This window comes from Telopea speciosissima, chromosome 11, assembly GCF_018873765.1.
Source record: "Telopea speciosissima isolate NSW1024214 ecotype Mountain lineage chromosome 11, Tspe_v1, whole genome shotgun sequence".
Classification (NCBI taxonomy): Eukaryota; Viridiplantae; Streptophyta; class Magnoliopsida; order Proteales; family Proteaceae; genus Telopea; species Telopea speciosissima.
In genome coordinates, this window is record NC_057926.1 from 25,605,535 (window position 1) to 25,749,713 (window position 144,179).

The window sequence follows — 144,179 nt, forward strand, 5'->3', positions numbered from 1 at the left end:
ATTATCCTTGAAACAGTATTACCATTTATTGCTACTGCTACTATTGCTGGTGGTGGTGCTGCTCTATTGTTGCTTATACTGATAGTACTACTTCAGGTGTTCTGAGTTTCAGGTACGGTCTACCTCCTTACCCCCAGGAGTTTTCAAGCGGTATGTCCCGGGGCATATCTGCTTGGAAACTATATAGGGTCCTTCCCAATGTGGTGATAGCTTCCCTTCTTTCCTTGGTTGTGATGAACTTGCCCTCCTTAGGACAGGGTCCCCCTAATGGAATAACCGTTCACGTACCCTGGCATTGTAGTACTTGGTTGTTCTTTGTTGGTAGGCTATGTTCCTCAGTAGTGCCTTCTCATGCACCTCATCCAGGAAGTCTAGATTCGCTCGCAGTCCATTTGTGTAAGTTCTTTCATTAAAGTACAGTACTCTGTGGGACATGGCGAGGACCTCTACTGATGATAGGGCTTCGGTGCCATATGCCAAGCGGAATGGGCTTTCTCCTGTGGGTGTCCTTACTGTGGTGTGGTATGCCCACAGAACACTCAGTAATTCCTCGAGCCACTTCCCTTTAGCCTCTTCCAATCTTTTCTTGATTCCATCCAATAGGGTTCGATTTGTCACCTCCACCTGACCATTGGCCTGTGGGTATGCTACCGAAACAGGCCGATAGTCAATGTTATAACTCTGACAGAAAGCTCTGAATTTGGGGTTATTGAACTGCTTCCCATTGTTGGAGACTATGATCTTTGGCACGCCGAACCTATAGATGATGTCGTCACGGACGAACTTCTCCATTTTATTCTTTGTAATTTTTGCTAGTGGCTTGGATTCCACCCACTTGGTAAAGTAGTCGATGGCGACCACCAGGTACTTGCGGTTGCTTGATGCTGTTGTGAAGTCCCCCATGATGTCCACCCCCCACATGGCAAAGGGAATGGGGTTGAGGATTGATGTCAGCTTGGTGGTGGGTAGATGGGGTACTGGGACGAACAATTGACATTGCTCGCAGGCTTTGACATACTGGATGGCTTCCTCTTGCATTCTTGGCCAATAGAGTCCCTGTCGGAGGATTTTGTATGCTAAGGCTCTTTCTCCCATGTGGCTTCCGCAGATCCCTTCATGTACCTTTGCCAGGGCGTACTGCCTCCCTTAGGTCCTAGGCACCGAAGTAGTGGTGTTGTGGCCCCCCTCTTGTATAGCACTCCGTCGAGGATGGTGTACTTTGCATCTCTCATCCTTACCTTCCTTACTTCGATCTTGTCTTCTAGTAAGATGTCGTTCTGCAAGTAGTCAAGTATAGGGTCCATCCAGCTAGGCCCTTCCTCGATCTCATTGACCAGCTTCTCCTGGTATACCGGTTCATGCAATATTTCCACGTACACTGCATTGGCTAGGTTCTTGAGTTCATCGTTGGCTAGCCTAGACAGTGCATCTACAGTAGCATTCTCGATCTTGGGTACTCGAACCATCTTGAACTTCATGAACTGCCCGATCAATTCTCGAGCATGTGCTAGGTATGATGTCATGCACTCATCCTTCGCTTCATACTCTCCGTTCACTTGGTTCACTACAAGCTGGGAGTCAATCTGGATGGATAGATGTGTGACTTGGATGGCTTTGGCCACCCGGAGTCCAGCCAACAGTGCTTCGTACTCTGCTTCGTTGTTAGATGCTGGGAAGACTAACTGGAAAGCATTGTATTCGGAATCCTTCGGGGCTGGTAAGTATGAAACCAGCTCCGTTCCCTGTGGCATTACTCGAACCATCCACGAACATCTCCCACGATCCTCGATCCTGCTCCTCTGGTTTTTGTGTTTCTGTCCCGTTCTCAGGCAGAGTGCACTCAGCTACAAAGCCCGCCAGAGCTTGGCCTTTGATGGCAGTCCTGGGTTGGAACCTGATGTCACGCTCACTCAACTCAACTGCCCAGGCGATCAATCTCCCGGAGATGTCTGGCTTGTGCAATACCTTCTTCAGTGGTAGGTTGGTGAGGACTGTGATGGTATGGGCTTGGAAGTATGGTCTGAGCTTCCTTACCGCGATTACCAGCGCGTATACTACCTTCTCTATTCTTGTATACCTAGTTTCTGCATCAATTAAGACATGACTCACATAGTAGATGGGTCTCTGTATGTTGTCCTCTTCTTTTAGCAGCACTGCGCTCACTGAGACGGGGGTTGTTGCCAGGTAAATCTGTAATTCTTCATTAAGCTCTGGGCGCCCAAGCAATGGTGGGTTCTCTAGGTATACCTTCAATTCTTCAAACGCTCTCTGGCACTCCTCCGTCCATGCAAAGTTTTTAGGACTTCAGAGGTTCTTCAGTGTCTTGAAGAATGGCAAACACTTGTCTTCGAACTGTGACACGAACCTTGATAGGGCGACGATCCTTCCATTCAACCTCTGTACTTCCTTGACTGTCCGCGGGGGTGCCATCTCCTGGATGGCCTAGATCTTGGAGGGGTTAGCTTCTATTCCTCGTACTGAGACCATAAACCCTAGGAATTTTCCGAACGTTACTCTGAAAGCACACTTCGCAGGGTTGAGTTTCATCTTGTTCCTTCTCAGTATGGTGAATACCTCTTCCAGGTCGGCGAGGTGTTGATGAGCTTGGACGCTTTTCACGAGCATGTCAGCCACGTACACCTCCATGTTGCGCCCAATCTGTTCCTCGAACATCTTGTTGACCATCCTCTGATAGGTGGCCCTTACATTCTTCAGTCCGAACGGCATGACACAGTAGCAGTAATTCTCCTTATCCGTTCGAAAGGCGGTGTAAGACTCATCATCCTCATGCATGAGGATTTGGCTGTAGCCGGAGTAGGCGTCCATGAAACTTAGCATCTCATGTCTTGCAGTAGCGTCGATCAGCAGATCAATCTTGGGTAGTGGGTTCTCATCCTTGGGGCATACCTTGTTCAAGTCAGTGTAGTTGACTTGACGCACATTCTCCACTTCCCATTAGGCTTGGGTACCATGACCACGTTTGCGAGCCTGGTAGGGAACTTTTCTTCTCTGATGAACCCTGCTCGGCTCAACTTCCCGACCTCTTCTTTGATGGCTGCCTGTCGATCGAGGGTGAAATTTCTTCTCTTCTGCTGGACGGGCTTCCTGGTTGGGTCTACATGCAGTTTGTGCTTTGCTATGGATCTTGGAATACCGGGCATGTCTGTAGTCGACCATGCGAAGACATCCATGTTAGTCTGAAGGAGGTACCGCAGTTCTTCTTTCTGCTTGTTGCTCAGTAGTGAGCCCATCTGTATGACCTTGGAAGGGTCATCTTTGCTGAGTGGCCAGGGGATGAGGTCCTCCATCGGTCTTCCTCTCTTCTCTGTCAGCTCGTCTCTCTGGTCACTGTCTAGGTTCTCTATGCATAGTGGCATCCCTCTTGTGTTGCCATTGTTCTTCTTCACGAAGGTGGCATAGCATTCTCTGGCCTTCTTTTGATCACCTCGAACTTCTCCCACACCATTGTCGGTGGGGAACTTCATCTTCAGGTGGATTGGAGATACGATGCCTCTGAGGGCCGTCAGTGATGGTCGCCCTAGGAGGCCATTGAATGACACCACGGACCTGACCACCATGAAGTTCACCATGATGGTTACCGGGCGAGGGTGTTCTCTGAAGGTGATAGGTAGCTCTATAGTGCCTCTGATGGAGGCGGTGGCGCCTGAGAATCCATAGAGGTAGGTGGGCTCTGGCCTGAGTTGATCGTCTCCAATTCCGAACTGACGGTAGGCTTCTAGTGAGAGTACATCCAAGGATGCCCCTGTGTCTATCAGTACCCTATGCACGGGTCGGTTGGCTATCTCCACCTGTACCACCAAGGCGTCCTCATGTGGAAAGTTCACACCCTCTAAGTCTGCATCCGAGAAGGAGATCACCGTCTCGGTCTTTGCTATCTTGCTTGGCCTCTCTGTTACTCCCATGAACCTGGCATGGGCCTTGGCTTTTCTGGTTGACTCTTGCCCCGGTCCTCCAAGTATGGTGAGGATAGGGGCTCCCTTGGTGCTACTTGGCTCTGCTTCATCTCTTCTCTCATCAGTGAGGTCTCTTTCTCTATCTCGAACCGCTCTCCTTTCTTCCCTTCTTGGTTCTTCCCTTTCTCGATCACGACCTCGGTCACCTTGGCCTGAACGGTTGTCACGCCTTCCTTTTATGTACCTATTCAAACTTCCTGCTCTTACAAGATTTTCTATCTCTCTCTTCAGTTGATAGCATTCCTCTGTGTCATGCCCATAGTCCTTGTGGAAGAGGCAGTACTTGTTAGGGTTGCGCTTCTTAGGTCATGCCAGCATGGGTCGTGGCCATTTGATTAGGTCACGGTCTTGGATCTGCATGAGGATCTATGACCTGGTGGTGTTGAGGGGTGTGAACTCTAGGCTGCTTGCCCTCTCACCTCTCTCTGATCGACGATCACTTCTTCCCGATGGGCGATCGCCTTTCTCCTGTCGTTGCTCAGTCCTTGATCTTTTATTCTCCTTGTGGTCATCTGGTGCTGACCTCTTGTTGTCTTGGGTCTTGCCTTCAATTGCCTTCGTCCGTGACTATACCATCTCGACCATGTTGGCGAACTCATTACATCACTCCAGGAGCTCTTTCATAGTCTTGGTCTCATGACGTGCCAAGTCCTTGATTAGTTCCATGTCTTAGATGCCCCCTGCTAGGGCTGCATGCTGGGTTTGGTCATCCAAGTCTCTAACTTCCAAGGTTTCCTTGGTGAACCTGCTGACATACTCCTTGAGGGACTCCCTAGAGTTTTGGATCACGTTCAGTAGGTTGACCATGGTCTTCTTCTGCTTGACGTTGCTCTGGAAGCGGGTCTCGAACTGTTCGCATAGCTCTGCAAACGATCCAATCGACCGTGGTCATAGTTGGGAGAACCATGAAGTTGTTGCACCCTTGAGGGATGTAAGGAATGCTCGACAGGATACCACGTCCGATCCACCATACAGAGTCATCATGCCATTAAAGTAGTTGATATGGTCATTGGGGTCGGTGGTACCACTGTAGAGTTCAAAGGTAGGTAACCTAAACCTGGACGCTAGTGCAGCGGACATGATCCCTTCTGAGAAGGGGTGTTGTCCAGGTACCGAGTGTATCTCTCCCTTGGTCTGCTTCTTCAACCCTTCCAGTTTCTCATCGAGCTCATGGAGTCTCTGGTCTAGCTCTTCATCTCGCGTTTCACGTCTGGCGGGTCGTTCGTCACGACCCCGTTCCTGCCTTCTCCTGGAAGTCCCTTCTCGTCTCGACTGTTGGTGAGATGGGGAGGAATCACGTCGTAATGAGCCCTGTCGTGAACTCAAGGGACTCTCTTCACGGTACGTCCGGCTTCGCTCTGGTGCATGCCTTCTACCAAGTCGTCCATCGAACACCGACCTTCGGATGGACCCTTCAGGGTTGGGAACCACAGATCTATGTGATGGTGTTCTCCCTCGATCCAACCGTGCTGGGAGGTTCTCTGTCCCCCTCTGATGCTGGGAGGGATTCCTTTGCTGCTTGGTGTGCCCTTCGGATCTATCACCCCTGGGAGGTGATCTCCTAGGGATTTGCTCTCACCTCTGCTCTTGCCTACGACGATGGGTGACTGCTTTCTGCCTTAGATATTCACGGAAGAGTCGTTGGTCATCGAGAATCTGACACTGTAGGTCATTAACGTGACCCACAGTGGCCGGTGCATTAGGATCAGGGTCTGGCTCCGCGGGGGCGGCTTCAATGGTTGCTTTAGGGTTAAGGTTGTCCACCCCCACCCGTTGGTTCTTTGGGATCTCCTCCTCATGAGAGACATGGTCATTGACCCTGCGACGTGAACTCTCTGGAGGAGGTGACCTATTCCCCTCCCTCGGGGCATTGTTGGTGGAGGGAGCGGTCTTCCTGCTTGCCATGATTGATCAGTGATGGAAACAAGCTAGTAAAGGTGATGGCTAGCGTCGTTCCCACAGACGGCGCCAATCTGTTGCATCAAGAAATCGCTCAGCGGTCCTTCGAGTGCCATAACCTACAAAAGACCCTGGGTGACAAAGGAGAATCGATGTGGTTCCAGCCTAAGACTCTCCGATGCCTTAGTTAGATCTCTCTGAGCAAACAGATGAATGAATAGTAGTATTCAAGGTGAGTTAAGATGTCCCCGATGGGGTTATGCACCTTCCCTTTTATAGTAGTGTATGGCGGTGTGGAGAGTCTCAATTGATGTAGAGTATTTGCCATAGGTGATAGAGTCCCTGAGTGGTAGGGCTTATCCTGATTGGTTGTCTTCCCGAGAGATGTAGTGTCCTTGATAGACTAGGTAGTTGTCTTCCCAGAAGATGTAGTGTCCTTGATAGACTAGGTAGTTGCCTTCCTTAGAGACGTGGTGTCTTTGGAAGTTGCCTTCCTGCGGGACGTAGTATCCGAGTGGCCTTAGTAATCTTGAGGGATAGACTCATCTACGTGGTAGATGGAGTTCATGGTGTATGAGTCCGTTCACTTTACGTGACTTGATAGGCGGTGGCCTAGAGTCCCTTGGTGATGCAATCTGTGCCTTGTTGATGGCGGTGGTGACTGCCGTGTTCGAGGGAGATTGTGCCCGGGGATGACGTGTTAGGGGAAGCCGTGCCCGAGGATGACGTGTTTAGAGAAGCGGTGTCCGGGGTCTTGGTCAAAGAGGTTGGCGCCCCAGGAGGTCCGTGCCCCCAAGGGGTTGGCGCCCAGGGGGTCCACGCCCCCAAGGGGTTGGCACCCAAGGGTGGCCGTGCCCATGGGTGTCGGTGGATGGTGCTTGCGGTTGGTCCTCCACTGGCCCTATTTTGGTTTCCTTTCTTGGTCTGGGACACGTGGCGACCTCTGATTGGTTGGAGTGAATTTGGGTTCATCAAATTCCAAAATAGTAGTTGCACCATTGATCAATTGAACCAACCATAATGAATCAAACGCAAGTGGTCCTTGAGCTTGCAATAGAGACAACACCCAATTGAAAGCGAAAGCTTTTTGTAGCCTGAAATCTAGTCGTATTGCACTAGCAGAATAGAATGACATGGAGTAGAATGATAGATTGGCCCAATGTTCTGAGGTGACACCATGTTGGAATTAAAGAATGAATACTTAATCAATTTGCAACTTCATTATCAACTTAATCAATTTGTTATTTGTTGGCTACAATGGAGCTCTGTTTATCAAGGTTAATTTGAATTCTTAAGGACAACCATGATTATGGTCAGGTTGACTTATAAACCCATACTGTACACAACTACTTACTGGATTATCTCTTCTAGACTGTGCTTGCATTCAAAATTCAAACCTGTTAACTTCTTGGAAGAAATCTCTGAAGAGGATCAAACCTATTGAAACGTGGACATGCAACAGAGCCAGTTGGGACTGGTTCACTCACTAAACTGGAAGACGAATTAGGGAGTCATTGTCTTCTGAAAATCTAATTTACTAAAATTTCAACCTACGACAGAATTTCTCTACAAAAAATTTCTCTAAAAATCAAACCCTAAACGATTTATTTCAGAGGTACTCTACAAATATATATATATATATTTTTTGCTTAGCATGAACATAAAAGCCCTAAACTAAGATAGGACTCCTTACATTTGCAGCAGGAAGAAGGCGTTTGATTGCAACAGAGAACCCAACCCGACAGTGTTGCTTTGAGTTAGGGGGAGACCTTCATTCGATTTGGGGATTTTTGGTGCTACTCTAAGAAGAAGGTAGCATAGCGGAGCAGAGTAGAGTGCAGAACAGAGTGCGGAATAGAGTGCATTAGGGGAAGTTTTTGGGAGGAAGAAGACGAAGAGGAGATACAAGATGGGTTTGGGCTTTGATTTGAGTGAACTTTGAGCCGGTTGGGTTGGGTCATTTAGGGGTTTAAGGTATGGTTCAAAGGTCTCATCAGGTTTTGTCAGAAAATTTGAAAATTTTTGAATTGTTTCATTTTCAAATGTTGGATGGCTGTCTTGCCACATGATGCGATGTAGAGCCCAGGAAGTAGGATGGAAGTAGAGGAGTAGGATCCCAAATATGTGTTAGTATAGAGTATAATTACATTGTATCTCACAAATGTAATCTGCTTTATTTTAATAGCCTAAATTTAATGTGGGAGAATGTTTCCTGCGTGGGACGCAGGGGCCATGCCCACACACAACAGGGACTGGAATGACCGCCATACCCCCTATGTATGGTGGAAATTTCACCTTCTTTTGTGCCACCGCGTGCGCGACATGGCCCTATGTCCCACCCAGAAAACAACGCCCTAATTAATTCACGGATCCTTAAAAAAATTGCTGAAGGAATTCTCCCTACACTGTGGATGAAGGAATACATGGCCCCAATTAGGGCTGCAACAGGGTCGGGTTGGGTCGGGCTTTTTGAAACCCCAGCCCAACCCTGAGTCCCCTTATCTAGGCCCAAACCCGCCCTGACCCTGACTCAGGGTCTTAAAACCCTGACCCTAACCCTGACCCTGACAGGGCCAAGCCCAACCCAAGCCCGCCCTGATTGGCCTTGATTGGGCAGGGTCGGGCCAGGTTGGCCCTGATTGGTTGAAGACTGAAGAGGATGATGAGACAGAGAATGAGAAGCCTACTAGTCTCGTTGTTGTTACTGCTGGTGGTGGTGTTGGCTCTGGTTCTGCAATTGATGCTTGCACGACGAAGAACCCCGGCATGTCGATGAATGTTTACAATGTTCAAAGTCCAAACCCTTTGAATTGCCAGATATCTCTTGATCATGTTCTGTCTTGGCCCTCCACCTCTCGTCCCTCTCATTACTAGAATTTAATCATTGCTTCTGTGTTTTTGCTGGATTTCAGTAGTTCCATTCGTGTTTGGTTTTAGATTTTTTGGGTTAATTTCTATTTTCTAGTTCTTCTGATTAATCAATAGAACTTTCAATTTTTCATTTTCTTTTGGTTTCCATTTCGTTCCCAAAAGATGCGGCTTGGGAGTTGGGAGGTCGTGATTCTGCTTCTACTGTTGCTAGCTCTGCAACTAATGTGGTGGTGCTGGTGCTGCATCTGATGCTGTTTGTCAGTTGATTTCAGAAACTCAATGTCATCAGGAACAGGATAGAATGTTAAAGCTCTTGGTTGGAAATGCTGATTTCTCCAATCTCATCCAATGCAAGCTGATTTGGAGGGTAATGGACTAATGGGTAAAAAACCATGTCAGAGTCTCTGTTCTTTATTTATTTTTATAGTCCATCCAAAAGAGATGAGCAGAGAAACTAAGATTTGTGAAGAAGAGAACTAAGTAGTATAGATGAATGTTGGTTGGATTTCTTGAGAGTTTCATGCATGGTTTTGAACAATGTTGCATGAATGCTGTTGGTTTATGTGTTATTGTGTTTAATCTCTCTAATACCTTTGTCAGGAGAGCAATATCTTTTATAAACTAACCTGCTTACTATAGCTACTATAACATAATTTATTTAATTAGTTGTTTGTAGGAAAGTGATTCCATTCAACAGCTGATATTTTACTATAATGCATGTTTAGTGAGTTATGGTTTCTGTATTTATCGGTGTGTGTATCTGTTTTATTAGTTATCATGTCAAATGGTTCTTACTTCTTAGCATACAAGCAAATCATATGCTTAAAATTTCAAGTGCACATATAGATGGAGAAAAAAAATCATCTTGAAACGGGAGTCAAGCTGTGGCGCATGCTGCCTGTAATTGGACAAGTGTACATGGGTGTCCTGCAAACTTTTTAAACAGTTTCTTTCAAGGTCAAAATCAGGGTTTAGATTAGGGCCAAAATCAGGGCCAAGATCAGGGCCAAAATCAGGGCCAAAATCAAGGTCGGGCTTACCCAAGGTCTCAACCCTGACCCGACCCGACCCTGACTCAGGGCCAGAAATTTCTGACCCTAACCCGCCCTCAGGGCCAGAAATCTTTAGCCCAGGCCATGTTCGGGCTCAGGCCGGGCCAGGGCGGATTCAGGCCGACAGGGCCAAACTTGCACCCCTAGTCCCAATAGAATTCAAAATCAATGATTTTAACACGAGTATCAACTCAAAAATTTTTAAAATGCACAATGCATTTTTTATTCCAAATCAACAGATCAACTTTGAAATTTTAAAAATGCACAATGCAATTTTTATTCCAAATGAACAGTTAAGATCAACAAATCAGGTATGTCGAATCTAGTGGAAGCATCATCATTATAAAGTTGTATGGTCTGTGGAACGGCACATGTACGCTGACTTACCCCTACCTTCTTTGTGAATATTTTTTTTATTTGGAACCCGCCACCAGGTTGCAATCGAGCAACCTTACTTATGGGCGAAGGCCCGAAGCATCATCCAAAAAGATCCCTGGGCTAGTTTCAAGAAAGCGTGAGAGAAAATTTCACTCTAGAAAAAGAAAAAAAATATAAAATCTAACAATCTCTCCTCCGCTAGAAATTTCCTTTTCCAACTCTTAGTCAATCGATTCGAGTACTCCTTACCTATCCATGAGTCCATGACCACTTCGATTCTCACAGAACCTACTCTGTCATAGCAGACACAGAGATCCGGCAACTCTATTGTCTTCTCCCTTTTGGCTCAATCAATTCAACTACTCTTTACCTATCCATGCCCATTTCGATTCTCACAGAACCGTCTCTATCATTCATGAAAAAGAAGTTCCCTCGTTGACGCTTTCGAAGTTCTCAGGAGTAGCAGACACAGAGATCTGACATGGGTCAGGCCTTTCGCAAACTCTTCGATGTTTTCTTCGGTAATACCGAGATGAGGGTATGCCAATCTCGCCTTTTTCTTCACTTTCGTCTCTGAATTCCATCTGGGTTCTTCTATAATCATTAAATTTCTTCTGAGTATCTATTGTTGTTCTTTTTTCTTGCTTACTTTTTACTGTTCATGTTGATTTTTTCCTCCTCAATTATATTGCCAAGTATTCATCCCCCCCCCCCCCCCCAAAAAAAAATAATTTCTAAATTTTAATTTTCTTGTTTTCATCATAAATTTCATTCCGAGCACCAACGGACATAGAACTAGTGTGGATGTCTCATATTGATTAAATTGATGCATTTATTTATTTTTTAATAGACAAGCTTGCTTTAGCTATTGTTGTTCTTGCTGTTGGTGTTGTCTTGTTAACTGGGCATTTCCGAAAAGTGTCTTTTCCTGTGAATCTCTACACATATTCCAGCTCTGTGATTACAAGGATAATAAAATCATGTCTGAAAACAGTGGCGGAAACGAGTGTAATCATGTCTGTGGTGTCGACATTCTTATTGTAATTAGCAGTCATTGAAGCATAGGATATTTTCAGGACGTTTGTACATTCTGAATTTTTTTATCTTTGGAAATCAGACTCGTGATGCACAGAAAAACATGAGTTAGTGATCAAACACCCAATCTATACTTTGAGTAATCTTTGATGACCTTCGATTTGCTTCTAGGCATTTTTTTGTATAAGTTAACGAGTTTTAGTTAATTGCAAGTTTGAGGGCAGTGTGCTATTTTTTTTTGTTTTCTTTCAATGTGGTCGGTCACATGGATCCTTGCTCTCCAATCAGCTCTATTCGATGTCATACATTATCCGATGCCTACACTATGCATGTCTTTCCTCACCACTTCTCCTATGTTAATCTAGGCCTGCCCCTGTCTCTTTTAGTCCCTTCAATCTGAATCAAATCACTATTCCATATTGGAGCATCCCAAGGCCTCCATTGGACATGGCCATGCCACCTCAAACGACTCTCTCCTAGCTTATCATGAATCGAGGCTACGCCCAACTCAGCTTGAATATGGTCATTCCTTAACTCTTATCCTTCCTAGTTTGCCATAAATCTATATCAACATCCTCATCTCTGCTACACTTATTGTATCTATATGACTCTTCTTAACTGCCCAACATTTTGCACCATACATCATAGCCGTTCGTATGACAGTCCTATAAAATTTTCTCTTAAGCTCTAAAGGAGTTCACCAATCACACTGCACTCCGGATGCATCTCTCTACTTCATCCATCTTATTTTAATCCTCTGGGCAACATCATCCTCTATATCATCTTCTTTATTGACGATTGAGCCCAAATATCTAAAATAGTCACTTTGTGAGATCTCCTTCACAAAAATATTCACCACCTCAGTAACCGTCCTAGTGTGGTTATAGTTATACACCATATGCTTCGGCTCTGTTCTACTTATTTAAGACCTTTGGCTTCTAAGGTTGATCTCCATAACTCCAACTTGGCGTTAATCCCCTACCTTTGTCTCATCTACTAGAACAATGTCATCAGCAAAAAGCATACACCAATAACTTCATTTTGTATGACTCTGATTAAATCGTCCATGATAAGTGCAAACAAATAAGGGCTTAAGGGTGATCTTTGGTGTAATCCAATTTTAATTAGGAATTCACTATCTTGAACCCCCATAGTTCTTACGCTAGTCACTACACCATCAAACATATCTTTAATAATGTCCACATATTTACATTACCCCCTTCTCTTCTCCAGTATTTGCCAGATTAACTCTCTGGGGATTTTGTTGTAAGCTTTTTCTATGTCAATAAAGACACATATGTAGATCCTTCCTGCCCTCTCTATCTTTCCATGAGTCTCTTAAGTAGGAAAATAGCTTCCATCGTGGATCTTCTTGACATAAAACTAAATTGGTTCTTTGAAATAGTAGTTTCCTTTCTCAGTTGGGTTTCAATAATCCTCTTCCATGACTTCATCGTATGACTCCTTAGCTTTATGCGTCTATAGCATAATTCGAGGTCTTGCCAAGATCTCGAAAATTTTCTCGGTATTGACAACTACCGAGTCGAAACCACTATTGAAATTGAAAATATCCAAGGTTTTGGTCAAATTTTTGGCATTTCGCCAAAATTTGGGTCGACTTTTTCGTGTAGCTGATATTTTGTCCGAAGTAATACATTGCCTATACTTTAAATACCCAATCTTGATGAGAAAAGGGTCAAAATTTCGTCTTGTTTCACCTTGGCTTCTCAAAAATTAGAATCATCCCTTATTTATGTCAAATAGCATTTTATTCATAAATAAGCAAATACCCCCTTTTGAAAATAATGAAAAAATAAAATTCCAACAGGATAAAAAATCAACAACCCAATTCAAGAAGGAAAACTAGATTTTCGGTCGTAGGTGAAATTTTCAACTTTCAAATGTTGGGGTTTATCTCAATTCTAAAAGTTTCATAAATCTTAATATGATAAAACATTGCTAATTCCAAGATTGCTTAAATCTGATTTATATTGAAGGAGCTATGTTCCGTCAAACCTTATTTGGTGTGCGTAAATGCTATTTAAAATCGTCCTGAATGGATATAAATTTTTAGACACCAAAACAGACATAAATCTAATTTATATTAAAGGAGTTTTGTTCCGGTCAAACCTTATTTGGTATGTCCAAATGCTATTTAAAATCATCCTGAATGGAAATGAATTTTTACTCCAAAACAAAAGAATTTTTTTTTGCTCTTTTGGTTTTTAGCAATATTTTATCATATTAAGATTTATTAAATAGATTTGAGAAAAACCCCAACATTTGAGAGTTGAAAATTTCATCTATCGTTGAAAATCTAGTTTTTGATCTTGAATTGGGGTGTTCTTTTTATATAAATAATTCATTTATGAATAATATCTTAAGTAAATGAAATAACAAATATAAAACATTTACTTATTCTCTATTGGGACCCCGTCTGGGCTTGGAACCTTTACTTTCAGCTTTCTTATAGCTTCTTTTACCTCAGACACCCTGATTTTGCGTATTTATCTATGCCATGTGGTGTCAAGATGAATAATGCGGCCTTCCGGAGCCCTATTACCTGAAAAGTCTTCATTAAGTAGGCTGTAGAAATACGTCTTCCATCTCTTCTTAATATCCTCATCCCTTAATAGTACTCTATCATCATCACTTGTAATATATGAATGTGGTTGAAACCCCTACTCTTCCTTACTCTCATTTTAGCTATATAGTTTTTTATCCTTCCTTTGTGTTCAGATTTTTAGAGAAAATCTCTACATTTCTTTGCCCTCGCTTTCCCCACAATCTTCTTAGTATTTTTTTTTGGCAAATTTATAACCTTTTAGATCCTCTACCTCTTTAGTCCTTTGCCATGTCTTAAAACTAGCTTTCTTAGCTTTAATGGCTACTTGGACCTCATCATCCCATCTCCATGTCTCCTTAAGGAAATGATGTATACCTTTCAATTCATGTAGAACCACTTTAGCAATCTTCTTAATGTAAGCTGGCATCTCGTTCCTCACTGTATTAGTGTTTCCCTCAAAGTCCCATTTTCCTTGTTTGATCACTTTATCAGTAAATGAATTCAAGGAATCTCCTTTTAACCTCTACCACCTTATTTTGGGATAAATAGGCTCCCCTATCTTATGATTCTGCGTAATGTGGCACATATCTAGGACCACCAATCTATGTTGTATGGTCAGGCTCTCCCCAGGTATGACTTTACAGTCCTTACAAAACAATCTATCGGCCCGTCTTGTTAGGAAGAAATCTATTTGGCTGGTATGATGCTGACTTTTGTAGATAAATAAATGCTCACCTCTCTTCTCAAAGAAGGTATTCACAATGGAAAAATCATACACTACCACACAGTCTAAAACTGAGATCCCCTCTTCATTCCTCTCTCCAATTCCATAGCCTCCATTTACACCTTGATAGCTTCTATGATATCTCCCAACATGTCCATTTAGATCACCCCTTATAATAATCTTTTTTCCTTGACTAAAAGTGTAACTAATTCATCCATGTGTTCCCAAAATTGTAGCTTGCAGCAACAACAACAACTCAGCCTTATCCCAACTAAATGGGGTCGGCTACATGGATCCTAGCGAAGACAAGATAAAAGATAAACGAAAAGTAAAGGAACACAACAACAAGAAGTCAGTCCTATGTACAGTAACTGGTGTCAGCAACACGGATCCTTTCCCTCCAAACAGCTCTATTCGACGTCATACTCGGAGCAAGACCTAAACTATGCACCTCTTTCCTCACCACTTCTCTTAGGGTCATTTTAGGCTTGCCCCTAGCTGTTTTAGAACCTTCAATCATAATCTAGGCACTCTTTCAAATTGGAGCATCAGAAGGCCTCCGTTGAATATGGCCATGCCACCTCAGCCGACTTTCTCGTAGCTTATCTTAAGTCGGAGCTACTACCAGGTCAGCTCTAATAAAATCATTCCTTATTTTATCCTTCCTGGTTTTGCCACTCATCCATCTCAACATCCTCATCTCCACTATACTTAGCTTATCTATATGACACTTCTTGACAGCCCAACACTCGGTGCCATACATCATAGCCGGTCTTATGACTGTCTTGTAAAATTTTCCTTTAAGCTTTAATGGGATCTGTCGATCACATAACACTCCGGATGCACCTCTCCACTTCGTCCAACCTACTCTAATCCTCTGAGAGACATTATCTTCTATATCACCTTCCTTACTGATGATTGATCCTAGATACATGAAATGGTCATTTTGTGGAATCTCCATCCCGTCAATTTTTAGTTTGTTACCCCCTTATTATTCGTCCCGGAGTTGCTAAAGTTACAAACCATATACTCACTCCGTCTTTGTTCTTATAACCTTTTGATTCTAAGGTTGATCTCCTAGGTCCAATTTGGTATTAATTCCAGCCTTTGTTTCATCCACCAAAACAATGTCATTAGCAAAAAGCATGCACCAAGGAACCTCACCTTGGATGCCTTTGGTTAACTAATCCATGATAAGCGCAAACAGATAAGGGCTCAAGGCTGATCCTTGGTGTAACCCAACTATGATTGGGAATTCACTACCTTGACCCCTTACAGTTCTAATACTAGTCACCACACCATCATACATATCTTTAATACATACTTGCTAGAAACATTTCTCTTCTTCAGCACATGCCAGATTAAATCCCTAAGAACTTTGTCATAAGCTTTCTCTAGGTCAATAAAAGCCATGTGAAGATCCTTTTTGCACTCCCTAAGTCTTTCCATTAGTCTCTTAAGTAGATAGATAGCTTCTGTTGTGGATCTTCCCAATAAAACCAAATTTGTTTTCCACAATAGATGTCTCTTTTCTCAGGTGTATTTGAATACCCCTCTCCCATGATTTCATAGTATGACTCATAAGTTTTATGCCTCTATAGTTGTTGCAACTTTGGATATCACCTTTATTTTTGTAAATCGGGACCAAAAAACTTCTCCATTCATCTGACATTCTCACGGTGCACATAATCTTATTAAACAGCTTAGTTAACCAAGATAAACTATAGTTTCCTAAGCTCTTCCACAATTCTATTGGAACACCATCTGGACCAGGAGCCTTGGCTAATTTCATCCTTTTTATTGTTTCTTTTACTTCAAAAACCCTAATTTTACGTATAAACCTCCGACAGGTGACTTGATGTGTAGTGCCTTCTCCCAGTCCGCTATAACTCGAATTAGTTTCGTTAAGTAGGTTGTAGAAATAACGGTTCCACCTTTCCTCAATGTCCTCATCCCTTACTAGGACTAAGCGCTAATTAAATTGACAACCTCTTTCTCCAACACCAGCTTGATGGATATAATCCTGTCTCCCATTTTTTTAACATCCACCACATCATTCTTTAGATCTTTTCCACTATTATGCCCACTCCATTTCTATTACTTTGGTCTCTCGTATACCGAAGTGTAAAGTCGTCCAACACCTTGGCTTTTTGACCCTCCCATCTAGTCTCTTGAATACATGCAATATTAATCTTGTTTCTCCTCATAACATCTATCAACTCTAGACTCTTATCCATTTAGGATCCAATGTGGCAAGATGCTAATTTAATCCTACGTTTTTGGACTGGTTTCATAACTAGCACTTGTCCATTGTACGAGAACCCTTGCCTACTTGACACCACATTCGAGCATCAATGCAGTACGTCGCTTACAGGGAATGCCCTAGTAGAAGGTCGATAAGACATGATACTAAAAAAATAAAAGTATTCATAAAATGGGATCCATGCAGAAGGTGATTGGCTAAATTATCAAGGTGCCGGCTGCCTACCTGACGCACCAATAATATATATATATATAAGACATTAAATAGACAAAAATATAAAAAATATAATGAATAGGGCACCCTAATGCTTTAAATAGGCAATCACAAATTCACAACACTAAATAGAATATATAACATTAAGCATGGTCGCTAGGAAAAAGGTGTCACAACTGACACAAATATATGAAATAAGTATACCTTTTAAAGGTCCTACTCAAAATACACCATGTAGAGGCTCCTGGACACTAGCAAATAGGTAAGCATGGGAATAATACTATGAGATCTAATGAAATAAGATATAATCAATTTAGAAAAGATAAGATATAATTAATTTAGAAAAGATAAATATTGATGCAACCTCAATGGAGGAAAAGGTGACCCCCCTCCCTCCTAAAAAAAAAAATCTAACATAGCATAAACTAAAATCTCTAAATTGTAAGACTTTTGCCAAAGAATAAAAATGGTCTAACCCTTGCTTGGCCTGATGTAGATATATCACCAAACTTGGTTTCTTAGCTTAGGAATAAGTCTAGGGTTGGGTTATATACATGTTGGGTCTTTGATCCCATGGGTTTCTAATGTAATAGGTCACTTTTATGGACTTAAAGTATGAGTAATAGGGTTGCATACGGGATTAGCTGTTTTAATTCCTTATTAAGTTTTATTTTTATGTAATTAGTGATCATGTATGTGACTTGGTTAAGTGATCATGTGACTATTTAATTGTTTTGAAAGCTGGGCTGGATTAGGATTTTATAAGTCCAGCCATGTTTTGAGTCTATTTCCTTCAATATTTCAGTTTCCTAATCAATTTAGGTTACCTAATAGGTTAAGGATTGGATTAGGCCTTTCCTTTTTAGTGTAGGAGTCTATTTTTGAGTCTTTTATATAAGGTAAGAGGGGGGGGGGGGGAGGGGCGGCAAGCATTGGACATGAATTTTGATTAATGAAAAGATTTTGCTGCTCTTCTTCTCTATTGTGGTGCCGATCTACAAAAATAAAGGCGATATTTAGAGCTGCAATAACTATAGAAGCATAAATCTAATGAGTCACACTCATAGTTCAAGATCTCGCGATATATCGGTATCTCGGGTTGGTCAAGATATCCGAAATATACCGAAATTTCTCCGAACTATGGTATTTTTTTCTGCTATATTTCGGCAGTCCATCTCAGTGGGTTTTTGGCCATATTAAGGCTTGATATTTCATGTACACCCTTATTTAAGCTAAATAAACACATTTAAACTTTCAAATTGCAAAAAAGTGAACTCAAAGTGGTGTTTTGGGATTGCAACCTTGATTGACAGTATACGGTCGGACCCTGATGTATAAATAGTTAAATACACATTGTATAAGTACTCAAAGACATAATAACAAATTGAAACAAAGTAATGAATGAAAAATGAAGTCAAATGTGGCCTTTAGTTTAAACTTTGAACTAAAAAATTCATAAGTGCATAAAGTCATTAATTCAATACTCAATAGTCAATACACAAAGTCACAAGTTCACAACTCACAAGTCATAAGACTCACAAATCACAACTCACAACTCACAACTCACAACTCACAACTCACAAGACTGACAACTGTCATGAAACAAATCCTAATAATAATTGCTATGCCTTCTTGGTTCGACCCCACTCATGCTCCGCTGGAGTTGACGTCCATTGTCCTCTGTCTAAAGGACATACGTGGACCACAGTATGGTTTCGGAGAATAAATGAGTGTAGTCATCCATAATTGCCATGTAAATGGAGTCATCAACATATTGAAGGTAACCTATCCTAGGATATTGGTGACCAATTTGTGACTGTGAAGAAGAACCATGACTACCCACTGATCCAGTATGATGTGATGTCGGTGCTGGTAGCATGTATGGCTGGTGAGTTGGTAGCTAGGGTATGAAAAGATGTCGTCCACAAAAGATGATCCAGTACGTCCCTGGGGCTGGTACTGGGACTGGGAGTCATAGTCCCTAATGAACTGCCCATATCCATATCCATATTCACCTTGAGGTTGTGATGCACTATAATCCGGTGACGATGGAGTGGTATGTGCGTCTAAAGATGGGGCAAGCCAATGCCCACTTGATCCTCCCTCTCTGTCACCCATACTCAATCCTCCAACAGAGCTAGATAACTCATCAATATCCATATAATCAACAGCCTGTGTCTGCCGACCCCTACGCTTTCTGGTGTATGATAAGGGGGTACGTGAGGGTGCGGGTGCGGCCTCACGTGCACCGTGGTCCGTATCTTGTGTGGCATGATCAAATTGTGTTTCTCCAGTAAATCGGACTGGCTGTATAGGCGCCGTCTGCTAGTCTGCAACATAACGCTCTCACATTCCATCAAATGCTTCACCACCACCACCACTACCACCACCATCATCATCACTGCCCTCATCATTACCATCACCATCACTTCCATCAGTTCCAGTCCGAGTTTGAGTCTGATTCCTACCAGTACCACCTGAGGACCTGGACCAGTCATCATCCTCATCAGCATTGCTACCTGTGGGTTGGAATGGTATGGTTGATGCTTCCTGTGTGTGTATCTGACCCTCTTCAACCATATAGTCATCCACATCAGCACCCATCTCAAAAGCTATCATGGGGTCTGGCCGACCTCCCTCCTGATCCAACACTGGCTCACCTTTATCCCTCACCCAATCCACAATAGGGTCCTCATCATCTGCGTCAACTTGAAAGATGTCGGCGAGGTCAATAGTGCCCCTTTGCCCCTCATGTCCCATGCGTATGTGTTGTAGTTTCAGCCTCAAGTTGTAGTACATATATACCATGTCAGATAGACGTTTGAAACCCAATCTGTTACGCATCTTGGAGTGGATGAGTGAAAACTTACTCCAGTTCCTCTCACAGCTAGATGCAGAACATGTTTGGGCAAGGACCTTGATTGCTATTCTCGTTCAATTCTCAGCTGATTCTTTATACAACACCCACAATTCAGCTGCATTACAAGTTTACAACAAAAAAAGACGTGTCAAAATTTTCACAACTTTCAACTTTCAATACATATGTAATTTAAAAGAATAAAATATTAAATTGAGTACCAGCAACACCGTGTGCTCTACCTTGTATTGCAACATCGGTTCCAAAACTCCCCAATGCATCTTGAAAAACCTTCATCTATACTCATGTGGAAAATTAGTAATGATTCATTAACTAATTACTACTTACTAATTATATTCCAAATGTCCTCATTGTTGCATATAGATTGTAGTCTATCATCTGGCTCCAACTTTTTTACTACTTGTTTCACAATATCAATAAGTTGAGTATCCAACCCAAGCCTATTATTATATTGATATGTGGAGTTCAAGTAGTATGCTGAAAATTGACATATAGAAATGAGATATTGTAATTAGTAATATTACTAAGAAACTAAGATAAGAATTAATTACATAAACAAAATTAACAGCCTTATGCAGTGGATGTATAAGTTGATTCTCCCAACGAGCATTGATAATATCCAAGAAGTGCTTGCTACTACGAGGAGCTACATTATAGACACTATCCTTCATAAAGTCCATGGCAGCATATAGGACTGGCATAGTGGGGCCTTTGAGAGTGGAGTCCGCTATATGTAGAACTTTAACTATTGGTTCTAAAACTTTCACCACTTTGCCTAGCTTTGTCCAAAATTCCTCAGAGGACATGGTTGCCTGTGCTTCCCTCCCACCTGCTGTATTGGAACCCTTCCATCCAAACCACTCTTGAGAAGCAAACATAGATCTCAGCCCGACCTTCTTTGTCTCAAAGCTTTTTAGGGCAATGTAGTTTGTGGTGAATCTAGTGATGCTCGGCCTCACCAAATCAACTCCACATTTTCCCCTTAATAGATTTAGTGTGAAGGAGTGGTTGTATATAAAGTTGGTGACTTGCGTTGCACTTTCCACCACAGTCTTCACCGACTTTAACTTCCCCATATCCTTCAGCATTAGATCAATGCAATGGGCCGCACAAAGAGTTCAGAAGAGCTGGTACTTACTATTATTCATCATCTTCTCATGGCCTTCTTGAAGTTGCATCCGTTATTCGTTACAATCTGGACAACGTTCTCTATTCCTACATCTTTTTCAACCATTTCATTCAACAATCTATAAATATATTTTGCATCCTTTATCTCTTTGGATGCATCCACAGATTTGAGGAAAACTGTCCTCCCATCATAATATACCATAAAATTGATGATGCACTTTCTTATAGGCCCAGCCCAACCATCTGCCATTATAGTCACCTCATATGTCTCCCACATACTTCTCATCTCCCCAATGTACTCATCAATCTCAGACTTTTGTTGAGGTAAATAAACATTCATTATCTCATATGGGTGGGCCCCTTGAACTTTGGGCTAGCCTCTGCAATTGTATCAAGCATGGTATTATAATGGGGGCCTTGTGCAGTGTTTGCTGGGATGGTATGGTATAGTATCCACTTAGCTATTGACTCTTTCACTAACCCCTTCATATTCTTCCATGCTCCTTTGATTTTTGGTTGAGTGCTTCCCTTCTTCCTATGTAGTTTAGGATCTGATGTTGATGGTGATACTGGTACCGATAGAGGTGTTGGAGCTGCCTTTATACTTTGTGATCTTTTAAAAGGATTCAACAACCCACCAACTCTAGAACCTCTAGATGTGCCTGCTCCTCCACTACTCCCCCCCATTCTCTGTCTTTGCTGTTCTTCTCGAAAACTAACTTTACTCCTCGAAACAGACCGTCGAAAGTCCCTAGCATCCTGTGGTGTTTGTATATCATTAGGCACATAGATGGGGTCATCACTGTCATCATCATCAGAGTCATCACCATCAACATCATGGTATTCTCCTTCTCCTCCTCCCATTGAACTCCTCACTACCTCCTCAAGTTGTTCCCTTACCCTCTACTTTTCAGCCTTCCTCTTATTCTTTCCCCTCAAACTGTCACCAACGTCCTTAGCTACTTAAGTAGGGACCATATGGCAACCTACAACATCTGTAGATTCTAGTCAAATGTTGTTTAAGTCTATTGGACCCACCTCCCAAAAACTGCATGTGACAATAATTACATTGGGATTTTCCCTTATCCCCCATCAATTGGAGAGTGCCATGTAACCATGCAATGTCACCCCCATAGATCGAGAACTTGCGAGATCTCGCCGAGTTTCTCGGTTTTTGGAAAAGCCAAGATGAGACTGCCTGCGAGTCTCAAAATCGCAATATCTCGGCGAGATCTCGGATCTCGGTTTGGATATCGGTTTCGACCCTTTTTTTAACCCACCTACCACTTAAATACCTTACCTAACTTGCCAAAACTCGACATATCTCGGATCTCGGCGAGATCTTGGATCTCGGGTCCAGATCTCGGATTGACCCAAAGTTGAGGCTTCGAGTTGGGAAAAAAAAAATGCATCAACTCGGCGAGATCTCGACTCGTCTCGGTTTTTCCAAGAGCCGAGTTGGTACCGAGACCCGAGTTTTAGTACCTTGGTCACCCCTAGGCTGCCTGGCTGGCCTCTGCTCCCTCTACTCCCTCTGTTGACTACTTTCCCCTACCTTCTGCTTTCCTTTCACACATTGTCTTTCACGATCCGCCATAATAATACTTGTTTACTGCAATGTAAGTAAAACAAATGGTTAAAAACTTAATGTAGAAGTACTTCAATTGAGACTTTAAGAGTACTAAAACAATTGTATAGCTCCTAACCCTTATATTTTTCGCATAGTTATAAACAATTTTTTATAAATAATTTTCATATAAATATTGACCTTACACAGCAAAACCGAAATGATTAAACATAATATATATCTAATGCACTTAAAAAACATGTAGAAATTACTTTCATATTTTTTCATGATTTTTCAAACCAAAACTTAATATTTTTTCTTATTTATTTATTTATTTTTGAATTTTTAAATATTTTTCTTAATTTCTAAAAATAAAAATAATTATTTATGGGCAGAAAAAAATTTTCGACACTATGAAGCCGTAGATCGGCCATTAGTGTCTAACATATATTTAATTGATCCCTTCCAATTTATATTACCCCTAATTTTTTCCTATTTTTATTGTAGGAAAATCAATTTTTAAAATCAGAAAATAAAAAATATAAAATACATAAGTAAAAATTTTTTTCACACCGTGAGGTTGTAGATCGGCCTCCGGTGTCTAACATATATAAATATCATTACCATCCAACAACTCTTGAATATAGTATTTTCAAAAAAAATAGTTTGAGGGGAAAAAAAAATTACCTTAAAAAGTGAATAATGCTTCACAATCTTGGTAGGAGGTGTTTCCGATGTGTTTTTGATGATGATCCGTCGAAAAAGATGAAGAACAAGGTGGAAGATGCTTAGAATCCAAGTTGGAAGAGTGGAAAACAAGAAAAAACACAAACAAAGAGCCTCTGCCTAGCTCTCTGTCGAAATATCGACCGTTAGCAGCAAAATATGGGTTTTATAGGGGGGCCTTTAATGAATCACTTGGGCGGAATTGTAACATTTCGGCGATATTTCGGTATATCGCCGAAATATGCCGAAATGTCCCGAAATATCGACGAAATCTTATACTTTTTCATTTCTCTTAGCCATTTCGTCTTAGTAGGCTCGAAATTATCGAAATTTACCGATATATCGGCGAAATTTTGCAAAATTTTGTACCATGGTCACACTATAAAACTATAGGAGAAGGTTATTTGAAGCCCGTTTGAGAAGAGAGACACATATCTCGAAGAACTAATTTGGTTTTATGCTAGGTAGACCCACGGCAAAAGCTATTTACCTACTATGGAGGCTCATGGAAAGATGTAGAGCTAGCAAGAAGGATCTCCATTTGGTGTTTATTGATCTGGAAAAAGCCTATGGTAGAGTCCTTAAAGACTTAATCTGGCATGTTCTCATGAAGAGAGGGGTCTCGAGTAATATATTGATGTAATTAAAGATATGTATGAGGCGTGGTGACTAGTGTGAGATCGTGGAAGGTCGATGTTAAATCCGTGCCCAAAACCCGGTTTGAACGCGATCGACCACCGTCCGGTTTGAACCTTTGTGTAGAACCAAGAGTGGAGTACGCTCGTGAGCGTGGGTCATAATACTCAAGCCATCCACGAGATTGTGGACCGCGAAACGGGGAAGTCCTCGAGGAAAGATCCACCGTCGAGAGCAGGGGAAAATCATCCACTAAAGCATATTCTTGGAATTCCTTATGATAGGGATCCACGGGCCCGCACTGAATCGCCCTTATCCACTTAGCGATGATTGGGAGTAAGTCACTATCCGAATAATTCATGCCTATGCATGACCATTAATAAGCATAAGAACTAGAATGGGCTTGGGCTTAGGAGCTTAGTCTCTTTCTAATTGTAACTAGAACTTAGGACATGGGCCATGGACCGTGGGCCGTGGGCCCAAGTGGATCAATGGCCCAATGACTTAAACTAGACCTTGGGCTTATACCTAACCAAACAAGCTCCTAAACAAATGGACCTAAGGACTTGAGACTAACCAAACAAGACCTAATGCCTAGATGGGTTATTAAAGACGCAAAACTACTATTCACCTCACATTACAATCCTAAATCGTGGAGAGGAGAGGAGAAAAAGAAAGAAGAAGAGGAGAAGAAGAAAGAAGAAGAAAAGAAGAAGAGGAAGAAGGAAGGAGAAGAGAGAAGTATGGTGGAGCACAAGCTATCATCATCAACCCTTGGTGAGTCTCTCTTCTCTCTCTCTCTCTCTCTCTCTCTCTCTCTCTCCATCTCTCTTTCCCTAATTCTATTACCTAGGGTTTGAATTGGTTGAGCACACCTTGAGTGCTCCATCTACTCAATTAGAAGAGCCATTAATGGCAAATCCTTGATGCTTAACTATGAAGCACCTAACCCTACCTTAAACCCATTCACCCTTCTCCATTTATGAACCCTAAGTTGGGGATTTACCTCCATTTATGGGTTTTACCAACCCTCATGGAAGACCGTAGATGTGTGGGTTTGAGGGGTGTTAATAACATTGATTAAAGACCCTTTCAAAACCCCAATACCCAAACCCATGAGTTTTCTTTCCATATGTATTTTAATGGAGGAAAACCTAATTGATCATGGGGTTTACAAACCCATGTTGGGTGTGTGCTATGGCACCTTGGTTGGAGTTGTTCTCATGGCCAAAGAGACCCCTAAAAACCCTAAGAATACCCCATTTTAGCCCAAGACTTTGGGGCTGCAAAACCATTCTCGGAATGGCATGAGAAGATAGGCAGCACGTGGGCAGGCAAGTCAGTGCGAGTCCACGAGAAACTAGATCTGCCGGTGGGAAGTCCGAGAGGGACGAGCACATGGACAGCACATGCAGTGCCGAGTCCCCCGAAAGATCTCGCGGTGGGAGGTCCGAGAGGGACAGCGCACATGGACATGCGCAGTGCCGAGTCCACGAGAACCTAGATCTGCCCGGTGGGAAAGTCCGAGAGGGACAGGCACATGGACAGATGACGTATCTGGACAGGCACGTGATATAGCCTTCTTTGTATGTGCCGGTCCCTATTTTAGCCTTGTTTGATAACTTAGGGGCCCAACTCTTCTAGCCCTAAGGCACTAATCTCTCCCACGTTGTACGCTCTCTTTAGGTTGTCGACCCGGCCCGGGGCGTATTAGTACGTGGGGACAGTGTACTGGCATCGAGCGTCGATTTGAAGAGCTCCGTCTTGACGATTCGAGAATCAAGGTGAGTGAGTTAAGCAAACGTCTTAATTTATGGAATGTTTGTGTGTCGTGTCTTGCGAATGTCATTCATGCATGTGTGCTATAATATATAATTATTAGTAAGATATAGGACGATATAAATGTTTAGATGTTGATAGGACTTTACATTCTTGTCTTGCGATATTATTTATTTTTGCGCTATGGTGCGAATGGTGTTGGATTTAGTTATGGGACTCGGGTGCCGGTTGGTCTTGGACACGGGGATTCCATAATATGGACTCACTCGTGGCGTGTAGATCAGGGCCGGAGCGGGATCAGTGCGGTGGGTCTTGGGCTTGAGATTACCGTACTTGAAATTGCATTAGAATTGTCCATTGCATTAGGTGGAAACGGGATGGTGACCGGCCGACTACCTTCGGTATTCACATCTCGTACTTGTATACGCTTATGGGCTAGAGGGGCGAGAGGATAGCCCGACCGTATTTCGGTATCTATGGACTCGGCCTCGGCTTATGCATGCGTGCGTCACTGCATACAATAGGTGAATCTTGGCTAGGATAAATGTTTACCGGTACTTATGACCTGCTACCGAGGGGAGTTAGGTGTCGGTCAAATCGCGTGGGTTCGGCCGAGTTATCGGGTATACCCACCGGGAAGTTCGGGCGCCAACCGTATTTTGGGCCGAACGCCAGACGGGATTTGACTTGGGGTTTGCGTATATCTCTTGGTGGAGAGCAGTGCAGCGAGGCTTCAGCGCGACTCGGGTTTTGTCATCGCGGTATACCATCCGTTTATGGTACCGATGTCGGGATGCTACCTAAGGTGTTGCTATAGTACTATACGACTTAGTTGTGTGTTAGGTGGATATGATAAAACTATACATCATCATTCATTCATGTAGCATGATTGTAAATTGTATGTGATGTACGGTCTACCTTGGTGGTATGGGACACCTTGGTATCCGTCCATCATGTATGGTTTGCGATCGACCCCATTCATTATTATTATTGTGTATGTTTGTGTGGCTTAGCCGCTCATTGGGCTCGATTGGGCTCTCCTCGAGGAAACATATTTTTAGTTGATGCGGTACATTGAGCGGAGTGGCGCAGTACGAGACTCCACGAGGCTGGTTACGTTGATTGGTGGGCTCAGGAGATCGTGGAGCATGGACGAGGAGTGTTCTTTGCGATGTGTGTTCCTTGGCGGGACGATGACTTATGGCGGTGGCCATCTTTTGATGCACTTGATTATTCATTTTGAATTATAGGTGTATTCTTTTGATTCCTTTCATGATAGATGTATTATTTATATAGTAGGTAATACATAAGTCCGATTAGAACGAATTGTACTTGAAGGGTAAACTTGAATAGATAATATTTTATATGCTATCACCTAGCACGCTAACTACGATGTTATTAATATTAATCATTTCCTTTTACCTATTATCCGTCGTTGTGAATGAGTTAATCTTGGGTCTTGCATCGGTGATTCGGTGGTTGGAGGCGTAGTTGTATGCTCCGGTTGCATTTCCGTGGTTCGGGGATGGGGTGTGTGATCGAGGGCAAGGAATTCCCAATCACGATTGGGTTACACCAGGGATCGACTCTAAGCCCTTATTTGTTTGCACTTATCATGGATGAATTATCCAAGAGCATTCAAGCCGAGGTCCCATGGTGTATGCTCTTCGCCGATGATATCGTTTTGGTAAACGAGACTAAAGCAGAGATCAATGCTAAGTTAGAGATGTCGAGATCAACGCTTGAAACAAGAGGCTTTAAGATTAGTAGATCAAAGACGAGTATATGATGTGTAACTTTAGTCACTCTATGATGGATAATGATATGGTGAAAATTGAGGAGAGAGAAAGATACCGCAAAGTGACTATTTTAGATATTTGGGGTCAACCATAAATAAAAAAGGTGACATAGATGTTGATGTTTCACAAAGAATTAAAGTGGGATGGATGAAGTGGCGAGGTGCAACCGGAGTACTGTGTGACCGACGTATTCCTTTAAAGCTTAAAGGCAAGTTCTATAGGACGGTTGTCCGACTGGCTATGATGTCTGGGGTGGAATGTTGGACAGTTAAGAAGTGTCATATAGAGAAGCTATGTGTAGTAGAGATGAGGATGTTAAGATGAATGTACAGAAAGACTTTGAAGGATAAAGTAAGGAATGATCGTATTAGAGCTGATTTGGGAGTTGCCCCGATCAATGACCAGCTGCGAGAATGTCATTTGAGGTGGTATGGCTATGTTCAACGGAGGCCTGAGGATGCCTCAGTACAGAGGAGTGATCTGATTCTGATTGAAGGAGCTAAAAGACCTTAGTGGAAGGCCGAAAATGACCATAAGAGAGGTTGTGAGGAATGACATGCATAGTCTGGGTCTTGTACTAAGTATGACCTCGGATAGATCCTTTTGGAGGGCAAAGATCCATGTTGCCGACCCCATATAGCTGAGATTTCCTTGACTTCCTGGGCTGGGCCTGTTTCCTCTTACTTTTGTTTCTCTTTCATTTCTTTTTTCACACTTCTCATCTGTTGTGTCTTCATTTCTTCTTTTCTCTTACTTTGATGTGCAAGAATCCACGTCACCGACCCCATTTAGATGGGATAAGGCTTAGTTTGCTGTTGTTGTTTGATCAAGGCTGCTGGGATTGGTGTTTGATCCAATCGACACCTTGTGGTGTGAAGCCTGGGTGGTTCGTTCAAGCTCTCTTTGTTCTCCATTGCTGTTACACTCAAGTTCTGATTTTTCAAGGATCTTTCATTCAAACAAGCTGCTGTCCAAGTACTGGTTCAACAACAGTGAGTTTGACTCATCCCAACGCTAACCATTCTTTTTATAATCCTCTAAACTACCAAACGCTAAAATCCCCTCCATCTCTAAACCTGTTCCCACACCCCTATTACTGCCCAGGCCATTCCAGCCATCAAAACAGGCCCATCTTTGGATCGGATACTCCTCTGCCCCCTTGGAGAACCCGATCCAAGTTGCAGCCCAAATACACCACTCAAACCCTAGAAAATCCCATCTCCATTAATTTCCCCAAAATCCTAAACATCATCCAGCCCTAACTGACCATCAAAACTATCCCATATTGAGGCTGAGTCACCCTCTCTTCCATTGGGAAACTCGATCCAACTTTGGTTGTGATTGACCCATCGAAACCCTAGATATCTCCATTTTCCTCTTTCACAAACCCTAACCCTAGACCTTTACATTGCTGCTGATTCTGGTTAGCATACCTAGACCCATTAAACCTTAACAGGACCTTCACTGGAAGACTCCCTTACATTAATTAACCCTAAACCTACCATCAAACCATATATTCCATTAAACCCTAACCCTAATTTAACCAAAACACTTATGTTGACCTATTTGAGTTGCTGTTCGTATCAGATCCTGGTTTCTTGGCTCCTAGTTTGACTTTTCAAATCTAGGACTACAATATGGCAAAGTCATTGGCTTCCTGATTCACCACCCTAGACATCCAAGGGAATGAGTCATTCAACCATGTGCAAGAGTTTGAATGGATCTGTGATTCTCCACCGTAGACATCCAAGGGAATGAGTAATTCAACCAATCCACAAGAGTTTGAATGGATCCGGTCCAATGACAGTAATGCCATGGATTTGAATCTTCACGTTTCGTCCACTTAATGACATTCAAGTTTCCTTCCGCAATGATCTGATTAAATCCTTTAGATATGGCCAAAACCGGCTTCACTTTAAGCGGCGACAGTTCATCTCTATTGGATTCATCTTCTACTATTGGGCCTGAGTAAGCTCCCAGTATGTACCCATTCCAAGATCTGAGTACACTGCAAATGCCATTGGTTCCCAGGTTTTGCAAAGAACAACCATCAAAATTAAGTTTCACTAATTGCTTTGTTGTAGCTCTATTGAATGGCATACTTTTTGTTTAATAACAATCAGCATAAGTGTCTAGTGTTTGAGTCATTTGTTTTTGGAAATCTGCTTCCCCAAAGTGGAGCATAGTGTTGGAATGTATACCTGGAGGGTTGGAATCATAGAGCTTGATGAATGTTCATCTGAATTTTTGAACATGCTACCATCATCTATCGTGTGAAAATGAAGATGAAAACGGTGAAGGGAAGTTAATCATTGAGATTAAAGTAAACATGGGTTGCTAACAGTCGGAGCTGGCAAGCCAACCATGGGTTCCAGGTCAGGCTACATAGTATAAATTTCTAATGTTCAAGGTTTGTATGTGAGCTCAACCTAGGTTCACTTTGATACAGAAATGAGAACTTCTGTAGCTACAATTTTTAGACAGATGGGCAGATGAAGATGTGAGGCTTTAGCTCATTAGAGAAGGTGACATAGGGTTGAGAGTTGTAAAATCTCTTTCCCTCAAATTTTAAATGGTTCTCACTATGTAACAATAATCCCTGCAACCAAAAACCTTATCTATCTCTCTGCACAAAGATCCCCGAAACCACCCTAGTGGTTTAGGGACATTTACGGTCCACAGGATCTCAAGTCAAAGGTTATGAATCGGAGCAGAACCAAAGACACATACATTAGTGTAAAAAATAGTTAAACTAAAGATGTTCCATTAATATTAAATGTTTTAAAGTTGCTGAAATGAAAATTACATCATTGAAATCTCAAACCATAACTAAAAGTTTAATTCCAAATTACATAAAACCTCAAAATAACATAAGTCTTGAAACATAAAAGTTAAGTCCAAAGCCAAAGATAGCTAATATAAAGGTTCATTCACCTCGTCATGAGTAAAGTCCTCAAGCCCTCATATGCATAGTCATCTCCAAACTCCGTCATATCTGAAATATGGTGAGGGTAAGCTTTGGAAAAAACTTAGCAAGTACATTACATGATTCCACATTTGTAAAAATAATCATGCAAACAAGTCCGAAAGACATACATATAATTTAAGATCCAAGAATAACTGTATAAAGTGGGAGCTGTTACGACCCAAGAACGATTGTAGAAAGAGGGAGCTGTTAAGACCCAACAATTCTGGGGCTCTGACTTGGATCATATGGAGGGCTAGGATTGATAGAGGCTTTGAAAGTTATGCTGTTCCATGTTCATGCGGTGTAGAGTCACAGATGAACTGTTTTGGTGGCTCAACCTGTTCTGATTGTTAAAAATATAATTTTCTCGCATTAAAAATTTGTGGGTCCCCCCCTCTCTTATATAATAGCTGATGCTGTTTTGGGTGGTAGTGGGGTTTTCCTGTTTTGTTGCTTTTTGGCTTTGCCTGTTGCAGCCATGAATATTATAATGGGTGTTTTCAATTTGAGAGAAAAGGGGGAGGGGGGGGGGACTTAAGAGCAGGAGTGTTGATGGAAGGAATTAGGCATGATGAGAAGAGGATTGATACGTTCCACTATACTTTAGGACAGATTTGGGTTAACTAATCCATAGAACAGAATTGCACTGACCCAGATTTAGAGAACAATATGGCAGAAACAAAAAAGATCAATAACAAAAGAACCAGCCAACCGATGAGACTGAAAAGCTGGTCAAAGGTTGGCTTATACCTGCTATACGGCTAAAATTTCTTAGGAAACCAACAGTGGACCGAAAATAGAAACTTGAGGAAAACAGAATATAGTAAGTTTCTAAAACAAGGATATAACTCCTAAGTTCCTGTCCTAATGAACCTGCAATTCTGCGCAAGTGTAGTCCCAATGAGAAGGAACAACATATGAAAAATTGGGTTGAACCAATGCCTGGATTGGCTGGAATCTTTAATGGAGGCCTGAGATCACAATTGGACAGAAACTACTGCTGCAGGGACTGAAACTGAGAAATAGAGCTAGCAGAATATGGAGAGTAATAACTGAACTACGTCATTGGAATATAAGTAATAATGGTAGAATCCAACCCACAAAACTAGAATTTCAGAATACCTTGGTAGTTACCCTCGTACTCCTTATATAGCTTGCTGAAATTGAGAATAAGTGGAAGGGAAGAAAGGGGATATGACCTGGTTTCACTGCCACCCAACCAAGGCTTCACCACCTTCGGTTTGCTGCTGAATCACCCATAGTTATTGAGGCTGGAAGGCGACCATGGCGTTTTAGCAAATCAAGGCGACACCGCCATGGCGCCCAAGGTGTCCAAGGCGACCAAGGAGCCTGGACGCCATGGCGTCGCCATGATAACTATGGAATTACCACAGCAGCTTGCATTTCATGAGTGAACACACAATGTTTAATACCAAAATCGTGGGGCATGGTTCCCTTTACTTGTATTTATAAATTTTGAAGCATGAATACATATTTAGTAAATCTCCATGTGTAGGAGAGACTTGACTAGCAAGCAACTCAAAAATTAGTATCTCTTCTAGAAAAGAAATCTACTAACTACTACATAAAAAGAGACCAAAATAGTAACTCTTAGAAGCTATTGACTAACCACTAAGTAGCTAACATAAAAAAGAAACTGACCATAAAATATAAGCTAAACATAATCGATATCTTCTAGAAGATTATCTAGCAAACTGGCCGCACTAAGTAACAACCAGAACTTGCCCAAAGCTGCCCACGCAGCCAGCTAGTTCTGGTTTGAACTAGAATCAGTTTCGTGGAACACTTTGCCCTTATTCCTGTGCACACACTGCTTAAGACCTGCATAAAGGATGCTGGTTAGACATGATTGCGATGAGGCTTGTTTTCTATGTCATGCTTGTATGATAGGTGGTTGTTTTAGCAGTTCTGAGCAGCCAATTCTCTTGCAGTATTGAGTTGAGATGACTTGTGATCAGGCCTTTTGAAGAGGCTCTGGATATTGTGAATTTATCACTTAAGATGTGGCTGAAATATGGTAATTACATCTTCTATTAGAATTTTCTTATACATTTCCGTTGTATGTACTAGTATTTTACCTGCAGTGTAGTTCTAAAACGTACTCTCTTTGTATTAGTTGTGCCGCACTCAATCCATATTGCAAAAAACTTCTTTAGCTCTCTGTTCCTCTTACATTTCCACAATATTATGGTAGCTTTCCTTTGTATCTTTTGTTTGGCTTTCCAGGCTGTGAAGCTTCTTTTCTTAATCAATTTTCTGAATTGAGCTGGCTTAGGTTGTGATGCTTGGCTTGGATGCTGCTGGTAAAACGACTATACTGTACAAACTGCACATTGGAGAAGTTTTGTCAACTGTCCCAACGATTGGTAGGCTTTCTTGATCATAAAAACTTTCTTATTTGATCCTGACCTGCATTCCTTTCTCTAATTTTGGGGCTAAAGCTTTAACTTTCTGATATTTGGATTTTCATTGTCATCTTATTTTTTTTTAAATTCCTCTGGCACGGGGACTGGGCTATTCTGGCCCATCCGGGGATCGTTTGTAGATGGTTTAACTGGGTAAAATTAAATTCATTAGATAAACAGATATATCGTATGTAATAATCATTTAATAAAGCATGTCTAGGTCTTTTGATGCTTGACCACGTAGCATTACCTGGTTTTAAACCTGAATGTTCAAATGTTACATAGATTAACAGTTGTACATTGTCAGATGGTATGCCTGTCTAATTTAAGTGGTGTAAATGAGGAAGCTAAAGACTGTGGGGAAGGCTAGGACGAAGAAATATGAGGATCTCTGTATCAACCTAAATTCAAAAGAAGGGGAAAAAGCTATATATAAGATAGCTAAGATGAGAAAGGAAGAGTAGAGACTTTGATCAGGTGAGGTGTATCAAGGGTGATGATGGAAGAGTGTTGGTAAGGAATGAGGACATTGTGAAGAGATGGGATGAGTATGTCTGTGACTTATTAAAGATCGAGTGGAAATAATTTAGATGATTACACTATTCAACAAGACACCACTCGTCATAGATAATTAGATATGTATGAAAGATTAGTGTGACAAAAGTTAAAGAAGCCTTAAAAATGATGAAAGCAGGCAAGACACTAGGTTCAGATGAGATTCCAATAGAAGTATGGAAAACCCTAGGAGGTTGTGGGGTATATTGGTTAACCATTCTGTTTAATAGGATTATGAACACAAGGAAGATGCTTGATGAATGGAGGAGAAGCATTGTAATCCCGATCTACAAAAATAAGGTGATTTCCAAAGCTGCAATAACTATAAATGAGTCACACTATGAAACTTTGGGAGAAGGTTATTGAAGCCCGTTTAAGAAAGATTCATATTCCGGTGAACAAATTTGGCTTTATGTCAGGTAGATCCATGATAGAAGCGGTCTACTTATTGAGGAGACTCATAGAAAGATATAGAGATCGCAAGAAGGATCTCCATATGGTCTTTATTGACCTGGAAAAACTTATGACCGAGTCCTAATAAATTTAATCCAACATGTTCTGGTAAGAAAGGGGTATATAGTAAAATATGTGGAAGGGGTGTCTAGTAAAATATGTGGATGTAATTCAGGATATGTATGAGGGCATGGTGACTAGTGTGAGATTTGTGGGAGGTCAGGGCAAAGAATTTCCAATTACGATTGGGTTACATCAGGGATCAGCCTTAAGCCCTTATCTATTGGTGCTTATCATGGACGACCTAATCAAGAGCATTCAAGACGAGGTCCCTTGGTGTATGCTCTTCGCCGATCACATTGTTTTGATGGATGAGACAAAAGCAGGATTAACGCCAAGTTAGAGCTTTGGAGATAAACTCTGGAAACAAGAGGCTTTAAGATTAGTAAAACGAAGACGAAGTATATGATGTGTAATTTTAGTCACACTACAATGGATACTGACATGGTACGAGTTGAGGAAAGAGAGATACCGCCAAGTGACTATTTTAGATATCTGGGGTCAATGATAAATAAATAAGGTGACATAGAGGATAATGTTTCACACACCATTAAAGTGGGATGGCTGAAGTGGAGAGGTGCGTCTAGAGTGCTGTGTGACCAACGTATTCCTTTAACGCTAAGGAAAGTTCTACAAGACTGTTGTACGACCGGCTATGATGTATGGGGCAGAATGTTGGGCAGTTAAGAGGTGTCATATTGAGAAGCTATGTGTAGTTGAGATGAGGATGTTAAGATGGATATGCGGAAAAATTAGGCAGGATAAAGTAAGAAATGAACGTATGATAGCTGACTTGGGAGTTGCTCCGATCATGACATGCTCCGAGAGAATTGTTTGGGGTGGTATTGTCATGTTCAGTGGAGGCCTAGGGACACCCCAGTAAGGAGGAGTGATATGATCCCGATTGAAGGAGCTAAAAGAGCTAGGGGCATGGTCTAAAATGACCATAGGAGAAGTTGTGAGGAAGGACAAGCATAGTCTAGGTCTTGTACCAAGTATGACCTCAGATCGAGCCTATTGGAGGGTAAGGATCCATGTAGCAGTCCCCATTTAGCTGATATTGTCCTGACTAGCTGGGCTGTGCCTCTTTCCTCATACCTTCATCCTTCACCTACCAGTTTTCTTTTATCCTCCATTTTGCATTTGTCATTTCTCATCTCTTTTCCCATCCCTCCTTTCCCCCCCTTTTTTGTTTAGACCTCAGTTTTCCCTACTTGTTTTGTTTGAATCCTTGTAGCCGACCCCCTTAAGTTGGGATATGGCTGAGTTTGTTGTTGTTGTTGTTTTTGTATATGATTTGGCTATTCTAACTGGATAGTCAATCAACCAATTAACAGCCGTTTCCGATCTTTACACAGATTGTCCAATCTGATAATGATACTTAAAACTATTCTTTAAGCAACATTAAAAGGTTCTCAATTTATGTATTTTTTTGGTGAATAATATATTCAGTACCAAAAGGGAAGAAACAATAAGGGGGCCCCCTAGGGGGCCGGGGAAAGAAAACAATACTACATACAGGAGAGAACCCTTATGAGAAAGGGGAAGGGGGAGAGAAGGGAAGAGGGGAGGCCCCAGGATACAATAGTATGCCTGTTCCTTGGGGAGGAAATGCAACTAGGAGAGGTCCTAGGAACTTTACTGATGACATAAAAAAAGATGGAATCACAAATCTGACGAAGAGGTCTTGAGTTGGAGGTCCATGTTCTTATATTGTTCTCCATCCAAATCAAAGAGATAGATGCACTAAAAGTAAGTTTTCCAATTAAATCACATATAATATTTCCTGTAGAAGACATATCCACCCATTACCACTCTGTTGAATGGGAGAATTCTTTGTCTTCTAGGCCAGCAATGGTCTAATACTCCTTCCCAAACTGAAGAGGAGAATGGGCATTCGAAGAATAGGTAATTGACGTCTTTCAGGGCGTTCTGACAAAGGCAGCAATTAGGATCAACTGGGGTGTGCCGGTGGAGAAGGAAAGATTGTGTAGGAAGACAGTTGGAGAGAGCTCACCACATACAACAGCTGTGCCAAGGGGTGTTGCCTTTAAACCAAACAATCTTTCTCCAAGCCGAAGTTTCCCCCCTTGATCTGATGAGATCCCAGGCAGACTTAGCACCAAATATTCCTGAAGAAGATGGAATCCCGCTGACTGTATCTCCTGCTCCTGTCCGCCTTCTAGAGATGGAGGGGAGAGCATTCCAAATATCTGATAGGAGAGGGGAGGGGAGGGGGAACCAACCATTCTGGTCGATGATGTCCGAAATTAAAGAGTGCTTGTGAAGACCCAATCTGTGTATCTCTTTGTAGCCAGTAATAGGAAGGAGGATTTCCAACGGATTCCAATGGTCTATCCAAACTTTAGTGTAAGCCCCATCATCTATCTTGCATAAAATGGCCTCCATGGCTAAAGGCCTGAGATATAGGATTTTTCTCCAAACCCAAGAGGCATCAGAGGTTGTGGGGACCGACCATATGGAGTCATTTCTAAGCAGCCCTGCATTTATCCAATTGACCCATATGCTTTTTCTCTTGACAACAATTTTCCATATCAATTTTAGAATACCAGCTGAATTTACCTCTTTAATTATTCGCAAACCAAGGCCTCCTTCCGATTTGGGGAGGCAAACTGATGCCCAACTCATCGGATGGAGGAAGCGAGACTTTTCTGTACCTTTCCAAAGGAATGAGCATATGAAATTTTCAATATCCTTTATGATTGATTGAGGAAGACCAAAGGTTCCAGACCAATAAATATAAAAAGATTGGAGAACCGATCTGATTAGCTCAAGAAGGCCAACATATGAAAGGAGTTTGTCTTTCTATAAAAGCAGTTTCTTGTGCATGAGATCCAAAATTGGAGTGCAATGATGGGCCGTCAGCCTAGATGGAATAAGAGGCAGACCCAAATACTTAACTGGGAGATGGTCCAATGGGAGTGAAGTCCTTGCTTGAAGGAGAGCTTTTTCATCATCAGAGATACCAGCCAAAAAGAGTTGAGAACTTGAGAATTTTGGGGGTTAATTTTGAGACCGGAGTAAATCTCAAACTGATTCAAACAAGCCGTTATAGTCTCAATAGATAGGATGTTTGCTTTGGAGAATATCATGAGGTCATTTGCGAATGCTAGGTGACTGAGCTTGAGCTTCGTACACTTGTGCATTGGAGAAATGAAGAGTTGATCAGTCTTGTATTGGATCTTCCTTGAAAGCACTTCCATGGTTCGGGTAAATATAAGTGGAGATTAGGGGCATCCTTGCCTAATGCCCACTGAGGAAGAAAAGAAGCCTGCTGGACTGCCATTTACAAGCACAGAGAATTGAGGGGTGGCGATGCTGTGGTAGATCCATTTGACAAAAGCTGGAGGAAATCCTGTTTTGTTCAAAACAAAGATGATATAGTCCCATCTCAGAGTGTCAAAAGCTTTATGTATGTCTATCTTCATAAGAGTAGCGGAAGAGTGACTTTTTCTATCAAACCCATGGACCAAATCATTGCAAAGAAAAATGTTGTCTGAAATATTTCAGCCGGCAATGAAGGCTGACTGATTAATACTAACAATGGAATCCACAACCAACGAGATCCTATTTGAGAGCACCTTAGCAATAAACTTATATAAAGCATTGCAAAGAGAGATTGGCCTGAAATCTGTCATGGAAGAAGCACCTTCTTTCTTCGGGATAAGGCAAAGGAAAGTTTGATTCATACCTTTGATCTGGCGGGGATTGAAGAAAAAGCTTTGTATGACCTTGATAAGATCAACCTTAACAATATCCCAGCAGGAGGAAAAAAACCCCATACTGAACCCATCTGGACCAGGGGCTTTGTTAGTCTTGTGGGAGAGAACAGCCTTGAGGATCTCAGCTTCAGTTGGGATAGCTTGAAGAGAACTGATAAGGTAGCTGGGGATGAACTTGTTGATGAGCCCATTGGGGATGGGAGTTGATGGAGTTGGAGAGGATGGGCTTCAACGCTTTAAAGAATCGAACTACTTCCGATCGAATGCCCACAACTGATGAAAGAGTAGAACCATCCGGAGCAATCAGCAAGGGAATAGAGTTGAAATTAGTTCTAGCTTTCAGAGACCTGTGGAAATAAGCAGAATTAGTATCACCTCTCTTCTTGAGCCACCAGGTTTGGGAGGTCATAAGCTGTTTTCTTTTCTTCATCAGCCAACTGGACATTAAGGATATCATCTTGAAGCCTGGTCTGAATATCATTAAGTTTAAGTCTACAAGCAGCAAGAGAATCAGAGATATTTCCACAAGAGTATGCATTCCAAGCTTTAAGGGTGCTCTTGACATTAAGGAGCTTCCTGGCAAAAGCTATAAGGGGGGTGGAAAACGCATGGACAGGTTTATCCCAAGCCGATTGGACTGTAGTGATGAAATCCGGATGAGAGGACCACATATCGAAATACTTAAAGGGTTTGGGCCAAAGGATACATAAGGCTGGATGAGGAGGGAAATTAGAGAGTGATCCGGAATTCTGGGCGGATCAAGGTAGCATGGGAGGAGGGGAAGGGTGGATAACCAGGCTTCATTAACTGGGATGTGATCCGTTGGAACTGCTTCCTCTAAAAGGCCGACCTTGTAGGAAAGGGAGGAAACATTATGTATATCATACATGAGCGCTAACACAGCGGGCTATCCCAAGGGGGACATGGGTGGATAAATAATTTTGACACCTGTTTGCTCCCACGTGGATTTGATACCGTGACCCCTGCCTGCTCTGATACCATATTGGCAAAACAGAAATATAGGAATGGCTTGAATGATCTATATGATCACTAAGCCCCTTTATTTATATTCTTTCAATGAGGGAGGCAGAATTACAATTAAGTCCCTACATAGCCGAATATTCTAGCTATGGGAAAAAGAACAGAGAAAATACCCTTATCGGGCTACATAACTGAACATGATCCAATGTACAAGCAATTCTGGACTCTCCATTTCTTCTGTTATGCCAAGAGAAATCCGTACTCGACCATCGTAGATCATTCATGCTGATAATATCAATGCAATCATTGAATGCTTTGACTGTCGAGACATCAATAGGATGGCCACCCTTTTTTTCATATTCATAACGTATAACATTAAAGTCTCCATCAAGGCCCCAAGGGAGGAGCCGACTTGAGGAGCAATAGAACACAAGTTCTCCCATAAAGTGGACCTTTCATTGATGCAATTAGCAGCATAGATGGCAGTGAGGAAAAAGCCATTATTTCCTTGGGGATCACTGATTTTAAGGTGGAGGAATTGAGAAGAAGTTGAGGGAAGGTGAATCAGAATTTTAGATGGATTCCACATTAGCCAAATACGGCCATTGGGATGGTGGTCATAATTGGTAAGGACAGACCAAGAAGGAGCAATGCTAGAGGCTATGCGAGAGAGATTAGCTTCTTGGACTTTAGTTTCAATGAGGCAACAAATGGAGGCCTGAAGGTTCTTGATACAAGAGCGGACTTCCGCTTGTTTGACCGGGGTATTGAGCCCACGGATATTCCAAAAGATGGCTTGATTCATTGGGCAGGAGTATGAGAATGCAACAATGATCTAAAAGGACTGGAGGACTGATGGCCACCAGGGAAGTGGCGGCACTGATAAGAGCGAAGGACAGAGGAGGATGGAGGCGGGGGGTGCAGAGGATGGTAGTCGATGGACTAAGGGGAGCAGGATTGGCGGGTGAGAGAGGAAGCCTCAGGTAAGGGGCAAGATCCGGATCCAAGATGGAATGCGTCTGGCCAGATGGGTTGACCAGGGAAGAAGAGTCAAAATGAGGAGAGTGGTTCAACCGGTTTGAAAAGGAAGGGTCAGCCAGGTTGTTTGTTGAATTCGCAAATAATATGGTGGGCCCAGGGAAATAGACAGAAGGAGATAAAGGGAGGATTAAGGCGGTAGAGGAGGGGTTGGAGGAGAGGGAGAGTTGGTTTGTAACTGGAGAGCTGCCTAGGATTCCTTCTATAGAGGACAAAACAGGGACAAGGGAAGCATCGGGAGCAGACGAAGCAAGAGAGGGATGGCGGCAGGTTGGAGAACTCAGTAACACAGCACTAGAGGAACCTGGGACTGACAGAGCAGCTTGGCAAGTGGTAGGTTTTTGCAGAGTACAGGCTACAGAGGGGGTAGAGTCTCTGACAAGCAAGGCGGTGTACCTGTTTTGGACCTTCGGTCATTGCAGGCCTTCGGATCAGTGGTAGGGAAGTTGAGTGGTGATTGTGCCATCGAGGAGAACCAGAGGCCGGTAAATCTTTGAAGCAATTGCGACACCGACGATGATTTGAGCTCCTGTCACGACTAAAAGGTTGGGCGACAGTGTTAGAGGGAGGCGGAGGTGGAGGGTATAAGGAATGGGGAAAGGTTGCGGTAATGATGGAGTTAGAAGGTTCGAGAGATTAATGAAGATGGGGGTTTGCAGTGGTGTGGGATGGCGAAGGCGAGGGGTGTGTGTGACTTTCGAGTCGAACTGGATTTGGCACTGCTTGGAGTTGTGCCCAAAGACGCAGCACACCAGACATTGGGGAAGCATCTATTCATATTTGATGGCTTGATTGAAGGTGAATCCCAAGTCATCTGTGATGGAGATAGAGTCATAGAGGTAGGGGGAACCGACTCAGCTGGTATCTCCACACAGATTCTGGCGTAAGCTAATCGATCTTTTTTCTTGGTCTGAGCATCAGAGTAGAGGTGATTCCCCAGAACAGAACCTACTACACTTAGGCTTTCAACACACCAGAAGTGGAGAGGGAGATCAGGAAGTGCAACCCACAAGGGGATCGATTTAAGGTCATCTTTCTGGAGTTGCAGAAAGCGGCTTCAGTTCCTGAAAAAGATTGGCTTCTTACCAACTAACCACGGTCCACCCTCTAAGGCTTGCGACTTGTCTTCCCCACTGGTGAATCTGAAGATGAAAAACCCATTGTCCAAGAGGTATGTTTCCAACAACCCTTTAGGTCTCCATTGGTTGAATAATGAGTTCTTTACCACATTGAAGGGGGTATACTTCCAATAAAGTGACCAACCAAAGCATTATCCCCATTTGGACGCTTCTTCATCAAGAAGGCTACCCTGATAAAGGGTAGCCTTGGAAGAATCGATGAAGTTAGGTGGTATAAAGTGAAGGGTGTGACCTTCTCTTGAGGGAAGGGAGTCATGGTTGAACAGGGAACTCCAGGAAAAACCAGCTGGCCTGGAGGGAGGAGGGGAAGGGAGGTAATGGGAGGGTGAGATGGAGGGGAGGGAGCAGAACCAGAGAGGTCAGCATGGAGGCAGGCCTCAGGGAGAGAGTTCGAACTGATGAGGTTACCGGCAAGGAGGAAGGAGAGTTAAGGTCTTTGGGGGTGTGAAACCTTCCATGTTGCTTCTCAATATATTAATATGGAGGATTCCTACCTAAAAGTTCTTACATGAGTTAAGATCCCCAAGAAAATATTCATTCACCTCACAAAAAAGGAGAAACAAATCTATTAAGTGGTTGCACCTTCAACATTTGGGTCACCAAAATGTTATGCAAGGATGCATACATATGGAGCTCAGGATTAGTCCTAGAGGAGAAGACACTATTATGCATGTTGTATCACTAAGAAGTTTAAGGCATGCATGTATTTAGGGCAGAAATAGGTTTTTTGATTGTAAATAATTTTTTTTTTTAAATTTGTGGTAATTTTATTTTTTACTTTTATCATCCTTTTGTTGTATATAGTATAACCTGAATTTGCTATAAGCAGTAAGTTTATTATTTCTGAGAATTAATGTAGAGTTTTGAAAATTATAAGTTTTGTTTTGTTATGGCTCCATGGTTCTAAATCTCAGTTGAAACTCGCAGTTTCGACCTAGATATCTCGGTTTCCCAAGAAACCTGGACAAAAACTTGGGACGAGTCGGGTTTCGATTGCTTTCGACCAATTTTGGCTAGTTTTGACCAGCCTAGTTTCGACCAGTTTTGACAGCACATGACATGCTGAGTTTTGCCCAGAAAAGTACCAGGTTTTGATCGAAACTTGGGAAATCTCGATTTCCTGGCTGGTTGAAACTGGCCTCGAAACCTAGATTTAGACCCTTGTATGGCTCCTTATGGTTACAAGTAAAGGGAAATGAAGGAAATGATATTAAAATGGAAGCTTCGTACTCATGATTATATAACTAACCTAATATTTTGCCAAATGTGGTAATTGGACTTGTCAAATAGATTTCTTAGCCCTAGCTTGTAGATCTGTAAGGGTATTCATGTGTATTTGGGGTTAGAATCCTCTAGAGGAGTGACCTGAGGAATAGGTATGGGAGTAGGACCCAAATCAAAAACAGGAGTACCGAAGTAGGGAGTATTCTGAAAGAAAGTAACATCAGCACAAACAAACTCCTGACGAGTAGTAGGATCAAAGCACCGGTAGCCTTTTGGGGTGCTGGAGTACCCTAGAAATACACACTTGTTAGCAAGGGGGGACTATTTATTGAGTGCAGGGCGAATATTATGAACTAAACATTGATAGGCAAAAAATACGAGGTGGTAAACTAAACTGAGGACTGGTAGGAAAAGCAACGAAAGAAGGGGATTGATTTTGAAGAACAGCAGACGGCATCCGCTTAATTAGATAACAGGCAGTCGAAAAAGTTTCTCTCCAATAAATCTGGGGGCCACTTATATGGAACATTAGTAATGTAGAAGAGGTTCAAGTAAGAACCACTCTACAGTAGGATCCATGACAGGTTGCAGCAGAACATCATAATAGCAATAAAACCAGAATTAGTAACTTAAGAGGTAGAGATCAAACCAGGCTGTAGAACAGTGTCAAACTTAAGTCGAGTGGAGGTGAGATTGATCAGGTCCTGTGCTTCACATTACAACCAATTCTGATGGCTGAATGTTGAGTTATGAGTTGGACTTGAAATTAGAAGGTAAAACTCAGATTTAGTAACGTATTTAGTAGAGACCAAACCAGACAGCATAATCTCTTCAAACTTGGATCAAGTGGAAGAGGTATTGAGGGGTTTGTGTGCACCAAATATCGGCCAAGTCTGATGACTGGTTGCAGAGTTATGATCTTCAAAAGTTGCAGCAGCAAAACTGGATCACAGGAGCAGTAGCAGCCTTCTATTGATGATCAAGGATGGATCCTAGCCTTCAGAGAGGTAGCAACAACAGCAGGCTTCACACTCACAGCAATGGTAGGTGCAAAGGATTGATAGAAAGAAGAAGTTAGACAGGAGAAGAAGGGGAAAGGGATAAGGAGATTCGGCTCTCACCAGCCAGGCTCTCTGCTCTTCATCCTCACAATGGGATAAGAAACTTGCTCAAAGCAATACTCAATCATTCACTAAATCGTTGGTGGGAGGCCTCTATGGGCAGCTATGCTTGCCTTACAAGTAAGAGAAAATTAGAAACTTGCAAGAAAAGGAAACAAACTAAAAATAGAAACTTAAGGAAAATGAAAACTTCTAAATAAAAGCTAAGCCTACTTTCCAAATCTGGAATTAGAAACTAAAGAGCTAAGGTTGCTTAATAGAAAACCACAAAGTATCTAAGAGAATGATTCTAAAATAGAAACTAACCTAAAGTCCTAGCTCCCCCTCACAGACAAAATTGAGTATTCTAATAAGTCTTCACATGATCTGGTCTTGGGCCCTGCAAGATCTTCTAGTAGCATTCACACCAAGGCAAAATAAGGGGCTGTAACATTGTTCACGTGAATATTGTTTTGGCCTCTTCTTCATGTTTTGATCTACATCAATTAGGGACCGAGTAGTTTCTAACAGATGTCGGTTTTCCTTTCCGCCGCACTATTTTGTTGAGGTGTGTAAGAGCAACTCATTTGATGTATTATACTATTGTCAGAACAAAAAGATGAAATCACATTTTTTGATTAATCTCATGAGCATTGTCAGTGTGCAAAATTTATAAGTAAACACCGAAATGAACTTTTATTTCATTGTAAAATTGTTTAAAGACAGACACAAATTCAGAACGATCCTTTAAAAGATACAACCATGTCATTCAAGAGTGATCTTCAACAAAAGTAACAAAATAAAAAAAACCGGACCGACTCTTGACCGTGCATAGACCCCAAATGTGAGAATGAACTAAAGTAAATAAAGATGGACTCCTAGATTCACTGCGTGATGGAAAAACTGTACCGTGATGCTTGTTAAGCTCACAATCTTCACACTTAAGACGAGAAATTGATTGGCAACGAGGCATCATATGCTACAACTTTGAGAGAGAAAGGTGGCCCAACTTGTAATGCCAATGTAAAGGAGAAACGCTAGTAGAGATAACAGATGCCACTGTATATGAGGAAGCAACATCAAAGTAGTAGAGACAATTCCTCTCATGCCCTCCACCAATTGTCACCTTTATCTTGAGATCTTGAAAAACACAATGAGAAGGATAAAATGTAATGGAGCAGTTATGATGTTTAGTCAACTGACTAACAGATAATAGGTTAAGAGGGAATTTAGGAACATGATTACAATAGAAAATGAAAGAGATGAAGACAAAGGAACAACACCATGACCAGTAGCAATAGTAAAGCATCTACCGACAAGAGCATTGTTCGAGAACTCGTTTTGTTTCGGTGTTTCGGGTGGACCGAAATATCCGAAATCGATCGAAATTTTGTATTTTTCCTGGTATGTTTCCATAGGTCATTTCGGTGGGTTTTAGTCCAAGTTAAGGCCTGAAACTTCATAGAAACCCTATTTTAGGCTATATAAACATATTTAAATGTTCAAATTGCAAAAATAGTCACCCAAAATGGTGTTTTGGATCTGCATCATTGATTGGCAATGCATGGTCAAACCTTAATGTATAACTTAGTTAATTACACATACACATTGTACATTAAACAAGTAAATTGACTTGGAACTAAGTTGGAAACATAATGACTCATAAGTCATAACAGTCATAAGTCATAACTTATAACTTAAGTCATAAATCATAATATTAAGTACATAAGACATTAAGTCAATAACAAGTTAACAACTTGAGAGTTAAGCAGATGATATCAAAAATTCAAAATCACAATATCCCCAATTGTCCCCTACAAGTCAAGTAGTCATCATTCATCAAGTGACTCAAATGTTTACAAATTTGCTAATAAGAACTACTCCACCATCCAGGATCAACCCCACTCATGGTCCGCTGGAGCCGACGTGTATTGCTCTTCGACTGTAGGACAAATGAATGCCACGTCATAGTCTGGGAGAAGAAGCGAGTGTAGTCATCCACAGTGGCCATGTAAACTGCATCATCAACATGCTGAAGGTAACCTATCCTAGGATATAGGTCACCAAACTGTGAAGAAGTACTACCCACTGATCCACTATGATATGAGTCATATGACGGCTCTGGGAGCATGTACGGGTACGGGCTGTACGGCTGCGGCTGGTGGGTTGGGTAGGAAAAGATGTCATCCACAAAAGACGATCCACTATATCCCTGTGAGTGGGAGTCGTACTCAAAACTGGGAATGGATGGAGAAGATATAGGCTCCCACCCCCAAGGGTATTGCCCAGCCTGCCCTTCGCCATATGGATGTGAATGAGATGAACTATGCTCTGATTGTGCTGGAGATGGACTGCTTTCTATAGAAAAAGATGGGGCATGGAAATGCCCACTCGATCTGCTATCTCTATCGCCAATACTCAGTCCGCCAACAGAGCCAGATAGGGTATCAATGTCCATAAGCTCAGCCTGCCTACTAGTACCACTACCACGGCCACCAGGACGGGATTGGCCACGATGCTTTCTCAAGTAGGTTGAGGTGGACGATGTAGGCTTGTGGCCGGTGTGGGGGCACGGATTGCCTTTTGCTGCTCTTCTACCACAAACGGGACTCGAGTTCCCTCATATGCTTGACCACCATTACCATCATCATCACGTCCATCATTACCTCCATCATCACCTCCATCATCACTATCTCTACCATCACCATCTCCACCACCACCGCCACTAGAGGACATAGACCAATCTTCTTCCTCCTCATCAACATTGCCACCAGTAGGCTGGAACGGTATGGGTGACGCGTCCCATGCATGTACCTCACCCTCTACAACCATGAAGTCATCCACATCAGCTTCTGTATGTTTAGCTATCATGGGGTCAGGCCTACCTCTAGACTGATCTAACTCTGGCTTACCTCTATCCCTCACCCAATCAACAATAGGATCTTCATCATCTGACTCCACCTGGAAAATGTCGGTGAGATCGATATTTTTCCTGATACCCTCTTGTTCCATGCGTATGTGTTGCATCTTCAACCTCAAATTGTAATTCACATACACCAAGTCAGATAGACGTTCAAAATCCACTCTATTTCTCCTCTTGGAGTGGATGAGAGAAATGTACTCCAATTCTGTTCACAGCCAGATGCTGAACATGTTTGGGAGAGAACCTTGATTGCTATTTTTCTTAAATTGTTTGCCGAACCCCCATACAACACCCACCATTCAGCTGCATTACAATTAAAGAGACATGCCACCTTCATTTCAAAAGTTTCAATACATACATAATTTAAAGAATAAAATATTGAATTGAGTAATGACTAATGAGTACCGACATCACCGCGTGTCCGGCCTTGCTCTGCAGCATCGGTTCCAAAACTTCCCAATGCATCCCTAAAAGTCTTCAACGATAATCATTTGGAAAATATTTAAAATTAGTAATGACTCATTACTATTTAGTATTGAATTGAGTAATTCCAAATGAATTATAACTTATAAGACTCACCTCATTGTTGCATATAGCTTGTAATTTACTATTCGGCTCCAACTTGGCAACTACTTCTTTTACTGCATCAATAAGACTACTATTCAACCCAAGCCTATGACTGTATTGGTACTTGGGGTTCAAATAATATGCTGAAATTGACATTACCTATTGACTAGTTAGTATTATATCTTTCAAATTAACTTTAAAAGATGTAATTGCATAAAAAACAAACTACACTCACCAGCCTTATGGAGTGGATTCATAAGTTGATTTTCCCAGCGCTCCTTGATAATTTTGAGAAAGTGTTTGCTACCTCGTGGATTTGCATTGTAAACACCTTCATTCATCAAGTCTATGACAGCATATAGATGTGGCATGGTTGGTCCCTTGAGAGCAGAATCAACTATATGCAAAACCTTGACCACTGGGTCCAGAAGTTGTACCACTTTATGCAACTTTGACCAAAAGTCATCTGATGAAATGGTAGCTTATGCTTCCCTACCACCATGGGTATTGGACCCATTCCAGTTGAACTAGTCTTCAGAAGCAAACATAGATCTAAGTTCGGACTTCTTGGTCTCTATATTCTTGAGTGCAATGTAGTTGGTGGTGAATCTAGTTATGCCTGGCCTCACTAAGTCACCCCCACACTTCTCCCTCAAGAGGTTTAATGCAAACCCATGGTTGTAGACAGAGTTAGTCATTTGCCTTGCCTTTTCCACAACATGTACCAATTTGATCTTTCCCATGTCCTTCAACATGAGGTCTATACAATGGGCAGCACATGGAGTCCAAAACAACCGGTACTTACTGTTTTGCATCAACTTCTTACCGGCACTTTTGTAGTTGCTTCCGTTGTCCGTTACAATTTGGACAACGTTCCCCACTCCTACATCTTCTACCACTTCCTTCAACAATTTGTAGATATACTTTGCATCATTTTTCTCCTTGGATGCATCAACAGACTTTAGAAAGATTGTTCTCCCATCACAATACACCATAAAGTTGATGATGGACTTTCTTGTAGGACCAGTCCAACCATCACACATTATGGTCACCCCATAGCTCTCCCACATCCCCCTCATTTCATTAATGTAGTCTTTAAGCTCTCTATTATGCTGGGGCAAATACACATTCATAATCTCATATGGGGTGGGCCCCTTATATCCTGGGCCAGCCTCAGCAATGGAATCTATCATAGTCTAATAAAAGGGGCCTTGTGCTGTGTTTGCTGGGATGGTATTATATATCATCTACTTAGCTATAGATTCCTTCACCATCCCCTTCAGATTTTTCCATGCTCCCTTGATTTTTGGTTGTTTGTTGCCTTTCTTTCTATAAACACTAGGTGCTTGGTGAAGTACTGGGTCATCTCGTGGTGGTGGAGGCGGAGGCGGAGGCGGAGCTGCCCTCGTACTCTGTGATCTCCTAAAGGAATTAGGCAACCCACCTTCTCTAGATGTACCTGCTCCTCCACTATCACTAGCACCGGCTCCTCCACTACCACCTATTCTCTGTCTCTCCTGATCCTCATGATAACTGGCTCTGCTCATTATCTGTGCTCATCTTCAATCCCTAGCCTCTCGCTCAGTCTCTATATCATCAGGAACATAGACAGGATCATCACTGTCATCATCATCATCACCATGATGAACATCATCATGATAGCCTCCCGCTGTACACCTCATTGCTTCCTCAAGTTCTACTCTTTCCTTCTCCCTCTGAGCCTTCCTCTTACTCCCTCCCTTCATGTACTCAATGACAGCCCTAGATACCTCCACAGGAACCATATGACATGCGACCACTTCAGGAGAATTCCCAGCTAGATGTTGTTTGAGTCTAGTGGCACCACCTCCCAAAAACTGCATGTGACAATAGTTGCATTGGGATTTTCTTTTATCCCCATCAATTGGAGTGCCGTGCAACCATGCAATGTCACCCCTAGTGTGCCCGGGTGTTCTCTCCTCCCCTTGGGTCCGGGCCGGCTGCCTCTGCCCCTCCCGCGGCTCTGTCGTTTACCACGGTCCACCATAATCGGACTAGTTTACAGTTGCATGAATAAAAGACAATTCATTAATCACTGAAGCACATCAATTCTTTTAGTTTAACTGTTTAAGAGCACTAACACAAGTATATAACTATTTAGTATTTTCCCCTAACCCTCATATTTTTCTCATATTTAAAAACAATTTTTTAAAATATTTTTCAAATAAATATTGGCCTAGCACAACAAAACATATATTATATGCAAATGGGCAGCAATAAAACAACATGTAGAATTTACTTATAGCTATTTTGTATTTTTCCCCCAACCCTCATATTTTTCTCATATTTAAAAATAGCTTTTTTAAATATTTTTCAAATAATTATTGGCCTAGCACAACAAAATCGAAAAGATATGTAAATGGGTAGCAATTAAGAAGTATGTACAATTTACTTTTATATTTTTCAGTAATTTTAAAACAAAAACCTCATATTTTTTCTTATTTTTTTCTATTTTTTTGAATTTTTAAATATTTTTGAAAATTAAAATAATTAATTATTGGCAGAAAAATATTTTCGACACCGTGAGGCTGTAGATCGGCCAATGTTGTCTAACATATATTTAATTGATCACCATACAATATACATAACCCCTATTATTTTTTGATTTTTGTTATAAATAAATCAAAATTTTGAAGCAGAAAAATAAAAAAATAATATATATACCAAAAAAAAAATTTCGACACCGTTAAGTTGTAGATCGACTTCCGGTGTCTAACATATATTAATTTCATCACAAACAAACATATTGATCATGCATTTCCCTAAAAAAAACAAAATTTCAGAATATGGTTTTATTTGGAATAGTGGAAAGGCTTCACAGATGTGCTAAGAAGTTTGAATCTTGTGTTCTCCAATTGGTTCCGGCGTAGATGCGGGAAAGATTCGAATGAGAAGTGAAAGAATGAAGAAGAAATGAGCAAAACACCAAAACCAGAGCTGTTGTGTAGTCTCGATCGAAATTTCGACCGAGACTGATGAAATATGGTCTTTTATATGAAGTGTTTTTGAGGCAGCATTCGATATCTCGCGAGATATAGAAAATATCTCGAGATATCGCAACATGCTCGAAATTTCGCTCGAGATATTGTATTTTTTTTTATTCGAACTCACATTTCGTCTCGACCACATCGAGATTTTCGAAAGTTTCGAAATCTCGATCGAGATTTCGCGAGTTTTTGAACATTGGACAAGAGTAACTGGAGATGGAAAATTAGACGAAAATTAGACTGCTGAAGTGAAGAGAACAGATTGGACTTCATAGTTGTTATGGCGTCTAGGCAACCCAAGGTGTTGGAGGGAGGCCTGGATGCAAGGCGACACCAAGGCAACTAGGGTGACCAAGCGCCTGGACACCAAAGCGGTTGCCTAGACGATGCCAGTTAGTGTTTAAGCATGGATCGATACGAGTATTATGGCAGATTTATAGCAAGGGAAGAAGAAGAAGAGAAGAAGAAGTGAAGAAGAAGAAGAGAAGGGTTTGGAGAGAATTGTGAGTTAGGGAGGAAACTCTCCTAACTCCTATATTTACTTCTTATAACTTCTTAGGAATTACATAGGACTCCTTAAGGAGTTAAAAGATAAAAAGAGAATAAACTGTAAAATTACAACTCTATGGCTTATAATAGAAATAGAGACAAATATAACCCTAGCAGATAAACTCTAACACTCCCCCTCAAGTTGGAGAATAAATGTCATACATTCCCAGCTTGCATAGAAGAGTACTGAACTGGTTAGGGATAAGGCCCTTACTGAAGATGTCTGCAGTTGATCACCGGTCTGCACAAATGGAGTACAGATGCAACCTGAATCCAGCTTCTCTTTGATGAAGTGCCTATCAACTTCAATGTGCTTTGTTCGATCATGTTGAACAGGGTTATGAGCAATACTTATAGCAGCCTTGTTATCATAGTAGAGCCGCATAGGTTCCTCACAATCAAATCCCAATTCTTGAACCAATCGCCTCAGCCATATAAGTTCACACACCCCATGAGCCATGGCTCTAAATTCAGCCTCTGCACTAGATCTAGCTACAACTGGTTGTTTCTTACTCCTCTATGTAACAAGGTTACCACCCACAAAGGTACAATAACCTGAAGTAGATCGTCTATCAGAAATAGAACCAGCCCAATCTGCATTAGTGTAGCCCTCTATCCTCAAGTAACTATGTCTAGCATATAGAAGACCTTTTCCTGGAGAAGATTTTAGGTACCTGATGATACGATAGACAGCATCAAGATGTTCACTTTTGGGAGCATGCATGAACTGACTCACTACTCCAACTGCATAACTGATGTCTGGACGAGTCAAGGAGAGGTAGATCAATTTCCCAACTAACCTCTGGTATTTCCCTGCCCTCTACAAGTTTGTGATTTTGATCAATGGGGGAGTTGGTTGGTTTACATCCCAACTTTCTTGTCTCTTTTAATAGGTCCAGAACAAACTTCCGTTGGCAAATATTGATGCCTTTGATCTTAATACTTCAATCCCCAAGAAATATTTCAAAAGTCCAAGATCCTTGATTTCAAACTGTTAAAGGCCAGGTAAGATTTTAACCTCTTCATTTCATCTTCGTCATTCCCAGTCACAACAATATCATCAACGTAAACAATAAGAGCAGTGACTGTACCATTACCTCTCCGGATAAACAAGGTGTGGTCAGCCTAACTCTGGGAATATCCATTCCTTAGAACGACCTGTCGAAACCTCTCAAACCAAGCTTTGGGGTATTGTTTGAGACCATAAAGTGCCTTCTTGAGGAGACACACTTTCCCTTCTGCTGAAGGAGACTTGAAACCAGGTGGAGGTTGTATATACACCTCCTCTTCTAGATCACCATGAAGAAAAGCATTCTTCACATCTAACTGATACAATGGCCATTCTTTGTTGGCAGCCACTCATAGAAGGACTCTGATTGAGTTGTGCTTGGCTACAGGAGCAAAAGTCTCTTGGTAATCGATACCATAAACTTGACTGTACCCCTTGGCTACCAATCGAGCCTTGTATCTGTCCACTGTACCATCTGATTGGTACTTGGAACTCTCCCTCTGGGGAGATCAACAAAAGTCCATGTACCATTCTTCTCAAGAGCACTCATTTCCTCAGACATAGCCTTCTTCCATTTTGGGTCAGATATTGCCTTAGTGAGATTCTTGAGAATAGTTGCAGAGGAGAGAGCAGTGGTAAAAGCAAGACCTGTGGGGGAGATAGCATCATACGAAACAAACTGGGCAATAGGATTAGTACAAGCTGTTTTGCCCTTTCTAGTGGCAATTGGGAGATCTAAATCAGAGGGAGGATCACCTGAATGAGGAGGATGAAGCTCAGGATCCAGATCCAAAGAGGGCTCTTGGCAGGTCTTCTTTCCTTTACTCTTCAAGCATTCACCTTTTTGATAGTGAAGGTGGTAATCTTTCTCATGACCAGAACCACTTGCAACAACAGCCCCTTGATCACAAGTATCAACAATAGCCCCTTCTGTAGATTTACCAATGTCAAACAGAAATTAGGAAGTAGACACAGGTGGGAGGAAAGGGATATCAACATCCTCTTCATTCCCTCTATTCTCACCCTGAAGACGATGCTGATGAGGAGTGAAGAAGGGTATAGACTCAAAGAAAGTGTTATCTTTGGAGAGGAAGCGCTTTCGGGAAGCGGGATGATAGCATTTATACCCCTTGGTAGAAGAGGAATAACCAAGGAAGAGGCACTTGAGGGCCTTGGGATCAAGCTTCGTCCTTGCCGATTTATTGACATGGACATAGCAGACACACCCAAATACCTTGGGAGGAAGAGGAAAGGCAGATGTCTGAGGAAGTAGAGTTCCCAGAGGGGATTTGGAGCCAAGTAGCAGAGTGGCATCCGATTGATGAGACAGGCAGCAACAAGGAGTGCATCAACCCAAAAAGTCTTGGGAACATGCATACTAAAAAGAAGACTTCTAGTGACCTCAACAGATGGCGGTTTTTCCTTTCAGTCACTCCATTCTGTTGAGGTGTATCAACATAAGCAATTTGGTGAATAATACCATGATCAATAAAGAACTGTTGGAACCCCCCATACATGTACTCCCCCCTTTATCAGAGCGGGACTATCTGGATGCGGGTACCAAATTGAGTAAAAATTAACTGATAGAAATTCTTGAAAGCATCATAAATATCACTCTTTTGTTTCATTAAAAAGGTCTAAGTGGTTCGGGAGTAATCATAAACAAATGAAACAAAATAACGGTATCCAGACAAAGAGGTAGTGGGAGCAGGTCCCCAAACATCAGAATGCACAATATGAAAAGGAATAGTGGATCTATTACCATGATAGGGATAGGAAGTGCGACCGTGTTTAGCAAAAATACATGGTTCACACTGAAAAACATGAGAAGAAGAAAAAGAAGTAAACAAGTGAGGCAACTGTTTCCTCATAATAACAAAAGATGGGTAGTCTAAACGTTGATGCCAAAGCATCACAGAATCCACAGTACTCCTATCAGTTTGGCCAAAAACATAGGACTGAGCAGCAAGAAAAACAGATGGCTGGGGCTCAAGAAGGTAGAATCGTTTCTCCTCACGTCCACTGCCAATAACCCTCTTTGTCACCAAATCCTGAAAGATACAATGAGAAGGAAAGAAAGTGACACAATAGTTCAAAGACTTGGTTAAATGACTGACAGACAACAGGTTAGTTGCAAAATTGGGCACATGAAGTACAGAATCAAGAGAAAGGGAAGAAGTAACTCTAACATTGCCCTTACCGGAGATAGAGAAAAGAGAACCATGGGCAACTCTAACCTTATCTTTACTGGAGCAAATAGAATAAGAGTCATAACACTGAGACATACCAATCATATGATCTGTGGCACCAGAGTCAACTACCCAAGTGGGGGCAGTGGAGGGGCAAATGTAGAGGCTTGCAAAGCTGAGGCTGAGTCTGACGCTGCAGGAGCAGTAGAAGAATGGCCGAGTCAAGAGATCATCCGACGTAGAGCTGCAATATCCTCTTTGGAAAGTGAATCAGGATCAGTCTGTGGTCCAGGTAACTCAGTATCAGCTGTCATAGAGTGGGCTCTAGCTCCCCCAGTCCTACCTCCTCGGGTACCAGGTGATCCACCACATCCACTAGGGGGCTGCCTATGAAGAGCCCAACACCTGTCCTTAGTGTACCCCAACTTTCCACAATGATCGCATTTAAATTTGTCTCGACCTCTCCCTCTACCTTTCTGGTCGCGATGGGAACTAGAAATGAGAGCAGCTCTCTCCAGTGAGAGTGCAGTGTCCATTGATCCTCTTCTAGTCTCCGCACTCTGCAAGTAGCTACACACTTCATCCGGTGATGGGAGAGGAGACCTCCCTAAGATCTGCAAATGAAGTGGCTCAAACTCTGGGTTAAGATCACCAAGTAGAATTAGAATCCTTTCTTTTTCTTCTTTCCTGTGAACCTTGGCCTCATCCTCAGAATTGGATAGTTGGAGATTACCGTAGTGATCATATTCCTCCCACAAGCTAATAACAGTGTGACAGTAGTCAGATATGCTCCGATCACCCTGTTTTATATGGATGATTTTTTGCACGATTTGATATACCTTGGCTGAATCACCAACTCTATCATAAACTCCGGAAGCACTGTCCCAAATATCCTTCACAGTTTCCTTACTCATAAACCTCCTGTCGATCTCAGGTTTCATGGAGAATGTCAGCCAGGTCATAACTCATAACAGTGGAGTTCTCAATCTCCCACTGTTAGATATATGGCCAGAATATCGTGGGGGTATTCTGGACCTATTTTCTTTGTTATTTTATTAGTTTTGTATTATGTGGTTTAGTCCCACATTGCTACCGTCAGATGTTTTGTTTATTACTCTTATAAATAAAGAGTGCTTGGGATGAATAGATCATCCAAGCTTTCCCTAATTTTAAATCTGTCCACATGGTATCGAGAGCGATTTCGAGTTAGGGACAAAACTCCTCCTTCGAATTTCAGTTTTCTTCTCCTCTCTCTTTCGATCTTCTTCTCTTCTAGTTCTCTCTTTCTTCTCCCTTGTTCTCCATTCCCATATAGGGCAGCATCGATGAGGTGATCATACGATCCATTGCTGCCCCCATTACCTCTTTTAGCCGTAATTCTACTCGATAAGGACTCGCCAAGCCTTGCGATATTGGATCTTCAGTTTTTTGGGAGCTTGCTTCTCAACAACTACAAGGCATTAACTCCTTCCTTTGACGAAAGCGGATTCAGTTTTTATTGGTTCAGTTCTTATCTCTATTTGACGACCTCCTCGAGATCGATCCCTACCATCACGGGTTTTTGCAAAACCCCGACACCTATTGATCTTGGAGTTGTTGCAGCCCGGTGTTCTTGATTTTTCGCAGGCTGTTTCTTCCGATAGAGGGTTAATTGACCTCGATTGAAGCCGTTTTCTGCAGAATTTTGGACTCCTTATTATCCTCATCGATTTCAGCAATTCAGGTTTTATCAAAAACACGACATTATCGATATAGGACTCTTCACTCGCTGCTGTTTCTGATTTTGGAGTTAGTTCAGCCTTCACTGAAGACATTATTGGACTTCTTTCTCGGCAGTATGGGTGACTCTCTCAATTCTTCACTACTTCAGGATCAGCCACCTACCGATGGTCACCACAAGACTGACTACCCGGCCTTCACACCAAATCCTATTAAACTTGATGGCTCGAATTACCTTTTATGGTCCAAATTACTAACCTTCTTTGCATTAGTAGTATTACTCGTGATCTTAAGCTGCAAAGTCGGCTTTTTTCCATCTCATTGTGTGTTTCGAGGATGCGGACTGCAGGAAGGCGATTGGATTGGGTAAAGTGCATGGTGGCACATGCACCGCTTGATGTGACGGTCACTTCTCTCTGTCACGCCCATTGCCTTCTCCATTTGCATCGAGAATTCCTTGGTCTCTTGAACTTTACAGTGGCGCTCTCGGTTAGGTCGCCCCCTTTAGGAATTTTAGCTCATTTATTTCCTAGTTTGGTCACCCTACGTACTAAGGATGACTTTTTTGTGAGGCTTGTGTTGCGGCCAAGCAGGACACGTTGACTTATCCTATTTCAAATAAAAGGAATTCTTCTTGTTTTAATTTGGTACATTCGATGTTTGGGGCCCTGAGTCATGCAAGCCCTCTGTTTACGGTCATCATTTGGTTTGTCTCTTTTATTGATTGTCATTCTCGGAACACTTGGGTATATCTTTTGCACACTAAAAATCAGGTTTTCTCATGTTTCGCATTTTCATAAGATGATTCAAACTTTCAGGCTACTCTCCAAATATTGAGAAGTGATAATGGAACCGAAGTTCTAATCACAATTTCAAAAATATTTGGTGATCATGGCATTATTCACCAAACTAGTTGTGTTGATACCCCGCCCGAATGGTGTGGCAGAAAGAAAAAACCGCCACTTGTTGGAAATGGCCCGGGCTTTGATGTTTGCGAGGAATGTTCCTTCTCAATATTGGGGGGATGCGGTTCTCACTACCGCCTATCTCATCAATAGGCTCCCTTCTCGGGTTCTTAATTCCCGTACCCCCTCTGATATTTTACTGGGCCATTCCTCCTTTATTGTCCCTCCCAAAGTATTTGGGTGTGTGTGTTATGCTAGGGATACCAGATCTCCAGGCAAGCTTGAGCCTCGTGGGCTCCGTTGTATTTTCTTGGGTTATTCTCCAACCCAGAAAGGTTATAAGTGTTACCATCCCCCTTCCCGTCGTACCTTGGTGAGTATGGATGTTGTTTTCCATGAGACCCTTTCTTATTATTCTTCACCACCTCTTCAAGGGGAGAGTTCTAGTGAAGATGTGCCCTTTGAGATTCCTCCACTAGAGGTTCCTCTGGCTGCTGTCCAGCCTCCTTTGACGGCACCCACGGCTGCTGCCCAGCCTCCTTTGACTGATGCCCAACTTCCTTTGGATGATGTCCAACCTCCTCCAGCTGTTCCTCCCTCACCTAATGGGAATCCTTTACAGGGGGAGACCATAGAAAATAGTGTTGTTAATGTTCCTATTCAGGGGGAGTTAACTCCAGTCCAGAGAACTATTGGTGAATTTCAGAAGAGAATTGACAACTCCAACATACTCACCTATACAAGGGGCAGAACCAACAGAGGGCAGTTGCAATCCACTTTAGCACCAATACCCATCCAATTGCCGGCTCCAAATCCAGATCCTCCATCTCTTGGTAATCCCTCTTCTTTCGACCTACCTATTGCTCACCGCAAAGGTACTAGGACTTGTACTTTACATCCCATATCTCGTGTTGTTTTTTATAGTTCTCTTTCTCCATCTTTTCGTGCTTTTGTATCTTCTCTTTCTTCTGTTTCGACTCCTAAAACTTGGCAGGAAGCATCTACAGATGGAAAGTGGAAGGCAGCAATGTTGGAAGAAATGAGAGTACTACATAAAAATAATACATGGGAGCTTGTGACTCTTCCTCCGGGAAAGAAACCAGTTGGATGTAGATGAGTCTTCGTGGTCAAACAGAAGGCTAATGGTTCTGTGGATCGATATAAGGCACGTCTGGTTGCAAAGGGGTTCACTCAAACTTATGGAGTTGACTATCAGGAGACCTTTGCACCAGTGGCGAAGCTCAACACTGTCCGGGTGCTATTATCTTGTGCTGTAAATCTTGGGTGGGATCTTCAACAGTTAGATGTAAAGAATGCCTTCCTCCATGGGGAGCTTGAGGAGGAGGTATATTTGGACATTCCACCAGGCTTCTTTGATGACAGGACCAAGGGCAAGGTCTGTAGACTGAAGCGTGCACTTTATGGGTTGAAACAGTCACCTAGGGCATGGTTTGGCAGATTTCACAAGGCTATGATTTCAGCAGGTTATAGGCAGAGTAATGCTGATCACACTTTGTTTATCAGACGAGTTGGTGACAAGGTAACTCTTCTCATAGTCTATGTGGATGATATTGTGGTCACTGGTAATGATGGTGATGCTATCAGGGATTTGAAGCTCCTCCTTGGCCGTGAGTTTGAGGTCAAAGATCTTGGTCCTCTGAAATATTTTCTAGGGATAGAAGTTGCTCGCTCTTCAAAGGGCATCTTTCTTTCTCAAAGAAAATATGTCCTTGATCTATTGACTGAAACAGGGCTGCTAGGCTGTCATCCTTCAGATACTCCTATGGAAGCTACTACAAAACTTAGGGAGAAAGAGGGTGAGCCTGTTGACAAGGGTGTTTATCAGCGGTTAGTGGGCAAGTTAATCTACCTTTCTCACACACAACCTGACATTGCAGTTGCTGTGAGTTTGGTGAGCCAGTTTATGCATGATCCCTATTCCTCTCATATGGATGCAGTCCGTCGTATTTTGAGGTATTTGAAGTCTGCTCCAGGAAAGGGAATCCTTCAATCTCCCACGGGTCACCTTAAGATTGAAGCCTATACTGATGCCGATTGGGCTGGTTCTCTTGACAGGAAATCTATCTCTGGTTACTGTTCCTTTGTTGGTGGGAACCTTGTCACATGGCGTAGCAAGAAGTAGAATGTTGTGGCAAGGTACAATGCTGAAGCCGAGTTTCGTGCGATGGCCCAAGGAATTTGTGAACTTTTGTGGCTTAGAGGATTATTGCAGGATATCGGTGTTGCTGTCCATCTTCCCATGATGCTTTATTGTGACAATAAAGCAGCCATTAGCATTGCTCATAACCCTGTCCAGCATGATCGTACTAAACACGTGGAGGTTGACCGACATTTCATCAAGGAGAAGCTTGAGGCCGGCCTCATTTGTGTTCCCTTTGTGAAGTCTACTGATCAACTGGCTGATGTGTTCACTAAGGGACTGAGTAGCAAGCTGTTTCATCCTATCTTAGTCAAGTTGGGCATGTATGATATATATGCTCCAACTTGAGGGGGAGTGTTAGATATATGGCCAGAATATCGTGGGGGTATTCTGGACCTCTTTTCTTTGTTATTTTATTAGTTTTGTATTATGTGGTTTAGTCCCACATTGCTACCGTACAAATGTTTACTGTTTTATTACTCTTATAAATAAAGAGTGCTTGGGATGAATTGATCATCCAAGCTTTCCCTAATTTTAAATCTGTCCACACCCACTTTAGATAATCTGAATCGATAGGAGCAGACGCCTTGATGGAGCCAGTAATATACCCCAACTTTCCCCTACTGCACAGGGACAACTTCACCGAACGACACCAAGCCAAGTAATTGGTATTGTCGAGTTTCACAATAGAAGTTGGGTGTTGGGATTATCAAAGATAGCCATGGTGGGGAGAGTTCCACTTGAGCTGCCACTAGTAGCTCCCAACAGTCCACTAACTTCAGAGTCATTTCCAGTCATGGTGGAAGAAAATGCAGAAAAACAAACTCAATAAAGTCTTGCACAAGTGGGGAGCAACCTCAATCCAACCACAAGAAAACAATCCAGCAAACAAACAATGGGGAGTAAAAAACTCTACCCAATCTCAAGGAAGCAGTCAAGTAAACAGTCCAGCCAACAACCGAAAGTGAATCATTGAAGAAAAAACTCATAATCAACACTCACAAAGCATTTCGGTTCCACTCCAGAATAGTCAAGTGCACTTAAATAGGTGATACTACCAAGCAATAGGAACCATTCCTCCCATTGCAGTCAAGAAAAGACTCAATAAGCATAAAAAACAGATTCTGCCGATACCTGGGAAGCACCAAAGGATTGAGCTATGCTCCTCAATTGAAGAGATCATCAATAAGGCTGTTGGGGGTCTGAAGTAGGACCCTTAGGCGATCCAAATGGTTCAGGTCTCATTCCAAGTGGTGGAGAGATGAGAGAGAGATGGGCAGAATGCTCTACAGGTGGCGGAAATGCTCTGTTCTGCTGCTAGGGCTTCAAATACACTCCATGAGCTAGATATCTCCCTCCATTGCTGTTGGGTTGAAGGAAATCACTTCAAAGAATGTAGTATATTTGCTGTTTCACATAATACAGCCTCTAATGGAACCCTCTACCTTACTAGGGTTCCAAAAAGATGTGAAGAAGAACAATCTAGCCTTAGTCGACTCTCAAACCAGTGAAGGATAGGCTCTGATACCAAGTTAGTGTTTAAGCATGGATCGATACAAGTATTATGGCAGATTTACAGCAAGGGAAGAAGAAGAAGAGAAGGGATTGGAGAGAATCGTGAGTTAGGGTGGAAACTCTCCTAACTCCTATATTTGCTTCACTAATAACTTCTTAGGAATTACATAGGACTCCCTAAGGAGTTAAAAGATAAAAAGAGAATAAACTGTAAAATTACAACTCTATGACTTATAATAGAAATAGAGACAAATATACCCCTAACACATAAACTCTAACAATGCCTTGATAACTATATTGGACTTACCAGTCATGTGAGAGAAGCCATATCCAGCAACAATTTTACTAAACTGCCAAAATTTTCAGAAAACAAGATACCACAAGCTTCAGTGGAAATAGATCATCAGATGTTGGTGTCAGGGTTTTAGTAATCGATTCGGTATCGGTATTGGCCGATACCGATACTGATCCAGATTGGTCTGTATCGGTCCGGATCAGTCTTGTTTCCTTTGAAAAAATGATTTTTCTTTACATTTTTACTCCTGCCCGTACCAATCCACCAATATGGGATCGACCAGGAACATAGTTGTCACGGCGTCACGACGATCCAAGTCGGTGGAGGGGTGTCATGTCGATATATCGACATGTTGATCATATCGACCATGTTTTATTTTTTATTTTCTCTATTTTTAATGTCATTTAGTATGCTATAATATATACCCTATAACATAAAAAATTAACATGAAAGTGTACTACTAATCTACTATGGTTTAATTCATGAAAGTTTAATATCCATTAGTGTATATGAAAGCATGGATTATCAAATAATTGATAGCAATAGTCTTTTTTTTTTTGGCCCAAACTTCTCTGGGAGCCGGGTCAGCCCTTAGATTTTATTAAAATCCAAATAATAATAAAAGAATACAAGAGGGGGACATGCCGCCTTACCTCAGCCCATGGCTCACATCACTAATTGCCCTCAGAGGGTAAATCCCACTCCCTATACAAAAATAACTTGCACATTAAAACCTAAAGACAGGCAAACCTGCATTGTCCTCTCTAATAATACCTGTGAGTCCCCCACTCGGCAGCCTGTCTTGGTAGTACGTGACAGAAGCACCTACTTCACAAGCGTGATTGGCTAGCCAATCCGCTGCTCTATTGCTCTCGCGAAACGCAAAAGCCACACTTGCCTGTGTTGCAGATATCAGCTCAATCGCTTCATTGAACTAGTACCAGCCCTTCCAGGTTAAACACTTCTTTTGGTTGATCATTCTCACCGTGGAGGCAGAGTCAGAGTTAACCACAAACCCCTTCAACTGGAGGTCCTGGCACAGTTGCAAACCATCTCTCAGGGTCCTGAGTTCTGTTATAGAGTTTGTACAGGCTCGGTAAAAGTTTGCAAAGGCCGCCAGCACAACACCATTCCCGTCTCTAATCACACCCCACCCCCTCCCTGACTAGGATTGCCTTTGCAAGCACCATCCACATTCAATTTAACAGAGCAAAAAGGAGGGCACCAGTATATGGGTCGGGGCAGTTTCAGCTTTGGTGGAGGCGCCGAAATACCGAACCATTGAAGAATTAAGTCGTTCCGTGCGGATCCCTGTTGTTCTAACTTGGGGGGCTTGCTCACCTCCTTAACCCAGCCTTTCACCCGCTCTATAAGTGCAGCCGCAGTTCGCTGCCTCTCACCGTGCCTCCTGTTGCTCCTCTCCTTCCAAAGCTCCCAACAAATTAAGCCTGGCATAATTCCTGTTATAAAGTCACTCATGCCACAGCGCAACGCGACTTCTCACGTCCTGAGAGGGAAGGAAGGGGACATCAAAGAGCCTGGCAAAGAAACTCCAAACCTTAACAGCCACCACACCCAAGCCAAAAATGTGCTTCGTTGTTTCCATATTTGGCTGGCCACAACAGTTGCATCTGGACGCCAAGGGGATACCAAGAGCCATGAGAGATTCGTCAGTGGGAATTCTTCCTGTAAGCAGTTGCCAAGTGAAGAAGCCTATTTTTGTGGGGAGCGACTGATTCCAAATCCATTTAGCGAAAGGGGCCCTTGGAAATCCTTGTCGTACCTCATTCCAAGCTGACCTTGTTGTGAAACGTCCATCACTAGCAGGGGACCACACCAAGACATCCTCCCTTTCAGAGAGCACAAAGTTCCCCTGAATAATGTTGTTCTTGACTGAGTCTGAATCAATGACGTCTAAAAGCTCCTCCCTCCAATTTCCTTCCTCATCCACCGCATCCTTCACACAGAGCTCCGTGTTGACCAGTAGGCCATTATCAACAAAATCCATCAATGACCCCCCCCCAGTTATCGAGCCAGAAGAGCACCTTGCCTTCCCCAAGCAGCCACCTCGACTTTTCTAACATAAACCCCTTGTACTGCAACGTGTTACGCCAGGTTTTGGAAACATTCCCCACTGTGCCTGCCAACGCCACATACTCATTTTTAAAATATTTGGCTCTGAAGAACTTGCTCCACTGTGTCTGCTCAGATAAAGCCTTCCAAAGGCTTCTAAGCCTAAGCGAGAGGCCTACCTCTTCTAGAAGTCGAATTCCAAGCCCTCCCTGCTCAAGGGGCCTGCAGACCTTTTGCCAATTCACCCAGTGCTTTCGGTTGCCCCATTCTGAGCTTCCCCAAAGGAAATTGGCCAAGATCCCATAAATTCTTCGAGTGACTGCTTTTGGCGGGTCCAAAGTGGTGAGAACATGAATGGGCATTGAAGAGAGGACATGCCTAAGTAAAGTTACTCTCCCCCCGGTCGACAATAACTTGCCTTTCCAGCCCGCCACCTTACTTCTGAACTTCTCCACTAACCCTTCAAACTAACAAATTTTGACCTTGCCTGAAAAGAGGGGCGCTCCAAGGTATGTGATGGGTAGAGACCTCCTAGGGAAGCCCGTGACCGAACCCACCATACGAGCTGCTGCCGCTGTAGGCCTGTCCCCCACCACAAAGCAGCTTTTCTGCTCGTTGACCATCTGACCTGAGAATCCTTCATATCTTCCAATGAAACCCATTATTTGCCTGAGCGACCTCTTCAACCCTCGGGAAAAGATGATGGTGTCATCAGCAAAAAGACTGTGCGAGACCCCCGGACATCCCCTCGGAAGTCGGAAAAAGGCTGCATGGCCCTCCTCAAAGAGCCCTTTCAAGCCCCTGTGTAACACCTCTTCTGCCAGAATAAAAAGGGCCGGGGATAGTGGGTCCCCCTGTCGCACCCCTCTTGAAGACTTAAAGAATCCAGATTGCCTACTCCCCAACACAATGGAGAACCAGCAGTTCTCCACTGTCTTCCTGATAAGGCCAGTCCATTCCTCACCAAAACCAAAGCGAGAGAGCACCAACCACAGAAACTCCCATTCCAGCCTGTCATAAGCCTTAGCCATGTCCAATTTGAGTATCACATTGCCCTCCCTTGTCTTGCGGTTCAGATCTTGAGTCACCTCCTGGACAATGGCTATATTATCATGTATGCTTCTTCCTTGCACAAAAGCACCCTGTTCCTCAGCCACTAATGAAGGAAGCAGCCCTGCTAACCTGATAGTCAAAATTTTTGCAAGAATCTTGTAGGAGAAATTGCAGAGGCTGATAGGTCTAAAGTCTGCCATTGACTCCGGGTTGTCTTTCTTTGGAATCAAAACAAGGTTGGCCGAAGTAAAGCTTCTTGGGAGACCCCCTCCCAAAAAGAAATCCTTCACTGCAGCCCAAACATCCCTTTCGACCACCTCCCAATAGGCTGCGAAGAATAATCCTGAGAACCAGCCTGTACCCGGAGCACTGTCCCCTGACAGCGAAAAAACAGCATCTCTCACCTCCTCCTTTGAGGGTAACATCATCAGAGAGTTGTTATCTGCCTCGGACACCACCTTGGGTATTAACCCCAACAGCTCCTCATCAACCACGCATCCCTGTGACTCGTAAATCCCTGAGAAGTGCCGTACTGCCTCAACTTGGATTTCCTCAAAGTCCGAAGTCCATTCCCCATCACCACCCCTGATTTTGTTGATGCTAGCCTTCCTCCGTCTAACATTTACCATGGCGTGAAAGAATTTTGTATTCCGGTCCCCCTCCTTGAGCCAGGTGACTCTAGATTTTTGTCGCCAAAATATTTCCTCTTGCAACAAGACCCCCTGTAAAGCCTGCCTGGTCTCCTCCAGTTCCCTCTTGGTCTCATCACTATTCCACTTCTCCGCATTCACCTCTACCTTGCACACAGCATCCTCCGCATCCCTTACCTTCTGATGTATATTCCCGAACACCTCCTTATTCCATCCCCGAAGTGCATTCCTCAGGCTTTTAAGCTTTAGGAACAACACCAAAAGGGGCGACCCGAACACCGGTTTACACCACTGAACTCTGATAAAGTCCATAAACTCCGGGTGGAGAAGCCACATTTGCTGAAACTAGAAAGGCAACCAACCCCGGTCGCAGGAAGCCGCACAAGACATCCAAATAGGGGCGTGATCAGAGCAGGTCCTGTTAAGATGAGTGACGTCACACCTGGGGTAGGCACCAGCCCAATCTGCATTAATCAAGAACCGATCCAACCTGGCCATAACCCTCCTAGAACCAACCTGGTTATTTGACCAGGTAAAAATGCTTCCAGAGAATCCCGCGTCCATGAGTCCCGCCACACTGACAAAACTCCCAAACTCCTCTAGCGACTGCGAACAAGCCGGGCTCCCACCCACCTTCTCTGCTGGGGACACAACTGCATTAAAATCCCCTCAAACTGCCCAAGGTCCAGTAACAGTCCCGGAGAACGCTTCCAGCCTTGCCCACATTTCTAGCCTATCCACCACCATGTAAAGCCCATGAACAAAGGTGATAAAAAAAACTCCCCCCATTGGAATCCATACATCGCAGTGTGACAAACTGTTGCTGCTCCTCCTGAACTGCCATTTGCACCGTGGACCTCCAGAACACCCACAACCTGTCCTGGACCATTACTGAGTCTAACCCTATCCTTCGCAAAACCAGAGATGCCTTAGCTGCCTGCGCCTTGAGAGTTGAGATATGATTCATATGAAAGTGACTACAAAAGTAACAAAACAAAAAAAACAATTACAAGAACGTAATGTATATTGAGTGAATAAAGCTAATAAACAACCCATCTAAATTTAAAAAAAAAAATTGCTGATGTGAATATGTGATTGTGTATTAGTCAATAGTGTATTAGTGTTTTCTGTTTGATGTTTTTTTAATTTTTTTTTATGTTAAGGAAAAAGCATTAAAATAAAAAATGGTTAAAAAGAATTAAGTTTTATAATTTGAAACAACCATGTCTCCCGATATAGCTATATGTCGTGGTATGGTGTCCATGGCAGCGCCATGACGACGATATGGAGGCCATATCGGTCGATATTCTTACATCATCCATATCGGTGGTCGATATGCCCACTTCTCCAGCGATATGATGCCATGGCGTCGCCATATCGACGCCATGACAACTATGATCAGGAGTTGGTAGATCCGATACCTGATTCCTCAAAACCATGGTTGGTGATTTGGTGTAGTAAGATCTTCATGGCAGCTGGAAGCCCTAGTTCTCCATTATGTCATCAACTAGGGTTTCAGAAAAAAAAAATACAGCATTGGTTGCTGTGGACCAAAAAGGAGAGACCCAAAGAGGTCTCTCAAGATGGAAAGATTACAGCTACCATTGGGTCTTAATGCTCAGATACCATTTGCAAATATCAAGGCATTAACAACCAGCAGCAATAGAAGAGGAAGAGAAAGAGAGAGAGAGAGAGAGAAGAAAGAGAAGTTGAAGGAGAGAACAAAAGAGAAGAGTACTGTCCACAGTTTGAGTTGTGAACAGCCTACTCAAACTGTAGGGGTGAGGGTGATATTTATAACAACCAATTACAACTTAGTTCACCGACTTAAGCTAAGAACTCTTCTAACTCTTAATATTTAACCCAACACTACACCAAAGGTTCAAAACCGTCACCAACTCCTTAACAATTCTATTTCCAGATCTCTGTATTCTTAACAGCAGGAAATGCTAAGGGGAGTTTTTTCTGCATGGACCAGCTAGGAAGTCCTTTGTGGATGGTTGAATATGTACCACAAAGCAATCGGGTAACCTGCTCACATGTCAAGTTTCAGCTCAAAAGGAGTTGGCCAAATGGCAAGACAATCTTTGAAACTCCAGTTGTAAGATGAAGCTTATGGGAAATTACTGCAAAGAAATGGATGTGATGTAGATCACAAGTCCATATGTACCTGCAGGAACAAGCTCCAAAACCAGCCCAGCAACGTTGTGGGATTCGACTGCTGTGAGAGGCAGCCTGGTCTGATGATGTGGCAAGTTTTTGTTGGTTCAATGAAGCATCGCCTAAGGCAGCCCCAGCCCAGAAAGAAGCATGAAGAAGATAAGAAACCAAGACAGAAATTAAAAGAAAAAAGTTACTGTTCACATGAACAGTAACCCCGGGTTACTGTTCACATGAACAGCTTGTGTGAAGATTACCTGCTGGATGTTGGTGAATTATTCTATTAGAAGCTGCTATTAACTTAGTTCTATTTTTGTAATAGTTTCTTAGCTATTAAGTCTAGGTATCTAGTAGTTTCTAATTTGTTTATTTCTTTTTAGTAGTTACTATATTTAGTAGTTTCTAATTTTGTTCCTTGCATGTTGGCTGAACTATAAAGCCTAGTTTCAATTTTCATTAGGTTTCTATTTTTAGAAGTTACTATTTTTTAAGTTTCTAATTTTGTAAGCTGACCTATTCCATTAAATAGGCAGCCCCTCTTGTAATAGAAACAGATTTTGGGGAATAGAATTTTCAGGCCATGTTGCCATCATTTATGGGAGAATATCCTTGTTTCAACAGCTTGGATAGCTGTGGGTGAGAGACCCAGGCTGAGAAAGGCATCCCCTACCCAATTCTTCTTCTTATCCTTTTCTATGTTCTTTCATATGCAAACAGAAAAAAAAGCAATAAAAGTTTCAGTTATTCAATATGTTCATCCTTATTGTGTTGATCCTGGCTGCAACCAATCTCCCGCTAGTTTCCCTGGTTCGAGGTCGACTTTTGCATTGGGATGGCTGGAAATAACTGGGGTAAATTTCCAATACATGGGAGGATATATGACTTGGTTTGATTCTGAATTTTGACACATGGAAAATCCAGCATGTTGCTTAGATATCCGACATTTTTTTAATTGCCACATCACCTTCCCATGGCACAACTAGGGTCTAGTTGCACCATTGGTGAGAATCCTTCCTTACAGGTGTCCAGGAAATTTTTTAACTTTATTGGTGTTTATATAAACATGTTGGCATGGAAGTTAAACTTGAGATAGTGAATTCTTTCTTTTGCTGCATCTTTTGACTTAAAATTGATTTTTCACCCCAAAAAAGAAAAAAAGAAAAAGATTCAGGCAAGTAAGCACAGCAATAAATTAAGCTGCAGGTCAAAGGTTACTTCCATACAATTTTGTCTAATGGCTTTGTTGTAATGACTCCAGCCTCAGTTAATTGTTTGCTTAAATCAACACTGAGATCTTCCTAGTCGAGGATTGACTCTGATGAAATATACACGGTTTCTGAGGGTGGCATTACAAATCGTTAGTTGGATGCCCAGATCTTTATCGTTGATTCTTCTGATTGTTTTTCCTGTCTCGCTCTTTAGGTTATGTGCTCTGGTTCTCTATTATGGCTACAGAAAACTCAATCCTTAGTGGATTATCATTGTTGACAGTGGCTCATGAAAATTTTCCTCATCTTTTGTCCTCATGCAGGTTTTAACGTAGAGAAAGTTCAGTATAAGAATGTGATCTTCACTGTGTGGGATGTAGGTGGGCAGGAGAAACTAAGGCCACTCTGGAGGCATTATTTTAACAATACAGATGGACTGGTAACTATTCATTTACAACTGCATATGGGTTCTTGGCATTCACATCCATTTGAGTAGCCTTTCTGTCTGTTTACTTTTTTGTGGTTCTATTAAGTTATTAGCTCATGTTTTTTTTATCCAATGCAAAGTAATGGTATCCTTATTCTTTCCTGGGAAACAGCTTGCACGACACATTAAATTCTATTGATTGTGAAATACTCCAGAGTCACTGCTCTGGTATTACTGAAAGGCAGCTTTTGCTTTGATGATAATGCTGCTGATACAGTCTTCTCCCTCTGTACATATTTGTGTATGGGTTTTCTTGTGCACATGTTTTGTTGATGTGTATGCGTGTACTTGTATCTCCTTATTTCTTTTTCCCACTGGGGGTTTGGGAGGAGTGCAGGTTTGTTGCTATATTTGTTGTTGATATGTTCTATATGTGCAGATTTATGTTGTTGATTCCTTGGACAGAGAGAGAATTGGAAAAGCAAAGCAGGAGTTTCAGGTTCTATATTTTGACTCGGTAATTTGATTTGGATTCTCTGGTTGTGGTTATATTTCTGAACTGACTTGTTGATTCTTTCAGGCCATCATCAGGGATCCCTTCATGTTGAATAGTGTGATATTGGTCTTCGCGAACAAACAGGACATGGTCTGTTTAGTTTTGTTCTTTTCGTTTTTATCTCAAGCACATATGATTTGACTACACTACTTGCATGCATCTTAGATCTATAAATGTCGCACATACCTATGCAGAACACACATGCTTGTTACAACTCATAATTTCACATGCAATGTTCTTTTTTTTTTTTTTGTTTTTAATGATAAGGCTGGATTGAAATGTTTGTGAAATTAAATCACATGTGTGTACATGTGAATGGGTAGGTGTGCGGGATATCAGCTGATTTTCGTAGAAGCAAGCATGCACACACAAAGACATCCAAAGAGACATGCACATAAATGCTCAAGGTTGTCCCACCCTTGTCCAGATCCGTTTATTTGTGTTTTAGTCTAAATTGGTCTTGGCTATTTTGCAAATTTAGGGATAGAAAAGTGAGTTCTATTTGGGATGTGCTAGGATTCAGCATATACATTAAAACCCGAACTGCAAATGAGATGTACTCCTTTCTCCTAATATGATGCAGATAAGTCAGAAAAATGGGCTTATTTTAGTGGAAATGAGCCTTGGATTCATAGTCGCCTAACAGCCTTGTCAACTTGTCTCCTAGGCGACTAAGGTGTGCATATGCCTATTGGGATTTTGAGGGTGGGTTTATGTGTATAATGAAAATTTATTTCCTTTACTTGTGGATATGAGGGGTGTTAAGATATGTAACATGATAGGGGGACAACTCCTATCGTGGTTGGTTTCCTTTATTGCTTTATGTCTTTAGTTGTTAGTTTCCTAGTCTAATTAAGTTTCTTGTTTAGACTTTAGGCTTAGCTAGGTAAGAGTTATATTCCTTTTGTAATTCTGTTTTGGCTTAATATAAATATATGTTGTCTGGTACAGTAGAAGATACATTCTATCACACAGCCTTTTTTCCCATTGTTCTCTTTTCTTCTCCCTTGATCTCTTTCTATCTTCTCTCTTCTCTTTGCCAGGCACTGGTTACAGGTTTTGGGATTCTTTACATGGTATCAGAGCTGTAACTTTAACCAGTACCTGATTCTCTTGATTTGCAGTTTTGAAAGTCGTTTAAGTTTCTGGGTTGAAGAAGGAAACCCTAGTTCATAAAAGAAGTAGAACTAGGGTTTCATTTTGATTTAGATGGGTTTCGTATGAGTTTCAATGCGTTTCGTATGGATTTATTTGTATTGCTGATATTGAATCGATTTGCTATTACCGCTGCTATGATGATTTTCTGAGTTTTATTTTCGTGGGAACCGTATTGCTGCTGTGTTTACATTCTTTTGAGTCTGAAAATCTGTTCTACCCACAGTTGCTTTGGTTGTATCAATTGGAGAAATTTTCTGGTTTCAATTGCTTCACCATAATCTGTTTCAGATCTGGTTCTTGAGCCACCGCCAGAATTGTTACTTGGTTGTTGTTCATGGATTTTCCACCTTGGTGAAGGATCGGAAGGTTGAAGAATCTAATGTTGATATTTTGAATCCATGCTGATTTGCTGAAGGTGATGTCAAAGACTTATTTGGTTCTTACCAATTCCATCAGTTTCTGGTAGCAGAAAATTTCCAGGAGTTATTCCCTACTTGTGTTCTGGTGCTCTGATATCATCCCCTTGCTGCTCTTGACGCTTTCTCGTTGAAGACTGAAGGGTACCACAGATGATGTGCTTTTCGATCTGTTCCCAGTCCTCTTTTTTATGGTATACCTTGAGGCGATGCCTTCTGTTGCGTCATGGTTTTTCCTGTTGGTTGCTTGTTGTTCGCAGAAGTTCTTGTAGTTGCTATTGATTCTGGCTGTTATTTGCTATCGATTTGTCGTCGTTGGCTGCTGGTTTTCTGGTATTTCAACCTTGTTATTGAAACCCTTTGAGATCCCTGTTTTCACGGTGGTTTTTTGCTGGTTGCGTGAGGCATAGTACTAAAACTCACGAAATTTCGGTCGAGATATCGAATATTTCGAGTATCTCGACCTGTCCGAAACGAAATGCAAGTTTGATATGAAAAAATGCAATATTTCGAATATTTCGGAAATTTTGGAAATTTTGACGAAATTTCGGTCATCTCGTTTCGGAAATCTCGGTCATCTCGTTTCAAAAATTTCAGAAATCTCGGACATTTTTGGCATTTTACACCCACAGAAAAATACCATATTTCGACCGAGATTTCGACGAAATTTCGATATCTCGGAAATTTCGGTCAGACCGAAACACCGAAATGAAACGAGATTTAGTACCATGGCATGAGGAAGGTGCATGGGGACTACACTGTGTAAGTGAATGACTAATGTAATTGCCAATATATTGAAAGACAGGCTGGCTCTTTAAAAAGGGAGCCCTCCTAATCTCATTTGGAGAGGAAGAGAGGTGGTTCTCTAGCTTTATGGCGAGGAAGAGCTTTGTCTTCCTTTACTAGGAATAGCTGTCCGAACCAGCAAACGGAGGCAAGAATCAAACAAGCAACGGCTAGCGCGCACCCAGCCAGCAAAACCAAAACTCAACAGGGGCGCCAGCGGTAAATCAGCTCGACCACCGGGAGAGAGTAGTCGTAGATCAGAAGCAAGAAAAGGTCGCCCTTGTTCCGTATATGAGTTCTTTCGAATTTCTCGTATCGTTTTTCGTGGATTAGCATCTCGAGGTCCTTTGATGGGCATAAAGAAATCGTCTTGGTAGCAATCACAGTGAGTGATTCAAGGCATGCCGGTGCGGGTGCAAACCTTCTATCCGTTACTTTCAATCCTTTATCCCAATATTTCGAAATGGGTTTTCTTTAAGTTCCTTTACTTTATTCCTAGAGTTTTATAGGACTTAAAGGAAAGTTCTATTGGACTGTTGTTCGCCCGACCATTATATATGGGCTAGAATGTTGGGCGGTTAAGAAGTGTCATATTGATAAGTTTTGTGTAGCAGAGATGAGGATGGTACGTTGGATGTGTGGAAAAACAAGGAAGGATAAAGTACGGATTGAACATATAAGAGCGGACTTGAGAGCTCCCCCAATCATTGGCAAGCTTCGAGAGAGTCATTTAAGGTGGTATGGTCACATTCAACGGAGACCTAGGGACGCCACAGTAAGGAGGAGTGCTATGATTCCGAATGAAGGAGCTAAAAGAGCTAGGGGCAGTTCTAAAATGACCATAGGAGAAGTGGTGAGGAAGGACATGCATAGTTTAGGTCTGGTCCCAAGTATGACCTCGGACAGAGCCTATTGGAGGGCAAGGATCCATGTCGCAGACCCCATTTAGCTGAGATTATCCTGACGTGTTGGGCTGTGCCTTTTGCCTCTTACTATCTTTCATCTTTCTATTTATTTCCAATCTTTCATTTGTCTTTTCTCATCTCTTTCCCCATCCCTCTTCTCCAATCTTTTCTTCACCTTTTTTGAGTATATCTCTGTTTTCTCTATTTTGTTTTGTTTGGATCCATGTAACCGACCCCATTAAGTTGGGATACGGATGTATTTGTTGCATTTTATTCCTGGAGTTTACCTTTCTGCTAATCTTTCTTTATTTTGTTCTTTGAGTTGCCAAAAATACCCTTTCTTATTCCTATTATTCTTCGTTTCCTTTATTTTCTTTTCCCTTCCAAGTTTGCCCTCGTTAAATAATTTCCAATCCCACTTGCGTCTTTTGATCTTTCATCCTACCAGGTAGACCTTTAAATTTCTGGTTATTTCCAAAACTGCCACTATCTATTGTTATTGACACATTTTGTTGATTCTCGTGCTTAGGAGGTTGGGATTTTATTTGTTACCATGTGGGGGTGATTGAAGATTAATTTATTGGGATCTTATTTGCTGGTGCTCTTGCTTATAAGATTTGTTGAGATGTCCATCCTTTGAGATGCTGATTATTGGTCTTTATTTGTTCACGTGCAATGCTACACGTGAGAGGGGGGGGGGGGGAGATTGAAGATGTCTATTGCAAGCAATTTTATCTGAGACTTTTTTATGTGTTTGGGACTAAGGAATGAGTTGCTATTGTTGTTGGAGTGCCTTCTTTGAGATGGGCTTTTGTGTAGCCAATGGAGCTGCACTTTTATGGGCTTTGTGTATCCATTGGAGTTGTACTTTTATTTGTCTTTGTTTGAGTAGGTTATACTTGCATTTTGTTGCTTTCATTGGGTAGGACGTTTGATGTAGCTATTGGGTGCTGCATTTTGTTGGCTTCCTTGGGAAGAGCTTTTGGTGTTGGCGTGTTGCTGATTGGTTTTGTTTGGGCTACTATTGTTGATGGGTTTATAAGATTTGTTGAGATGTCCATCCTTTGAGATGCTGATTATTGGTCTTTATATGTTCACATGCAATGCTACACGTGAGAGGGGGGGGGGGGGAGATTGAAGATGTCTATTGCAAGCAATTTTATCTGAGACTTTTTTATGTGTTTGGGACTGAGGAATGAGTTGCTATTGTTGTTGGAGTGCCTGCTTCGAGATGGGCTTTTGTGTAGCCAATGGAGCTGCACTTTTATGGGCTTTGTGTATCCATTGGAGTTGCATTTTTATTTGTCTTTGTTTGAGTAGATTATACTTGCATTTTGTTGCCTTCATTGGGTAGGACGTTTGATATAGCTATTGGGTGCTGCATTTTGTTGGCTTCCTTGGGAAGAGCTTTTGGTGTTGGCTTGTTGCTGATTGGTTTTGTTTGGGCTGCTATTGTTGATGGGTTTATGATAATTGATTGGAGTGCTGCTTTGATCTCGCTGGCGTGTATGAAAATTACATGTGGTCAAGACTGGTACTGCCTTTTGTATCTGTATTTGTTGGTCCAAACTGGAGCTTTTCTTTGATTTATGAATAATTCAGGTTGAGGGGGGGAGTGTTAAAATATGTAACACGATAGGGGGACTCCTCCTATCGTGGTTGGTTTCCTTTATTGCTTTATGTCTTTAGTTGTTAGTTTCCTAGTCTAACTAAGTTTCTTGTTTAGGCTTTAGGCTTAACTAGGTAAGAGAATAAAATCTTGTTTAAGGAGTCCTCCCCACGTGAATCATTAACTATTCCAAAAGTAACTCCACACAATCAATAATGGGACCAACAAATCTGTTACAATATTCCTGCTGGTCAATGGCAGAATAGGGCCTGGTACATGGGCTAAAATTATATCAGAATATGCGCCCGCAAATACTGGCTCGATGAGGAAAATTCTGGACAGGCTGCTGATGTGACTGGTTCTTCCCCGCAATCTACATCAATCCTCCCCGGCTTAGGAAAAACTTGACCATGAGTTTTTGACAATTGAGGGATCAACTTCGCATGATGATTGTCTAGTTTAAGGCCATAGCAAAACTCCGTCTGTTCATTGAAGTTATGAATGTAATTTTGAAGGCAAGGAGTCTGTTCTTCAAGATACTATTGTGGGATGGCAAACTGATGCAGCAAGGAATCTCGGTTGGGTTAAGGCAGGCTGTATCTACTTTAAATTCTGGGTTTATTCAAACCCATATCAAGTAACCTATGCTAGCCCATTCTGCCACATCGATCAGCTTTAATTGGAGGAAGATATTTTCCAGATTATTTCCATATTTCCCAGATGTCCTTGCTGGTTAAGGAGGAGATAATGATCAGATCGTGTGGGCCCCATGGCTAGCTAGCTTGGAGATAATTGACAAGATCTTGTGGGCCCCATGGCCAGCTACTGTTAAAGACTAGTGCTATTGCGTGGAAGGCTGTTAGGTAGATTAGTCTTTGTTTCTAATTAGGATATTATTCAGTTATTTGATGTAATTAGAGTTAGAGATAATTTAGGATTATTTTCTTTATTGCAGTTAGGACTAAAGAGGAGGTATCTACCCAGATTTGGTGGGCCCATAACTGCTTGCGTGGAGTACCATCCAAGAAGTTTGTTGCCTTGTGTTGGGTTTTAAAAGTTTATGATTTTAGTTATTTTCCAGATTAGGAATAGGAGGTTTATTGTGAGGGATTTTTGTTTTGAGATATTTCTAGAAGAACCTAGTATGTAATCGATTGGATTTATAAATAAAGGAATAGGCTGATAAGCAGCCAAGTCAAGTTTGAGAAAAAGAATGGGTTTGGTTAAAGTCATTAATTGTTGTGAGATACAGTTGAGAGGCTGAGATGCCTAAGCTATGAGTGTGTGAGAGGCCCAAGGGAGAGAGTGACACTCAATCCTGTTTATCCTTTTATCCTATCTTCTAATTTTCCTTTTTTTTTTCTTCTATATTTCAATCGATTTCATTGTGTGATCTACTACAAGTTCTGCAATTTTTTTTTCGATGAAAAAAAGAAGAAAACTACTGTTACTAAAAGAAAGCGTACTACAGCAGTTTTAGTGTCTGAGATTCATTGCTATACATATGAAAAGATAAATTAAGAAAATGGTGTGTTACTTCCGACAGCCTAAGGCAGATGGGTAAAAGGGTTAAGGAAATAGGGGATTGATAAGTAAGCATATTGTAAACTGTTTTGTTAGATAACCAAATATCAGTAATTGGTACTCCTTAACGGCTTGCTAGGTGCCAGCCCTCCAAAAAAGCCTTCAGCTCTGCCTCCTGTACATCCTGTGTATCACAGCTACCTGCATCTGTTAGAATACTTTCACCATTCACCAAAATATAATATATCCACCTGGCTAATTTAAGATCTAGTTCAAAAATTCCTGCTATCATCAAGCCAGACATATGCATATTAATAGAAGGTTAGAAAGAGTTATTAGGAAATAGGAATAGAAGGGGGAGGAGGACTACAACTGTGTGGTCCAGGTGGAGAAATCTCCAAATCCTGTAACCATATAGAAACATTGTTTAAGACCACATGAGTGTCAGGTGGAACATTGCACATTAAAACTTTGTTTCGTACAACCCAAATAAAATAACAAGTGATAATAAAAACTGAAAAAAACCAACTTAGAGACGCCTTGCCTTATCCAGGCAGAGGGAACCACGCAAAGAGATGACTAGATCGATGAAAGAGGGGGCAGAGAGGTGCTCAGTTCTTAGTCCCAGAGGACCAGAAGCCCACATGTGCTTAGTCCAATCATAAGATAAGAAAAGGTGCCAGATGGACTCAACACTAGAGCCACAGAGAGCACATTCAGACTCGATAGCCATCCATTTCGAAAGAATGCCACGAGTGGGAATCCCTGCATGTAAAACACGCCAAAAAAATATTTTAAATCTAGGATGAATCTGTAATTTCCAAAAAAATTTCCACCATTTGGAAGCATTCGATCTTAGGGGGGTGGATGAAAGTAAAAAACCAGCAGCCTTCTTGGTGGAGAATCTGCCGGTTTTGGAAAGAGTACACCTCCAAACATCATCATTGTTTGAAATACTAATACCAAGAATTTTATCAGAAGTAGGATTGTGAAAACATGCTCGCAACTTAGAGGAATCCCACAAATTATTATTACTTAGCAATTCAGAAACCATACGAAAGTTAGGAGTGGGATGAATCACCTGGGGAGGGGACTTACCTGGTCCTGCAGGGATCCAAGGGTCATGCCAGCAATAGGTGGAGGAGCCGTTCCCAATTTGCCGAAAAGTTATTTTCTTGAGGTCCGGAATTATAGTTGCTATACTATTCCAGGACCATGATCCTCTTTTTCGAGCTATCTTTTGGATAAAAAAGGGACGAATTTGGGAAATATTTGGCTTTTAAGACCCGAGCCCACATTGAAGAGGGCTCAGTAAGAAGTCACCACCCCTGCTTAAGGAATATCTGCTACAAGTTCTGCAATTGTTGCCTAGTTTTTGAAGACAAAACCAGCATTAAACTTTGTTCAAGAAGATCCTGCCTCGGGTTAGGTCCTTCGTGATCCAGCCTTACATTACAAACTCTATGTGTTCAATTTTAATATCAGATGTGTACTTGGTTGTCGTGTCAATAGAGTCTTCTACAGTTGTGTCCTTGACCTCCACCAGTTCAAACTCCATTGCGGTGTCGAGCTTCTTGGGTTCTTCTTCGTTGTCGTTCATAGTCACCTCAGTTGTTGGGGCCAAACACAAGAAATGAACGCCATGAGTTTTCATAACATCCTCATTTCCAGCTTCTCCAATGTCAACACTATTGGTTTTTCCATCGATAACTGCATTGTTGAGAGTGTTATCTTCTTGGGGATCACAAAATTGGACTTCCAGGTTGGCTGTGATGGCCGCATTGATGGAATTGCTATTGCGGCATAGTAGACAGAACTTAGCATAATTCCCGTAACCTTGGTTAAAAGTATCACACCGTATTGTATCGTATCTGTCGATACGTATCAGTATCGCATGGTATCAATACGATACAGTGAGATACGTATCTTTTTTTCTGAAAAATATCATGTACCAATAAGTATCGCATTGTATTGGCCAATACGGTGCGATACGATACGATACGTACTGATACTCATCGATACATCAAGTTTAGGTGTTGAAAAAAAATTTTAAGTATCTGTTGGCAGAATCGTGGGCTAGAAAAGAGAGAATGAGAGAATAATTGTTTAGATTCATTGATAGGTAAGCCCCTCTATTTATAATATAGAGGAAAGTTACAAGAGACTGAAATAGGCGATGTGGGACTAAAACTCACATAACCGACTTAAACTTAATAACATAAAAACTACCCCAAAAGGACCAGAATACCCCCACGGTATTCTGGAGTACATATTCCAACACTCCCCCTCAAGCTGGATTATACAAATAAGTATAGAAAGAAGATCAAGCTTGAACTAAATAAAAAAAGAACTCCATAATAATGCTAACACTCCCCCTCAAGTTGGCGCATACAAGGTACTAATGCCCAACTTGAACAAAATGGGAAAAAACTAAGTTGTAGCAGAACCCAGCTTTAAGACGAATGCAGCTCCCAAATAAACCTTCAAGAACTTGAAAAAAATTAGATCTTCAAAATCTGGGCAGACTTTATCAGCAACTTTCACCAATCTTCAACAACTGTCCAGTGATGAATCTCTGATTGATAATCTTGAAGATAAGCAACTAGGGCAGCAAGCAGATGAATCAAGTAGCAAAAAAGATCAAGTAGCGCTAAAAATCAACCCAACTGTAGAACCTCATATAGGCAAGCAATAACCAAACATCTTCAATACTTTAATACTAATCTCCCCTTTACGGCAAACTCAACCCAATAATGAAGGATACCCAATAGCAATGGTGGAAACATTGATCTTCTATGTTTTGCACCAAGTGTTCCTGCAAGTTCTGCTTTCTACAATGGTTGTAGGTATACTGTACATAATCCCCCCTCACGTGTAGTAGTACACGTGGATAGAAAATGGAGATGATGTAAGAAACAGTGCAAAAGTAAGTATAATATTCCAGAATTTTCCAAAAAGTGTTAAGGTTAATGGAAAGAGAAGAAATGGCAATTTAGAGAATGCCATAAACTTCCAAGGTGGTTATGGGTATATGCCAAAGGTATGATATGGGAGGTGGTGAAGTGAAAAGAAGCAGTAGGATAATGAATTATGGAGAAAAACAATGCAACATAGAAATTGTCTACCATCTTCAAACGATCAAACAAACACTTTTGATGGAAACTCCTATAGGGGAGAGACACCCAACTCCAATAGTCAAATCTGATAAGTATACAGATCTGATTTGGAGTAAGGAAAGGCTCCAATCTTCAAGGCTTGATCAATCTAACAAGGAAGAACAAGTGTGCAAAACTCCAGTGTATAAACTCTCATATGCTAAATAGAACTGACGAAGATATCTGGATAGAATTGATGTAATAAGCTTCAACAAAAACTTGGATCAGATCTGAATTAGTGAATAATGCTAGGATCAAGCTCCAAAAGTAGGCCAAATATGAATCAGAAAAGCTTCACATAATTGAATAGGTTCGTAGTTGCAACCAATAACCATGGAACACACAGTTGTAATCCCAAATAAGCTGATCTCCAGGGTAGTAGATTCGAGTATTCAATAATGAAAGAAGTTCGATCTCTAATAGAAGGATACTCAGTCTCAATAATAGGGCAGCAGTAATCCACATAAAGGTAGCAATATCATGTCAACCAGTCATGCTTACAGAAACCAATCAATAGAACCAGCAAATATAAGATAATAACTCAGCAGATCCAATAGGTAGTTGAAGCAGCCAGCCAAATAGGAATCAGTAAACAACAACAAAAAAAAAAAAAAACTCAGCCTTATCCCAACTTAATGGGGTCGGCTACATGGATCCAAACACAATAAAAGAAAACTAATTTCTAACAGGGGATGCAATATGAAAGAAGAAATGGAAACTGAGGAAAGATGCAAAATGACACTAGATACAAAATGGAAGGTGAAAAATGACAAGTGGAAGATGAAAGATAGTAAGAGGAAAGAAGCCCAACCCAGCATTACAGGAGACTCTCAGCTAAATGGGGTCTGCTATCTGGATCCCTCCCCTCCAATAGGCCCTATCCGAAGTCATACTAGGTACAAGAGCTAGGCTATGCATGTCCTTCCTCACTACTAATCCTATGGACTTTTTAGGCTTGCCCCTAGCTCTGTTAGCTCCTTCAATCGAGATCATAGCACTCCTTATTGGTGCGTCCCTAGGCCTCCGTTGAATATGACCAAACCACCTTAAGCGACTCTCTCGGAGTTTGTCACTGATTGGGGTGACTCCCACATCTGCTCTAATACGTTCCTTACGTACTTTATCCTTCCTTGTTATACCACACATCCATCTTAACATCCTCATCTTTGCTACACAAAGCTTATCAATATGACACTTTTTAACTGCCCAACATTCTGCCCCATACATCATAGCCGGTCGTACCACAGTTCTATAGAATTTTCCTTTAAGCTTTAAAGGAATACGTTGGTCACACAACACTCCAGATGCACCTCTCCACTTCATCCATCCCACTTCAATTCTCTGGGAAACATCATCCTCTATGCCACCTTCTTTACTTATGATTGATCCCAGATATCTAAAGTAGTCACTTTGTGGTATATCTCTATCCTCAATTCGAACCATATCAGTATCCATCAGAGTGTTACTAAAATTACAAATCATATACTCCGTCTTTGTTCTACTAATCTTAAAGCCTCTTGTTTCCAATGTTGACCTCCAAAGCTCTAACTTAGAGTTAATCCCTTCTTTTGTCTCATCCACCAAAACGATATCATCAGCGAAGAGCATACACCACGGGATCGCATCTTGAATGTCCTTCGTTAAATCGTCCATGATGAGCGCAAAAATATAAGGGCTTAAGGCTGATCCCTGGTCTTACTAGGAGGAACTCGGTCATAAGCTTTCTCTAAGTCAATAAAGACCATATGGAGATCCTTCTTGCTTTCTCTATATCTTTCCATGAGCCTCCTTAATAAGTAGATAGCTTCTGTCGTGGATCTACCTACCATAAAGCCGAACTGGTTTACCGAGATATGAGTCTCTCTTCTTAAACGGACTTCAATAACCTTCTCCCATAGTTTCATAGTGTGACTCATAGTTGTCACGGCGTCACGGCGATCAAGTCGGTGGAGGGGTGTCACGTCGATATATCGACATGTCGCCCGCCATGGCGAGCATGTCGACCATGTTTTATTTTTATTTTCTCTATTTTTAATGTGTTAATAGATGTATACTCAAGCCATGTTTTATTTTTTCTCTATTGTTTCTCAAGTTTTAAGAAGAAAATTCAGAAATCGAAGAAGAAATCGAAGAGGGAAAGAAGAAATCGAAAGAAATCGAAGAGGGAAAGAAGACGGGGAAGAAGAAATCGAAGAGGGAAAGAAGACATCGAAGAAGAAATCGAAAGAAATTGAAGAGGGAAAGAAGAAATCGAAGAGGGAAGAAGAAATCGAAGACAGGAAGAAGAAATCGAAGAGGGAAAGAGAGTCGGGAAGAAGAAATCAAAGAGGGTCGCCATGGCGTAGGTCGCCATGCAGCCCTCTCCAGCGCCAGGACGCCATGGCGACGCCATGACAACTATGGTGTGACTCATAAGCTTAATGCTTCTATAGTTGTTGCAACTTTGGATATCACCATTGTTTTTGTAGATAATTGGAAAAATCGAGCCATAAGATGAACCTGAATTTTTTTCAATAATAAATCCATGATTGATGCTGAAACTAGGGTCGAATACTCCTCTGATGGTGATAAAAGTCCCCTAAAAAAATCAGCAAGATGGGACATCCCTTCCCCTAAGATCGATTAAAGTCAGGGTTTTGTAAAAAACCCTGAAAGTTGAGATCGATTGTAGGGAAGGGGGCTTCAAAAAACTGATGATGACTTGTCAAAGTGTGATGAGTTCAGGTAATAGATGCTGTCCTCAGCTGCTTGAATGGATCTCCAATACGAGCAACCAATCTCTTGTAGTGTTTGAGACTTGGTCTTCAAGAGGGAGAAACACCCAAAAGTGCAGAAAAAATAGGGCAGCAGCTATCTTAGATAAAATTCTTCTTCAAGCCATGAATAATTGAAGTAGATTGCCTCTCTTGATGGTAAAAACGCTTCCAAAAAACTCCAGAAGCAGCAGGTAACCCTAACCCAAAAAAAATCGATTAATGTCAGGGTTTTGGAAAACCCTGAAAAATAGAGATCGATTGGGGGGGTCTTCTAGAAAACTTGGATAGGTGCAAGATTGAGGTCGAGTAGTCCTAGTAATGGAAGTAAGCAACCCTCCAAAATCTAGCAAAAGCTGAAACCTGTAACCCTAATTTCGATTGGAGTTAGGGTATTGTTAGGATTTTTAGTTGGTAACCAAATTAGCAGGTTAAGAAAGTTTTTCCTGTGGAAACAAATCCAACCATCAGAAAGGGTTCAAACTTAGGTCGAGTAGGGTTTGTAGTAGTAGGGAATCACCTGCAAAAAATCAGCTGCATCTGAAAAGGGAAACCCTAAAATCGATTGGAGTCAGGGTTTTGAAAAACCCTGACAAGTTGAAATCGATTAGGGTAGGGGCTGGAAAGATTAATGAATGATGGAGAAAACAAAAAAAGGGAAGGAGGACAGTGGAATAGGGTAGAAAGAGGCTGGAAAAGGGTGCATAGGAGTCTCCAACAATGAAGGATCAGCCATCTATAGTGACAGAAATCAGATCTCCGAAAAATTCTGGAAAGCTCCAATATTGCAGGTATGGTTCCAGCAGATTTCGAACAGAATTTTTAATCAAAAAAGGTAGTATGGGAGGAGGGCAGCAACTAAATCATTGGATGCTTTGATTACCTCATTGGTGCTGCCCCCTTACGAGGATGAGAAGAAGAAAATAATAGAAGAAAGAGAAGCTGAGAGAGAGAGAGAGAAAGGTGGGAGAAGGTGATTGAAGAGAAGAAGGTTTTTTTTTTTTTTTTTTTTTTCTCTTTTTCTAACCTAGATCAGACCTGCTTTGATACCATGTTGGCAGAATCGTGGGCTAGAAAAGAGAGAATGAGAGAATAATTGTTTAGATTCATTGATAGGTAAGCCCTATAAATAGAGGAGAAAGTTACAAGAGACTGAAATAGGCGACGTGGGACTAAAACCCACATAGCCGACTTAAACTTAATAACATAAAAACTACCCCAAAAGGACCAGAATACCCCCACGGTATTCTGGAGTACATATTCCAACACTCCCCCTCAAGCTGGATTATATAAATAAGTAAAGAAAGAAGATCTAGCTTGAACTAAAGAAAAAAAGAACTCCATAATAATGCTAACAATATCGGTACGTATCGCTAATGTATCGGCGGCCGATACAGCGCGATACGATGCGATACAGACTATTAAAAACTCGTGTTCACATTCTAGAACTCTGAAACGAGTTCTGAAGGCGGAAAATGACCACCCTAGAGTCTCATTCGTTGCTCGCAACCTCTTTTTCCACTTTTCTGACTTGGGTTTTACATTGAAGCATAAAAAACGATTCAGATTCAATCAACAAACCTTTCTTTCAATTATTGAAGGAGAAATTCCCAGAAAAAAGTAGCTTTTCAAGCATTGACTAATTGACTATTACTACATGTAAGAAACCCCATCCTTTATAACATTTTCAATTGAATGCACTTGTCTCGTTATACGTTGTTCTCCATTTTAGTGTTTATGCATGATACATGATATGTATTCCTTATCTATAATATTTTTTACTCTAAAAGTGTATTTCCATTATATCTTGAATATTTTCATGCGCATCTCCGATACGATGCGATATGATACGATACGATACTATATGATACATCTCTTAAAATCACCTCACGATACGATACGTGAAACCGATACTTTAATCCTTGCCTGTGACCTTTTAATGGCAGCACTTGATCTCTCCTTCATTGGACATAGGTGCTTTACTCTTATCCATGACTGTAGGTGTAGCTCGGTTTGTGAACCCAACAGGTATGGGCCTGAAAAGTGTTGTCTACCTTCCTCGTGAGTATTGAACCTCTGGGCTGACTTCTTCACCAAGTCTTCTGCCAGAACAGCCTTCTCATACAGTCATGAAAATTAGTAATGCTGGCCACTCCAATTTTATCTCTAATCTCAGGTCATAGCCCCAATCTGAATTGGGAAATCAACTGGTCATGTTCCTTGTATAGTCCCATACGAGCAATAAGGTCATCAAATTTGTCCATATAATCTTTAACTGATAGAGACCCTCGGCAAAGGGTGTTAAGCTGATCATGAAGCCTTCTACCGAAAAGTTTTGAGGCATATACTTCTCCTTTAAGTCTTCATCTCTTCCCACGTAGTGGGTTCTTGTCGACAACGCATAAACTTCTGTTCATAATTTCGCCACCATTCTCTTGCTGTCTCCACCAATTTGGAATGCCAACTTCAATTTCCGGACCTCTGATAAGTCGTTCCAAACAAAATAATCATCAAGTGCATACATCCAATCAAGGAACTGCTGTGGGTCATGTCAACTGGTTAAGTCCTTCAATTCCAGCTTTGCTTTATGAGTTTGTGGGTGCCATCGAACTGCCTTCGTAATGCATCTCGATCAAAGTGTGTTGGGGCATGTTCTTCAATGGTAGTTGGTGTGTGTAGAATCCTTTGAGCAGGTCAAGGAAAGGCTTGAGGAGCATTATTAGCTATGGACTGCTGTCGTCCCACAGTTTGTGATGCCAAAGAGTCTATACGTTGCTCAATGATGGTCATTTTATCAGCCAACTGTCGAAGCATCTCAACAATCTGATCATTAAAGTTAAAATGCTGATTTGGGGTGATGGAACTCCTCTCAGTCATGGCTTTGATACCAAAATAATGTAGGACCAGTTCTCAAATAGATCACTAAGAACTAATCTTGCAGTAGGATCACTTTATAATGACTTCAGCAGGCTACAAAAAATAAACCAGCAATAGGATCTAACAGTACACCTAAACAGCAAGGTATTTCCACTCTTAGAACTCTTGACAACCAATAACAGTGCTACGGGATGAAGTCTCTGTAGGTCAAAGTGTCAAACTACGGTCCATGGGATCAAGTCATGATTCCCCTGGGAAACCAATTATAAACCAATTAGGGTATTGCATGCCCTAGGTTAGCCCATGGTTGCCCATGGGCGCCCTATTTAAATTTTAGGGTTTCCCATGGTCGCCCATGGGAACCCTGGTGCATCTAATTAGGGTTTGGTCTGATAAATCAATGCCCTGTCCTTCTCTTTTGTGTCCCATGCAATTATAGAATCCAAAAGAGATGGAGAAATTCATCTCTAATCCATCACATGGAAAGAGGGATCCATCCCATACCCGAATGCACAGCGGAAACAAATCGATTCGGGTTTCTTTCGCATCCCATAAATAATCAATAATTAAAATCAAGAGGAATTAATAAAGAACTGCTAACCTGATGAGCCTCAAGTGTTGCTCCTCTAATAGACAGGGGTTCTTCCTCCAATGAGCACTCCAAGTAAACAGATCTGAACCTCCAATGGTGCAGCCAAGGTTCTTCAAGCCAATCCCAGATGCTCTTCAGTTCTTCAAGCACAGATCTGGGTTTCTAAAACCCTAACTCTCAATCACAGTAGAGAGAAACAAGAAGAAGAAGAAGAGATCACAAGAGGGAGAGAGAGACCAAAACACATCCAAGAGGGGGCAGCCAGAAAACATGGAGACTTGGCTCCCCCTCTGCGTTTTGGCCCCTATTTATAATAATGGGGTTTAATTAAATCCCTGGATGGATTTAGATAAAACCCTGTGAGAGTCTGACTCACTCTCTCTTTGTTTGGCAGTTCTGTTTAAACTCAAAGTGCTTTTAATAGGTGAAGAAGCAGAATCTAAATAGGGAATGATTTAATTAGTTACTTTATTTAAATTTATAGATAATTATAATTAGCACCATATCCATTAATTAAATAAAGAACCAATTAATATAGCAAATTCTAAATAACTCCCTACATGATAATTTACAACCCCCCCCCCCCCACTAATCAACACCATCATTATGGAATCTCGGGCATGTACACTTGTATTGCCAAACCCCATTCCATAGTACATGTCCATATAAGAGTGTCTGTGCATTTGATCTGGTCCCGCAAAACTCGATAAAACACGTTGTTCAAATAATCATATATAATCTATTATTTTATGTAAAATAGATTTTGCAAAAACCATTTCCAAAACAGCACTGAATCCAGATTCTGATCCGACCATACACAGACAATCTTAATCTTCGTGTTCCCCAATTGGGTAGTGGTGACCATGTTAAGTAACTCCTTCACTCACAAAGTGTTCACGCATTCCCAGAACACCGGCTTTGACTCACTTGAGTCTCAGTCATTGATGAACCAAAGAATGCGATCACATTTTGCAGCGATAGGGTTCCCTCAGGCAAAGGGTGTCGGTGACACATGTCTATCCCTTCCTACATCTGGCAGTAATACATGAGGGAATCGACAAAGTAGATTCTTCGCCAATATACACATCAACCATGTGAGTACTCGCATTCGTATCCTGACATCACATGTCTAGGCATACCCAATGCATAGTTTAAAATCTTGCGATATCTCGGTATCTCAGGCTGGTAAAGATGGCCGAAATATGCCGAAATATCGCCGAAATATGATATTTTTTCTGCCATATTTCGGCACTCCATCTCGGTCGGTGTTTGGCCATATTAAGGCCTAATACTTCATGTGCACCCTTATTTAAGCTAAATAAACACATTTAAACCTTCATATTGCAAAAAAAATGAACTCAAAGTGGTGTTTTGGGTTTGCACCCTTGATTGACAGTATACAGTCGCCGACCCTGATGTATAAATAGTTAAATACACATTGATTAGGTACTAAAAGACATATAAGAAATTTAAACAAAGTAATGAAACAAAAATAACTCAACTCATAAACTCCATAATAGTCAATAGTTCAATACTCAATATTTAATACACAAAGTCACAAGTTCACAACTCACAAGAAATATCATGAAATATCGCCGAAATATCACGTAATATCATGCAATATGCCGAAATATCCCGAAATATCACCGAAATATGAATTATTTCCGTTGGCATTTCGTCTCGGTAAGGTCGAGACTTCCGAAATATCCCGATATATCAGCAATATTTCACAAAGTCTTGAACCATGACCCAATGCGACGACCATATGATAAGGGTACCCAGCCCAAACCCGAGTCGTGACTACCATTTTAAGTAAAACTTACGAACACATAATGCTCAAAAAGTTTATATCGCATGTGATAATATTAAACCAAAATGTATAAAAGTTCAATACAAAGTAAAACCGGACCGAACCGGGTTTGATGGACACACAAATCCAACAGTCTCGCCATAGTGGAAACAAAACACCATCAGTTCAGTCCTATTGGCAGCACAATAAATAGGTTGATAGCCAGAAAACACAAGTTTCAGAATTAGTAACTAAGTTGCTTGAATGGGACTGATATCCCAATCGAAGGTAGACCTCTTAGGGCTGAATAACTACTCAAAATTTTAGCCAAAGTTTGATGGCGGGATTAGTAGATATCAAAGGGACTTCAGATTTAGAAAGTAAACTAAAAAATTACTAACTCATAGAACCAGCATTACTTGGCCATCGGATGAGGCTGCAATTACCATTGAAGGACACAATGACAACTAGAAGGGCTGAAATTGATGGCCTGATCAGGAGTTCAAAGCTTTGAAGTTCCCCTGCAGAAATCACCAGAACAGTTTGGCCACAAGATGTGGATGACTCTCCAAAGTCGGTTTCAGTTGTAGACCTGTGGGATAGTCTTCTATGTAGAAAATAGCAGCACAACAATGGAAACAGACCCCCAGGCGTCTCTCAGATGTTTGACAAACTGCAGAATAATTAAAATAGACACTAGAAGAATTGATGGGAAGAAGAAGAAGAAGATGGGGGGGGGGGGGGATATGACCAAGGCTTCTAACCTATGGCCTTGGTCAGCCTCTCCCTTCCTAGGTCTCACACTTCACTGTATCTCACAGCTCTCATGGTTTACAAACCAAACTTTTCTTTTACAACCAAATCGTGGGACTTTAATGCATTCCCAATCTTATTAATAATCTCAAAACAATTCCCTCCTGCAAATAAAACCCACTACAAGATATCATCTATTAAAATAGAAACTAACATATGTTGACATCTAATTCTAATTGCAACAAATAGAAACTAAATAGATCTCTAAATAGAAACTAAAATCAAACAAAATCTTCTTTAAGGAGTCCTCTCCACGCAAGTATAATTATTCCAGAAACTATCTCCACGCAATCAAGAATGGGACCCACAAATCTGTTACAATATTTGTATTGGTTGATCACAGAGTAGGCCCTGGTATATAGGCTTAAATTATATCAGAATATGGACCCACAAATACTGGCTCAATGGGGAAAAATCTGGACAGGCTGCTGTTGTGGCTAGTTCTTCCTCATCGATTTACATCATTGAATCTTCCAGATGGGCTTCTCAACTTCATGCCACTTGTCATTCGAACTTTTCTAGATTTTTCATTGAGATACTTGCTGGATGACTCTATCCACTTGCTTGGGTTGGCTTTCTATACAATGTCTTGATGCTTGAGAGGGTACTAATCGAGCCATTAATATTTATGTTTTTTGCATCAACTAAACACCAGTTACTTATCACCAAAACGTATTCATTACATTATATCTCAACAATCTCCCCCTTTTTGGTGATGACAAACTAGTGTGTGAAAAAGTTATTTGCTCCCCCACAAACCATGCCGTATTTGATACAACCAATGAATTTATACCAATTGTAGAATAAGAAACTAAAATGCTTGGTTCTTGCATCAAGCATTTAACCTCTTAAGTTTTAAGTTTGCCAAGTAATGGAGTTGTGTTATGTACACCCAATAACATATTCAATATTATATGGCTCCCCCATACTTTTTCAGCACTACACATTTCTCCCCCATTGTCATTGACAAAAAGTAGATCAAGAGAAAGAAGAAAAAACAGTTCAGCAAAGGATGTGTCAATTATAGTAAGGAATCAATGATTCCGTAGTCATGGAACTTCAAGTCATTCAAATATGATAAACCAGTAATATTCTAGGGATGACTGAAGTTAAGAAAAGAAGAGAAAAAGTAAAAATGGCAAAACATTACATAAAAGAAAACTGATACAAAAGAAAATAAGGATAAAACCAAAAACAACACACACTTCAAGGAAAAGAAAAACAGAGACAGTAGATGGACAAGATGGAAAACACAAGAGCAGAAGAGATATAAACAGAAAAGACATTAACACAAAAGATAAGAAGGGCTACAAAAAGAGAACTGGGGAAAACAGTTGAGGAGTTCAATGAGAGATCCATTTCTTTGAAGAAGAGAAGGAAGGAAGAAAGAGGAGTGAGTGGAATTGGAAGAAGGAAAGAAGGAAAGGAAGGAGTTACTTAGTGTTACAAGGACAGAATGAGATATTTATCTTATAGAGGAGAGGTGGAAAGGAATGAGAGAATGGAAGAGAGAGATGAACAGTACATCAAGTACTTGGGACTACAAGAAGGATACTCTATTAGAGTATGATGAGGTGGGAGATAACAGAGAGATGATCCTAAAGAATGCTAAGAGAGGATCGGGGACTAAAAAATAAGGTCAGAGACAAGACAAACTAAAAAGCAAAGCAAAGACAAAGTAAGGGGAATAAAATAAAAGTAAGACCGAGAGACAAAGATAAAACTTAAAAATCACAGACAAAAGGGGAAAACCACAAAGCGAAACAAGATTCTAATTAGTGCAAGGCACTAACCAAGAATCAAAGACAAACACAAGGAACTAAGAAATCCAAGGAACAAAACAACAAGAAGGATAACGGATCAGAAAAACAAGACATAACAGAGAAGAAGAACATAAAAGCAGACAAGGGGAGATAAAGAGAGAAAAAAAAACCCTAAAAAAGAACACTTCCAAACATTCTAAGAAAAAAAATAACATGAAAATATAGAGAACAGAGGAGGGAGAGAAAGGAAGGAAAACTGGAGAAAAAATTTAAAGAAAAACACAAGTAGTGTCCTACTTTACATAGGAGCTGCTAAACCAAAACAAGCACAAGAAAAAAGAACACACAAACTAAACCAAGAAGGTAACTACGATCAACAAGAGTGAAGTCCTAGAAGTATCTAAGAACTAAACAAGCAAGGAAAACAAAAATTTCAAAACTCATAGAGGTTGGATAAAAATGACTACCTTTTAAACATTAACCTCCAATCATGCTTCCACAAATGAAACCCATTAAACAAGCATGAAGGCAAAGAGAGGAGAAAGAAATTGCCCTTTTGCAGCAATTTTACCTTCTATAGGCTCAACCTCTATAAGAGGTGAGCTCAAAGCCTTTAAATCGAAATCAAGGAGCTCTCTTACATGAGCTAAGAAACACATGGTAGTGCACAAATGAATTTTCATTAGAACTTCAAGGTATTGAATTCATCACAATTAAGCATATGAGGTACTTTGAAATAAATGTTATCAAACAATGCTCATGATTTGTCCAAGTTTGGTCAAAGACTAGGTCTAGACCTACACCTTACACTTAATCTTATGAAGCGTGACTCAAATTATTCAAGAATAAATAGAAGATAAAGGTTTATGGTTTGAAGGACTAAGGGAACAGTATGCCATATCGAATTATATCCAATTAACTAAATATAAGTCCAAAGCTCATGATATGACAAAAGTAAGCTCGAGTAGTGATACTCATGCTCTTATACAAATAAACACAAGGCTAGAACAGAATTTTGACCAAATCAACGAAAATAGAGAATTAAAAAATCAGAACCATTGTTTGCAAACCAGGAAAACTCAGCCGAGTCTCGTCAAAAAATGGGAAACCTGGTCAAGAGTTGTGAACTCATTTGATATAAAAAAATGCCCAGACTCAGTCCGAGTTAGGCCGAATCACACGGAAACTTGGTAATTTTACCGAGTAAATTGCAACTAGTCCGAATTTGGTTTTTTATACGATAATATATTTTTTAGAATAAAATAAATAAATAAATAAAAGCTACCGCCGGAGTTGCAGCAACGGTCATCAAGGAGGAAACAACATTAAGATCATGGAGATCTCGGTAATATCTCGCTTTTTTGCACAACCGAGATGAGATTTGAGGTGAAATAAAAGGAATGCATTGTCTCGGCCGTGATCTTAGTTCGACCGAGATTGAACTAAACCTTTATATAAAATGGACTTAAACTCGACCGAGACCAGTCGAGATCTCGACTGCTCTCGGTCATCTCGCTGGTTTCGGCAGAGAATCTCTAGAAAATTCCAAAAACTTGGTTTTGATCCCATTTTTCGACGGAAAAATCACGAGATTGCGCAGAGATACTTCAGCAAACTTCGAACTTGCAAGATTTACAAGAAATCCAAAGAATTTTTGAAGAAGATTTGAACATTCCAAGGTAACATTTTTCCCTAAATATGTCCAAATCGTGCTGGTTGGGTGTCAATCTAATGTATGTTACACAACTTTTGCCGATCTATATCTTGAAAGTTTCGAAAGCACGAGTATAGATACTACCAGTGAGTGTGAGCCGTGGTGTGCATCTCAGCCCCAGTATGACTATGATTATGGCCAGGAGAGCACCGGTTTCGAATATAGTGGTTGTTGTCAGTTTGGACAGCCGCAATCGCTGTCACACTTTGGCTATCCATCATCAGTACACTCTACATCTGAGTTTGACTGTGGAGGTAATCGGAGCACTGGGTCATCAGGTTTTGTGGCAGTAGCAATGGATTTATCTCATCGCAACTGCCTCTTCCATACCCTAAGATAGGGTACCTTCAGTTTGTTGATGACTCCACTTTTATGTATTGCGTGGAAGAGTATGTGTGATTCCTCAGCAACACTATGACATGGGAAGCCTGTGTCACAGACAGAGGCTAACTTGCTTCGGCAAAGTCAACCGAGGTCTCGATCCAGCACGACACTCGTTTGCATGAGAGAATTGGAAATTTGGAATGATGTATTATTATTTGATGTATAACTCTATTAGTGAGAAGTGATTCAAGTGAGATTGAAAGAGGAGTTGATAGAGGTCTATGTTATGATTAATGTATTTTATATTTTTGCATTTCTAATGCTTATTTAAGTTGTTTTACATTAATTGTATGCTTTGATTCCTTTCTATTACTAAATTATGTGTAAAATAGGGCCTAGTAGTACCAAGGTTCGCCTACCAACCTAGGGTCCAAAGTCAAACTCCTATTTGGAAAATCTGATAGTGCCATTGTGTTTAAATGGCCCAAAATAGGCTATATACCCAGTTTCATGTCCAAACTAGGTCAGAAGCCTACCGAAACATTAAATGAGTTAAAAAAAAAAAAAAAGTGTACCAACTCATCGAGATCTCGGTCCAACTCGGTTTTTGGCCTGAGCAAAACCAGGTCCGAAATCAAGTTCTCGAACCATGATTAAGATCAGGGTCAGTACAAATATGAATCCACGACACTGATTGGGGATTTTAATTAACAGAATAACCTAATCTAAGGAGAAGAAAAGAAAAAACAGAGAATATAAGGAAAATCGTCTTCGATAAAATTCAGATTTCCCTAGCCCCAACTCAACAACAGCGATCAGTGGATCCCTAGACTTGGGCGATTGAGAGCACTTCCTCCTCGTGCTAAACGCTTGATCGTCAACAAGAATTTTCTCCTAAATTGGAGAACTCACATACCGCCCCATCCAATGAATGGAAGGATTTGCAGAGTGGAATGATAAAAAGAAAAGAAAAGTCAGTAGCAGACGTTATTCATCCCTGCTACCTGAATTAGAAGATTGAATTGCAAATACAAAATTACCTGATCAGAAGAAATTGAATGAAAGGGATCGGTAAGATTAAATCACTGTTCCTCCATGGTTTTAGACAGGAATGCCATGCAATCCTCCAACTATGTGAGTTCAGGACAACCCGAGGTACGTCAATTCCATTTTCAGTGGTCTGCATTCAATAGAGGGGTATGATGGAATCATAGAAGGTGAAATTAAAAGGGAGTTTCCATTATCAGAAGTGAAGATGACAGGAGAGAGGGTCTTCGGTTGGAGACAAGAGGGGTCAGAAGAAGAAGAAATATAGCAAGAGATTTAGAGAGAAAGGGAGAGCGATAGAGTAGGGTTTTGGAAGGATCTTCAGTCTTAACTCATCTTCCTTCTCCAGAGATGAATTCGTCTCTCAACTGAGAGAGAATTGCATCAAGCCCTGAACAGACTTCACCATTTGAGCTCCTATTCCACCTCCAGCAAAGAATTCGACCTTTGGCTCAACTCTATGGGTTCAGGGATTGGGGAAGTATTTTGTTGACGAGAAGCTTCATTGATCTGTAAATCAGTCAGGGAGGAATTGCAGATTCGAAGCTGTGCTGACGTGAGGATTTGAAGAGAGGAGAGGTTAAAGGTAGGGTTCGGTTGGGGAAGGAGATAGAGATAGGGAGGAGAATGGAAGAAGGGTTTTGGGATCTGAGAGATGAGATGAGGGAGAAGAGTGTTAAGGGTTTGGTTGCAGATGAAGAACTTACCCCTACTGGGTCACCGATCGAAGAGAAAGAAGAATCGAGGCCCTTATACTATAAAATATTAAGCTGTTAAGTAATATACTAATACAGTGAGTATGATCATGGGTCATTTCATTTCGAATTCTTTCATTAAATATATATTATATATTACTCCATGGTGATTAATATATATGTATTATATATATTATATTTAAAAGAACAATTCACTAGGAGTGACCCGCTTGACTCACCAGGTTTGAGGAAGACGAGTCAGGTCACAAAACCTGGTTTTCCAACGACAATCAGAACAAGCAAAGAGAAACTAAAAGCAACTAAAACTTAGGACAAACAAGCAAGCCTAAACTACACAAAATAAAACCTTTAAACAAAAAACAGAGAACTAAACTAAACTAGCATGCATAACATAAAATAAATTATCCTAAACAGGCAAGCAATATATTAAGGAGATTAAACACTAGGTGTGATTGGGTGAAGTCCCAACACCAACCTTTTTCCACATTGAGCCATTAAAGGGTTTTTGTCAAATGCCCCCCTGAAAATGCCCATTTGTACAAATGCACCCCTACAACTTTACAAATTGCGAACTCCCCCTACTTTCAAAACATTGTACCACGTTAGTCCAGTCCATTAGTTTGGGATGTTAGACGTTAGTTTCAGGAAATGTAATGACCAAAATGCCCTTATGATAAAAATCCACCAAAATTACAGAGTGAAGTGACCAAATTCCTCTCCTACGCGGGTCGCCTTGTTTGCATCTGCTCTGTCCTGCAAGCTTCGTATATCTATTGGAGTGGGATCTTCAGCCTTCCCAAAGCCACTATCCAGGCGATGGAACGTCTCTTCTGTGCTTTCCTCTGGAAAGGGTCAAATACTTCTAGATTCCTACAGCCTGTCAGTTGGAAGTCTATTTGCCTCCCAAAATCCGAGGGTGGTCTTAGGATCCGGAGAATAAAAGACACCAACACTGCTGGAATTCTCAAGCTTATCTGGAAAATCTCCTCCCATCAGGATTCCATCTGGGTCAGCTGGGTCTATTCTCATCTCCTCAAGTCCAACTCCATTTGGATTGTCCCCATCCCCTCTGATGCCTCCTGGATTTGGAGAAAGATCCTTGCTCTTCGCCCCCTGGCCCTTCGAGGTATCTCTTCTTCCATTGCCAGAGGCTCCTCCATCTCCCTCTGGCTTGACCCTTGGTACCCCCTTGGTGTCCTCTTCAGTGTGCTTGGCCCCAGGTCAATTTACTCTTCTGCTCTTCCCAAAAATGCCCCCCTTTCTTGTCTCATTTCTTCTGGTTGTTGGTCTCCTCCCCCTTCCTCAATCCCTCCATTGTCTCTCGGATCTGGCCTGCCCTCCCCCCCCCCCCCTTCCCCCTTCCCCCTTCCCCCTTCCCCCCCTCCCCCATGGTGATAGATTCATTTGGTCATCCTCCTCTAATGGCCTCTTTAGCACCAGATCTGCTTGGAGCTGTATTAGACCCACCGGCCCCAAAGTGCCTTGGCATAGCCTAGTCTGGTTCAAAGACCACATCCCTCGCCATAGCCTTACTACCTGGAGAACCCTTCGCCTTTGCCTCCCCACCCAAGCCTTCCTTATCCACCGTCACATCCCTGTCTCCCCTGCCTGCTCCCTTTGCTGGAATGGCCTTGAAGACATCCCTCACCTCTTCTTTGATTGCCCCTTCACCTCTACTATCTGGAAAAAAGCCCTGTCCTCCATCTGGCATCGCAATAGGAGACCCTTAAATTTTGACCGAGAATGGCTTTGGTTGGTTAAATCTTTCTTAGGTTCCTTGATTTGTGACACCATTGGAAAGCTGGTTTTTGGAGCTGCTATTCACCACATCTGGATGGAGCGCAATCTTAGGAGATGGACTTCCAACTCTCGTTCTTTTGACCTGATTTGGAAAGCCATCTCCTTTGATGTGTCTTCCAAGCTCAGCCGTGCTCATCTTCACGCTATCAGGGACAACCCTAGGAATAGGCATATTGCTGTTTTTTGGGGCCTTGATCTGCCCTCCCTTTTCCCTTCAACCTCTGCGTAGGTTGGCTGTTTCTCCCCCCCCCCCCTTTCTCCTTTGTATATTCTTTCCTTTTTCTTTCTTTGTCCTGCCCCCGCCTAGGGTAAGGTAATACATATTATTCACCCAAAAAAAGAAGTGACCGAATTGCCCTCATCTTCCCCAAATAGTTTAGGGTTTGAAACTGAAAATCATCCAAAAAAGATGCAGGAAAATTTTGAAGCTCCCTGAATCCTTCTTCTCCATTCTTCCTCCAGAGAAGTCCGTAGAATCTCCCGGTCCTGAACTCGTGAGGTCGAACTTCAAACTGATGTGGGGCTTGGCTGCTCCATCACGATCTGTGTTGGTCCATCAGATCGAAGGATAGAAGGAAGGATGATGGTGAAATCAGGAATTGGGTTTCAAAAAATGGGAAAGGGAGATGGGTTGCAGGGATTTAATGGATGGTCACCGATGCCACTGCCCAGAAGGTGGCCTGTTATGGCCAGATGGTCACCGATGGCACTGCCGTTTCATGGTTCCCATGCATCAAACCATCGCTGGAAACCGCATGGCATCCCATGGTCTGTATAAGCTGGTGCTATGTTGTAGAAAATAAAAAAAAATAAAAAAATAGAAACAGAACCCTTTCTCTGTTTGCAACAACTACTAGCATGAATTCATATCAGTCAGGGCACAAACCAATGGACGACACTGACGTGGAGGACGCAGGAGACAAACGCTGCAATTGCCAGTGTAACACGGTGAAAATGGGAAAGTGAGGAGGAAAAGGGCTTCGGTCTCCTCCAATTGCAGAGTTGTGAAAAGACAATTTCACAATTTATTTCAGAAATCAAGATTATTTAAAAACTATCCTCAAGAAGTGTCTCTCAAAGTCCAAAATACTCACGCGCGCACGGCACACCTCAGTGGCCCAGTCTGATTTCTGCAACTTAAAAACTCCTCTCTCTTCAAAGTTCTAAGGTCAATAAAATTTTAATGGGATATTCCACCTAACCTCCTCCATTGATTTCCATCGTAAAAGGAAACAGAGTTCCAGAAATGTTAAGCATATGAAGCGGAGTTAAGCAAACCGTAACCCTTTCTGTTTGAGATTTGGGGAAGAAGATGGGGAATATTCCCCGTCTGATTTACATTCGTACAATCCAAGCAGTACACATTACATTCAGACTTGTGTGAATTAGCATGTAACTTGGTCACTTTACTCTTTATGTTTTATTTGATTTTCAGTTTCAAACCCTATAGGAGGGCAATTTGGTCACTTTACTCTTTAATTTTGAAGGGTTTTTATCATAAGGGAATTTTGATCATTAGATTCCCTGAAACTAACGTCTAACGTCCCAAACTAACGGACTGGACTAAAGTGGTACAATGTTTTGAAAGTAGGGGGGAGTTTGCAATTTGAAAAGTTGTAGGGGTGCATTTGTGCAAACGGGCATTTTCAGTGTGGGCATTTGACAAAAGCCCTTGAATAAATGGAGTTAAATAAACATGCTCAATGTTTACCTTCTCAGTTTCACACTTTTCTTTGCCATTTTGGTTCCTTGTTATGATTGGTGGGTGTTAACTTTTTCTTCCTTAATGGTTGTCTCAAATGCTCTATTTTCTTACACTTAGGTTGCTTAGGTACTTGATCACAAACCTAAACATGTAAACACTTAACGGCACATTTGGTACCCATTTTTGCTTGGGTCCAATTGGGTTGGTCCTTAGCCGGTATTGATATTTCATGTGCTCCATCTTACCACACCCATAACATGCATCATTGAAAGAAAAGGGTGCTGAAAAAACGAGATACCATACTAATGGTTTTATAGGTCTATTAACATTTAATGCTCCATTAGTAAGCTTCTCAAGTGATGCACTCAAGTTATCAATTCTTGAGCTCAAGGTCTCATTGGTCTTTTTGAGAGAACAATTAGAGCATTTGATAAGGGCATTTGATAAGGTTGAGATATTTTTTGAATACTTATTTTTGAGCATGCAATTCAAAGACAAGTAATAATTCCTCATAATAGGGATTATCACTTTCCTCTTGAGAATCTTTTTCATTAAGATTTGAACTCAAGATTGAGTTCTTATTTTTTGAGATTCTCATTTTCAAGTGAGGGCTTGGTGACTTTCTTTTCCAATAGTTTAATCTTAACTAGTGCTTTTTGATATCTTGATGAAGCTCCTCCAAAGCATTTTGAAGCTCATCAAGTGAGGGTTCCTTGTTCTTTTCATTTCTACAGTCATCTAGGCCAGTAAGAAAAGAACTATAGTCCATAAAAATTGAATTCTCATCTTCGGATTCACTTTCATAATCATCCCATGTGGCTATACTGGTATTCTTCTTGAATTTGTCATTTGAGACATTTTCAGAAGAACACTCAACAGCCATGTGTATGAATTTATTGTAAATAAAGCATTGGACACTGTTGGACTTAATTTTCTTATCATTAGCTCTTTTTGACTTAATAGTTAGAGGAATATTACTATACTTGTAAAATAAATCTTCACTCGAAGTGTACTTGCCTCAAGTGATTCTTCAATAGACGTTTTGTCATAGTCGCCAAGGTGACCAAAGGCATTGAAGGGGCAGGATGGGATGCTTAGGCGACAAGGCGCACACCTAGGCTTCGCTTAAGCGTCAGAGGCATGCAGTATATGACTATATGCAATATAGCAATGGTAATTTTATATAAGTATGCTTATATGCAACACAGAAAGCCCTGTCAGTGCAATATGATACAATTATGCTAGTAATGACCTAATCTGAGAAAACCAATATATAATAAACAAAGCACATAATATGAACAAGGTGTGTTGTTGCCTTGAACCTAAGAAAGAGCATGAACGCCTAAACGCCCTAGGCGACACCTTGACAACTATGTGTTATGCCCATCCTCACTGTTTTTGTAGGAGAGCCTTTCATCATCGCCATAACTTGTTGAAGTTACCATCTCACCTTCGAACTTGTTAGGTTCTTTTTGATGGAACCTTGTTCTGATACCACTTGTATGGCAACCCAAGAGGGGGTGAATTGGGTTACGCAAAAAGATATGATAGTTTGAAAACTTTTACCCAAATCAAAATGATGTAAGAAAACAAGTAGAGCAAAAATGAAATACACACAAGAGAGAACAATAATTTTATTGTAGTTCGGCAACTTGCTTACGTTCACTCCAAGGAAATAATCACACTCCTTACTTTTCACTCTCAATTGCTTTAGTGTAGGTTTCCAACATTTTTTCTTGGTCAACGCAAACCATTAGGTGTTTTTCAATGGTTCAACACTGACTAAGTGTTTTCCAAATGGTTAACACCCTACCTTACAATACTGGAGATCCAGTTTTTCTTGGTTCACCGCAAACCATTAGTTTTTCAATGGTTCAACACTAACCAAGTGTTTTCCAAATGGTTAACACCATACCTTACAATAATGGAGATTCATCAACCTCCCACAACAACTCTTTGAAGAGTGAATGAGTGTTTTCACTGAAGATACAAAGCCTCTAAAAGGGGAGATATATCAATTAAAGCTCAAAGTAAAAACCTCTAGAAATATGCAAAGTAAAGAACAACATGATGATTCCTAAAAACCAGAGTATGCAAGTTTAAGCTCAAGGAATGATTATCAAAAACCTTTTGAAACAAAACTCAAAGATGTTGAAATGATGGGTAAGAGTGTTATTGAAAAACCACCAAAGTCCTGTATTTGTAGGTGATGCAGATAAGTCACCTAAAGGGCTTATTTTATTGAAAATAAGCTTTGGGTTGGGTTATGTAGGTGTTGGGCTTTTGATCCCGTAGGTTTACTTTGTAATTGCCCAATTTAATGAGCCTAAAATATGGGTACAAAGTACGAAAACTGGATTTACTCCATTAGTTTAATTAGAGTCCTATTTTGAGTCTATTTCTTTCATTATTTTAGTTTCCTAGTCAGTTATGTTACCTTAGTAGTTAAGGATTGTGTTAGGCCTTTCTTTTTTAGTGTTTGAGTCTATTTTTTGAGTCTTCTATGTAAGTTTATAAGGGGCTACAGCCTTGTACACAAATTTGATTAATAAGATTGAGAAAAAAAACATAGCTTTGTGCTTGAGTATGGTGAGAGACCAAAATATGGTGAGAGGCCGTGGGTGAGAGACTCGGGAGAGAGTGGGATATTCGATCCAATTCTATCATTCCTTCTCTATTTTCTATTTTCTTCTTTGTTTCTATATCAAGTGAATTCTTGTGTGATCTGCTACTAGTTCTTCCATTGTTGCCCAATTTTTTGAAGACCAAATCAGCATTAAATTTGTTCATGAAGATCCTGCCTGGGGCTAGGTCCTTTATGATCCAGCTCTGCATTCGTAGGTCAAGCTATCCCCTTTATAAACTTGTCGTTAGGGCTCAAAACGGTTAGAAAAGGTCATTATTTACTTGTGTGGATGTCCGCTGAAAGAGTGCAGACGTCTCCCAAAGAGGGCGGACAACTCCTACTTGCTCGTGGATGTACTCTGTTTTTTGGCCACCGATCATTGCTCGGTATTTTTACCATAACTTACTTGTCTGAGCTTGGATTGACTTGATTCTTGAACTATTAGAAAGAAAATTCATCATCTTTTGAGCTTGGGCTAATAATGATTTAATGAATGCAAGGATTTCTAATATGCTCATGAAGTTACTGCATGTGCAAAAGTAGGGTTCTGAACGGCATGAACGAGTTCCGTTGTTTGACTCATACTAAAGTTACTGCATGTGCAAAAGTATGGCTTTGGCCATACTAAATTGAAGCTTGAGTCTTCCAGATGGGCTTCTCAACTTCATGCCACATGTCATTCAAGTTTATCTTGGATCTTCCATTGATATGATTGCTCAATGACTCCATCCACTTGCTTGGGTTGGCTTTCTATAGAATGTTTTGATGCTTGAGGGGGTTACTAATTGAACCATTCATACTTATGCTTTTTCATCAACAAAACAGAAGTTATTAATCACCAAAAACATATTAATTACATAATCTCAACATACATGTTGCCTGGGATTCAAAATTCTGTTTTTGAATTGTGTTGAATTTGCTGAAACTCAGCTGCTACGAATTTTGTTCCGTATTCCATAGATATGATTCATTTGGTTTGCTTCCCACATATGACAGGGATATGGGAATGATCCTTGTCCTTGTGCTGCAGCCCTCACTTCAGGCAGTCTTTCCCAGAGCCAGTTTTGCATCTGAGTTGGAATTCGATGCTAAAATTGTTTGGTTAGGCAATATTGCATTAATATAAATAGGTGTAAAAATGTTTCCTTTGGCAAGCACAATATTTTGTCGCAAAAGAAAGAAATTGTAGCGTATGGTACGATGTTGACTTATGTCAGACAAGGAAGAATTGAAAGAACAAAGAAAGAAATCTAGAATTGTTCACTAGCCGAGTATCTCTTCCCAGAATCAATCTACATGCATATTATTAGTTTAGTTGTATAAATGAAATCATGCTTAATTTCTTCAGTATAAGCATAACATTAGTTTCCATAATTTATGGTATGTTGTGGAAATTTGGTTTGTTTTCATTTTTTTTGCATTGTGTAAATAAATATTTTCTTCTTTTTTTCCGTGTGTAGAGAGGAGCAATGACTCCTATGGAGGTTTGCGAAGGGCTAGGTCTATATGATCTGAAGAACAGAATATGGCATATACAAGGGACTTGTGCTCTTAAAGGAGATGGCCTTTATGAGGGTTTGGACTGGTTGGCAAGTACTCTCAAAGAATTAAAAGCCACTGGACGGGCCACTTCTGCAAGCACTTCCTCTTTCTAAACCAATCCCTCCCTGGTTAGTTCTTCCTTCACTCTGCAGTCTCTCTCTCTCGTGTTTGGGCCACATGGAAGGCTGATCTGGTCATTCATTCCGACTGTTGAGTAGTTGGGTGTTATCTTTCAGATTACATGTAAATTTGGTCCCCTCTCAACTGTATAGCCCATAATATACTGGATTATTCCCCTTGTATTTAAGCAGTCCAAACTATTTCAGGAAAACTGAATTTTCAACCAGTTTCAAACCTTGAAATGTATGGAAATCCAATTGGGCCAGAAGTTGGCATACATGTAGAAGATCACATGGAAGTATACACAAGTTCTGAGCACCAACTGAGCTGTCACGTGGCATATCCACTGGCCAAGAAATATCACTCCCTTATTATTATTATTTTTAATATAGAAACCACAATGCATTGTTTTCCTCTACAGCTTCATTTCTGTTCATATCATCTGTTTTCAACAGGTCTATGGCAGCTTGTGTTATTGTTCCTTCTGATGGTTGGGGTAAGCAGGAGAGCCTATGATCAAGCACTAAAAACTCGGAAAAGTTCACTTGATTTGGTTTTATTGCTTATAAAGCTAATGAAATTCTGTGTGCTTACTCTTGGTGGCTTCACCTTTTTATACACTCATTTGTATTTTGATCGTTAGAATTATTGAGATGTGGAGCTAACCAATTTGATGACATTGATTGGCCCTTGGGGGAAATCAGTACACGGAGCATTTGTTGCAGGTTTTCCCTTGTATTATATTTAGAATGGATGTTAATCTTTTGGGTTTCAATGTCATGGATTTAGTTTTGGAATGTGAAATGGATCTATTTACTGCATAGTTGCTTTTCTATTTATGTGGTATCGAATTTTGCCTTCAACAGCAGCGAGAATGTCCAAAACATTTCCATCACTGTATATCCATGATTGTGTCTCTAGCAATTGTTTTAAAAACTCACGTGAACATTTGTTCTCCAGTGGTCAGTAGATAGATCGATGTCTCTCCAGGTTCTGTGTATTATTATGCAGGCTAGTACAAGCTCCTAATGTATGGTTAATGCTGCAATTGCGACCCAACCCGATGGAGTACTTATATTCTTTACCCATCTTGTTGTAAAGTAAGTTGAATTTGGGGTTTTCGTGTTAGGGTTTTGAGAGAGAAGCAGCGATGTTTTTGGTATTCTTAAGAGATCTCCATTTTAACTTTTTCCCATTTCATAGTGAAACATCTTCAACTTTCTCCCATTATCTGTGTCATTTTGCTCTGCTTTTTGATCCTGTTTTGTGTTTTTTTTGGTGTAATCCAATTGTGTGAAGAATTAATTCTTAGACATGCAAATAAAACAGCAAACAATTGCTTCTTTAAAAGGTATTTTGATGCTTTTGTCTTGATACCAAATGTCTCAATGGATTTGAAGGTACTTCATCCCAGGCACAGGCTCTAAAGGGTATGGTGGTGGGGTTTGGTGTATGTGAACTTGTACAGTTAATGTTACCTCAGTTTTTGTTGGATCAAGGTTTATTGCTATCACATTGATAGCCTTTGGGGTCTTACTGATTAAATGCTTTTGTTATAAACTGACCTTTTGGAAAGAACTGTCAAAATTTATTTCTTCCTTGTCTTGGGAAGGATACACCCACCCCCCCCCCCCCGGCGGTTAATGGCTCTGCTTCCTACGAATTGTTTATTCTTATTTCAATCTTGGCTCTGCTTACTACAAGACGCTCCAATTAGGGATCGTAAATGTACTTGGTCAAATAAGCAGCAGCCACCCCTCATAATCAAGGAAGTTTTAGATATGGACATGGCTTCTCTGTTGTCTTCTCGGTGTAGACAAGCCATTTTGACTTTTCTACATTTTTTTTTCTTATATCATAACCCAAAATTGTTACACAATTTTATTTTTGGAGTGAATGGAAAAACCCAAAATTGCTACACACATAATTTTTTTTTTAGTGTGGAAAATTAATTGAGAGTACAATTACAGTCCAAAAGGCAAGACAAATAGGGTGGCTGCATGATACAAGCATCCCTAATTTTTTCCTTTTGTTTTACAAAGACAAGTGGTCGACCTTTGGTATTTTGAACCTGCTGTCAAAATTAAATAGTAACAATTGAATAAAAATGTTTTTGGGAATTAGGATCAGCTGAAGCTTCAAATTTATTTAAAAGGGTGACCCAGTGCAAAAGGCTCCCGCGACTGCGGGGATTGGGGAGGTTCATAATGTACGCAGCCTTACCTCTATTTCGCAAAGAAGTTATTTCAAAAGACTCGAACCCGTGACCACTTGGTCACAATGGAGCAACCTAACCGTTGAACCAAGGTCCACCCTCTATTTTGATCACAGATCAAAGGGAATAAAATGTTTACAAATAAGATTATTGGTTATTGCATGAAAAATTCTACCTCCTTATTTGTACATAATTCAAGATTTCAGTAACAAAAATATTTCTTCTACCTCTAATAGCCAAGTCAAGTAATCAGTAATATCCTTTTAAGTTTGGCCAAGATTTGGTAATTAGGATCCAAAGTTTCTAAATAATGATATTGTTCAAAAAGAAGCTTTAGCTGATCCTAAAAGGGCGCCCAATCCGAACCCTAATCCTGACTACCAATTAAAGTGTAACTTATGGTCATATATTACTCAAAAAGTTTATATCGCATGTGATCATATTAAATCAAAATGTATGAAATGTTAATACAAAGTAAATTGGGTCGAACCGATATGAATCGAGTTTGATGAACACAGATATACAACAAATAGCCCTAGTCCACAGTTACACCTAACTTATTTAATGCTAAAAATCTTCTCGGATTATGTATCATGTGGAGGCAATGTTTTTCTTGTGCTTCCAAGGATAGGCATGGGAGCTTAAAATATCTGATAGGATTTTAGGGTAGAAAAGGCAGTTATATCTTTTTTCCAAAATTAGATTTTGACAGAAAAAGTAAACGGATAAAAACAATATTTATTACTTTCTTAATTTAAATCTTGTATTCTCCAATAAATAGAGTCAGCTAGATTAGAGGTTATTGTCAGAGTAACTTGATAGAGGATTAGAGGTCTTTTCTGATTCTTCATCTTCATTTTTAAGGTTCTGAGGGCTCAGACGATTAGGGTTTTTTTCTAGTTTTTTTCAATGAGGATTTCGGCCAGAACAAGACTTTTCCTCTTGATTTTTCTGCTTTCAAGGGGTTTTCAGAGAAGACGCCTTTTTCTAGCTAGGATTTCAAAACAAAAACAAAAAAAAAGGAACGACTGAGACGAAAAAAACCTCCGTCTAAAACCCTTCTTTTATAGGCCTGAGATGATTGCCTTCTCCTTTGTTTTCTTACTATCTCCTTTCTCAATCAAAGTTGACGATCGAAGTCCAAGGATCTTCTTCCTTCCTTGTCCGAGAAGCAAGAAACCCTAACCCTCTCTTCTCTTCCTTTCCTAGCTTCTTCTTCATCTACGAGGTAAACACTCCATAATGCCTCCTTAAACCAATGCTCCCATGCACACCACAAAGAACAGAAATGCCGGCCCATTAATATTTATCACCATAGAGAAAGGAAGGGAGACGTAAATATAATTCTTCAGGACAGGAAGGGAGACGTGAACCCAAAGAATACAAGAGTCATACTTGTTTCTGAATATTTGGGTTTCATTGTCCACAAGTGCCTCTATGTATCTATTGGAGCCACTGGCTATGATTGGCAAATTTCCCCGATCCAAGATGGAAGTCATAGGATGTAAAATTTTTTTCACAAGGTAATGTTATTTTCTTGATTTACCTTTTTGTAGACTTAATACATACTTTATTTAGTTAAATCATTCATTTTTCTGGTTTTATCTTTCTCCTTTGAGTTTGATTTCCTGTTGTGTCTTGTTGAAAATATGACCTACTTTTATGAGATTAGATTCTTACCCCTTTATCTTCCATTCTGTTTTTTTTAATTTTTTATTTCATGTTAAATCTGTTAATACTTGGATCTGGAGGTCAATTTCGGCGAATAGTTGTGGTACATTTATGTTTCAATCCGATCTATAACACTGAAGTAAAAAGTTCTGTTCGATTTCTCAAGTTTTGGAATGGCAGTCTGGGTCAATATGGGCTGGGCTGGGCTTGGGTTTAGGTTAATGCCCCTAGGGTTGGGCTAAGGCTTAGGGCAAGCCTTGCCTAGCCTTGCCCATTGACACCCCTATGGGTTATCTTTTGCGTTACTATTGAATATCTGTATGTAGTCCAGTCTGAGTTTTGATTACATTTGAATGATCTTCGTTATTAGGAACTTCTCACCTTAAGAGTTTATACCCATATGTCTATTCATTTAATTTTCTTAATTACTTCCCTAGTTCCGTTTCTTCACATCTTCTATCGCACTCCTATCCTATCTTGCCTTATTTGTGTGTTGACTGGTCTCTTGATGCTTTTAGGGTGTATCTGATCAGATGTTCAATAACGAAAAAGCCATACACCCTGTTAGAAACCTGACTGGACATTGAACCAGTTAGGTTTCAGGATTTCTTTTATCTCTGAGTTTAAGCCATTGGAATATTACACTAAAACAGAAACTAGATTACACTACTAAACTGAACTATTAGTTAGATGGACAAATACACTTCAACCCGGTTCAACAAGCCAATCTTTTCCTTTTAAAATATGCCCTTCTTGACCCAAATTGTTGCCATGCATCCCTGTTAACTTGCTTTAAAAATAGCCATGGGTCACAGTTACACCTGACCTATTTAATGCTAAAAATCTTCTCAGATTATGTATCTTATAAAGGCAATGTTTTTCTTGTGCTTCCAAGGATATGCACGAGGGATAAAATATCAGATAGGATTTTAGTGCAGAAAAGGGAGTCATATCTTTTTCCCAAAATTAGATTTTTATAGAAAAAGTGAAAGGACAAAAATATATTTATTACTTCCTCAGTTTAAATTGTGTATTCTCCTATAAATAGAGTCGGCCAGATTAGAGGTCATTGTAAGAGTAATTTGAGGCTTTGAGGCTGAAGTGAGATCTTCTAAGACTCGTTGCTTTTAGTCTTAATTGGACCAAATCCACATTTTTGGATGTGAATATACGAGAAGTTTTATTTGGTTTATTTAGGCTCTCAAATTTGACACATGACTGATCCAATAACTTAGACATGTCTATCTGATTGTCAAAATCACCCTATCACCATACCATGTAACGACAAAATAGTAGGGTATGTATTGTAAACGAAATGTTTTCTTAATTATCAATCATTTTGCATGGATACTCATCTATTATTAATTGATGGTGAATTTCAGGCCGGCAGAAGAATCAAGATGCGGATACTAGAAATAATCTCCATCGGCAAGTGAAAGAAGAAGTTATTTTTGTGTTGCGTTCGACTGCGACCGGAAAATCCAAATTAGCCATAAATATTGCAAATAAATATGAAGGAGAGGTAATCAACTCCGATAAAATTCAAGTCCATAAGGGTTTGGATATTGTAACAAACAAAGTCACCGATGAGGCGGTGGGTGGTGTTCCTCACCACCTAATAGAATCATAGATCCTAAAGTGGATTTCACCATAGCTGATTTTTGTGAAAAACCTTCATGCTATGAGTTCCATCTTGGATCGGAGAAATCTTCCAATCATAGCCGGTGGCTCCAACAGATACATAGAAGCAGTTGTGGACAATGAAACCCTACGATTCAGAATCAAGTATGACCTTTGTATTCTTTGGGTTCATGTCTCATTTCTTGTCCTGAAGAATTATATTTATGAGCATGTAGATCAGATGGTCCAATCTTGTTTAGTCTATGAAGTCCGTGACTTTTTCACAATGGATGGAGAATACTCGAAGGGCATTCGATGATCTATAGGAGTCCCAGAACTTGATGCATACTTTAGAGCAGAAGCCACTGCTTGTGAAGATAAGGAGGGACTAGAGAAACTGTTTGAAGAAGGAATTGATATGATGAAGTCGATTCACATATGACTTAGCTTGTCGTCAATTTGAGAAGATCACTCGGTTGAGGCTTGAGAAGAGCTGGAATATTCACCTTGTAGATGCGACTGAGGTATTCCTTAAGCATGATATCCAACAAGAGCAAGAGTGGCGGTGGCGAGTGGCTGAGCCGAGTATGAATATCGTAAGTAGCTTTCTCTATGGTGATAAATATTAACGGGCCGACATTTCTGTTCTTTGTGGTGTGCATGGGAGCATTGGTTTAGGGAGGCTATATGGAGTGTTTACCCTTTTTTATTTTTATTTTTAATCTTTTTCTTTCTTTTTTTTTTTTTAGTAGAAATGGAGTGGGGGCTTTAGTACTATGTTTAAAAAAACAAAAAAATTGAGTCTGAAATAAATGGTCATTGTATACAAATGTATATTCTGCAATTTGACCTCCTCTCTCTTTCTCTCTATTGGTTTCGATCATCTGCAAGATTTTGTATTTAGATTTTGCTTCTTTACCGCATGTAGTGCAGCTTCTTGTTTTCCATGATAAGTTGGATTTGTTCAGCTTAGATTTAAGTGATTTTGTCATTGCATTTTGAGGGGATTAATTAAATTTTATTACACTCTATGGTATTTGTGTATGTTGGCCAAACAACGGTCCAGAGATCAAACCATGATTCCCTAGGGAGACCAAGATATTTATTCTTAGGGTTTTGCACGCCCTAGGTTAGCCCATGGTGTCCCATGGGTGCCCCATATTAATTTTTAGGGCTTCCCACGGTCGCCTATGGGAACCCTGGTGCATCCCTGTTAGGGTTTCTCCTTCCCTCATGTGTCCCATAAAATTTATTATCACAATAGGGATGAAGAAACTCATCCCTAGTCCATCACATGGCAAGGGGGATCCATCCCTAACTCGAATGCACAGCGGAAAAGGTCGATTCGAGTTTCTTTCGCATCCCATAAATATTAAAGATCAATAAACTGAAGGAATTAATGAAGAACTGCTAACCTGGTGAGCCTCAAGTGTTGCTCCTCCAATAGATAGTGGTTCTTCCTCCAGCGAGCGCTCCAAGCAAACAGATCTGAACCTCCCATTGTGCTACCAAGGTTCTACACGCCAGCCCCAGATGCCCTCAAACTCCTCAGCACAGATCTAGGGTTTCACAAACCTTAACTCTCAAACACAGGTGAGAGAAGCAAGAAGAAGAAGAGAGATCACAAGGAGAGAGAGAAACCAAAAACGTAGGAGAGAGAGTGTCTGCTCTAAAAACGTGGAGAGCTTCCCCTTCTGTGTTTTTTGGTCCCCTATTTATAATAATAGGGTTTAATTAAATCCTAGATAGATTTAATAGAGCCCTAGTGAGAGTCTGACTCTCACTTTCTCAGTTTGGCAGTTCTGTTTAAACTCAAAGTGCTCCACAGGTGAAGAAGCAGAATTTAATAGGGAAAGTATTAATTAGATTCTTTATTTAATTATTAATGGATAATTATAATTAGCACCAAATCCATTAATTAAATAAAGAGTCAATTAAATTAGCAAATTCCAAATAACTCCCTATATGATAACAATTTATCATATACAACCCCCCCCCCCCCACAAATCAACACCATCATTTTGGAATCTAGGGCATGTACACATGTACTGCCAAACCCCAATCCATAGTACATGTCCATGTAAGAGCGTCTGTGCATCCGATCGGGTCCCGCAAAACTCGATAAAACACTTTATTTGAGATAACTATAAATAATGTATCATTTTATGTAAAATAAATTTTGCAAAACCATTTCCAAAAGCAGATTGGATCCAGTTCGATCCGACCATGCCTGAGCAGTCTCTATCTTGGTGTTCCCCAATCGGGCAGTGGTGACCGTGTTGGATAACTCCTTCACTCACAAAGTGTTCACGCATTCCCAAAACACTGGCTTTGACTCGCTTGAGTCTCAGTCATTGATGAACCAAAGAATGCGATCACACTTTGCAGTGACAGGGTTCCCTCAGGTACAGGGTGTCGGTGACACATGTCTATCCCTTCCTACATCTGACAGTAATACATGAGGGAATCAACAAAGTAGATTCTTCGCCAATGCACACATCAAACATGTGAGCACTCACATTCGTACCCTAACATCACATGTCTAGGCATACCCAATGCGACAACCATATGATAAGGGTGCCTAGCCCAAACCCCAGTCGTGACTACCATTTTAAGTATAACTTATGGACACATAATGCTCAAAAAGTTTATATCGCATGTGACAATATTAAACTAAAATGTATAAATGTTCAATACAAAGGTGAACCGGGTTGAACCGGACCAAACCGGGTTTGATGGACACACACTTGTCCAACAATCTCGCACTTGTACATCAAAACCAATTCCCCATATATTTTAAACCCATGCCCTCCATGTGTTTCTCAAACACACCTGGTGACAAACCCTTTGTCATGGCATCAGACACATTTTCAGTTGTGTCCACTTTGGAGATACTCACGTCACCCTGCTGGATAATCTCTCTGATGAGGTGATACTTCCGCTGCAGGTGCTTGTTCCTCTGATGAGCCCTAGGCTCCTTAGCTTGTGCAATGGCCCCTCTGTTGTCACATAACAGGGGAATAGGGCCCTTGACAAGATCAGGGACTACCTCCAAATCTGATAGGATTTTCCTCAGCCAAACACCTTCTTTTGCTGCATCACAAGCTGCAAGGTATTCTTCTTCGGTAGTAGAATCGGCTGTAGACTTTTGTTTCGCACTCCGCCACACAATGGCACGTCCACCCATTAGATATACCATCCCGGACGTGGATTTTCTGTCATCCTTGTCAGTTTAGAAATCCGAATCTGTGTATCCCAATACTGACAACTAATCAGATCCAAAAACTAGGAAATATTCCTTAGTCCTTCTCAAGTACTTGAGGATATTCTTGACAGTACTCCAATGCTCGCATCTAGGGTTAGATTGATAACGACTTACCATGCCTACTACATAGCAAATATCCGGCCTCATACACAACATGGCGTACATAAGACTCCCTACTGCTGAGGCATAGGGAATCCTCTTCATCTCTTCAATGTCTGTCTGAGACTGAGGACATTGAGATCTGGAAAGATTGACTCCATGTCTGAAGGGAACACTTCCCCTCTTGGAGTTCTCCATACTAAATCTAGCCAGGACTTTGTCAATATAGGTAGCCTGTGACAAGCCTAGCATCCTTTTCTGGCGATCTCTTATGAGTTTGATCCCAAGAATATAGCTAGCTTCACTAAGGTCTTTCATCGAAAACGTTGTGGATAACCACTGTTTTACTGATGAAAGGAATCCTACATCGTTACCAATCAGCAATATGTCATCTACGTATAAAACAAGAAAATATACTGCCCTCCCATTGATCTTCTTGTAAATGCATGGTTCATCCATGTTTTGATCAAAACCAAATGATTTGATTGATTGATCAAACCTGATGTTCTAGCTCCTGGAAGCCTACTTCAGCCCATAAATGGACCTCTGCAATTTGCACACCTTCTTTCTTCCTCCAAGGAAGAGAACCCCTCTGGCTGTTCCATGTAGAGTTCCTCTTGAAGGAACCCATTTAGAAATGCAGTCTGCACATCCATCTGCCAGATCTCATAATCAAAGTGTGTTGCGATAGCCAATAAAATCCTGATGGATTTCATCATCGCTACTGGTGAAATGGTTTCCTCATAGTCTATACCCTCTTTCTGGGTGCCCTTTGCTACCAATCTCGCTTTGAATCTTTCGACCTTTCCATCTGCACCCTTCTTCCTCTTGAAGATCCATTTGCATCCAAGTGGCTTGACGCCAAGTGGTGGATCGACTAGAGTCCAGACCTTGTTGGAATGCATCGAATCAATTTCAGAGCGCATTGCCTCCAGCCACCTAGTGGCATCAACATCCTTTAGAGCCTCAACGTATGTCATTGGATCATCATCCGATTCAACCGATACCATGTGGAACTCTTCCATAGTTTCCTCTTCGGTTAGAAGAGTTAGCCTGGTGGGTGGTCTAATAGTCCTCCCACTGCGTTGAGGTTCCTTAGGTGTTGGTATTTTAGCGGGTATGTCAGTTGGTCTCACTTCTGGAAGTGATGTTTCTGAGCCATCTGATAGCTCTTTTATGACTATTGGTTCGGACCTCTGGGTCATCATTTCTTCCTCCAAAAATGTGACATGTTTACTTACAATGACCTTTTGGTCAACTGGGTCATAGAAATAATAGCCTATCGTGCCTTTGGGGTAGCCTAAGAAATAGCATCTCAAAGTCCTGGATTCTAATTTGTCTGTCTGTTGCTTTCGCATATATGCTATGCAACCCCATACCCTAAGGTGTTGAATACTGGGCTTTCACCCCTTCCACAACTCAAAGGGTGTCTTGACTACAGACTTAGATGGAACCCTATTCAAGATATATATTGCCGTCTCTAAAGTGTACCCCCAAAAAGAAAGAGGCAGCTCACTATAAGTGAGCATCGTCCTAACCATATCTAATAGGGTCCGATTGCGTCGTTCGGTTACACCATTTTGTTGTGGTGTGCCTGGATTAGTTAGCTAACTAACTATCCCTTGGAAAATGAGATGTTCTTTAAACTCATCCGATAGATACTCCCCTCCACGATCTGATCGTAAGGACTTGATGCGTTTATCAAGCTGTCTTTCGACCTCGGCTTGAAATTCTTTGAATTTGTCAAAGGCTTCCGATTTCCTACGCATCAAGTATATGTAATCATATCTAGAGTAATCATCGGTGAACGTGATAAAGTACTCATACCCATATCTTGCTTGTATGTTTATGGGTCCACACACGTCAGTGTGTATCAACCAACTCCAACAGATCTGTGGCTCTAGCACCTTTATTGCTAAAGGGTTTCTTGGTCATTTTGCCCTGAAGGCATGACTCATAGGTAGGGAATGGTTCCACCCTCAGACTCTCTAAGGGCCCATCCCTCACCAATCTACTGATTCGGTCCATATTTATGTGACCCAATCTTAGATGCCACAGATATGTTGAGTTCACTGGAGCTGCTTTCTGTTTCAAATCAACATTTGAAACAACATTCGTTCTAATAGGACAATCTAGAAAATACAAACCACTTTGCATATATCCGGATGCCACAAAGGAATTATTAAAACGAATAATCAATTTAGAATTAAAGGAAAAACTATATCCGTCCAAAACAAGTTTTGAAACTGAAATTATCTTCCTCTTGAAAGAAGGTACATAATAACAATCCTTTAAAACTAAACTAGCAGAACTAAAATTTAAAATAAAAGTTCCCATAGCCAACGCCATGGTCTTAGCTCTAGTGCCCATCCGAAGACACACTTCATTTCTTTCCAGGTTCCTTATCTCCTTGAACCCCTACAAATCATTGCAAATGTGAACAGTGGATCTACTATCCACCAACCAAGAATGGGTTGGTTCAAAAGACAAATTAGACTCATAAAGAACGTGAACATCACATGTACCTTCTTTAGCAGCCTCTGTTTCATCTGGCTTCTTATCTTTCAAAGTTGCCAGGTAAGCACGACAGTTTCTTTTCCAGTAACCCTCCTTCTTGCAATAGAAGCACTTGCCTTTGCCTTTATTGTCAGACTTCCCACCCTTGGCTTTCAAGGTCTTGCCCTTACTTCCCTTTTTCTTCTTCTTCCCATTTGAAGAAGGCTTTGCCTCGGTTGCATTGACCTCAGCCTTGTCCTTTTTCAAGGACGCTTCAGCCTCTACCAGCGCATTAGCAAGCTCGGTGAGCTCCATCTCCTTCTCGGACATCTTGTAGGACATCCTAAAAGGTGCGTAGGCAGAAGTGAGTGACGCTAAGATCACATCAGTCTTGTATCGCACTGAAATCAATCCCCATGGATTCCAATTTTTCAAATAGATTGATCATTTTCATTACATGATCCATCACTGGAGTCCCTTGGGACATCTTGGAGTTGTGGATTTGACTCACCGCATCAGAATGTGCGTGTGTCAACTGCCTGTTAAACAATTCAGCAAGCTTATCCATTTTACCCCCAGCAGTGCGTATATCCTTGACTGAGTCTACAACTGACTTTTCCAATGATCCTAGGATATAGAGTGATGCCTTGGAATCCCTCATGAGGAACTCTTGCATCTCTTCATTTGCCTCAAAATCGTTCGGATCGGGTTGAGGAGGAACTTGTTCATCTAGAACTGTGTACAGTCCTTCAGCAGTCAGGAGCAACTTAATGCTCCGGTACCAATCGACATAGTTTGTACCATTAAGTTTGTATTCGCTAATGAGTGTTAACAGATTGGAATTAACGACAGCCATCGTATATTAATCTACACATGCATAAGTAAATAACCCCATGCTAATTAATGACCATTGAAAATAATAAATTGAGCACACACACATCAATGGTCTTTCATGATTTGGGTTTCCCTCATAACCCAAAAGATGAATTGGATACCTACAACCCTTGCATGCATAACTTACCCTGTCGAGAGTCATTATACACACCATGGTAGTGTGAACTAAGTTGTCCGCCTCATGGGCTTCTAATATTTTCGGCCACCTGGGTGTCATGTCCAGATCCTGTCGACTGACATATACCCAAGTCATGTACTTACCTATTGCATTAGTTAGAATCATGAAATCATGAAAGATGGCCCATTGTCGCAATGCCCTCTCACTATCCATACCCTAACGTATCTAGATAGAGGTAAATATAGATAAATATGTGACAGAGGTCCTGGCAATGTCCTGTCGGCTTATGCGGGGTCATGTCACACACTTTCTACATTTATCTTCAATAGGAGGCCATGGACATGTCTACCAATTAAGACTAGTCCATATCATACATGTATTATGAATAAAGAGGGATTAATTAACTCTCACATACATTGATAGATTTAAACAACATAATTAATCAACATTAATTAAAAGTGATTATGGGATGGTGGCATTTTTATCAAAAGCAATTAAAGAACCCTCCCAATAAAAATAAAACTAATAACTTTGGGTGCATTTATCATGCCATGGATGCCACGCCTCGATCATCTCCTCCATCAGATTACGTCTTCAAAGTAGGTGACTTGCATCTCCATAAGCTTTGAGCACCACATGTGGATCACCATCAACATGCCCTGGGAGTCCTAACTCCTCTAAAATTACAATGGAAACCTAGGAAAAATTCTATACACTTTCCTTTCCATAATAATAAAGAAACCCCGCATGGAAAAATCAACCCACCATTTGGGCTGCCCATGGGGTGGAGTACATTTGTTTATAAAAAAGATAGGGGGAGAGAGAGAAAGAGAGAGAAGCATCACATCCACCCATAACCCCATGTATCACATACATAAACAATCCATCCATTTATTAGAATGCCATTCCCATAATCACATCATAATATAATTTCATGCATGGGCATTAAAGCAAGTAAACCAAAAATTAAAACATGGATTCCTTCAATTATTGAACCACCACATCGCATGTGATAACATGTATCCAAGCCCATGAAATTAAAATCGCATTTTAATTGCAAGTGGATAAAGATGGAATCTCTTCACCCATCATCATCCTCCAAAAAAAAAAAACAAAATAATAAAATTCTGTTTTGAAAAATCTAATTTTTTTTTTTAATTGTTAAACTAGAGGGAAAACAAGGGGGGTGCATGCAGCCCACTTGCGTAGGCTGTAGGCACTCCCTGTGCAGCACATAGGCACAAGGCCCACGGACAGCAGCCTTGGGCTGCAGGCCGTAGGCCTACTGCCCGCAAGCTTGCTGCCCGCAGGCAGCAGTCCGTAAGGGGATGCGCATAAGGGTAGGTTCATGGGGGAGGGCGTGCGTAGAGGCTTGGCAGCGTGCGCTCCCCCCCGCATATAGAATATGATTAAAAAATTTTAAAATTAAAAATTAGTAATCATAACCTAATTGGATACATGCTTCAATAATTGGAATAAATAAAACAAACCAAATCCATCATCATATGGGTAGGTTGTTACACTAACAACCTTGTAACTACCCATGTGCACATGGGAAGGTTGTTACAACAACCATATTCTAACCACCCATGTGCCAACTTGCATCCCACTCATGATAATTATATTAAACTATTAATTATCTAATATTCATGGGTGGGAAAGGTGGCTCTAATACCACACTGTTAGCCAAACAACGGTCCAAGGATCAAACTATGGTTCCCTAGGGAGACCAAGATATTTATTCTTAGGGTTTTGCACGCCCTAGGTTAGCCCATGGTGTCCCATGGGTGCCCCATGTTAATTTTTAGGGCTTCCCATGGTCGCCCATGGGAACCCTGATGCATCCCTGTTAGGGTTTCTCCTTCCCTTATGTGTCCCATAAAATTTATTATCACAGTAGGGATGAAGAAACTCATCCCTAGTCCATCACATGGCAAGGGGGATCCATCCCTAACTCGAATGCGCAGCGGAAAAGGTCGATTCGAGTTTCTTTCGCATCCCATAAATATTAATGATCAATAAACTGAAGGAATTAATGAAGAACTGCTAACCTGGTGAGCCTCAAGTGTTGCTCCTCCAATAGACAGTGGTTCTTCCTCCAGTGAGCGCTCCAAGCAAACAGATCTAAACCTCCAATGGTGCTACCAAGGTTCTACATGCCAGTCCCAGATGCCCTCAAACTCCTCAGCACAGATCTAGGGTTTCACAAATCCTAACTCTCAAACACAGGTGAGAGAAGCAAGAAGAAGAAGAGAGATCACAAGAGGGAGAGAGAGAGAAACCAAAAACATAGGAGAGAGAGTGTCTGCTCCAAAAACATGGAGAGCTTCCCCTTCTGCATTTTTTGGTCTTCTATTTATAAAAATAGGGTTTAATTAAATCCTAGATAGATTTAATAGAGCCCTAGTGAGAGTCTGACTCTCTCTCTCTCTCAGTCTGGCAGTTCTGTTTAAACTCAAAGTGCTACACAGGTGAAGAAGCAGAATCTAATAGGGAAAGTATTAATTAGATTCTTTATTTAATTATTAATGGATAATTACAATTAGCACCAAATCCATTAATTAAATAAAGAACCAATTAAATTAGCAAATTCCAAATAACTCCCTATATGATAACAATTTATCATATACAAACCCCCCACTAATCAACACCATCATTATGGAATCTAGGGCATGTACACATGTACTGCCAAACCCCAATCCATAGTACATGTCCATATAAGAGCGTCTGTGCATCCGATCGGGTCCCGCAAAACTCGATAAAACACTGTATTTAAAATAACTATAAATAATGTATCATTTTATGTAAAATAAATTTTGCAAAACCATTTCCAAAATGGTACTGGATCCAGATTCTGATCCGACCATGCACAGACAGTCTCTATCTTGGTGTTCCCCAATTGGGCAGTGGTGACCGTGTTGGATAACTCCTTCACTCACAAAGTGTTCACGCATTCCCAGAACACCGGCTTTGACTCGCTTGAGTCTCAATCATTGATGAACCAAAGAATGCGATCACACTTTGCAGTGACAGGGTTCCCTCAGGTACAAGGTGTCGGTGACACATGTCTATCCCTTCCTACATCTGGAAGTAATACATGAGGGAATCGACAAAGTAGATTCTTTGCCAATGCACACATCAAACATGTGAGCACTCGCATTCGTATCCTGACATCACATGTCTAGGCATACCTAATGCGACGACCATATGATAAGGGTGCCCAGCCCAAACCCTAGTCGTGACTACCATTTTAAGTATAACTTACGGACACATAATGCTCAAAAAGTTTATATCGCATGTGACAATATTAAATTAAAATGTATAAATGTTCAATACAAAGGTGAACCGGACCGAACCGGGTTTGATGGACACACACTTGTCCAATAGTGTATAGACTATAGGGATCGAATGGGATCCCCTTTATCCCCTCGTGTTCCCTACCTAGCCCTGTTCCCCAATGCCCCTAACAAGGGGGCACAATGATCATCCTAGCCTTGCCCAAACAGTCTGCCCAGGTCGGGTTTACCCCCCCTTATTAGAGGCACTAGAGAATTGGGCTGGGCAGGGAACAGGAAGAGATAATTCCCCCCCCCTCTTTGTACTGCTTTCTTTTGTTTAAAACTAATTTGCAAGGCAGAGAGAGGGAGAGGTCGGGCAGACCATTCAATCAAAGGAGGAAACAAAAGCATACATCTAATCTTCACTGTACAAGAAGTACATGGTAGGAGTGAAGGGAAAAAATTTTGCTGCTACGCCCATAGCAGGAATGTTCCTGCTACAAGGCTAGCAGCCAAGGAAATGGAATAATTCACTTCCCCTTTGGGTTCATAAATACCTTCCTAGGTTTTAGTATTTTCTAAAATACCCTTTAAGATCCCATTTCCTTGACTGCTGGCCTTGTAGTAGTAACATTCCTCGTCAGGAGTGAAGGGCCCCCCTTTCTTGACCCTTGATTAGGGTCGAAGCAAAGTACAATCTCTCTCTCTCTCTGCTAAAGATCAGCAAAGGAAAATTAAGTGGCTCTTTGGAGAAGCAAGGTCTCAAGGGTCTTGATCTTTGCATTGTAGTTCATTTTATGAACCTTTTTGAGCTCTTTTATCTACAGTCATAAAACATGCAAGTTTCATATATGGTTACGAACTTTGTAGGGAAAAGTATAACAAGAACCTACCTAACTCGTTTGTTGGTGATCAGCCATTCTCCAATTCTTGAAAACAAAATACAAACAAAACCCATTTCTTCTCTGTGAATGCCACTCTCTTTGAGTAGTAAAAAAAAAAATCTAAGTTAAAACCCAGAAGAGAATTATAGGATTATGGCTACAGAGAAGGTTTCATGGACTCATCTGATCACCGGGTGTTGCAAGGGTAGGAGTCAGTCGGAGCCAAAGAAAAGGATTAAAAGAGGATATCGATATCAGACCTCAACATTCCAAGCTTGCTGCTCTCCTTAGATATCTCTAATTCTCTTATAGGTTGGGTCCTGGGTTAAAAGTGGGGTTTCGGGTAGGGTTTCCAGACAAAAAAACTAGTTCCTCGGGTCGTCCACTGGATCGACAGCCTTGGGTCGAATTGTATTGGATGGGTCACCTAAGGGAATTTATTTTTTTTTATAATAAAAGAAAGGAAAAATTAAATGTATTTGGTTTTGGCAAACAGAATTTGAGTTGCTTGTTTGTGCACCAAACTTCTCCCAACTCCAAGTTTAGAGTCTTCATGTGCTCCAAACCCTTTCAAAGGCCATACACATCCGCTTCCAATACATTAGCTTTGTCCACATGACCTGCAACAGTCAAAATAATTTGTCCATCTAACAAACTGGAATATGTGCAACCACTCTATCTAGGACTGTTATAGAAGATCTTGCGCAAATCAAAATAGGGTAATTCAGAACGGGAATTTGATTATAAAAAGCCAAAGAAGTCATGAATTCATAGGAGCAGATGACACATTAGAATTACCCATAGAGAAAGGAGGGGTGCTATTAAGTTCATATAACCATTTTGTACTAGTACAAATGATCCACGATGGATCAATAGTAGACAAACCATATATCACCTTGTTTCGATGTTGCCAAATAAAATAACAAGAAATAATTATAACAGAAAAAAACCACCTACGAGTGGTTTATCAAATAGTTTGTTCTGGAGAATGGAAAGGCAGACATTTCCATAGAGACAGACGAGAGAAACTCCGTTCTCAAACCCAAAGGCCTTGCAGCCCAAATGTGCATAATCCAATCACACGATAAGAATAGACGTCATGTGGTTTCAATACAAGAACCACGGAAAACAGATAATGGATCGATCAGACTCCATTTCAAAACAATTGCTTTAACTGGAATTCCTGCATTTAAGGCCAGCCAAAAAAATAATTTAAATTTAGGATGTTAAGGGAGCTTCCAAAAAAATCTCCACCATAAAAAAAAGGAGATTTAATCGTCATTTTGGAAGAAGAGCTTAGAAATTTAGCTGCTATCCAAGTAGAGATTTGACCCTTTTTTGCTAGAACACAAGTCCAAGTCCAAATTATTTGAAATATTAACATGACCAATTGAAAAGACATAGATTGGAGGAACCATGGAATACAGAGAGTGAAAATCCCAATTATTGTTTGTAATAAAGGAACTAACATGAGTAAAATGGTTATTAATCATATTGCACTGAGAAATGCTACAATTAGGAACATTAGGAATCCAGGGACCAAAAAGGAAGAAAGAAGAACCACCATTACCAATATTTTTAAACACCATTTTCTTCAAACTGGGGGAATATGAGAGATACTATTCCAAGGCCAGGAACCCCTCCTAGAACCAACGATAAGAAAAAAATAGAGCGATTAGGGAAATACTTGGCTTTGAGAACTTTTGCCCAGAGGGATTGATCGTTGGTAATTAGTCTCAAACCAAGTTTTAGAAGAAGTGCATTGTTGTGTGTCTCTGCTTTCCTAAGACCCAAGCTACCGTTATCAATCGAGGAACACATTTTTCCAAGCAACCATACATGCCTTTTACATATTACCGGAACTACCATTACAAAAATTAAGACAAATAGAATCAATTGATTTACAAATTTGAACTGGGAATTTAAATCAAGACATAAGGTATGCTGGAATAGAGGCCAGTACAGATTTAACCTAGTCTTTCCTCCCTGCATAAGATAATAAATTAGATTTTCCAAGAAGAAGTCAATTTGTTTTTCATTCTTTGTAAGATAAACCCCAACTCTTTTACCTTGGATCTAGAGTGAAATAAAGTGGTTCCAAGATCAGAAGAATCCTAGGATTCAGAAATTCCATTGATAGAACATAATCTCATCTGGCAGAGGCAGATATATTCTTACTAAAAACAAACCACTCTTACAGAAGTTAATTTCTTGACCAGACAAATCTGAAAGAGATCCAAGAAAGCTTTAGTAGTTAAAAGGCCATCCTCTGAAGCTCGACAAAAAAGAAAAGTATCATCAACAAATAACAAATGTGTTATCTCTGGGGCATGTTGAGCAAGTTTAATGCCCTTAAAAGAACCTAAATCATGATAAGCCAAGAGCAATCTGGAGAGGACTTCCATGGCTGAAATGAAAAGAAAGGGGCTCAGAAGGCATCCTTGTCGGATCCCTCTAGTAGCTTGAAACCACTCAAAGAACTACCCTTCAATTTAATCGAAAAGAAGACATAAGGTTTTATTGCGGCTCCTCAAGTTTGTAACTATTTGAACCTATTTTAAGGAGTTAAGATGTCTAGGCACACACACACCCGAGGTTTCACACCTGTTGTTTACAGATGATACTTTTATCTTTTGTAAGGAAACCATGGAACATATATTAACTGTCAAGGCTGTGTTAGATTTGTTCTCAGATCTCTTAGGGCAACATATTAATTTTTATAAAAGTGCATTTTATTTTACTAAGAATGTCCCAATGAAGGAACAAAGATTGTTCTGTTCTTTATTGGTTGTTCAATTGGTGTCCCCTACTACAATTTATTAGGGAACCAATCTTTTTCATCCTAGGTCTAAAGTACAAGGACTTAGGAATGTGGTAAGTAGGGTTGAGAAGAGGTTGTCTTCCTGGAAATCCTTCTTGTTAATTCATGTTGGTCGTTCAATTCTTATTCAATATGTTTTATCTACTTTCCCACATATTGGATGGTCTGGTCTTCCTTAGAGCATCTGTTGTAAGCGGATTCTATCTGTGTAGATTTCTTTATGCAATGACAATGTTTAGAATAGGGAGCATATGAGATGTTTTTTTTTTTTTTTTGGGTGAATGATTAATATATTCATTGAAGCCCAGGAATTCTTTCTCCCTAAAAAATGGAGGAAAGAATATTAAAGAAGAGGGAAGAAGAAAAATAAGAAAGCGATGGAGAAACTCCACAACAAAACAACGGCCTGTCCCTATAGCTGAATTGGGCTAAAAGAGAGATCCAAATAGGATACAAAAGGAAAGAGACAACTCATAACCACTAGGCCCTAGGCCCATCCAAGAAGGACAAAAAAGTACACCGATCAATGATCAATGGAAGACCATGATGAACCAGACACTGAGGAAGAAGAGCCAAAGCTTATGTTCGGCTTATTACTGTAGACGCTCAATTTTGCCACCCCCCCAGCAACGACGACAACCAGACGCGAAAGGCTAGCAATGTCCTTTAAATACTCCTTTCCTTCAGGGTGATTCGGACATCCCCTGTTCCTTCTTGTTTCCACCCGTAGTCTCCCCGCATCCCCGGAATGACCCCACATGATGCCCTCACCTAAAGCCCTGACCCAATTGCATTGCGGGTGGCCGCGGCACTACCCGGCAGCACCACGCCCAACTGCGTGCAGTGTCGCACTAGGCCGCGGTGCCACGCGGCAGTGTTGTGGCCAGGAAAATCTGCCCTCCCTGCGGTGCCGTACGGCGGCGTCGGGTACCCCACATGCAATTTTTTTGGTTCGATGGCGCTGCCAATTTCACCGCGGGGCCGCCAAACGAATTTTTGGCTATAAATAGCCCCCACCCCTCATCTTAACAAGTCTCAAGTTAAGGAGAGGGGGGGACCCCTAGAGCTCCAGTTTTTAGTTTTTTTCTTTTTTTCCTAGTTTCGGGGCCCTGTCCCTGTCCGATTTTGAACTTTCGAGCTTCGTCCCTCTGTCAGGAGTCCGGGTCCTCCTGACCCACCTTTCCTAACCTGTTTCCACCCAAAGCCTCGAAGCCTCCCATAGCGTAGTCACCCTGCCCGACGTCCTAATTCCTAGTTTCTGAAGCGCTTTTCGACGCCGTTATTCTATCTGAGGTCCTAGTACCCAACACCTGTGCGCCGTTACTCTGCCCAATATTTGAAGAAGCCTAGTTTTTTAAGCTTTCTGACGCCGTTATTCTGTCCGAGGTCTCAGCACTCGACACCCGTACGTCGTTATGCTGCCCGACATCTGGGTAAGTGCTCTCTAAATATTTTTCGACGCTGTTATTTTGCCTGATATCCAGGTAATTACTCCCCAACGCCATTACTCTGTCCGACAAAGGATAAAGCCAGTCTTTTGCCTTCTCCTGAGCTGGGGGACATGATTTATCCTGTATAACTACATTGGATTAAACGCATACAGGTATTTAATCCTTTCATCGCATTTTAATTCAATAGCAATGTAGACTTTTAAATTATGACTGTGTAGTGTACAATAGTTAGTCTAATTAAGCAGTTTGTGCATCATTTTAGCTATACATGTGGAAATAGGGCATTAGGAAGGAAGAATATTCAAAAACCAGCATCTAGTTGAAAGATCGGTTTGCCCAGGCGAGGTGGGTGCCTAACACCTTCCCACTTTCGGAACTTGACCACTTATCCCGAATCTCTGACCAGACCAAACAAAGTCCTGTAGCCCTTCACAGGGCTACACCAATGGGTCCTAGGCCCTAATCCTAGGTGGCGACTCCATTTCATTTAATTGTATGACCCCCATCCCCCTAATGAATCATAACCATTTGAGAAGATGCATTCCTTCTCTCTCGCCAACCGAGGAGCATAACCCCAAAAATGACAAACCCTCCGAGCCGCTGCGGAAAAAACTATAGTGGTTCACCAGGAAAGGAATGGATCCTCACAGTGACGACTTCATTGGGGAATGATGGTCAAGCTTTCAATACTAGATGCTTCCGTTAAACGCAAGAATATTCTTCCTTCTGCATTATTGATTGATAACATGTTTGGCTAAACCCCTTTGTGTACTAACTGCATCATGCGTGTTTGAAGTGAAGTCAAATGATGAGGGTACTTCCTGTTGTGCCTCTACCCCCTGAGAAGTGGGGCACATCATACTAAGTACTCTGAGATCAGGTGATACCCGCTTCCGCCACCACTATCATATACACACAACACTGCATGGAAACACATAGCCCCGTGGTTAGTCGTTGGACCCCATATGTAGATATGGATAATTCATGACAAAGCCACAACCCTTATTATTTACTGTAAGAGTTTAAAATCACCGACGAGAGTTGTTACACCCGCACCCCAAATATACCCCTAAACCCCAGAGTAGTTTAGACTTTTACCAAAGGCAATGCCACTGTGGCACTAGCCAACACATGTAACCTCAGACTTAAAATATTATTGCGAGAAACCCCTCAGAGTCCTGGAAGTGTGGGTCAAAGCTCCGTAACTTTCCTTGAAGTTTGGGCCCTGACAGCAGCACTTAATTCACGAATGGACTTACTAGAACTGAATCCGCTCGAGGATTTTCCCATACTGTTACCTGCCCTTTTGGTAAATTTTCCTATGGGACCCACAACCCCGTGTCCTGGACACCCTAATTGAACCTTTGGACCATGTGGACCCCTACCCTTACCATTAATTGGTTGAGTGGGCCATGAAAGTGGGTCCACAAGGCCTAACTTAAAGAATTAATGGGTTTTAATACCCTAACTTAAATCAAACAGACCTTAGTGGACAAATAGGTCCTATGGACTTAGGGTATAACCCAAACAAGACCTAACTAACTAAATGGACCTAATGGTCTAAGACTTAGACCAAACATGCCCTAAGGCCTAGACTAAAACTCATTTAAAGCTTAAGGGATTAAAATGTATTCTAAGGACCTAAACCAAACATGGCCTAAGGCCCATTTAACCCTTAAAAGGATAAGAGAATCCTTATTCTCTTATCTCTCCCCCTCTAAGCCAAATCGTGGAAGAGAAGAGACAAGAGAAGGAGGAGAAGGAGGAAAGAAGGAATAGAAGAAGGAGAAGAATGAGAGGGGAAGGGAAGAAGGTGGGAGCTATGCCAAAATGACTGGCTGCCCCACATCTCCTCCTCTTGCTGTCCGGATGAAGGGAAAAGAAGAAGGGGAAGGAGAAGAGATGGGAAGGAAGGGAGGAGGTCAAGGGGGCTCACCTACCCTTGGGTTTTGGTTCTCCATTGGAGGGATCTCACCAAGGTAAGACCTCAAGTTTGATACTTCCCCATTTCGCTTTCTATTTTGGTAGATTCCCTTGAGCTTGGGCTAACCTAGAGTTCCATTTGGGGACTCAAGGTGATGCTTGGCCTAATTGGAAGCTCTAAAGGTGCTGACCTAGCTCTAGGAATGGTCCTATGAGCTGTTTGGCAGCCATTGTTACTTACCTATGATTTTGGACTTTGAAACCCAACCCTTGGACCAAATTGAGACCAATCCTTATGTGATCTTGGATCCATGAGGTTAAGCCTAGGTTCGAATGACCCTAGGAAGGCTTAGACACCCCCTCTATGACCTTGAGAGTTAAGGGAGCTCCAAGCTTCAAGCTAGAGCAAAAACCCTTTGAAATCTCGGAGGAGACTGTCGGTGAACGAACGAATGGATCCACCAATCGTGCTACCGCCCTTCAGTCTGCCCAATATAACCCCTGTGTATTGAACTGACTGGATGAAGGAACGGACTCAAGCCTGTTGTATCCACCTAAGGCCAGTTGCTCTCGGGTATGTCTCATAGATCGATCGGATGCAGGGGCAGACCCAAGAAGCACATCCGCCCGTTGATCCGCTCCCTTTTAGGTATGTCTCAGAAGTCGAACAGATGCACGATCGGATCCAAGTGAGATATTCCGCTCGTGGGTTCGCTCATTCTATTTTCACTTTTGGCCTAAATGGAGTCAGGGGCGGATTCACCTCTGCTGCAACCGCTTGTGAGTCCGCTCGTGCTGTCTTGGTTGAAATCTGATTTTAACCTCAAGGGCCTAGCATGGGACCCTTCTATGCATGCTTTAATGACTGTTTTTGTATTCCTAGGCTACCAAACTCGGGGGATAGTGGGAAGCCTAGGTGAGATTCATGTCAACCACACACGGCGACACCTGTGTTAGGTGAGTGGGTTCTGGGTGACTTTGTTGGATTTGAATATATATATATATATATATATATATATATATATATATATATATATATATATATATATATATATATATATATATTTATAAATCTTAAGCATGCTATTATATAAATATAAGCATTGTGCGCATTGCATTACTATTCAAATGTGAACTATTATGAAAGTGATAGTATGCTCACCATTGTATCGAGCTACAATGCCGGGTGTGTCGGTATCAAAAACCCCAATTTATTTAATTATGAAAACTATTATATGCCATCCTGATCTGTATGTGCCATGCCATGCTGGTACCCGGGTACTAGATGGAATGGGACGTTGATGCACCCGAAATATCTCTTGGGATGATAGGACCTGTATATAGTATATCTGTGGCTAGGATGCTTGTTTCTTTATGCTGGGACCCTTGCCAACAAGGGTTTACGTGTTGGATAGTCTGAGCACCTGTGGTTTGTGGAGGTTGGAGAGGTCATGACAGGGGTAGTGATGGCTATCGGATTCTGCCACTGGGTGATCGGATGGTTTCTACTGGCGTAGGTCCCCTTATGATAATTGAGGTTTCATTGGGGCGATGGGATAAGTAACGCTCAGTGTCTCCCGAGTTATCACAGTAGCATACACTTGACCGATAGAATTGTGTGCTAGGTGAAAAATGAATCTAACATTAGCATGCATCATTCTGATTTGTATTGATTGTGTGGTGTATGTGCATTTTCCTTTGCTCTCTCACTAGCTAGTGTAGCTAACCCCGTTGTACAACCCTTTTTAGCTGATATGCAGGAGGTATTTTCACTTGACGAGCACCATTGAATGCGAACCAAGTGGAGCCAGTGGCCTTGACTTGGATGTAGATGTACACCCAAGAATTGGTGCCCTTGGGGCAATTTATTATTACTTAATTTATATATTCATTCCACAATCATGTATAAACCATATGTTTATTTACTAGGAGAGATTGAATGGTTACAAACACTGATATTGTACTATGTGTTATCATTAGAGAACCGATGCTCTATAATTTCACATGTTTTATTTTAATTTCAGTTCCGTTAACTTTGTAATTAGAACGGTTTATTCCATTTGATACATTCTTTTCTATCATCATAATGTGATGACAGGGTGGACTGTGGCTCGGGACACTATATCTGTGATCCTGGTAGATGTTGGGATGATGTGTGATTGTCCCAGTCATACCCCTATGTGGCAAAATATCTTACATCGGGATAGGGGCATGACAAGAGTATTCACTAGTGTGCCATGGGGTACTTCGCTACTCAAAAAGGGCACTAGTTTGATTACTCTCAGATCGTGCCGATGAGGGTATTCACTAGTGTGCCATGGGGTACTTCGCTACTCAAAAAGGGCACTAGTTTGATTACTCTAAGATCATGTGACCTACTCTCCATGTATATTAAAAGCACCACATACTGACGATTCGCGATCACGAGCGGTAGGTATATAGGTGCTGTCAAGGGTGACCCTTTTCTGTCCTATCAGCCTATCCAGTGCATGCATCATATAGGAAATTAGACCATATATGATTAGGATACGCCACAAACTAACGTAGCAACCCTTCGGGGCCGAAAATGAGGTTCATAGCAGTATATCCTCCTCAACGTAGTTTACTTGTCATGGGAAAGGACTCCATTTGTCCCTCGATAGTCCCTCGATGAAAATGACACAATCGTCCAGAATGATGTATAAAAAAAAAATGTAGCCTCGATAGTCCCTCAAAAAATGGTACACCACCCAGGACATTATGTCAATAATGGAGCCCTGGTTGTCCCAAAATGGAAGGTACTTTACGTTAACTGAGGATAGATTATCGGGAGACCCTCAGAAAAGCCTCTTCATGACGATCCTAATTCAATATCTGGGAGCCATCGAACAAGGGAAGATTTATGGCAAGAAATGGAGTGATGAGGTCAGAAGTGGATCGTCATGCTACCCAACCACTGTTTATATATATATTTTTGTTTATTTGCTGTGTAAACCCGAACATATATATATATATATATATACATAAATAAAGCTATAAAAAAAATAAAAAAGATAACAAAATTAAAAAAATGATAATTTGTTTGTCACACAATCTTTCACCCTTGTAAGGCACAATTCCGCGATGAAAGAATCCTTTGTTGCCCGCTTGGGACCGTCAGGCTGGTCGATTAACTCGGGCCGACCTCCACCAGTCTCCTTCCCCTTCCTCCAACAGAAATCCCAGCCCATCTTCTAGTTTTGCGAGATAGAGTCCAGTAGGGTCACCTCTTCTCATGAGTAACATGGATCCACCAGAGGCCGGTTCTTCGGAAGAAGTCTTGAGTCAAGAAATGGTCAGCATGCGAAGAGAGATGACTGAGATGAAGCAGTTAGTTACACAGATGGTTTAGGAGATGCAAAGTCAGTCTCGAGGAGACAATGCACAAATCCCCAGAGAACCTAGGGTGATGCCAATACCCAAGGTACAACCCAAGATTATGATAAAGGAGGAAGAAGTTGTGGTCCTCAACACCCCACAGAATCCCCCTGAGACTGAAAGAGAGAAACAGATGAGGGAAAAAATTTAAAAACTAGAGATTGTTGTGCAAGGGAAAGCAGTAGCAAAACCAGAAGATGATTTGGTCTTCTTCCCGATGGGGAGGATACCTGAAGACTTCAAATGGAAGCTTGACAAGTTTGACGGGACAGGGGACCCGAAAGCCCACTTGAAAATCTTCATTACTGTGGCCAAGTCATGGGAGCTTACTGAGAATCAAATGGGTCAAGCCTTCCTTTACTTATTGGCTGGATCAGCTCTAAGGTGGCTCACCCATGTTCACCAAGTAGTATTCTTACAACACTGAGGTAGATATTACTCTGCGTGAGTTGGAGACCTTGAGGCAAAGAGCCGACGAAGGATTTTCCAATTTCATTATGAGGTTCCGCGGGAAGGCATCTAGGATGTAGAAAAGTCCGAATGAAGCAGAACAAGTAGAAATGATTCTCGAGAACTTACATGGGGAGTACCATAAGTGCCTCTACTGTCAGCATATCAAAACCTTTGAAGCACTCATAGCTACGGGAAAGTGAATTGAAGACAAGCTCTTCAAATGAAAGCAAGCTCAGGCTTCGACTAAGGAAGCCTCTGGATCCTACCTTAACAAGAACAACAAAGTAGGAAGAGGGAAGGGTCCCAAAGTGAATGCAGTCACCACTAGCCAGTACACTAAGAAGAAGATTTTGCCAATGACCATTGCGCCATTAGTTATCTAGGCAGAACAGTCAGCCTCTCCTAGACAATTTACTTTTGGCAATATGACTCTTACTCGCCTCTTCTTCAAGCTCAAGAGGGAAGGGATGCTGGATGTCGTACCGCCGAGGTATGTAGATTTGGTCAATCCACCTCCAGGATATAAGCCAGAGTTACATTGCAACTATCATATTCAGAAGGGTCACCAAACCGACAGATGCATACACCTCAAGCATACCATACAAGACCTGATTGACACAGGGAAGATAGCGTTGAAAGTGGAACAACAACCCAAAGTAACCACTAACCCTTTGCCAAACCATGGGGTAAATATGTTGTAAGAGGATGTTCCTCATGAAGACCCAACATTCATGATCCAACCAACGAGACAAGGAAGGAAGTTGATGGATTCTCGAATTTACAGGGCTATCCTAGCAACCCCAGCCAAGGAAAATGAGAAGAAAAGAAAGGAGTTGGAAGCTCTAAGACAAAGGCCGAATGAAGGATTCTCTGACTCCATCAAAAGATTTTGTGAAGAAGCAAACCAGATGTAACCTAGCCTCACGGAGGAAGAGCAAGTAGGCATAATGTTACACCTACACCCGAAATATACCCAAGTACCCCAGGGCAAATTGGACCTTACCAAAGGGTAATGCCATGGTGGCTATGGTCAACATTTATGACCTCGAGCCTAATATTTTATTATAAGTGTCCCGTGACTTTCCTTAAAGTTTGGGCCCGAGCAGCAGCATCGGAGTCACGAACAGACTCACTCGAACTAAATTTGCTAGAGGATCCGCCTGTTACCTTCCCTTTTGGTTTATTTTCCTGTGGGACCCACATCCTCGTGTCCTGGACACCCTAATTGGACCCTTGGACTAGATGGACCCCCACCCTTACCATTAATTAGTTAATTGGACCATGAAAGTGGGCCCATAAGACTTAACTTAAGTAAATAATGGGTTTTATACCCTAACTTAAACCAAATGAGCCTTAGTGGACAAATAGGTCCTATGGACTTAGGGTGCACCCCAAACATACCCTAACTAACTAAATGGACCTAATCGTCTATAACTTGGGCCAAACATGACCTAAAGCCCAAATTAAAACCCATTTAAAACCTAAGGGATTAACTATATTCTAAGGACACCTAAACAAACAAGACCTAAAGTCCTTCTAACCCTTAAAAGACAATCTTAAACTCCTATTCCCTTATCTCTCCCCCTCCTAAGCAAATCATGGAGGAGAAGAGACAAGGAAAGAAGGAGAAGAAGGAGGTAAGAAGAAGAAGTAGAAGAAGAAGAGGAATAGGAGGGAAAGGGGAGAGGATGGAAGCCATGCCAAGATTGCTGGATGCCAAACATCTCCTCCTCTTGCTGTCCAAACAAGGAAAGAAGGAGAAGAGAAGATGAAGAGATGGAAAGGAAGGGAGGAAGGAAAAGGAGGGGAATCTTCAAGGCTGGCTAGGGCTGGAATTGGGGCTCCTCTCACCAAGGTATGATCTAAACCCTTGGTACATCCCTCTTTCCCTTTTCATTTTGATAGAATTCCTTGTGCTTGAGCTAACCTAAGGTTCCATTTGGGACTCAAGGTGAAGTTCGATCCTTAATAGGAGCTCTAATGGTGCTGACCAAACCTTATTAAAGACCTATAGTTGCATTGCAACCATTTTTGCTAAACCTTTGGTTATTAGCTAAGAAACCCTACCCTTGGACCAAATTGAGACCAAACCCTTGTGTGATCTTAAATCTATGGGGGTAAGCCTAAGTTCTAGTGACCCTAGGGAGACCTAGATACCCTGTCCATATCCCTGAGTGAAGGGAGCTCCAAGCTTCAACTTGGAGGAGAAGCCCTTTGAAATCTTGGAAAGGATTTCAAATGGATGAATGACCAGATCAACCAATCATGGTACCGTACATTAGTCTGCCCAATGTAATTCCTGTAACTTGACTTGAACGGATGAAGGGAAGGATTCAATCTATTGCCTCCGCCTGTGGGTCACTTCACTCGCGGGTATGTCTCAGGGATCAAACGGATGCAGGGGCGGATTAAGATGGCACAACCTCCCATAGATCCGGTCGCTCTCGGGTGTGTCCCAAAAATTGAACGGATGCACGAACGAATCTAAGTAAGATGTTCCATCCGTGGATCCGCTTCTTGTGTTTCAACCTTTTAGCCTGAATGGAGTCAGGGACGGACTCACCCTGTTGCTTCCGTCCATGAGTCTGCTCGTGCTGTCTTGGTTGAAAATTAGTTTTAACCTTGGGGGCCTAGCATGAGACCCCTCTATACATCTTTTAATGATTGCTTTTGTGTTTTTAGGCTACCCAACTCAATGGATAGCTGGTGCACCGGTGAGATTCATGTCAACCACGCCGGGTGACACCCAATTTCGGTGAGTGGGTTTTGGGTGACTTTGTTGGGCTTGAATATACATATTAAGCAACCATGATCATGCTATTATATAAATATAATCATTATGCGCATTGCATTATTTATCTCAATTGTGACTGTTATGAATGTGTTATCGTTCTCACCATTGTATTTGGTGACGGTGTTGGGCGTGTCGGTACCGGGACCCTAATTCATTTAATTATGTAAACTGTTATATGCCATCCTGATCTGTATGTGTCATGTCGTGCTGGTATCCGGGTTGTTAAATTCGTGCCCAAACCTTAGCTTAGAGCCCAGTCTAACCGGTCTGGTAAAACTTGTGTAGAATCGGCAGCGGTGTACTCCAGGGAACTATGGGCAATGATACTCAAACTGTCCCACAAGATCGTTAACTTTGAGACTGGGAAGGTCGTCGAGGATAGGTTCATCGACAAGAACAGGGGGAAGTTTATCAACAAAGGAGTGTTCTTGGCGTACCCTCCGCAGGCGGACCCACAAGGCCCGACCCAATTCAATGTACCACTTTGGGATGATTGGCAGTAAGTCATTATTCTCATGCTCCATTTATAGCATAAATAATATTATGTATAGAAAATTGATTGGGCTTGGGTGTGTAGCACCCCTTTAATTTAAAGATAGAGATGGCATGTGGGCCTCATTAAGCTGAGGCCCAATGACTTGAACCTGAACCTAATATTTGGTGTCCAACCAAACAAACCTTAGAGCATTTAGGCCTAAGGACCAACACCCAGCCAAACATGCCCTAGTGACCTTTTGGAATAGATAAGGCTAAGGTCACTATTCCCATCTCATTCTAACCCTAAACCGATTTGGAGAGGAAAAGAAGAGAAGAGAAGAAGAGAAAGAAGGAGAGGAAGAGGGAAGAGAGGAGGGGAGGAGGATTTACTCACTCACCATCCCCATTTGGTAAGTCCCCCACCTAACCACCATCACTTCTCTCACCTCCATTAATCCCTACATTCTTGGATTTTGGGTGGTGTCCTACCATTAAAGGCTTCACCAATCTATTGGAGAAACCATTAATGGAAGGTACTAAAACCTCCTTGATGTGGTAAGTGAATGCTTCCATTCCCCCCATTTGGTGACCTAAGCCATCAATGCCAACTCTAGCTCAAGAATACATAAGCTAGGGTTCATTGATTTCAAATCTATAACCCATCTCATGTGAAAGCTTGGGTTTATAAACCCTCTTGATTAGGAGACCTAAAACCCTAGATTTGGGTGATAACTCTAACCATAATAGCATGGTATAACCCTAGGATATACCCATTTGAGCCATGAAACCAAAGCCCAAACCAAGTATTCAATGTAATCTTTTCTTTAAAACGGTAGATGCAGTCGGCTGAAAATGGTAGAAGCAACCCAAGTGCGCTTGTACCTTTTTCAGATATGCCTTTCTACCTTTTTCTCTTTGCCTAAAATTGGTAGAATGAAAATGGTAGAAGCAACCCAGAACCCTTCTACCGTTTTCAGAAATTGCTTCTACCGTTTTGCAATATTAACCTTTTTGAACTCCTATTGATTCCTATCATTTTGGGAACCTTAGTAGTAGCCTCTTGTGTGTCTTTTTGTGCATCTAGGGCACCCAAACACGGGGGTCGACTCATATTTTAGCACGCCAGATCACTCGCGACTTGATCGAACCGAATCCCAGGGTGAGGAAATCGAATACCCGAACCTATGTTTGAAACGTGTTATGCTTCATGGTTGTGGTTTACCTTTATTTACATGCATGAATGATTATTGAGAATGGTCGGTTAATGGGCCATGTGTTGTAAGGAATATGTTTATTGCAATGCTTGCATATTATATATATAGTAGGGTGCATTATACTTTCAATTCTTCTATTGCGATACGATGTTGGCATGAGAACATGTGGTGTGTGTGTTGAGATGGATAGCAATATGTGATGTGAATGAACATGGAAATGTGTGTCAAGAAAGTATGGATGTATAATAAACATGGTTATACATGAATATGGTATGTGTGAGAATGATGTGATCCAAGTGTTGTAGTGTGCGCCGGGCTTGGGATCGATAATTATACTGTGACTGTATGTGTGCGTGTAAAGCTAGAGGGAGCGAGATGATAGCGAGCCCGACGGAGGGACTATAGACTCGGCTTCTGGCTTACACGTATACATACCCCCTTCTAGGTATTAGATGTTGTTGGTTAGGTCGATATCGTACCCCGTGCTACGACCCTTGCCAACAAGGGTTTACGTGTTGGATAATCCCCCACGGGGACAACAGTGTGTACTGATTGAGGTGCTGGGAGTGGCGATTCCAACGTGAGGATCGAAACTGTGGCAGTGGGGTTAACTTTGGGGGTTTGCTGGGTAAACCAGTGTGTACCGATTGAGATGCTGGGATCGATGAGTCAGATTGAGGATCGGGATCGGCAGGCTCCCTGCACAACTCGGGTTTGACATCGCTGATAGGCCATCCGTGTGAGAGAGATGGAGGGCCGGGATGCTACCTAGGGCGATGCAGTAGTACTATACCTGACTTAGAGGTTAGAGTTAGGTGCACATGTAATCATTGTTTCATGCATCATAACATTATCATCCATGCATGTTGTAACCCTTTGCATGATTTGATTTACTCATTGGGCTCAGTGGAGCTCGCCCCTTGTGGAAACTTCTTTTTAGATGATGATGCAGGTATGGTGGAGCCAAGCGGCTCGGAGCCCATGGCCCCTGAGGGCAGCAGTGGCGAGGACTGGTGGACCCCTGAGGAAGGGGAGTATGGACTAGATTGCTACTGTGAGACTTGCTACTTAGGAGAGTAGCTTGTTGAGATACTGGGCCGGTGACCCCTTTTTGGAAATATTACTCTTGACTTAGATATTTACACCACCTTGTTTTTGGATATTTACTCTTATTGGATATTTACCATTTTACCATTTTGAGTCCCGTCATGAAGGATGTATTATTTATATACTATGTAATACATAAGTCCTGATGGGAGGATATCATGGTTTCGAGTACGTATGTGGCGGGTTGTTGAACAGGGATAAACATTGACCGTTATGTTATTTATATTATCATTTAGTTTTCGTTACTCTGATTTATCATATTATATTCTCTCCTGACCATTTATGTCTTATGCGGTGTGGACGAGTTAGCTTAACTACTGCATCTGTGATCCTGGCGGTAGTGCGGGAGCCTATTTGTATGCTCTGGTCACAAATTCCAATGATTTGGAATTCAGGGTGTGACAACCTGGTATCAGAGCGTGATGCTCTACCTTAAGCTAACTCGTGATCTGACCGATCCAATTTCCTCCATTATAGGGTTAGATAAAAGCATATAAGAACACATCCGATAATTAGAAAGCAATTGTTGGGAGTGACCCAAAATGACCTGCCTAGATCCCGGCTTGGGCGAGGGAACGATGCGCGCTGGCTGATGTGCAATAAGGAATTAAAGTTGCACCTTCCCTCACAAAGCGTCTTGTGAGGGATTGGCAAGCGCTTAATCCTACAATTGGTATTAGAGCAAGTGGTCGCGAGTTCGAGTCTCCCCGGTACCATGGGTGCTCTATTATTAGGCGTGCATTTAGGGGGGGATTATTGGGAGTGACCCAAAATACCCTGCCCAGATCCCGGCTTGGGCAAGGGATCGATGAGCGCTGGCTGGTGTACAATAAGGAATTAAAGTTGCACCTTCCCTCACAAGACATCTTTTGGGGGATTGGCAAGCGCTTAATCCTACAACAATTACAGAAATAAGGAGTTCCAAAATCATAAATAACAAACCGTGTTTGATCTGGGAAGATACCCAGATTCACCACTAAGCACTAAAAGACAAAGACTAGAAACACCGCAGTAGTCCTAGCTGTAAACGATGGATACTAGGCGCTGTGCGTATCGACCCGTGCAGTGCTGTAGCTAACGCGTTAAGTATCCCGCCTAGGGAGTACGTTCGCAAGAATGAAACTCAAAGGAATTGACGAGGGCCCGCACAAGCGGTGGAGCATGTGGTTTAATTCGATGCAAAGCGAAGAACCTTAATAGGGCTTGACATGCCGCGAATCCTCTTGAAAGAGAGGGGTGCCTTCGGGAACGCGGACACAGGTGGTGCATGGCTGTCGTCAGCTCGTGCCGTAAGGTGTTGGGTTAAGTCCCGCAATGAGCGCAACCCTCGTGTTTAGTTGCCACCGTTGAGTTTGGAACCCTAAACAGACTACCGGTGATAAGCCGAAGGAAGGTGAGAATGACGTCAAGTCATCATGCCCCTCATGCCCTGGGCGACACACATGCTACAATGGACGGGACAAAGGGTCGCGATCCCACGAGGGTGAGCTAACTCCAAAAACCCATCCTCAGTTCAGATTGCAGGCTGCAACTCGCCTGCATGAAGTTGGAATCGCTAGTAATCGCTGGTCAGCCATACGGCGGTGAATTCATTCCCGGGCCTTGTACACACCGCCCGTCACACTATGGGAGTTGGCCATGCCTGAAGTCGTTACCTTAACCGCAAGGAGGGGGATGCCGAAGGCAGGGCTAGTGACTGGAGTGAAGTCGTAACAAGGTAGCCGTACTGGAAGGTGCGGCTGGATCACCTCCTTTTTAGGGAGAGCTAATGCTTGTTGGGTATTTTGGTTTGACACTGCTTCACACCCAAAAAGAAGCGAGCTACGTCTGAGCTAAGCTTGGAGATGGAAGTCTTCTTTCATTTCTCGACAGTGAAGTAAGACCAAGCTCATGAGCTTATTATCCTAGGTCGAAACAAGTTGATAGGATCCCCCTTTTTACGTCCCCATGTCCCTCCCGTGTGGCGACATGGGGGCGCAAAAAGGAAAGAGAGGGATGGGGTTTCTCTCGCTTTTGGCATTGTGGGCCCCCAGTGGGAGGCCGCACGATGGGCTATTAGCTCAGTGGTAGAGCGCACCCCTGATAATTGCATCGTTGTGGCGACAAGAAAGAAACATGGTCAAACTATCATCACTGTGGTGCTGGCGGTGGTGGCGTATTAGGAGAACAAGCGCGCCTCGTACGATGCTCCATACGAACCACCCTGTCGTGCATGTTGCGGAACATGCCCCCGAACTCCGCTAGCTGGCCCTGGAAAGCATCTAGGCGCGAAGTGATGGTGGTCATCTGACCAGCAAGAAACCCAAGTGTAGGCTCAGCCACCTTGGAAGAAGTTACCTCCGCATCATGAGTGCCGACAAACTGTGAACGAGGACGTAAGCCACTCTGATGACTTGTCTGAGGCATAGACCCTCTAGTGTGATAACTGCCCTCCCCAGAGTGTCAATCACTCTGTGGAAGGACCTCCGTACTAGCCTGCTCCTGAATGCCCTGAGGATCGCCCGCCACCGACCTCGCACCTCCCTCATCCTCACCTTCCACCTCATCTCTTCCCTCGCTGCTCTCGCCACTGCTGCCCTCCTCTTCATTGTCCTCCTCTTCGCTATTATCGCTGGAGCCCACGTCAGTGTACACGGGATCCTCACCGCTAACTTCTCTTCCCCTCAATCTCATCCTACGGATGGCAGTCTTATAAAACCTCGTTGGTATCTCATCCAACACATCTTTCGCATCGAACTCCACCTTAAAGTGCACAAAAATGGCCGTGAGTAACCTCCCATAGGGAAGGTATCTCTCATTTTGCCTAGTAGCTTTGAAAGCCACGGTCCGGATGATCATGTTAGTAAGATTAAGGAGACGCCTAGTAAGCAAGTAATAGGCCACAAAGGAAGTCATCAACCCCGCTTCATCGAGATGACGTACTGCAGGCAACAAGTTCGCCTGCACTAACCGAGTAAACACCCTAACAGTGGGATGGTAAATAGAGTAGTTGAAACTTTCATTTCTATTAACTTGTCTCAGGGACCCACTAATGGTGGTGTGCTCTTTCAGAGTAAGGTGCAATGCGCTTTCCCGCCCAGGTGGGTAATAAGTCATCTCACCTTCATTGGAGACCCCGATAATGGTAGCCAATTGCGCAGAGGTGAAGGAAATATTCTTACCCTTGACCCTGCTACGAATGCGCAATGTTCCATCATTCCGTTCTTCCGAGCTGAGATTTACATAGAAATATCACACAAGATCTGGAAATGCGTCATGAGGATATGCAAGTATAGAAGTCCATCCTTGGGCGGCAAACCTCTCCTGAACCTTGAATGAGGACAGGTGACTTGTGTAGAAATCCCTCTCACTCAACATAGTCTTGTTTACACAACTAGCCATCCTATGCGCATGCTCCCAAGATTGAAATAGAGCTTCGTCATATGGTTGTGGGGGTAGAATTCTACCCCTACCTCTCCCTCCTTCTTATGCCCTGCCTCTGTGTCTTCATCTGCCACGACCTCTACCGATAGCCCTTGGAGGCATGTTGGATACCTACACATCAAAGAGAATAGGAAATAAGAACAAAAAAAAAAAAACCTTCTACCGTTTTGCCTCTGCCAGTAAAAGGTAGAAGAAAAACGGTGGGAACATGAATTACCCTTCTACCATTTTGGCCCAAATGTATCTACAGTTTTTCCACTGTCCAAAAAAGGTAGAAGCAAAATGGTAGGAATAGTGGTTAACCCTTCTACTATTTTGTATTAAGTGTATCTACCGTTTTATGTTTTGATTGGTTTCTTGTTGGGCTTTGTTGGCACATGTTTGTGGCGCCTACTCCCCCTTGCTTCGGCAACCCTATGCCAATAAAATGACTTATATACCCCTCCTTTAATGCATTAACCTTACTACATTGTACATCACTAACGATGCATGTGTTTGGAAACAAAATTTAACATGGTCAGACCTAGGGTTATTTTGGGAATTTTGTTCCTTCTTGTGGAGTTTTCATGAGTAATTAATGCCACATTGTGATGATTCTAACAATTCTAAATTGTTTCCTTTAGGGCATAGTGATGGTTCTAACTCGGAGTAGTTCCGAGACTGTTGCCAATCTAGGGCAAGATTCAGCCGAGAGCACGGATCCGCTAACTTACCACCTCCGACAGCTCTTCCACCTCGACCTGACCCGCATGCCATCGGGGGTTACGGCATGTCTATTCCTCCTCCCTTAGGGCCGAGATTGTCAGTTTGTGAGGTCACCAATCTAGTGAGTAACATTCTCAAAGAATTTTGAACGGAATAACGATAGTTTATGGAGACCATGGTTACACAATCAGAATTGCGTTAAGAGCGCGTCTTGACCCAACTAGGGGCCCGGTTCCAAGCACTGTTGATCGATCAAGTGCCTCGGGCTCAAAACACACCTCTTCCACCTGGGGCTGCTATACCACCTCCACAGGCATACACTCCACCTCCTCATGGATATCAGGCCTCGCACGTGGTAAACCCCATGGTACCAATTGTGGAGAGATTTCAAAAGTTGAAGCCCAAGAACTTTGCCGGGGCCACAAGTGATTTACTCCTCTCCTCCAAGTGGGTGTAACAGATGGAGAAAATATTTGATTTATTGGGCTGCACCGATGAACAGAGGATAACTTGTGCCGGCTTCCAACTTGAAGGGGAAGCCGAAGCTTGGTGGAAATACGAGCACGAAACTCTCATGACCATCTATCCCAAGCTTTCGTGGGATCAATTCAAGGTGGCGTTTTATGAGAACTATTTTCCTAAGAACTTCAGGGAGAAGAAAGAGGCTGAGTTTATGTCCCTCGTTCAAGGAATGAAGTCGGTGATAGAGTACCAACAGAAGTATGAAGAATTGCACTACTTCACACCTCCTCATCTTTGGGACGACCAAGGGAAGGCAAGTAGATTTGAGAGGGGTCTGAGGAACAGTATTGGGGCCATAGTGGTGACTCAAGGCCTTTAGAGGTACGCGAATGTGGTCCAGATGGCCAAGACAGTCGAGGACCGACAGAGAGATACCTTCCACACGCAGTCTAGTTCTGAGAAACGATCCATGTCATATCAAGGAAGTCAAGGGTCCAGTAAATTTCACAAGCCCTACTATGCCAACCCCGCACCATTCTAGTTCAAGAGATCTGAGGTGCCCCAGCCATCATGCACGACCCAGTCTTCTGCTTCTTCACAGACTACAGTCCCTATTCGATGCTTCGCTTGTCAGCAATACAGGCACATTTCTAGAAACTACCCCCAGAGGAGAGTTGATGTGCCTCAGCCGACATCTTCACGGCCACCTCCACCCCACCCAGTTGGTCGTGCCTTTCAGCCTCACCCAGGCAATAGAGTACTTGGGCAAGTGTTCACAATTACCAACTCTGTGACAGAGAGTGCACCAGGAGTGGTAACGGGTTTAATATCCACCTTATCCAAAATTTATGCTTGTATTACTAGTTTCATGCATGCATACTATAGAATTAATTTAAATTATGTGTCAGGTACTTTAACTATTGCTAATTCCCCTGCACATGTGTTTTTTGACTTTGGAGCATCCCACTCGTTTGTATCCCCCACCTTTGCTAAGAAGATGTGCATCGACCCAAAAGATTTGACTTAAGGGTTGGCAGTTAGTACACCTACAGGCAGTGTAGTACAACTAGATATAGTTTATGAGCCCTGTACGATGGAAGTATGTGGTAGGAAGACAACGGCACGCCTCATCAAACTTGACATGATTGACTTTGATGTCATCCTCAGAATGGATTGGTTGGCAGACTACCAAGCAAATGTAGTGTGTGCCAAGAAACGGATTATCTTCAAACTAGAGAAGGGGAAGAAGTTTACATTTGTAGGGGACCAGAAGAGACAAAAGAAGTTAGTGTTTTCCTCCCTTCAAGTGCGGAGGTTAATGGATTTGGGCTGTCAAGGTTACCTTACTTCAGTGATGGACTTGGAAGCAGCGGTCAAACCTTTGATTGAAATTGATGTGGTGAACGAATACCCTGATGTTTTCCCAGAAGATCTGATAGAGTTACCCCCAGATCGGGAAATAGAATTCATGATTGACTTGGTTTCGGGTGCGGCACCAGTGTCCAAGGCACCATATAGGATGGCCCCTACGGAGTTGAAGGAGTTGTAGACTCAGTTACAGGATCTGTTAAAGAAAGGTTTTATCCGGCCCAGCATGTCTCCATGGGGTGCACTGGTCCTTTTTGTTACGAAAAAGGATGGTAGTATGCGGATGTGCATCAATTACTGGGAGCTTAATAAGCTAACCATCAAGAACCGGTATCCACTACCAAGGATAGATGACCTTTTTTATCAGCTGCAAAGAGCAGAAGTCTTTTCTAAGATTGATTTGAGATCTGGTTATCACCAACTCAAGATCAGGGAGAGTGACATTAGCAAGACTGCTTTTTGATCTAGGTATGGGGATTATGAATTCCTAGTTATGTCTTTTGGGTTGACAAATGCCCCAGCTGCATTCATGGAGCTAATGAATAGAGTCTTCCAAGATGTACTTGATAAGTTTGTCATCATGTTCATCGACAACATCTTGATCTACTCCAAGAGTAGGGAAGAGCATGTCGTTCATCTCAGACTAGTTTTACAAAGACTTAGGGAGAAACAATTGTACGCCAAATTTAGCAAGTGTGAATTTTGGCTACACCAGGTGGCATTCCTAGGTCAAATTGTCTCTGAGAAGGGTATAGAAGTGGACCCAGGAAAGGTCCGGGCAGTACTGGATTGGGAGTCACCAAAGAATGTGGGAGAAATTCAAAGTTTCCTTGGATTGGCCGGTTATTATAGGAGATTCATTGAGAATTTCTCTTGCATATCGGCACCGATGACTAGGCTGACTCGAAAGGGGGTAAAATATGAATGGTTAGAGGTGTGTGAGAAGAGCTTCCAAGAACTGAAGAAGAGGCTGATCAGTGCCCCAGTTCTGACACTTCCATAAGGTACTGGTGGCATGACTATCTATAATGATGCGTCTAAATTGGGGCTTGGATGTGTCTTGATGCAATATGGTAAGGTGGTTGCTTATGCACTAGGCAACTGAAGGACTACGAGAAGAACTACCCCACTCATGACTTGGAGTTGGCGGCGGTGGTATTTGCTTTGAAAATATGGCGCCATTACTTTTATGGCGAGAAGAGTGAGATTTTCAGTAACCACAAGAGCTTGAAGTACTTCTTCACTCAGAAGGAGTTGAATATGAGACAGAGGTGGTTGGAACTGATGAAAGACTATGATTGTACTATCTAGTACGCTCCAGGCAAGGCGAATGTGGTAGCTGATGCACTCAGTAGGAAATCACAGACCTGCTCCCTGGTGGCATTGACAGTCAATGAGCGGCTTATAGAGGAAGCCAGAAGGATGGAGTTGGAACTATTAGTTGATATCACTGTTTTGTCACTTGCCGCCTTGATAGTGCAATCCTCATTGGTGGAGAGGATCAAGGAAGCTCAATCCACCGATGCAGAACTACAGAAGCTGATAGATGGCATTCAGGGAGAGATGTAAGAGGAATCGGATTTTACCTAGTCTGGGGATGGTATACTTCGATTCAGAGGTAGGCTTTGTATACCTAATGATGAGTGATTGAAGGGAGAGATTTTGAATGAAGCCCATTATTCTCCATATTCGGTGCACCTCGGCAGTACTCAGATGTACAAAGATTTGAAGTTACACTTTTGGTGGATAGGGATGAAAGCTGATGTGGCGACGTTTATGTTGAAGTGCCTCACCTGTCAAAAGGTTAAGGTGGAGAGACATCAACCTTATGGGCTGTTGCAATCACTTCCAATTCCAGAATGGAAATGGGAACACATCACCATGGACTTCGTCACTGGATTGCCCCGAACTGCTAAGGGGGTTGATGCCATTTGGGTGATTGTTGATCGGCTCACCAAGACCGCACATTTTATTTCAATAAAGGTGACCTATCCTATGGACAAATTAGCAAAATTGTATATGGACAATGTTGTTCGCTTACACGGAGTCCCTGTGAACATTATTTGTGGTCGTGATCCCAGATTCACATCAAGGTTTTGGGGTAGTTTCCAGCAGGCTATGGGGACACTACTAAATTTTAGCACAGCCTTTCATCCATAGATAGATGATCAGTCAGAAAGGACTATACAGATGCTGGAGGATATGCTTAGAGCTTGTGCCATCGTTATGAGGGGTAGCTGGGATGAACATATATCACTCATCAAGTTTGTTTACAACAACAGTTACCAGGCTACTATTAGTATGGCACCATTTGAGGCACAGTATGGTAGAAAGTGCCGGACACCATTGTACTGGGATGAAGTGGGTGAGCGAAGAATATTAGGGCTCGAGTTGATATAGGCTGCATGTGAGAAGGTAGACTTGATTAGAGCTCGAATCAAGGCGGCGCAATCGAGATAGAAAAGTTATACAGATTTGAAGCGTAAGGACCTTGAGTTTAGCGTGGGTGATGAGGTATTCCTTCATGTATCACCAACAAAAGGGTGTTGTGGTTCGGAAAGAAAGGGAAGTTGAGTCCTAGATACATTGGGCCATATGAGATCCTAGCAAGGATCGGGGCCGTGGCATATAGGCTGGCCCTGCCTCCGACATTGGCGGGTGTTCATGACGTGTTCCACGTATCGATGCTATGGAAGTACATTCTGGATCCAACCCATGCCTTGACTCATGAACCACCTAAACTTTCTGAGGACCTGACCTATGTGGAAGAGCCTGTGAAGATTCTCGAGAGGAAAGAACACAATCTCTGTAATCGTGTCATCTCCTATGTGAAGGTTCAATGGAAGAACCACTCTGAAAAGGAAGCATCTTGGGAGCGCGAAAGCGAAGTTTGAGCAAAGCACCCTCACTTATTCGACTTGTCAGGTATATCTCAATTTTGAGGTCAATTTTGAGGATGAAATTCTTATAAGGTGGGAGGGATGTTAAATCCATGCCCAAACCCCGGCTTAGAGCCCGGTCTAACCGGTCTAGTTAAAGTTGTGTAGAATCGACAGCGGTGTACTCCAGGGAACTATGGGCAATGATACTCAAACCTTCCCACAAGATCGTTAACTTTGAGACGGGGAAGGTCATCGAGGATAGGTTCATCGATAAGGACAGGGAGAAGTTTGTCAACAAAGGAGTGTTCTTGGCGTACCCTCTGCAGGAGGACCCGCAAGGCCCGACCTGATTCGATGTACCACTTTGGGACGATTGGCAGTAAGCCAATATTCTCATGCTCCATTTATAGCATAAATAATATTATGTATAGGAAATTGATTGGGCTTGGGTGTGTAGCACCCCTTTAATTTAAAGATAGAGATGGCCTATGGGCCTCATTAAGTTGAGGCCCAATGACTTGAACTTGAACCTAAGATTTGGTGTCCAACCAAACAAACCCTAGAGCATTTAGGCCTAAGGACCAACACCCAGCCAAACATGCCCTAGTGACCTTTTGGAATAGATAAGGCTAAGGTCACTATTCCCATCTCATCCTAAACCGATTTGGGGAGGAAAAGAAAAGAAGAGAAGAAGAGAAAGAAGGAGAGGAAGAGGGAAGAGAGGAGGAGAGGAGGATTTACTCACTCACGATCCCCATTTGGTAAGTCCCCCACCTAACCACCATCACTTCTCTCACCTCCATTAATCCCTACATTCTTGGATTTTGGGTGGTGTCCTACCATAATGGCTTCTCCAATAGATTGGAGAAGCCATTAATGGAAGGTACTAAAACCTCCTTGATGTGGTAAGTGAATGCTTCCATTCCCCCCATTTGGTGACCTAAGCCATCAATGCCAACTCTAGCTCAAGAATACATAAGCTAGGGTTCAATGATTTCAAAGCTATAACCCATCTCATGTGTAAGCTTGGGTTTATAAACCCTCTTGATTAGGAGACCTAAAACCCTAGATTTGGGTGATAAATCTAACCATAATAGCATGGTATAACCCTACGATATACCCATTTGAGCCATGAAACTAAAGCCCAAGCCAAGTATTCAATGTAAGTCTTTTTTGTAAAAAGGTAGATGCAGTCAGCTGAAAACGGTAGAAGCAACCCAGGTGCCCTTCTATCTTTTTCAGATCTGCCTTTCTACCTTTTTCTCTCTACCCAAAAATGGTAGAATGAAAATGGTAGAAGCAACCCAGAACCCTTCTACCGTTTTCAAAAATTGCTTCTACCGTTTTACAATATTAACCTTTTTGAACTCCTATTGATTCCTATCCTTTTGGGAGCCTTAGTAGTAGCCTCTTATATGTCTTTTTGTTCATCTAGGGCACCCAAACACGGGGGCGACTCACATTTTAGCACGCTGGATCACTCATAGCTCGATCAAACTAAATCCCAAGGTGAGGAAATCAAATACCCGAACCTATGTTTGAAACGTGTTATGCTTCATGGTTGTGGTTTACCTTTATTTACATGCATAAATGGTTATCGAGAATGGTCGGTTAATGGGCCATGTGTTTTAAGGAATATGTTGATTGCAATGCTTGCATATTATATGTATATGCTAGGGTGCATTATACTTTCAATTCTTCTATTGCGATACGATGTTGGCATGAGAACATGTGGTGTGTGTGTTGAGATGGATAGCGATATGTGACGTGAATGAACATGAAAATGTGTGTCAAGAAAGTATGGATGTATAATAAACATGGTTATACATGAATATGGTATGTGTGAGAATGATGTGATCCAAGTGTTGTAGTGTGTGCGCCGGGCTTGGGATCAATAATTATACTGTGACTGTATGTGTGCGTGTAAAGCTAGAGGGAGCAAGATGATAGCGAGCCCGGCGGAGGGACTATGGACTCGTCTTCTGGCTTACACGTGTACATACCCCCTTCTAGGTATTAGATGCTGTTGGTTAGGTCGATATTGTACCCAGTGCTATGACCCTTGCCAACAAGGGTTTACGTGTTGGATAATCCCCCACAGGGACACCAGTGTGTACCGATTGAGGTACTGGGAGCCGATTCGACATGAGGACCAGAACCATGGTAGTGGGGTTAACTTTGGGGGTTTGCTGGGTAAACCAGTGTATACCGATTGAGGTGTTGGGAATGGCGAGTCCGATCGAGGATCTGGACCAGCAGGCTCCCTGCGCAACTAGGGTTTGACATCGTCGGATTGGCCATCCGCGTGTGAGAGATGGAGGGTCGGGGATGCTACCTAGGGCATTGCAGTAGTACTATACCTAACTTAGAGGTTAAAGTTAGGTGTACATGTAATCATTATTTCATGCATCATAACATTATCATCCATGCATGTTGTAACCCTTTGCATGATTCGATTTACTCATTGGGCTCAGTGGAGCTCACCCCTCGTGGAAACTTCTTTTTAGATGATGATGCAGGTATAGTGGAGCCAAGCGGCTTGGAGCCTATGGCACCTGAGGGCGGCAGTGGCAAGGACTGGTGGACCCTTGAGGAAGGTGAGCATAGACCAGGTTGCTACTGTGAGACTTGTTACTTAGGAGAGTAGCTTCTTGAGATACTGGGCCAGTGGCCCCTTTTTGGATATATTACTCTTGACTTAGATATTTACACCCCCCTGTTTTTGGATATTTACTCTTATTGGATAATGACCATTTTACCATTTTGAGTCCCAGCATGAAGGATGTATTGTCTATATACTATGTAATACATAAGTCCTGATGGGAGGATATCATGGTTTCGAGTACATATGTGGCGGGTTGTTGAACAGGGATAAACATTGACCATTATGTTATTTATATTATCATTTAGTTTCCGTTACTCTGATTTATCATAATATATTCTCTCCTAACCATTTATGTCTTATGTGGTGTGGACGAGTTACCTTAACTACTACATCTGTGATCCTGGCGGTAGTGCGGGAGCATATTTGTATGCTCCAGTCATAGATTCCTGTGGTTTAGAATTCAGGGTGTAACAGGGGTACTAGATGGAATGGGATGTTGATGCACCCGAAATACCTCTTGGGACAATAGGACTTGCATGTAGTATATCTGTGGTTAGGATACTTGCTCCCTTATGCTACGACCCTTGCCAAAAGGGATTTATGTGTTGGATAGTCTGAGCACCTGTTGCCTGTGGAGGTAGGAGAGGCCAGGTCAGGGGTAGTG

The 144,179-nt window shown here is 41.7% G+C and overlaps 2 protein-coding genes across 5 annotated transcripts; both read left to right on the plus strand.

Moving 5' to 3' along the window:
* Nucleotides 1–10,474: 10,474 nt before the first annotated feature.
* LOC122646501 (ADP-ribosylation factor 1-like 2) lies at nucleotides 10,475–100,688 on the plus strand. Of its 4 annotated transcripts, none has more exons than XR_006330632.1 (7): nucleotides 10,475–10,712; nucleotides 32,753–32,843; nucleotides 67,501–67,616; nucleotides 68,044–68,103; nucleotides 68,185–68,250; nucleotides 99,693–99,964; nucleotides 100,010–100,271. XR_006330632.1 is itself a non-coding variant. In XM_043840070.1 (7 exons), exons 1-6 carry the CDS (start codon nucleotides 10,656–10,658, stop codon nucleotides 99,885–99,887), a joined length of 585 nt encoding a protein of 194 aa, XP_043696005.1. In that variant the 5' UTR covers nucleotides 10,475–10,655; the 3' UTR covers nucleotides 99,888–99,902; nucleotides 100,350–100,688. The 4 variants fall into 4 exon arrangements, 3 of the variants coding, with proteins under 3 accessions (XP_043696005.1, XP_043696006.1, XP_043696007.1); XM_043840070.1 differs by lacking the exon at nucleotides 100,010–100,271 and adding an exon at nucleotides 100,350–100,688 and having other exon boundaries at nucleotides 99,693–99,902; XM_043840071.1 differs by lacking the exon at nucleotides 100,010–100,271 and adding an exon at nucleotides 100,399–100,688 and having other exon boundaries at nucleotides 99,693–99,902.
* Nucleotides 100,689–136,658: 35,970 nt separating this feature from the next.
* LOC122644894 lies at nucleotides 136,659–137,039 on the plus strand. Its single transcript, XM_043838263.1, has one exon. The coding sequence runs from the start codon at nucleotides 136,659–136,661 to the stop codon at nucleotides 137,037–137,039; it is 381 nt and encodes a 126-aa protein (XP_043694198.1).
* The last annotated feature ends 7,140 nt before the right edge of the window (nucleotides 137,040–144,179 follow it).

Coding starts and splice junctions, on each gene's coding strand:
- LOC122644894 (XM_043838263.1), top strand. CDS start 136,659: ATGGAGAAAATATTTGATTTATTGGGCTGCACCGATGAACAGAGGATA.
- LOC122646501 (XM_043840070.1), top strand. CDS start 10,656: ATGGGTCAGGCCTTTCGCAAACTCTTCGATGTTTTCTTCGGTAATACC. Junction 32,844..67,500: donor GTCAACTGTCCCAACGATTG/GTAGGCTTTCTT, acceptor GTCCTCATGCAG/GTTTTAACGTAGAGAAAGTT. Junction 67,617..68,043: donor TTAACAATACAGATGGACTG/GTAACTATTCAT, acceptor CTATATGTGCAG/ATTTATGTTGTTGATTCCTT.